The sequence below is a fragment of the Oncorhynchus clarkii genome, chromosome 26 (assembly GCF_045791955.1).
Source record: "Oncorhynchus clarkii lewisi isolate Uvic-CL-2024 chromosome 26, UVic_Ocla_1.0, whole genome shotgun sequence".
In the NCBI taxonomy this organism is placed as follows: Eukaryota; Metazoa; Chordata; class Actinopteri; order Salmoniformes; family Salmonidae; genus Oncorhynchus; species Oncorhynchus clarkii.
Window position 1 is genome coordinate 49,383,646 of NC_092172.1, and position 144,179 is coordinate 49,527,824.

At 46.6% G+C, this 144,179-nt stretch overlaps 1 protein-coding gene across 1 annotated transcript; it reads right to left on the minus strand.

The window, feature by feature from the left end:
* Positions 1 to 17,329: 17,329 nt before the first annotated feature.
* Positions 17,330 to 120,104, minus strand: LOC139384762 (palmitoyltransferase ZDHHC1-like). Its single transcript, XM_071129634.1, has 11 exons — positions 119,348 to 120,104; positions 117,239 to 117,471; positions 116,161 to 116,336; positions 106,799 to 106,900; positions 45,880 to 46,004; positions 45,351 to 45,506; positions 36,983 to 37,104; positions 27,452 to 27,543; positions 25,586 to 25,694; positions 23,861 to 23,963; positions 17,330 to 18,047 (listed from the first exon to the last, which is right to left on the minus strand). Exons 2-11 carry the CDS (start codon positions 117,452 to 117,454, stop codon positions 17,473 to 17,475), a joined length of 1,776 nt encoding a protein of 591 aa, XP_070985735.1. The 5' UTR covers positions 117,455 to 117,471; positions 119,348 to 120,104; the 3' UTR covers positions 17,330 to 17,472.
* Positions 120,105 to 144,179: the final 24,075 nt, after the last annotated feature.

A 144,179-nucleotide genomic window follows, 5' to 3' on the forward strand; every position in this document is an offset into this window, starting at 1 on the left:
CCTTATGTACATATTCTTTATCCCCTCACACTGTGTACAAGACAGTAGTTTTGGAATTGTTAGTTAGATTACTTGTTGGTTATTACTGCATTGTCGGAACTAGAAGCACAAGCATTTCGCTACACTCGCATTAACATCTGCTAACCATGTGTATGTGACAAATAAAATTTGATTTGATTTGATTTACTACTGCTGCTGGCCCCCTACAGCCACCTAGCTGGACACTACTACTACTGCTGCTGGCCCCCTACAGCCACCTAGCTGGACACTACTATTACTACTACTGCTGGCCCCCTACAGCCACCTAGCTGGACACTACTATTACTACTGCTGCTGGCCCACTACAGCCACCTAGCTGGACACTACTACTACTACTGCTGCTGGCCCCCTACAGCCACCTAGCTGGACACTACTATTACTACTGCTGGCCCCCTACAGCCACCTAGCTGGACACTACTATTACTACTGCTGGCCCCCTACAGCCACCTAGCTGGACACTACTACTACTACTGCTGCTGGCCCCCTACAGCCACCTAGCTGGACACTACTATTACTACTGCTGCTGGCCCCCTACAGCCACCTAGCTGGACACTAATATTACTGCTGCTGGCCCACTACAGCCACCTAGCTGGACACTACTACTACTGCTGGCACCCTACATCCACCTAGCTGGACACTACTATTACTACTACTGCTGCTGCTTGCCCACTACAGCCACCTAGCTGGACACTACTATTACTACTGCTGCTGGCCCACTACAGCCACCTAGCTGGATACTACTACTACTGCTGCTGGCCCACTACAGCCACCTAGCTGGACACTACAATTACTGCTGCTGGCCCCCTACAGCCACCTAGCTGGACACTACTATTACTGCTGCTGCTGGCCCTCTACAGCCACCTAGCTGGACACTACTATTACTATTGCTGCTGGCCCCCTACAGCCACCTAGCTGGACACTACTATTACTACTGCTGGCCCTCTACAGCCACCTAGCTGGACACTACTATTACTACTGCTGCTGGCCCATTACAGACACCTAGCTGGAAACACTACTACTACTGCTGGCACCCTACATCCACCTAGCTGGACACTACTATTACTACTACTGCTGGCCCCCTACAGCCACCTAGCTGGACACTACTATTACTACTACTGCTGGCCCACTACAGCCACCTAGCTGGACAGTACTACTACTGCTGCTGGCCCCCTACAGCCACCTAGCTGGACACTACTACTACTGCTGCTGGCCCCCTACAGCCACCTAGCTGGACACTACTATTACTACTGCTGCTGGCCCACTACAGCCACCTAGCTGGACACTACTACTACTGCTGCTGCTGGCCCACTACAGCCACCTAGCTGGACACTACTATTACTACTGCTGCTGGCCCCCTACAGCCACCTAGCTGGACACTATTACTGCTGCTGCTGGCCCCCTACAGCCACCTAGCTGGACACTACTATTATTACTGCTGCTGGCCCCCTACAGCCACCTAGCTGGACACTACTATTACTACTGCTGCTGCTGGCCCCCTACAGCCACCTAGCTAGACACTATTATTACTGCTGCTGGCCTCCTACAGCCACCTAGCTGGACACTACTATTACTACTGCTGCTGGCCCACTACAGCCACCTAGCTGGATACTACTACTACTGCTGCTGGCCAACTACAGCCACCTAGCTGGACACTACTATTACTACTGCTGGCCCACTACAGCCACCTAGCTGGACACTACTATTACTGCTGCTGGCCCACTACAGCCAACTATCTGGACACTACAATTACTGCTGCTGGCCCACTACAGCCACCTAGCTGGACACTACTATTACTGCTGCTGGCCCCCTACAGCCACCTAGCTGGACACTACTATTACTACTGCTGGCCCCCTACAGCCAACTATCTGGACACTACAATTACTACTGCTGCTGGCCCACTACAGCCACCTAGCTGGACACTACTATTACTACTGCTGCTGGCCCACTACAGCCACCTAGCTGGACACTACTATTACTACTTCTGCTGGCCCCCTACAGCCACCTAGCTGGACACTACTACTACTACTGCTGGCCCACTACAGCCACCTAGCTGGACACTACTACTACTGCTGGCACCCTACAGCCACCTAGCTGGACACTACTATTACTACTGCTGCTGGCCCACTACAGCCACCTAGCTGGACAATACTATTACTACTGCTGCTGGCCCGCTACAGCCACCTAGCTGGACACTACTACTACTGCTGGCCAGCTACAGCCACCTAGCTGGACACTACTACAGCTGCTGCTGGACCTTTACAGCCACCTAGCTGTACACTACTATTACTGCTGCTGGCCCACTACAGCCACCTAGCTGGACACTACTATTACTTCTGCTGCTAGCCCACTACAGCCACCTAGCTGGACACTACTACTGCTGCTGGCCTCCTACAGCAACCTAGCTGGACACTACTATTGCTGCTGGCCCACTACAGCCACCTAGCTGGACACTACTATTACTACTGCTGCTGGCCCCCTACAGCCACCTAGCTGGACACTACTATTACTACTGCTGCTGGACCACTACAGCCACCTAGCTGGACACTACTATTACTACTGCTGCTGGCCCACTACAGCCACCTAGCTAGACAGTACTATTACTACTGCTGCTGGCCCGCTACAGCCACCTAGCTGGACACTACTATTACTGCTGGCCAGCTACTGCCACCTAGCTGGACACTACTACTACTGCTGCTGGCCCACTACAGCCACCTAGCTGGACACTACTACTACTGTTGCTGGACCACTACAGCCACCTAGCTGGACACTACTATTACTACTGCTGCTGGCCCGCTACAGCCACCTAGCTGGACACTACTACTACTGCTGGCCAGCTACAGCCACCTAGCTGGACACTACTACTACTGCTGCTGGCCCACTACAGCCACCTAGCTGGACAATACTACTACTGATGCTGGCCCCCTACAGCAACCTAGCTGAACACTACTATTACTGCTGCTGCTGGCCCACTACAGCCACCTAGCTGGACACTACTACTACTGCTGGCCCACTACAGCCACCTAGCTGGACACTACTACTACTGCTGCTGGCCCCCTACAGCCACCTAGCTGGACACTACTACTACTGCTGCTGGCCCCCTACAGCCACCTAGCTGGACACTACTACTACTGCTGCTGGCCCCCTACAGCCACCTAGCTGGACACTACTATTACTACTACTGCTGGCCCCCTACAGCCACCTAGCTGGACACTACTATTACTACTGCTGCTGGCCCACTACAGCCACCTAGCTGGACACTACTATTACTACTGCTGCTGGCCCCCTACAGCCACCTAGCTGGACACTAATACTACTACTGCTGCTGGCCCCCTACAGCCACCTAGCTGGACACTACTATTACTACTGCTGGCCCCCTACAGCCGCCTAGCTGGACACTACTATTACTACTGCTGCTGGCCCCCTACAGCCACCTAGCTGGACACTACTATTACTGCTGCTGCTGGCCCCCTACAGCCACCTAGCTGGACACTACTATTACTACTGCTGCTGGCCCCCTACAGCCAACTAGCTGGACACTACTATTACTGCTGCTGGCCCCCTACAGCCACCTAGCTGGACACTACTATTACTACTGCTGGCCCCCTACAGCCACCTAGCTGGACACTACTATTACTACTGCTGGCCCCCTACAGCCACCTAGCTGGACACTACTACTACTACTGCTGCTGGCCCCCTACAGCCACCTAGCTGGACACTACTATTACTACTGCTGCTGGCCCCCTACAGCCACCTAACTGGACACTAATATTACTGCTGCTGGCCCACTACAGCCACCTAGCTGGACACTACTACTACTGCTGGCACCCTACATCCACCTAGCTGGACACTACTATTACTACTACTGCTGCTGCTGGCCCACTACAGCCACCTAGCTGGACACTACTATTACTACTGCTGCTGGCCCACTACAGCCACCTAGCTGGATACTACTACTACTGCTGCTGGCCCACTACAGCCACCTAGCTGGACACTACAATTACTGCTGCTGGCCCCCTACAGCCACCTAGCTGGACACTACTATTACTACTGCTGCTGGACCACTACAGCCACCTAGCTGGACACTACTATTACTACTGCTGCTAGCCCACTACAGCCACCTAGCTAGACACTACTATTACTACTGCTGCTGGCCCGCTACAGCCACCTAGCTGGACACTACTACTGCTGCTGGCCCACTACAGCCACCTAGCTGGACACTACTACTACTGCTGCTGGACCACTACAGCCACCTAGCTGGACACTACTACTACTGCTGCTGGACCACTACAGCCACCTAGCTGGACACTACTATTACTACTGCTGCTGGCCCGCTACAGCAACCTAGCTGGACACTACTACTACTGCTGGCCAGCTACAGCCACCTAGCTGGACACTACTACTACTGCTGCTGGCCCACTACAGCCACCTAGCTGGACACTACTACTACTGCTGCTGGCCCCCTACAGCAACCTAGCTGAACACTACTATTACTGCTGCTGCTGGCCCACTACAGCCACCTAGCTGGACACTACTACTACTGCTGCTGGCCCACTACAGCCACCTAGCTGGACACTACTATTACTACTGCTGCTGGCCCACTACAGCCACCTAGCTGGACACTACTATTACTGCTGCTGCTGGCCTACTACAGCCACCTAGCTGAACACTACTATTACTGCTGCTGCTGGCCCCCTACAGCCACCTAGCTGGACACTACTATTACTACTGCTGGCCCACTACAGCCACCTAGCTGGACACTACTACTACTGCTGCTGGCCCACTACAGCCACCTAGCTGGACACTACTACTACTGCTGCTGGCCCACTACAGCCACCTAGCTGGACACTACTATTACCACTGCTGCTGGCCCCCTACAGCCACCTAGCTGGACACTACTATTACTACTGCTGGCCCCCTACAGCCACCTAGCTGGACACTACTATTACTACTGCTGCTGGCCCACTACAGCCACCTAGCTTGACACTACTATTACTACTGCTGCTGGCCCCCTACATCCACCTAGCTGGACACTACTACTACTGCTGCTGGCCCCCTACAGCCACCTAGCTGGACACTACTATTACTGCTGCTGCTGGCCCCCTACAGCCACCTAGCTGGATACTACTACTACTGCTGCTGGCCCCCTACAGCCACCTAGCTGGACACTACTATTACTGCTGCTGCTGGCCCCCTACAGCCACCTAGCTGGACACTACTATTACTACTGCTGCTGGCCCACTACAGCCACCTAGCTGGACACTACTACTACTGCTGCTGCTGGCCCACTACAGCCACCTAGGTGGATACTGGTAAAAACTATTAGTAAACCATCACAGGGTCAATGACACCACAACTACTACTACTGGTACTACTACTACTACTACTACTGCTGGTACTACTACTACTACTACTATTGGTACTACTACTACCACTAATACTACTACTTCTACTGGTACTACTACTTCTACTACTACTATTGGTACTACTACTACCACTACTACTACTACTACTACTACTGGTACTACTACCGCTACTACTACTCCTACTGCTACTACTGGTACTACTACTGGTACTACTACTGGTACTACTACCACCACTACTCCTACCACCACCAATACTACTACCACTACTACTACTACCACCACCACCACCACCACCACCACCACCACCAATACTACTACCACTACCACTACCACTACTACTACTACCACCAATACTACTACTACCACTACTACTACTACTACCACCACTACTACTACCACTATTGGTACTACTACCACCACTACTACTACCACCACCAATACCACTACCACTACTACCACCACCACCACCAATACTACTACCACTACTACTACTACTACCACCAATACTACTACCACCACTACCACCACTGTCTGTACTATTACAACCATTACAGACTTGTCATTCAATACATTATTTGAAAGGTCACTAATGACCAAGTTTCATCAATACCTTTGAATGAATGTGTAAAGATGCCAATTCCTTTGAATGAATGTGTAAAGATGCCAATTCCTTTGAATGAATGTGTAAACGGAGGGAAGAGGGGGGTGGAGGATGGAGGGATGAACGGAGGGAAGAGGGGAGTGGAGGATGGAGGGATGAATGGAGGGAAGAGGGGAGTGGAGGAAGAAAAAGGAGGAGAGGTCTACAGGTCAGTAAATGCCATCAGAAACAGCAGCGTAACTGTGTATTTCAGTCTCGTGTGGTGCTCCACGCCGTTACCGTGACGACTGCAACAAACAAACTGGTAGGCCGACTGACCAGCCCACTACTGCCGAGAAAGACAGACAAATGATGTTTCTATGGAAACCAGCAATAGCAAATAGAAAGAAGAAGAAGAGAGAAAACGCCAGGCCCCCCGGGGGCGGCGCAACGATAAGCACAACAATCTGTCTGGAGCACATTCCTTCTGTGAAGTTAAAAGGCTGGGTGCTCGGGCACGTAGTACTGCCTAGTGAGTACGGCTTGCATCCCAAATGGCACCCTGTTACCTACTTCTGACCAGGGGCCCTATCAAACATGTGTGTGTGTGTGTGTGTGTGTATATATATATATATATGTGTGTGTGTGTGTGTGTGTGTGTGTGTGTGTGTGATGTGATGCTCTGAGGGCAGGAAGCATGTTTGACCAGCTGAAAGGAGGACTGTTAGCACACCTGTGCTGCTAATCTACCTTCAACGGAGGAACAAACTCAGCATTTGAAATAGAAATGGAATCCCTGATAGATGGAATCCCCGATAAATGGAATCCCCGATAAATGGAATCCCTGATAAATGGAATCCCCGATAAATGGAATCCCCGATAAATGGAATCCCTGATAAATGGAATCCCCGATAAATGGAATCCCTGATAAATGGAATCCCCGATAACTGGAATCCCCGATAAATGGAATCCCCGATAAATGGAATCCCTGATTGATGGAATCCCTGATAAATGGAATCCCTGATAAATGGAATCCCTGATAAATGGAATCCCCGATAAATGGAATCCCCGATAAATGGAATCCCCAATAAATGGAATCCCCGATAAATGGAATCCCCGATAAATGGAATCCCTGATAGATGGAATCCCTGATAAATGGAATCCCTGATAGATGGAATCCCTGATAAATGGAATCCCTAATAAATGGAATCCCTGATAGATGGAATCCCTAAAAAATGGAATCCCTGATAGATGGAATCCCTGATAGATGGAATCCCTGATAAATGGAATCCCTGATAGATGGAATCCCTGAGAAATGGAATCCCTGATAAATGTGTATTGACAAAACTGTTGGTTTGAGACATATTAAACACATTGTTGAATCATGCATGAATACCGTACCAGTCTGCCGCAGACCACGGGTCATGTCCCAAATTTCGCCCTATTTCCTATATAGTGCACTACTTTAGGGAGTAGGGTGCTGCACTACATAGGGAATAGGGTGCCATTTGGGATCATGCATGAACATGATCAGTAAAGGACTACAAACAGCCCAGTCATGCTGGAAGGTGGCAGTGGGCAGGATACTTAGCAACAGCACACAACACATTTCAACATCACACTGTCCTACGCTGACACCATCGACCACACACATCCTCTGATTCCTCCGCCCAACCACACACAACTCTACCACCCAGACAGGATCATTATGTTACAACTCTACCACCCAGACAGGATCATTATATTACAACTCTACCACCCAGACAGGATCATTATATTACAACTCTACCACCCAGACAGGATCAACCACCCAGACAGGATCATTATGTTACAACTCTACCACCCAGAAAGGATCATTATATTACAACTCTACCACCCATACATCAGATACTCTGTGTGGTACAGACAGACAGACAGGCAGAGACAGACAGAGACAGGCAGACAGACAGAGACAGACAGACAGAGACAGACAGACAGGCAGAGACAGACAGAGACAGACAAGCAGAGACAGACAGAGACAGACAGTAGTGTACACTACTTCCAGAGAGAAATCCTGACAACTACAGTAGTGTACACTACTTCCAGAGAGAAATCCTGACAACTACAGTAGTGTACACTACTTCCAGAGAGAAATCCTGACAACTACAGTAGTGTACACTACTTCCAGAGAGAAATCCTGACAACTACAGTAGTGTACACTACTTCCAGAGAGAAATCCTGACAACTACAGTAGTGTACACTACTTCCAGAGAGAAATCCTGACAACTACAGTAGTGTACACTACTTCCAGTGAGAAATCCTGACAACTACAGTAGTGTACACTACTTCCAGAGAGAAATCCTGACAACTACAGTAGTGTACACTACTTCCAGAGAGAAATCCTGACAACTACAGTAGTGTACACTACTTCCAGAGAGAAATCCTGACAACTACAGTAGTGTACACTACTTCCAGAGAGAAATCCTGACAACTACAGTAGTGTACACTACTTCCAGAGAGAAATCCTGACAACTACAGTAGTGTACACTACTTCCAGAGAGAAATTCTGACAACTACAGTAGTGTACACTACTTCCAGAGAGAAATCCTGACAACTACAGTAGTGTACACTACTTCCAGAGAGAAATTCTGACAACTACAGTAGTGTACACTACTTCCAGAGAGAATGTTGCCTTTCAGAACTTCTCTGAAGAAAAGGCCAGTTGCCGAGGCGACGTTCCTTCCAGTAGCCACATTAAAGCAGTAGATTACAGGAGAATAGAATGAGGAGTGACTCTTGTCTGTGTCCCAAAACGGATAAACATATTCCCTACATAGTGCACTACTTTCGTACGGGCCCTGCTCATATGGAGAGACGTTTGGGATGCACATCCCTCCCTCTCCTGTCGACACATTCGACCACATGCTTCTCCTCAGTCGGGGTCGGGCCTTGATTGACACTGTTATGATGTCGTAGTGTTCTGTTGCCGAGGTAACCCCCTCGGCTTCCCGCTGGGCGGGGGGGGGGGCAGGGTGACTGTGCAGCAGGAGCCAGCAACCAGTTACCCCAACACAACAATATACACGCTGTAAATAGATAGCACAGCAACGAGCAGGAAGGAAGAGAGAGAGAGGGAGGGAGAAAGTGAGAATGGGGGAGGGTAGTGTGAACGGCCCAGTACATCACTGGGGTCAAGCTTCCTGCCATCAAGGACCTAAAAATTGTCAAAGACTCCAGCCACCCTAGTCATAGACTGTTCTCTCTGCTTCGGCACAGCAAGCGGTACCGGAGAACCAAGTCAGGGTCCAAGAGGCTTCTGAACAGCTTCTACCCCCCAAGCCATAAGACTCCTGAACATTTAGTCAAATGGCTACCCAGACTATTTACATTGCCACCCCCCCCCCCCCTCTCCACACCACTGCTACTCTCTGTTGATATCAACTATGCATAGTCACTTTAATAACTCTAACAACAACTCTACCTACATGTACATATTATCTCAATTACTGGTGCCCCCCTGTGTACAGTCTCTCTATTGTTATTTTACTGACTCTGTACCGGTGCCCCCCTGTGTACAGTCTCCACATCGACTCTGTACCGGTACCCCCTGTATATAGCCTCCACATTGACTCTGTACCGTAACACCCTGTATATAGCCTCCACATTGACTCTGTACCGGTGCCCCCCTGTGTACAGTCTCCACATCGACTCTGTACCGGTACCCCCCCTGTGTACAGTCTCTCTATTGTTATTTTACTGACTCTGTACCGGTGCCCCCGTGTGTACAGTCTCCACATCAACTCTGTACCGGTACCCCCCCTGTGTACAGTCTCTCTATTGTTATTTTACTGACTCTGTACCGGTGCCCCCCTGTGTACAGTCTCCACATCGACTCTGGACCGGTACCCCCCCTGTGTATAGCCTCCACATTGACTCTGTACCGGTACCCCCTGTATATAGCCTCCACATCGACTCTGTACCGGTACCCCCCCTGTGTATAGCCTCCACATTGACTCTGTACCGGTACCCCCTGTATATAGCCTCCACATCGACTCTGTACCGGTACCCCCCCTGTGTATAGCCTCCACATTGACTCTGTACCGGTGCCCCCCTGTATATAGCCTCCACATCGACTCTGTACCGGTACCCCCCCTGTGTATAGCCTCCACATCGACTCTGTACCGGTGCCCCCCTGTGTACAGTCTCCACATCGACTCTGTACCGGTACCCCCCTGTGTACAGTCTCCACATCGACTCTGTACCGGTACCCCCCCTGTGTATAGCCTCCACATTGACTCTGTACCGGTGCCCCCCTGTGTACAGTCTCCACATTGACTCTGTACCGGTACCCACCCTGTGTACTGTCTCGCTATTGTTATTTTACTGCAGCTCTTGAATTACTTGTTACTTTTATTTCTTATTCTTATTTTTTAAACTGCATTGATGGTTAGGGGCTCGTAAGTAAGCCTTTCACTGTGAGGTCTACTACACCTGTTGTATTCAGCATTTCACTGTGAGGTCTACTACACCTGTTGTATTCATCATTTCACTGTGAGGTCTACTACACCTGTTGTATTCAGCATTTCACTGTAAGGTCTACCTACACCTGTTGTATTCAGCATTTCACTGTGAGGTCTACTACACCTGTTGTATTCAGCATTTCACTGTGAGGTCTACTACACCTGTTGTATTCAGCATTTCACTGTGAGGTCTACTACACCTGTTGTATTCAGCATTTCACTGTGAGGTCTACTACACCTGTTGTATTCAGCATTTCACTGTAAGGTCTACTACACCTGTTGTATTCAGCATTTCACTGTAAGGTCTACTACACCTGTTGTATTCAGCATTTCACTGTGAGGTCCTACTACACCTGTTGTATTCAGCATTTCACTGTAAGGTCTACTACACCTGTTGTATTCAGCATTTCACTGCGAGGTCTACTACACCTGTTGTATTCAGCATTTCACTGTAAGGTCTACTACACCTGTTGTATTCAACATTTCACTGTAAGGTCTACTACACCTGTTGTATTCATCATTTCACTGTAAGGTCTACTACACCTGTTGTTTTCAGCATTTCACTGTAAGGTCTACTACACCTGTTGTATTCATCATTTCACTGTGAGGTCTACTACACCTGTTGTTTTCAGCATTTCACTGTGAGGTCTACTACACCTGTTGTATTCAGCATTTCACTGTAAGGTCTACTACACCTGTTGAATTCAGCATTTCACTGTGAGGTCTACTACACCTGTTGTATTCAGCATTTCACTGTGAGGTCTACTACACCTGTTGTATTCAGCATTTCACTGTGAGGTCTACGACACCTGTTGTATTCAGCATTTCACTGTGAGGTCCTACTACACCTGTTCTATTCAGCATTTCACTGTAAGGTCTACTACACCTGTTGTATTCAGCATTTCACTGTGAGGTCTACTACACCTGTTGTATTCAGCATTTCACTGTAAGGTCTACTACACCTGTTGTTTTCAGCATTTCACTGTAAGGTCTACTACACCTGTTGTATTCAGCATTTCACTGTGAGGTCCTACTACACCTGTTGTATTCAGCATTTCACTGTAAGGTCTACTACACCTGTTGTATTCAGCATTTCACTGTGAGGTCTACTACACCTGTTGTATTCAGCATTTCACTGTAAGGTCTACTACACCTGTTGTTTTCAGCATTTCACTGTGAGGTCTACGACACCTGTTGTATTCAGCATTTCACTGTAAGGTCTACTACACCTGTTGTATTCAGCATTTCACTGTGAGGTCTACTACACCTGTTGTATTCAGCATTTCACTGTAAGGTCTACTACACCTGTTGTATTCAGCATTTCACTGTGAGGTCTACTACACCTGTTGTATTCAGCATTTCACTGTAAGGTCTACTACACCTGTTGTATTCAGCATTTCACTGTAAGGTCTACTACACCTGTTGTATTCATCATTTCACTGTAAGGTCTACTACACCTGTTGTTTTCAGCATTTCACTGTAAGGTCTACTACACCTGTTGTATTCAGCATTTCACTGTAAGGTCTACTACACCTGTTGTATTCAGCATTTCACTGTAAGGTCTACTACACCTGTTGTATTCAGCATTTCACTGTAAGGTCTACTACACCTGTTGTATTCATCATTTCACTGTAAGGTCTACTACACCTGTTGTATTCAGCATTTCACTGTGAGGTCCTACTACACCTGTTGTATTCAGCATTTCACTGTAAGGTCTACTACACCTGTTGTATTCAGCATTTCACTGTGAGGTCTACTACACCTGTTGTATTCAGCATTTCACTGTAAGGTCTACTACACCTGTTGTTTTCAGCATTTCACTGTAAGGTCTACTACACCTGTTGTATTCAGCATTTCACTGTAAGGTCTACTACACCTGTTGTATTCAGCATTTCACTGTGAGGTCTACTACACCTGTTGTATTCAGCATTTCACTGTAAGGTCTACTACACCTGTTGTATTCAGCATTTCACTGTGAGGTCTACTACACCTGTTGTATTCAGCATTTCACTGTAAGGTCTACTACACCTGTTGTATTCAGCATTTCACTGTAAGGTCTACTACACCTGTTGTATTCAGCATTTCACTGTAAGGTCTACTACACCTGTTGTATTCAGCATTTCACTGTAAGGTCTACTACACCTGTTGTATTCATCATTTCACTGTAAGGTCTACTACACCTGTTGTTTTCAGCATTTCACTGTAAGGTCTACTACACCTGTTGTATTCAGCATTTCACTGTGAGGTCTACGACACCTGTTGTATTCAGCATTTCACTGTGAGGTCCTACTACACCTGTTGTATTCAGCATTTCACTGTAAGGTCTACTACACCTGTTGTATTCAGCATTTCACTGTGAGGTCTACTACACCTGTTGTATTCAGCATTTCACTGTAAGGTCTACTACACCTGTTGTATTCAGCATTTCACTGTAAGGTCTACTACACCTGTTGTATTCATCATTTCACTGTAAGGTCTACTACACCTGTTGTTTTCAGCATTTCACTGTAAGGTCTACTACACCTGTTGTATTCAGCATTTCACTGTGAGGTCTACGACACCTGTTGTATTCAGCATTTCACTGTGAGGTCCTACTACACCTGTTGTATTCAGCATTTCACTGTAAGGTCTACTACACCTGTTGTATTCAGCATTTCACTGTAAGGTCTACTACACCTGTTGTATTCAGCATTTCACTGTGAGGTCTACTACACCTGTTGTATTCAGCATTTCACTGTAAGGTCTACTACACCTGTTGTATTCAGCATTTCACTGTAAGGTCTACTACACCTGTTGTTTTCAGCATTTCACTGTAAGGTCTACTACACCTGTTGTATTCAGCATTTCACTGTGAGGTCCTACTACACCTGTTGTATTCAGCATTTCACTGTAAGGTCTACTACACCTGTTGTATTCAGCATTTCACTGTAAGGTCTACTACACCTGTTGTATTCAGCATTTCACTGTAAGGTCTACTACACCTGTTGTATTCAGCATTTCACTGTAAGGTCTACTACACCTGTTGTATTCATCATTTCACTGTAAGGTCTACTACACCTGTTGTTTTCAGCATTTCACTGTAAGGTCTACTACACCTGTTGTATTCAGCATTTCACTGTGAGGTCTACGACACCTGTTGTATTCAGCATTTCACTGTGAGGTCCTACTACACCTGTTGTATTCAGCATTTCACTGTAAGGTCTACTACACCTGTTGTATTCAGCATTTCACTGTGAGGTCTACTACACCTGTTGTATTCAGCATTTCACTGTAAGGTCTACTACACCTGTTGTATTCAGCATTTCACTGTAAGGTCTACTACACCTGTTGTATTCATCATTTCACTGTAAGGTCTACTACACCTGTTGTTTTCAGCATTTCACTGTAAGGTCTACTACACCTGTTGTATTCAGCATTTCACTGTGAGGTCTACGACACCTGTTGTATTCAGCATTTCACTGTAAGGTCTACTACACCTGTTGTATTCAGCATTTCACTGTAAGGTCTACTACACCTGTTGTTTTCAGCATTTCACTGTAAGGTCTACTACACCTGTTGTATTCAGCATTTCACTGTGAGGTCCTACTACACCTGTTGTATTCAGCATTTCACTGTAAGGTCTACTACACCTGTTGTATTCAGCATTTCACTGTGAGGTCTACTACACCTGTTGTATTCAGCATTTCACTGTAAGGTCTACTACACCTGTTGTTTTCAGCATTTCACTGTAAGGTCTACTACACCTGTTGTATTCAGCATTTCACTGTAAGGTCTACTACACCTGTTGTTTTCAGCATTTCACTGTAAGGTCTACTACACCTGTTGTATTCAGCATTTCACTGTGAGGTCTACTACACCTGTTGTATTCAGCATTTCACTGTAAGGTCTACTACACCTGTTGTATTCAGCATTTCACTGTAAGGTCTACTACACCTGTTGTATTCATCATTTCACTGTAAGGTCTACTACACCTGTTGTTTTCAGCATTTCACTGTAAGGTCTACTACACCTGTTGTATTCAGCATTTCACTGTGAGGTCTACTACACCTGTTGTATTCAGCATTTCACTGTGAGGTCTACTACACCTGTTGTATTCAGCATTTCACTGTGAGGTCTACTACACCTGTTGTATTCAGCATTTCACTGTGAGGTCTACTACACCTGTTGTATTCAGCACATGTGACTAATAACATTTGATTTGAGAAGGGGGGAGACAGAGAAAAAAGGGGGAAGTACGTTGTTTAATTACTATCAAATAACCTATAATGTCCGTTCTCAGAACGTTAATCTTTCAGGGAACCCTAGTAAAATATTCTCCTCCATGAAACCTACAAAATGTACATTCTCAGAACCGGGAGAAATCTTCACTTCCGTTCACAGGACATTTAAAAAAAACGTTCCGTTTTAGCCTGTCAGGAAACGTATGGATTCGTTCCCAGAAACAAAACAATGTACGTTCACACAACTTCCAAGGAACAACATGTGCTAGCTGGGTTGTCTGTTCACACTTATAAGATCAAATCACAATCAATAGTGGCTAATATTTATTAACAAGATACAAATTGTGAAATAAAATTGAGTAAGGCACAGATCTTCAAATGTCATCCTTACAGATCATGAACCAGTCAGACACAGTAAAAATGCAGAATAATGATAGCCGACGTCACTGTGGAAAAGAGGTTCAATTGGATGTTGATATGAGTTTCAGTTTGATTCCATACAGTGGTGGGAAAAACTATCCAAGTAGTGTGTAACCAGGTATACAGACAGACAGGCAGACAGACAGGTATACAGACAGACAGGCATACAGACAGACAGGTATACAGACAGACAGGCATACAGACAGACAGACAGACAGACAGGCAGGCAGGCAGACAGACAGACAGACAGGCAGACAGACAGACACAGGCAGACAGACAGACAGACAGACAGACAGACAGACAGACAGGCAAACAGACAGGCAGACAGACAGACATACACAGGCAGACAGACAGGCAGACAAACAGACAGGCAGACAAACAGACTATCAAACTGTTCTGGTGGACATCCCTGCACTCTGTGGCATTGTGTTGTGTGACAGAACTGCACATTTTAGAGTGGCCTTTTATTGTCCCCAGCACAAGGTGCACCTGTGTAATGTTTAATCAGCTTCTTAATATGCCACACCTGTCAGGTGGATAGATTATCTTGGCAAAGAAGAAATGCTCATTAACAGGGCTGTAAACAAATTTGTGCACAATATTTGAGAGAAATTAGCTTTTTGTGCATATGAAACATTTCTGGGACCTTTTATTTATTTTATAAACACTTCACATGTCACGTTGATATTTTTGTTCAGTATAAATAATTGCTCCACAGACAGGCAGGCAGACAGCCAGATGGTCACCATAGCAGTTAGACAGACAGACGGTCACCATAGCAGTCAGACAGACAGACGGTCACCATAGCAGTTAGACAGACAGATGGTCACCATAGCAATCAGACAGACAGATGGTCACCATAGCAGTCAGTCAGACAGACAGTCACCGTAGCAGGCAGACACAAAGGGTCACCATAGCAGTCAGACAGACAGTCAGACAGACAGTCACCGTAGCAGGCAGACACAAAGGGTCACCATAGCAGTCAGACAGACAGTCAGATGGGTAAGCAATAACAATAAACAAACTAAAAGATTCAGGTAGAAAACACACCGACACGATGAATGGTGTTTCCATGAAAAAGATGAACAGGTAACATTAGTTTACAAAGTGTAGACCTGGGAAGGCAGAACGTTAAGGTTTCTTGCTTCCTGTACAAATCACCAAGGATTCTTCATTCAGAAAGGCGTTTCAACAGGAAGAAATAAGAACAAGTAGAATCATACTAAAAGCTGTGTGTTTTATGATAAAGGATATTAACCTGAAGACGTGAACACAGGTACCATTTAGTGTTGTGGGGATTATAATCATATAGGACGCATTACAAAGGAACCCTATGAGCTAAGGGCTATGTGGTCTAAAGTAGTGCACTATATAGGGAACAGGGTGCCATAGGGCCCTGGTCTAAAGTAGTGCACTATATAGGGAACAGGGTACCATAGGGTCCTGGTCTAAAGTAGTGCACTATATAGGGAACAGGGTGCCATAGTGCTCTGGTCTAAAGTAGTGCACTACATAGGGAACATGGTGCCATAGGGTCCTGGTCTAAAGTAGTGCACTATATAGGGAACAGGGTGCCATTGGGCCCTGGTCTAAAGTAGTGCACTACATAGGGAACAAGGTGCCATTGGGTCCTGGTCTAAAGTAGTGCACTATATAGGGAACAGGGTGCCATTGGGTCCTGGTCTAAAGTAGTGTACTACATAGGGAACAGGGTGCCATTGGGCTCTGGTCTAAAGTAGTGTACTATATAGGGAACATGGTGCCATAGGGTCCTGGTCTAAAGTAGTGCACTATATAGGGAACAGGGTACCATAGGGTCCTGGTCTAAAGTAGTGCACTATATAGGGAATAGGGTACCATAGGGTCCTGGTCTAAAGTAGTGCACTATATAGGGAACAGGGTACCATAGGGTCCTGGTCTAAAGTAGTGCACTATATAGGGAACAGGGTGCCATAGGGCTCTGGTCTAAAGTAGTGCACTACATAGGGAACATGGTGCCATAGGGTCCTGGTCTAAAGTAGTGCACTATATAGGGAACAGGGTGCCATTGGGCCCTGGCCTAAAGTAGTGCACTACATAGGGAACAGGGTGCCATTGGGCTCTGTCCTAAGGTAGTGTACTGTATAGGGAACAGGGTGCCATTGGGGATGTAGTCATAGTTGAATAGTGGAGACTGTGGTATCAAGGCTCTTCCAGGCAGAACAGACAGTCAGTCAGCCAGCCAGACAGTCAGTCAGCCAGCCAGCCAGTCAGGCAGCCAACCAGTCAGACAGCCAGCCAGCCCTCCAGCCCAGGGTGCAGTGGTACATCCTGGGGCCCAGTGTGCAGTGGCCCATCCTGGGGGAGCTAGTCTACGCCATTGGGGTGCCTGCCCTGGAGCTATGGTTGGAACTGGGCCCAGGACCAGGCTGCTCCAGGCCTCTCCTACTGGCCTGTCTGCTGCTGTGTTTGTTGTCCCGGTGCTGGGCTCCTCCCCCCGGCTGTCCACTACTCCTACTGACGTAGACCGTAGGAGGCTGGGCAGCCATCTCAAACCTCTGCTCCCCCCCTCCCCCTGTCCTGCTGCTGTGTGCAGAGGACTTCCTCTTGGTCCGGGGCTGGGGCGAGGGATGGGGTCGGGCTGCAGGCAGCAGTAGAGAGCGTTGAGAAGACGACCCAGACGCTGCAGTCCTACCCGTAGACGTTCCTGCCGCGGCGGAGGTGCCCAGTCGTGCCAACGCCACGGGGATCTCCTCCAGGGACTCTGCAGAGTCAGAGTGATACTCAGCAGGGGGCCCGGCGGGCAGCACGGGGTCAGGTTGGAGACCAGGATGTAGGGAGCTAGTGGGGGGCTGGGAGGCCCGCAGGGGGAAGGAGAGGTGCTGGCTCAGGGAGCTGGACAGGTGGGACACGGATGTGGGGACTGGAGTTACACTGCAGGAGTCTACTGGAGAACAGGACAGGAGGATGACAGAGAGGAGAGGAGGAGGACAGAGGAGGAGGACAGAGAGGAGAGGAGGAGGACAGCAGAGGAGAAGAGAGGAGGAGGACAGAGAGGTGAGGAGGACAGAGGAGGAGGACAGAGAGGAGAGGACAGAGGAGAGGAAGAGGACAGCAGAGGAGAAGAGAGGAGGAGGACAGAGAGGTAGGAGGACAGCAGAGGAGAAGAGAGGAGAGGAGGAGGACAGAGAGGAGAGGAGGAGGACAGCAGAGGAGAAGACAGAGAGGAGAAGAGAGGAGGAGAACAGAGAGAAGAGAGGAGAGGACAGCAGAGGAGAAGAGAGGAGGAGGACAGAGAGAAGAGAGGAGAGGACAGAGAGGAGAAGAGAGGAGGAGGACAGAGAGAAGAGAGGAGAGGAGGACAGAGAGGTGAGGAGGAGGACAGAGGAGAGGAGGAGGACAGATAGGAGAGGAGGAGGACAGCAGAGGAGAAGAGAGGAGGAGGACAGAGAGGAGAAGAGAGGAGAGGACAGCAGAGGAGGACAGGAAAGGGACAGACATTCACATCACAGAGCTGCTACTCAATATACATGAGCATAGAAATAGAATCAATAGAACAGGCCTCCAACCTCTCACCGTGGCGATTAGAGGGTACACTAAAAATGGCTGTCCATTATGACATCATTGACTTGAAAGAGGAAGCCTGTTCTATTCCTTCTAGTTCTGTAGTAAGTATGACCTCGTTATAATGTCTTAGAATGACTAAATAACAGACCATTTCAGACTGATGACAATTCTATACATTGAGAGAGAGAGAGGACATATTAAGGCGTGTTATAAGACATTATAAAGGCTCATACATGCTTATAACGCGTTCTAAAGCATTCTGTTTAACACAGGCATTGTGTTTACCAACAGATACACTCATGTCACTTCAAGTAGCAGAGGACTAATGTTATATCAGCATGTCAAGTAGCAGAGGACTGACTAATGCTATATCAGCATGTCAAGTAGCAGAGGACTGACTAATGCTATATCAGCATGTCAAGTAGAAGAGGACTGACTAATGCTATATCAGCATGTCAAGTAGCAGAGGACTGACTAATGCTATATCAGCATGTCAAGTAGCAGAGGACTGACTAATGCTATATCAGCATGTCAAGTAGCAGAGGACTAATGTTATATCAGCATGTCAAGTAGAAGAGGACTGATGCTATATCAGCATGTCAAGTAGCAGAGGACTGACTAATGCTATATCAGCATGTCAAGTAGCAGAGGACTAATGTTATATCAGCATGCTAAGTAGCAGAGGTCTGACTAATGCTATATCAGCATGTCAAGTAGCAGAGGACTAATGTTATATCAGCATGTCAAGTAGCAGAGGACTAATGCTATATCAGCATGTCAAGTAGCAGAGGACTAATGCTATATCAGCATGTCAAGTAGCAGAGGACTAATGTTATATCAGCATGTCAAGTAGCAGAGGACTAATGCTATATCAGCATGTCAAGTAGCAGAGGACTGACTAATGCTGTATCAGCATGTCAAGTAGAAGAGGACTGACTAATGCTGTATCAGCATGTCAAGTAGCAGAGGACTGACTAATGCTATATCAGCATGTCAAGTAGCAGAGGACTAATGTTATATCAGCATGTCAAGTAGCAGAGGACTAATGTTATATCAGCATGTCAAGTAGCAGAGGACTAATGTTATATCAGCATGTCAAGTAGCAGAGGACTGACTAATGCTATATCAACATGTCAAGTAGCAGAGGACTGACTAATGTTATATCAGCATGTCAAGTAGCAGAGGACTGACTAATGCTATATCAGCATGTCAAGTAGCAGAGGACTGACTAATGTTATATCAGCATGTCAAGTAGCAGAGGACTAATGCTATATCAGCATGTCAAGTAGCAGAGGACTAATGTTATATCAGCATGCTAAGTAGCAGAGGACTAATGTTATATCAGCATATGTCAAGTAGCAGAGGACTAATGTTATATCAGCATGTCAAGTAGCAGAGGACTAATGTTATATCAGCATGTCAAGTAGCAGAGGACTGACTAATGCTGTATCAGCATGTCAAGTAGAAGAGGACTGACTAATGCTGTATCAGCATGTCAAGTAGCAGAGGACTGACTAATGCTATATCAGCATGTCAAGTAGCAGAGGACTGACTAATGCTATATCAGCATGCTAAGTAGCAGAGGACTGACTAATGTTATATCAGCATGTCAAGTAGCAGAGGACTGACTAATGTTATATCAGCATGTCAAGTAGCAGAGGACTGACTAATGCTATATCAGCATGTCAAGTAGCAGAGGACTAATGTTATATCAGCATGTCAAGTAGCAGAGGACTAATGCTATATCAGCATGTCAAGTAGCAGAGGACTAATTCTATATCAGCATGTCAAGTAGAGGAGGACTGACTAATGTTATATCAGCATGCCAAGTAGCAGAGGACTGACTAACTATATATCAGCATGTCAAGTAGAAGAGGACTGACTAATGCTGTATCAGTATGTCAAGTAGCAGAGGACTAATTCTATATCAGCATGTCAAGTAGCAGAGGACTAATGTTATATCAGCATGCTAAGTAGCAGAGGACTAATGTTATATCAGCATATGTCAAGTAGCAGAGGACTAATGTTATATCAGCATGTCAAGTAGCAGAGGACTGACTAATGCTGTATCAGCATGTCAAGTAGAAGAGGACTGACTAATGCTGTATCAGCATGTCAAGTAGCAGAGGACTGACTAATGCTATATCAGCATGTCAAGTAGCAGAGGACTGACTAATGCTATATCAGCATGCTAAGTAGCAGAGGACTGACTAATGTTATATCAGCATGTCAAGTAGCAGAGGACTGACTAATGCTATATCAGCATGTCAAGTAGCAGAGGACTAATTCTATATCAGCATGTCAAGTAGCAGAGGACTGACTAATGCTATATCAGCATGTCAAGTAGCAGAGGACTGACTAATGCTATATCAGCATGTCAAGTAGCAGAGGACTGACTAATGCTATATCAGCATCTCAAGTAGCAGAGGACTGACTAATGCTATATCAGCATGTAGAGTAGCAGAGGACTAATGTTATATCAGCATGTCAAGTAGCAGAGGACTGACTAATGCTGTTTCAGCATGTCAAGTAGCAGAGGACTGACTAATGCTATATCAGCATGTCAAGTAGAAGAGGACTGACTAATGCTATATCAGCATGTCAAGTAGAAGAGGACTGACTAATGCTATATCAGCATGTCAAGTAGCAGAGGACTGACTAATGCTATATCAGCATGTCAAGTAGCAGAGGACTGACTAATGCTATATCAGCATGTCAAGTTGCAGAGGACTGACTAATGCTATATCAGCATGTCAAGTAGCAGAAGACTGACTAATGTTATATCAGCATGTCAAGTAGCAGAGGACTGACTAATGTTATATCAGCATGCCAAGTAGCAGAGGACTGACTAACTATATATCAGCATGTCAAGTAGCAGAGGACTGACTAATGCTATATCAGCATGTCAAGTAGCAGAGGACTAATTCTATATCAGCATGTCAAGTAGCAGAGGACTGACTAATGCTATATCAGCATGTCAAGTAGCAGAGGACTGACTAATGCTATATCAGCATGTCAAGTAGCAGAGGACTGACTAATGCTATATCAGCATGTCAAGTAGCAGAGGACTAATGTTATTTCAGCATGTCAAGTAGCAGAGGACTAATGTTATATCAGCATGTCAAGTAGCAGAGGACTAATGTTATATCAGCATGTCAAGTAGCAGAGGACTGACTAATGCTGTATCAGCATGTCTCACCAGGTTCTGTAGTGTTGAAGGCCGGGGCTTTGTGTGTGTGGTCTCACCAGGTTCTGTAGTGTTGAAGGCTGGGGCTTTGTGTGTGTGGTCTCACCAGGTTCTGTACTGTTGAAGGGCGGGGCTTTGTGTGTGTGGTCTCACCAGGTTCTGTAGTGTTGAAGGCTAGGTCTTTGTGTGTGTGGTTCTGTAGTGTTGAAGGCCGGGGCTTTGTGTGTATGGTCTCACCAGGTTCTGTACTGTTGAAGGGCGGGTCTTTGTGTGTGTGGTCTCACCAGGTTCTGTACTGTTGAAGGGCGGGGCTTTGTGTGTGTGGTCTCACCAGGTTCTGTAGTGTTGAAGGCTAGGTCTTTGTGTGTGTGGTCTCACCAGGTTCTGTAGTGTTGAAGGCCAGGGCTTTGTGTGTGTGGTCTCACCAGGTTCTGTAGTGTTGAAGGCTGGGGCTTTGTGTGTGTGGTCTCACCAGGTTCTGTACTGTTGAAGGCCGGGGCTTTGTGTATGTGTGGTTCTGTAGTGTTGAAGGCCAGGGCTTTGTGTGTGTGGTCTCACCAGGTTCTGTAGTGTTGAAGGCCGGGGCTTTGTGTGTGTGTGGTTCTGTAGTGTTGAAGGCCGGGGCTTTGTGTGTGTGTGGTTCTGTAGTGTTGAAGGCCGGGGCTTTGTGTGTGTGGTCTCACCAGGTTCTGTAGTGTTGAAGGCTAGGTCTTTGTGTGTGTGGTCTCACCAGGTTCTGTAGTGTTGAAGGTCGGGGCTTTGTGTGTGTGTGGTTCTGTAGTGTTGAAGGCTGGGGCTTTGTGTGTGTGGTCTCACCAGGTTCTGTAGTGTTGAAGGCCGGGGCTTTGTGTGTGTGTGGTCTCACCAGGTTCTGTAGTGTTGAAGGCCAGGGCTTTGTGTGTGTGGTCTCACCAGGTTCTGTAGTGTTGAAGGCTAGGTCTTTGTGTGTGTGGTCTCACCAGGTTCTGTAGTGTTGAAGGCCGGGGCTTTGTGTGTGTGTGGTCTCACCAGGTTCTGTAGTGTTGAAGGCTAGGTCTTTGTGTGTGTGGTCTCACCAGGTTCTGTAGTGTTGAAGGCCGGGGCTTTGTGTGTGTGTGTGGTTCTGTAGTGTTGAAGGCCGGGGCTTTGTGTGTGTGGTCTCACCAGGTTCTGTAGTGTTGAAGGCCAGGGCTTTGTGTGTGTGGTCTCACCAGGTTCTGTAGTGTTGAAGGCTAGGTCTTTGTGTGTGTGGTCTCACCAGGTTCTGTAGTGTTGAAGGCCGGGGCTTTGTGTGTGTGTGGTCTCACCAGGTTCTGTAGTGTTGAAGGCCGGGGCTTTGTGTGTGTGGTCTCACCAGGTTCTGTAGTGTTGAAGGCCGGGGCTTTGTGTGTGTGGTCTCACCAGGTTCTGTAGTGTTGAAGGCCGGGGCTTTGTGTGTGTGTGGTTCTGTAGTGTTGAAGGCTGGGGCTTTGTGTGTGTGTGGTTCTGTAGTGTTGAAGGCTGGGGCTTTGTGTGTGTGTGGTTCTGTAGTGTTGAAGGCCAGGGCTTTGTGTGTGTGGTCTCACCAGGTTCTGTAGTGTTGAAGGCCGGGGCTTTGTGTGTGTGGTCTCACCAGGTTCTGTAGTGTTGAAGGCCGGGGCTTTGTGTGTGTGTGGTTCTGTAGTGTTGAAGGCGGGGGCTTTGTGTGTATGGTCTCACCAGGTTCTGTAGTGTTGAAGGCCGGGGCTTTGTGTGTGTGGTCTCACCAGGTTCTGTAGTGTTGAAGGCCGGGGCTTTGTGTGTGTGGTCTCACCAGGTTCTGTAGTGTTGAAGGCTGGGGCTTTGTGTGTGTGGTCTCACCAGGTTCTGTAGTGTTGAAGGCCGGGGCTTTGTGTGTGTGGTCTCACCAGGTACTGTAGTGTTGAAAGCTAGGTCTTTGTGTGTGTGGTCTCACCAGGTTCTGTAGTGTTGAAGGCTAGGTCTTTGTGTGTGTGGTCTCACCAGGTTCTGTAGTGTTGAAGGCCGGGGCTTTGTGTGTGTGGTCTCACCAGGTTCTGTAGTGTTGAAGGCTGGGTCTCTGTTGCTGCTGGTCTCAGTGGAACGGTCGTTGATCACCTCCGCTGGCACTTTGTGGACTTTCTTCTTTTTCTTCTGCAAACACACAGGAGACCAGGAAGCATCTTTCAACACACACATGGTTCACATGAAGGTCAGAGACCAGGAAGCATCATTCAACACACACATGGTTCACATGAAGGTCAGAGGCCAGGAAGCATCATTCAACACACACATGGTTCACATGAAGGTTAGAGACCAGGAAGCATCTTTCAACACACATGGTTCACATGAAGGTCAGAGACCAGGAAGCGTCATTCAACACACATGGTTCACATGATGGTCAGAGACCAGGAAGCATCATTCAACACACATGGTTCACATGAAGGTCAGAGACCAGGAAGCATCTTTCAACACACATGGTTCACATGAAGGTCAGAGAACAGGAAGCATCATTCAACACACACATGGTTCACATGAAGGTCAGAGACCAGGAAGCATCTTTCAACACACATGGTTCACATGAAGGTCAGAGACCAGGAAGCATCTTTCAACACACATGGTTCACATGAAGGTCAGAGACCAGGAAGCATCATTCAACACACATGGTTCACATGGAGGTCAGAGACCAGGAAGCATCATTCAACACACACATGGTTCACATGAAGGTCAGAGACCAGGAAGCATCATTCAACACACATGGTTCACATGAAGGTCAGAGACCAGGAAGCATCATTCAACACACACATGGTTCACATGAAGGTCAGAGACCAGGAAGCATCATTCAACACACACATGGTTCACATGAAGGTCAGAGACCAGGAAGCATCTTTCAACACACATGGTTCACATGAAGGTCAGAGACCAGGAAGCTTTATTCAACACACATGGTTCACATGAAGGTCAGAGACCAGGAAGCATCATACAACACACACATGGTTCACATGAAGGTCAGAGACCAGGAAGCATCTTTCAACACACATGGTTCACATGAAGGTCAGAGACCAGGAAGCATCATTCAACACACATGGTTCACATGAAGGTCAGAGACCAGGAAGCATCATTCAACACACACATGGTTCACATGAAGGTCAGAGACCAGGAAGCATCATTCAACACACACATGGTTCACATGAAGGTCAGAGACCAGGAAGCATCATTCAACACACACATGGTTCACATGAAGGTCAGAGACCAGGAAGCATCATTCAACACACACATGGTTCACATGAAGGTCAGAGACCAGGAAGCATCATTCAACACACATGGTTCACATGAAGGTCAGAATGAAGGATGTTGGTTATAGCTTTGTTTCCATGATTGCCTTCATTTCTTACCCTTGTTTATGTGTTCTCTTACACATTGTGTGTGTGTGTGTGTGTGTGTGTGTGTGTGTGTACCTGGATGTGTTTCCGTGGTGCAGCTCTGTGCTCAGTAGAGACGGTGTGTGTGTGTGTGTGGGTGTGTGTGTACCTGGATGTGTTGTCGTGGTGCAGCTCTGTGCTCAGTGGAGACGGTTTGTGTGTGTGTGTGTGTGTGTGTGTGTGTGTGTGTGTCCGTGGTGCAGCTCTGTGCTCAGTAGAGACGGGGTGTGTGTGTGTGTGTGTGTGTGTGTGTGTGTGTGTGTGTGTGTGTGTACCTGGATGTGTTTCCGTGGTGCAGCTCTGTGCTCAGTGGAGACGGTGTGTGTGTGTGTGTGTGTGTGTGTGTGTGTGTACCTGGATGTGTTTCCGTGGTGCAGCTCTGTGCTCAGTAGAGAGGGTGTGTAACTGCTCCTCTTCAACCATCCTGCTGGATGAACTATGAACTCTGCCGTTGCCATAGTACCTGACCCGCAACACACAACACAGACAGGAAGTTACAACACCCACTACAACAGTCCCCTCTCATTGTGCCTTAGTTACAACACCCACTACAACAGTCACCTCTCACTGTGCCTTAGTTACAACACCCACTACAACAGTCACCTCTCACTGTGCCTTAGTTACAACACCCACTACAACAGTCACCTGACACTGTGCCAAGTTACAACACCCACTACAACAGTCCCCTCTCACTGTGCCTTAGTTACAACACCCACTACAACAGTCACCTCTCACTGTGCCTTAGTTACAACACCCACTACAACAGTCACCTGACACTGTGCCAAGTTACAACACCCACTACAACAGTCACCTGGCACTGTGCCTTAGTTACAACACCCACTACAACAGTCACCTCTCACTGTGCCTTAGTTACAATACCCACTACAACAGTCACCTCTCACTGTGCCTTAGTTACAACACCCACTACAACAGTCACCTCTCACTGTGCCTTCATTACAACACCCACTACAACAGTCACCTCTCACTGTGCCTTAGTTACAACACCCACTACAACAGTCACCTCTCACTGTGCCTTAGTTACAACACCCACTACAACAGTCACCTCTCACTGTGCCTTAGTTACAACACCCACTACAACAGTCACCTCTCACTGTGCCTTAGTTACAATACCCACTACAACAGTCACCTCTCACTGTGCCTTAGTTACAACACCCACTACAACAGTCACCTCTCACTGTGCCTTCATTACAACACCCACTACAACAGTCACCTCTCACTGTGCCTTAGTTACAACACCCACTACAACAGTCACCTCTCACTGTGCCTTAGTTACAACACCCACTACAACAGTCACCTCTCACTGTGCCTTAGTTACAACACCCACTACAACAGTCACCTCTCACTGTGCCTTAGTTACAACACCCACTACAACAGTCACCTCTCACTGTGCCTTAGTTACAACACCCGCTACAACAGTCACCTCTCACTGTGCCTTAGTTACAACACCCACTACAACAGTCACCTCTCACGGCCAACTGTGCCAAGGACAGAGACAACGTAAAAGCCAGGGCGAGTTAGCAGTTTGACAACAGGCTTTTTAATGTAGATTTGGCCGGTTTTAAGTGAACAAAATGGCCAATCCTATTCTAAAATGTCTGCCATGTGCCAAAACGTTTTCCATCCAGCCAGGTTTGGCCAGTAGTAACTCTGTCAGGGACCCCTCTGAGTCTGTTGTCCTCTTAGCTGTGGCTGGCTGGTCTTTGTTTAGTCTGTTTTAGAAGACTGTGTTAGCTGCACCTTCCCAGCTTATTGAGCTTTTAATGTAGCTAGCTAGCTAAGTGACTGGAGTGACTTTGGACTAAAACAACATATCAACAGTTTTTACAAGCCAGCTAAAGGGGAACATCCCACTAAATAGCCATTAAAGTGTTTATTCTTTAACGAGGTTAACGGGCAGATTTACAGATACTACTACTACTAAACAAACTACAGGCTGTCCAAGGCACCGGAGGGACTGAGGCGTGTGGATGAAACTCCCAACAGCCAGTTAAAGGAGGACATTACCATTCAGCACCGCCACTAGGGTTGTCACATTCTGGTAACTTTCCCCAAATTCTCAGGTTTTCTAGAAAATCTCTGTCAGGAGGGAATACGCAGGAAATTCAGGAGTCCTCCACGCACGAAAACCAGCAGGGGAATTATGGGAAAGTTAGTGGAATTTTGCAACTTTAACCACAAGTGAACAGAATGACAACTCACTCTAGCCCCCCCCGCGCTGCAGCCATGGTGGTAGGATCCTCCACCTCCATCTCAGGGTTGGTATAGCCCAGAGTCCCCGAGTAGCTTACATCCTGAGAGAGAGAAAAAGAGGTAGGGAGAGTTAAAGAGGAGAGAGAGATAGAGAGAGAAAGAGAGAGAGGTAGGGAGAAGGAGAGAGAGAAAGAGGTAGGGAGAAGGAGAGAGAGAAAGAGGTAGGGAGAAGGCGAGAGAGAAAGAGGTAGAGAGAAGGAGAGAGAGAAAGAGGTAGAGAGAGAGAGGGGTAGGGAGAAAGAGAGAGAGAAAGAGGTAGAGAGAGGTAGGGAGAAGAAGAGAGAGGAGAGAGAGAGAGGTAGGGAGAAGAAGAGAGAGAGAAGGAGAGAGAGAGAGAGAGAGAGAGGGGTAGGGAGAAAGAGAGAGAGAGGTAGAGAGAGAGGTAGGGAGAAGGAGGGAGAGAGAGAGGGGGAGAGAGAGAGAAAGTGAGAGAGGGATTATGGAGTGAAATGGCTAAATGAGGGCATCACTGACTGGACAGAGTACAGGAGGAACTGAAGAGACCTGAGCCAGTCCAGATGGAACAGACAGACAGCACCCTGTAGTGATGGAACAGACAGACAGACAGACAGACAGACAGACAGACAGACAGACAGACAGACAGACAGACAGACAGACAGACTTGTTCTGGTACCTACCAGTGTAGAACCAGAGTCTGGTCAGGGTACTAACTTGTTCTGGTAACTACCAGTGTAGAACAAGAGTCTGGTCAGGGTACTAACTTGTGCTGGTAACTACCAGTGTAGAACAGAGTCTGGTCAGGGTACTAACTTGTTCTGGTAACTACCAGTGTAGAACCAGAGTCTGGTCAGGGTACTAACTTGTTCTGGTAACTACCAGTGTGGAACCAGAGTCTGGTCAGGGTACTAACTTGTTCTGGTAACTACCAGTGTGGAACCAGAGTCTGGTCAAGGTACTAACTTGTTCTGGTAACTACCAGGGTAGAACCAGAGTCTGGTCAGGGTACTAACTTGTTCTGGTAACTACCAGGGTAGAACCAGAGTCTGGTCAGGGTACTAACTTGTTCTGGTAACTACCAGGGTAGAACCAGAGTCTGGTCAGGGTACTAACTTGTTCTGGTAACTACCAGTGTAGAACAAGAGTCTGGTCAAGGTACTAACTTGTTCTGGTAACTACCAGTGTAGAACCAGAGTCTGGTCAGGGTACTAACTTGTTCTGGTAACTACCAGTGTAGAACAAGAGTCTGGTCAAGGTACTAACTTGTTCTGGTAACTACCAGTGTAGAACAAGAGTCTGGTCAAGGTACTAACTTGTTCTGGTAACTACCAGTGTAGAACAAGAGTCTGGTCAGGGTACTAACTTGTTCTGGTAACTACCAGTGTAGAACCAGAGTCTGGTCAGGATTAGTATTAGTAAGTGCTACTAGAAGGGAGTTGGTATCAGCTTGTGTTCAGCTTGTGTCAGGAACAGGGTCTGTCTGGCAGGGTGAGGTTTCAGTGAGATGGTTGGAGTCTGGGTGAGGTGAGGTTTCAGTGAGGTTGTTAGAGTCTGGGTGAGGTTTCAGTGAGGTGGTTAGAGTCTGGGTGAGGTTTCAGTGAGGTGGTTAGAGTCTGGGTGAAGTTTCACTGAGCCTCAGAGCTCAGCTTGGTATTGGTTATGAGGAATCCTTGTGGTTTTGTCAGCCTGCTGTGAGTTATAGGAGAGCACTGTGTTTTATAAGGTGGGTTATAGTTCGGTTAGACAGAGAGCCTGTGTCACAAATGGCACCCTATTCCCTATATAGAGCACTACTTTAAACCAGAGCTTTATTCTCTATATAGGACACTACTTTCAACCAGAGCCTTATTCCCTATATAGTGATACTACTATAGACCAGAGCCCTATTCCCTATATAGTGGTACAACTATAGACCAGAGCCCTATTCCCTATATAGTGGTACAACTATAGACCAGAGCCCTATTCCCTATATAGTGGTACTACTATAGACCAGAGCCCTATTCCCTATATAGTGGTACAACTATAGACCAGAGCCCTATTCCCTATATAGTGGTACAACTATAGACCAGAGCCCTATTCCCTATATAGTGGTACTACTATAGACCAGAGCCCTATTCCCTATATAGTGGTACAACTATAGACCAGAGCCCTATTCCCTATATAGTGGCACCACTATAGACCAGAGCCCTATTCCCTATATAGTGGTACAACTATAGACCAGAGCCCTATTCCCTATATAGTGGTACTACTATAGACCAGAGCCCTATTCCCTATATAGTGGTACTACTATAGACCAGAGCCCTATTCCCTATATAGTGGTACTACTATAGACCAGAGCCCTATTCCCTATATAGTGGTACTACTATAGACCAGAGCCCATGTGGACTGGGCCGGGGCCAGAGCTGTGGTTTGATGGGACTACTGTGTGTGTGTGTGTTGCAGGACGGGGTTCTTTGTGAGTGTGCCAGGTGCAGCTGGTGGGTCGATGTCCGTCCCGTCAGCTGCTGGGTTTTGGTCACAGCCAGGCAACCCAGGCCAAGCCCAACAGAGTGTCACCATGGTTACCCAAACCCAGCATGCAGCCCAGACTAGGAGAGCAGCCAACGATCACAGGGCAGGGAGGTGTGTGTGTGTGTGTGTGTAAGGAATTGTAAGTCTGCATTTGACGGCGCGATTGTGGACGGGTGTGTCTGTGTAAAGTCAAGAGTCAGTAACTATCAGGACAGGTGTGAAGTCAGAGTCAGTAATTATATCAGGACAGGTGTGAAGTTAGGGTCAGTAATTATATCAGGACAGGTGTGAAGTTAGGGTCAGTAATTATATCAGTACAGGTGTGAAGTCAGGGTCAGTAACTATCAGGACAGGTGTGAAGTCAGGGTCAGTAACTATCAGGACAGGTGTGAAGTTAGGGTCAGTAATTATATCAGTACAGGTGTGAAGTCAGGGTCAGTAACTATCAGGACAGGTGTGAAGTCAGGGTCAGTAACTATCAGGACAGGTGTCAAGCCAGGGTCAGTAACTATATCAGGACAGGTATGAAGCCAGAGTCAGTATTATATCAGGACAGGTGTGAAGCCAGAGTCAGTAATTATATCAGGACAGGTGTATATCCAGGGTCAGTATTATATCAGGACAGGTGTGAAGTCAGAGTCAGTAATTATATCAGGACAGGTGTGAAGCCAGGGTCAGTATTATATCAGGACAGGTGTGAAGTCAGAGTCAGTAACTATCAGGACAGGTGTGAAGTCAGGGTCAGTAACTATCAGGACAGGTGTGAAGTCAGAGTCAGTAACTATCAGGACAGGTGTGAAGTTAGGGTCAGTAACTGTCAGGACAGGTGTGAAGTCAGGGTCAGTAACTGTCAGGACAGGTGTGAAGTCAGAGTCAGTAACTATCAGGACAGGTGTGAAGTCAGGGTCAGTAACTATCAGGACAGGTGTGAAGTCAGAGTCAGTAACTATCAGGACAGGTGTGAAGTTAGGGTCAGTAACTGTCAGGACAGGTGTGAAGTCAGAGTCAGTAACTATCAGGACAGGTGTGAAGTCAGGGTCAGTAACTGTCAGGACAGGTGTGAAGTCAGGGTCAGTAACTATCAGGACAGGTGTGAAGTCAGGGTCAGTAACTGTCAGGACAGGTGTGAAGTCAGAGTCAGTAACTATCAGGACAGGTGTGAAGTCAGGGTCAGTATTATATCAGGACAGGTGTGAAGTCAGGGTCAGTAACTATCAGGACAGGTGTGAAGTTAGGGTCAGTAATTATATCAGTACAGGTGTGAAGTCAGGGTCAGTAACTATCAGGACAGGTGTCAAGCCAGGGTCAGTAACTATATCAGGACAGGTATGAAGCCAGAGTCAGTATTATATCAGGACAGGTATGAAGCCAGGGTCAGTAACTATCAGGACAGGTGTGAAGTCAGGGTCAGTAACTATCAGGACAGGTGTGAAGCCAGGGTCAGTAACTATCAGGACAGGTGTGAAGTCAGGGTCAGTAACTATCAGGACAGGTGTGAAGTCAGGGTCAGTAACTGTCAGGACAGGTGTGAAGTCAGAGTCAGTAACTATCAGGACAGGTGTGAAGTCAGGGTCAGTATTATATCAGGACAGGTGTGAAGTCAGGGTCAGTAACTATCAGGACAGGTATTAAGTTAGGGTCAGTAATTATATCAGTACAGGTGTGAAGTCAGGGTCAGTAACTATCAGGACAGGTGTCAAGCCAGGGTCAGTAACTATATCAGGACAGGTATGAAGCCAGAGTCAGTATTATATCAGGACAGGTGTGAAGCCAGAGTCAGTAATTATATCAGGACAGGTATGAAGCCAGGGTCAGTAATTATATCAGGACAGGTGTGAAGTCAGAGTCAGTAATTATATCAGCGCATGTGTGAAGCCAGGGTCAGTAACTATCAGGACAGGTATGAAGCCAGGGTCAGTAACTATCAGGACAGGTATGAAGCCAGGCTCAGTAACTATCAGGACAGGTGTGAAGCCAGGGTCAGTAACTATCAGGACAGGTGTGAAACCAGGGTCATTAACTATCAGGACAGGTATGAAGCCAGGGTCAGTAACTATCAGGACAGGTGTGAAGTCAGGGTCAGTAACTATCAGGACAGGTGTGAAGCCAGGGTCAGTAACTATCAGGACAGGTGTGAAGTCAGAGTCAGTAATTATATCAGCGCATGTGTGAAGTCAGGGTCAGTAACTATCAGGACAGGTATGAAGCCAGGGTCAGTAACTATCAGGACAGGTGTGAAGTCAGGGTCAGTAACTATCAGGACAGGTGTGAAACCAGGGTCAGTAACTATCAGGACAGGTATGAAGCCAGGGTCAGTAACTATCAGGACAGGTGTGAAGTCAGGGTCAGTAACTATCAGGACAGGTATGAAGCTAGGGTCAGTAACTATCAGGACAGGTGTGAAGTCAGGGTCAGTAACTATCAGGACAGGTATGAAGCCAGTCAGCCGGGAGGCAGAGGGAGGTCAGTATGTACCACTGTCCTAGTGGTGTAGTCAGCCGGGAGGCAGAGGGAGGTCAGTATGTACCACTGTCCTAGTGGTGTAGTCAGCCGAGGGAGGTCAGTATGTACCACTGTCCTAGTGGTGTAGTCAGCCGAGGGAGGTCAGTATGTACCACTGTCCTAGTGGTGTAGTCAGCCGAGGGAGGTCAGTATGTACCACTGTCCTAGTGGTGTAGTCAGCCGAGGGAGGTCAGTATGTACCACTGTCCTAGTGGTGTAGTCAGCCGAGGGAGGTCAGTATGTACCACTGTCCTAGTGGTGTAGTCAGCCGAGGGAGGTCGGTATGTACCACTGTCCTAGTGGTGTAGTCAGCCGAGGGAGGTCGGTATGTACCACTGTCCTAGTGGTGTAGTTAGTCGGGGGAGGTCAGTATGTACTACTGTCCTAGTGGTGTAGTCAGCCGAGGGAGGTTAGTATGTACTACTGTCCTAGTGGTGTAGTCAGCCGAGGGAGGTCGGTATGTACCACTGTCCTAGTGGTGTAGTCAGCCGAGGGAGGTCAGGATGTACTGCTGTCCTAGTGGTGTAGTCAGCCGGGAGGCCGAGGGAGGTCAGTATGTACTGCTGTCCTAGTGGTGTAATCAGCCGAGGGAGGACGAGGGAGGTCAGTATGTACCACTGTCCTAGTGGTGTAGTCAGCCGAGGGGGCCGAGGGAGGTCAGTATGTACTACTATCCTAGTGGTGTAGTCAGCCGAGGGAGGTCAGTATGTACCACTGTCCTAGTGGTGTAGTCAGCCGAGGGGGCCGAGGGAGGTCAGTATGTACTACTATCCTAGTGGTGTAGTCAGCCGAGGGAGGTCAGTATGTACTACTGTCCTAGTGGTGTAGTCAGCCGAGGGAGGTCAGTATGTACTACTGTCCTAGTGGTGTAGTCAGCCGAGGGAGGCCAGTGTGTACCACTATCCTAGTGGTGTAGTCAGCCGAGGGAGGTCAGCATGTACTACTGTCCTAGTGGTGTAGTCAGCCGGGAAGCCGAGGGAGGTCAGTATGTACCACTATCCTAGTAGTGTAGTCAGCCGAGGGAGGTCGGTATGTATCACTGTCCTAGTGGTGTTTTCTTCTCTCTCCAGTAGAGGGAGACTCTCCAGAGGAGCGCTTTAAATCACCCAAGTTATCACACCCACAATACAACACTCAGGTCACCATGGGTTACCGTGCACAAGCTGTAAGGTCTGTGGCCGTGGCTGGGCGACCTCCCGGGCGTGTGTGTGACGATCAGTTCCCTGGCGTGTCACATGGGTTGAGGGCGAGCGTTGGCTGTAACGTGAGTAGGTTGCATGCTCTCTCTCTCTCTCTCTAAGAACGATAGATACCGTGTCCCCTTTAATAGTAGTCACCTAATCTGTTCTGCCCACGAGGAGTCTGAGAGTTCAGAGGCATTATGTTCATCCCCAATGGCACTCTATTCCCTACGTCGTGCACTAGTTCTGACCTAGAGCCCTATGGAGTAGTGCACTAGTTCTGACCTAGAGCCCTATGAGTAGTGCACTAGTTCTGACCTAGAGCCCTATGGAGTAGTGCACTAGTTCTGACCTAGAGCCCTATGAGTAGTGCACTATATAAGGGAATAAGGGTGCCATTGGGGACTACTCTATGTTTGAATGGACGTGATCATTAGTAACTGATGTCACTATGATACGCAGCATGTTTACTAAACACACCAAGGGCACTGGGCGAGAGGAGATGATGACATTACCACATGAATGCAGCGCCTGTGTGTTTGAGAGAGAGAGGGAGTGTGTGAACATATCTGAGAGAGAGAGAGAGAGAGAGAGAGAGAGAGGGAGTGTGTGAACATATCTGAGAGAGAGAGTGTGTGAACATATCTGAGAGAGAGAGAGAGAGAGAGGGAGAGAGAGACAGAGAGAGAGAGAGAAACAGAGAGAGAGAGAGAAACAGAGAGAGAGAGAGAGAGAGAGAGAGAGAGAGAAAACAGAGAGAGAGAGAGAGAGAGAGAGAGAGAGTGAGAGAGAGAAACAGAGAGAGAGAGAGAGAAAGAGAGAGAGAGAGAGAGAGAGACAGATCAAATCGTATTGTATTTGTCACATGCGCCGAATAGAACAGGTGTAGTAGACCTTACAGTGAAATGCTTACTTAAAGCATTGTTGGTTCAGGGCTTGTAAGTTAAGACATTTTTAAAATAAGTGTTAAGTAAAAAATACAAAATAAAAGTAACAAAGAGAGAGCGAGAGACAGAGAGAGACAGAGACAGAGAGAGACAGAGACAGACAGAGACAGAGAGACAGAGACAGAGAGAGACAGAGACAGAGAGCGAGAGAGAGAGAGAGAGAACGAGAGAGCGAGAGAGCGAGAGACAGAGAGAGAGAGAGAGAGAGAGAGAGAGAGAGAACGAGAGAGCGAGAGACAGAGAGACAGAGAGAGACAGAGACAGAGAGCGAGAGAGAACGAGAGACAGACAGGGAGAGAGCCAGAGACAGAGAGACAGAGACAGAGAGCGAGAGACAGAGAGAGACACAGAGACAGAGAGCGAGAGAGAACGAGAGACAGACAGAGAGAGAGCCAGAGACAGAGAGACAGTGACAGAGAGAGGGAGACAGAGACAGAGAGAGACAGAGACAGAGAGAGCGAGAGACAGACAGAGAGAGCGAGACAGAGAGAGATACAGACAGAGAGAACGTGTGAGACAGAGAGCGACAGAGAGAGCGAGAGACAGACAGAGAGAGAACCAGAGACAGAGAGCGAGAGACAGAGAGAGGGAGACAGAGAGAGATACAGACAGAGAGAGCGAGAGACAGAGAGAGACAGAGAGCGAGAGACAGACAGAGAGAGAACCAGAGACAGAGAGCGAGAGACAGAGAGAGGGAGACAGAGAGAGATACAGACAGAGAGGGTGTGCTCTGAAGTGTTTGTGTTCGAAGGAAACAGGTGGAAGCCAACACAAAGAAGCAGGACAGAAATCTGTGAATTCCATTAAAGATTGAATCTGAGAGGTGCCATTGGCCGATTAGTTCCTGAACGGGTTCCGTTTCCCACAAGCCCCTCTGGTGGGGTATCAGTTTCAGCTCCCGAGTGGAGGGGTGTGTGTGTGTGTGTGTGTGTGTGTGTGTGTGTGTGTGTGTGTGTGTGTGTGGACACTGACACCACAGAGATTAATAGCTAATAAAGCAACATCATCGTTTTCTCTTTTGGTGAGTCTGGTCTGAGGTAGAACAGACAGTTAGTGAGTCTGGTCTGAGGTAGAACAGACAGTTAGTGAGTCTGGTCTGAGGTAGAACAGACAGTTAGTGAGTCTGGTCCGAGGTAGAACAGACAGTTAGTGAGTCTGGTCTGAGGTAGAACAGACAGTTAGTGAGTCTGGTCTGAGGTAGAATTTATAAATTTTTGTATCCAGAGACTGAGGTAGTCATTATGTACCTTGGTATCTAGAGACTGGGGTAGTCATTATGTACCTTGGTATCTAGAGACTGGGGTAGTCATTATGTACCTTGGTATCTAGAGACTGAGGTAGTCATTATGTACCTTGGTATCTAGAGACTGGGGTAGTCATTATGTACCTTGGTATCTAGAGACTGAGGTAGTCATTATGTACCTTGGTATCTAGAGACGGGGGTAGTCATTATGTACCTTGGTCTCCAGAGACTGAGGTAGTCATTATGTACCTTGGTATCTAGAGACTGAGGTAGTCATTATGTACCTTGGTATCTAGAGACTGAGGGAGTCATTATGTACCTTGGTATCTAGAGACTGAGGTAGTCATTATGTACCTTGGTATCCAGAGACTGAGGTAGTCATTATGTACCTTGGTATCTAGAGACTGAGGTAGTCATTATGTACCTTTGTATCCAGAGACTGAGGTAGTCATTATGTACCTTGGTATCTAGAGACTGAGGGAGTCATTATGTACCTTGGTATCTAGAGACTGAGGTAGTCATTATGTACCTTGGTATCCAGAGACTGAGGTAGTCATTATGTATCTTGGTATCTAGAGATTGAGAACCACAAGCAAACTGAAAGGTAGTCATTATGTACCTTGGTATCCAGAGACTGAGGTAGTCATTATGTACCTTGGTATCCAGAGACTGAGGTAGTCATTATGTACCTTGGTATCCAGAGACTGAGGTAGTCATTATGTACCTTGGTATCCAGAGACTGAGGTAGTCATTATGTACCTTGGTATCCAGAGACTGAGGACCACAAGTCAACTGAAAGGTAGTCATTATGTACCTTGGTATCCAGAGACTGAGGTAGTCATTATGTACCTTGGTATCCAGAGACTGAGGACCACAAGTCAACTGAAAGGTAGTCATTATGTACCTTGGTATCCAGAGACTGAGGTAGTCATTATGTACCTTGGTATCTAGAGACTGAGGACCACAAGTCAACTGAAAGGTAGGATGGAAGGAAAGAGACATTGTTTAGTGCATATAAATGGCCCCTCCCATTTCCCTGGGCCAGCGTACCTTGATGAGGTTGGAAGGTAGGATGGAAGGAAAGAGACATTGTTTAGTGCATATAAATGGCCCCTCCTATTTCCCTGGACCAGCGTACCTTGATGAGGTTGGATTTAGGAGGCGCTGCTTGGGTCCCCTGTACTCCTTTACTGATGTCTCTGGGCTCCTGGCGATGCCTCTGTCTGACGATGTACTCATAGGTATTCAGACGGTTCCACACTGTAAACGGAGAGAGAGGAGGGTTAGCGACACATACACACACACACACACACACACACACACACACACACACACACACACCTGAATCTCATGAAATCTTACATCAAGGATCATCAACTAGATTCAGCTACAAGATGTTTTTATTTTCTTGTGTGGACGGTCGGAGGGCCAGAACATGAGACCAATTCATTTGTAGATTACAAATTGACGTAAAAATCCCTAACAGATTTTATATTTAATAAAAACAGAATCATTTCAAATGTTGATTACATTGATACAGCATCACATCTCTCTGTTTATGAGTGGAATTACTTGGGAACAGATTTACTAAATTAAAATCACTTTGAGGTGAATTATTTTATTTATTATTATTATTATTTATTCATCTTTTATGTCCAAAAACAGATTATTATTCATCATTATGAATCATAATTCCTAGCATTTTATGTCCAAAAACAAATTTTATTTTTTGTCTCAGAAAAACTTTGCGGGCCAAATAAAATTGTCCGTGAGCTGAATATTCTGCCAGTTGACATCTCAGCCTTCCATCACCAACGTAAGGAAGCTGCCTTGCTCTCTCTATGGACACAGTAGCAGGCTACAACACAGTAGCAGGCTACAACACAGTAGCAGGCTACAAAACAGTAGCAGGCTACAACACAGTGGAAAGACATCCCTCCTACCCCCCCTTGTGGTAACTCTCTACATTACAGGCCTGGGATCAGGTTCCCGCTCTTATTTATTATAATGTAAAAGACTAAACTGATCAGAGATCAGCACTCCTACAATGAAAGGCTTTGCTCCCATACACTCTAGTGGAGGACTAGAGTAACTCCCTATGGCCCCTTCCTCCCATACACTCTAGTGGAGGACTAGAGTAACTCCCTATGGCCCCTTCCTCCCATACACTCTAGTGGAGGACTAGAGTAACTCCCTATGGCCCCTTCCTCCCATACACTCTAGTGGAGGACTAGAGTAGCTCCCTATGGCCCCTTCCTCCCATACACTCTAGTGGAGGACTAGAGTAACTCCCTATGGCCCCTTCCTCCCATACACTCTAGTGGAGGACTAGAGTAACTCCCTATGGCCCCTTCCTCCCATACACTCTAGTGGAGGACTAGAGTAACTCCCTATGGCCCCTTCCTCCCATACACTCTAGTGGAGGACTAGAGTAACTCCCTATGGCCCCTTCCTCCCATACACTCTAGTGGAGGACTAGAGTAACTCCCTATGGCCCCTTCCTCCCATACACTCTAGTGGAGGACTAGAGTAACTCCCTATGGCCCCTTCCTCCCATACACTCTAGTGGAGGACTAGAGTAGCTCCATATGGCCTCTTCCTCCCATACACTCTAGTGGAGGACTAGAGTAGCTCCCTATGGCGCCTTCTTCCCATACACTCTAGTGGAGGACTAGAGTAACTCCCTATGGCCCCTTCCTCCCTATGGCCCCTTCTTCCCATACACTCTAGTGGAGGACTAGAGTAGCTCCCTATGGCCCCTTCCTCCCATACACTCTAGTGGAGGACTAGAGTAGATCCCTACAGTTTACACTGTGTTGTACTGTGACAGGGCCAATTAGGGCTCATTGTTCACACTGTGTTGTACTGTGACTGGGCCAATTAGGGCTCATTGTTCCTGCTCCAGGGCTTGTTGTTTACACTGTGTTGTACCGAGACGGGGCCAATTAGGGCTCATTGTTCCTGCTCCAGGGCTTGTTGTTTACACTGTGTTGTACCGAGACGGGGCCAATTAGGGCTCATTGTCCCTGCTCCAGGGCTTGTTGTTTACACTGTGTTGTACTGTGATGGGGCCAATTAGTTAATTGTCATCGTGTGGAACAGGAGGCCCCAGGGACACAGTATATTTACACTGAGTGGACAAACGATTAGGAACACCTCTTTCCGTGACATAGACTGACCAGGTGATTACAGGTGAAAGATATGATCCCTTATTGATGCCACTAGTTAAATCCACTTCTATCCGTGTAGATGAATGGGAGGAGTCAGGTTAAAGAAGGATTTTTAAACCTTGAGACAATTGAGACATGGATTGTGTATGTGTGCCATTCAGAGACAAAATATTTAAGTGCTTTTGAACAGGGTATGGTAGTAGGTGTCAGGTGCACTGGTTTGAGTGTGTCAAGAACTGCAATGCTGCTGGGTTTTTCACACTAAATAGTTTCCTGTGTGTATCAAGAATGGTCCACCACCCAAAGGACATCCAGCCTTCTGGTGCCCAAGGTAACAAGAGCAGGCAAATCCTATTTGACATGCACACGCACACACACACACACGCGCATGCACACACACACACACGCGCATGCACACACACACACACACACACTGCAGAGCCTCCACCTATTTGGCCTTCTATCCTACAAAGTCCATGCTGGGACTAACATACATACTGGTCTACATTTGTGTGTGTGTGTGTGTGTATGTGTGTGTGTGTATATGTGTGTGTGTGTCTGTGTGTGTGTGAGAGAGAGAGATAATACAAGCCAGTGTTGTAACATGATGTGATTACTTAGTAGTGGGATGCTTTCTAAGCCCATATTTTGATGTTAACAGTGAGCTGTTGCTATGGAGCTGGTTGTATTCACTGGGGCTAATGCTGCTGTTGCTATGGAGCTGGTTGTTTATACTGGGGCTAATGCTGCTGTTGCTATGGAGCTTGTTGTATTCACTGGGGCTAATGCTGCTGTTGCTATGGAGCTGGTTGTTTTCACTGGGGCTAATGCTGCTGTTGCTATGGAGCTTGTTGTATTCACTGGGGCTAATGCTGCTGTTGCTATGGAGCTGGTTGTATTCACTGGGGCTAATGCTGCTGTTGCTATGGAGCTTGTTGCATTCACTGGGGCTAATGCTGCTGTTGCTATGGAGCTGGTTGTATTCACTCTGGCTAATGCGGCTGTTGCTATGGAGCTTGTTGCATTCACTGGGGCTAATGCTGCTGTTGCTATGGAGCTGGTTGTATTCACTCTGGCTAATGCGGCTGTTGCTATGGAGCTTGTTGCATTCACTGGGGCTAATGCTGCTGTTGCTATGGAGCTGGTTGTATTCACTCTGGCTAATGCGGCTGTTGCTATGGAGCTTGTTGCATTCACTGGGGCTAATGCTGCTGTTGCTATGGAGCTGGTTGTATTCACTCTGGCTAATGCGGCTGTTGCTATGGAGCTTGTTGCATTCACTGGGGCTAATGCTGCTGTTGCTATGGAGCTTGTTGCATTCACTGGGGCTAATGCTGCTGTTGCTATGGAGGTTGTTGCATTCACTGGGGCTAATGCTGCTGTTGCTATGGAGGTTGTTGCATTCACTGGGGCTAATGCTGCTGTTGCTATGGAGGCACACAGCAGGAGACACAGATCAGAATAGAAGTCTAGTCATTTTCAGGGATGACTATTTCCCCACAGCATTGACTCTGTACAGCACACACTAAGAGAGGTAAATATTGTTATTTTTTATCTTACCTTTATTTAACGAGGCAAGTCAGTTAAAACCTCTCTGATCTCCCCATCCCGGATCCGGGATCGTGAATACAGACTCAAGCTCATTACCATAACGCAACGTTAACTATTCATGAAAATCGCAAATGAAATGAAATAAATATGCCATCTCTCAAGCTTAGCCTTTTGTAAACAACACTGTCATCTCAGATTTTCAAAATATGCTTCTCAACCATAGGAAAACAATCATTTGTGTAAAAGTAGCTAGCTAGCGTAGCATTTAGCGTTAGCATTAGCGTTAGCATCCAGCACGCAACATTTCAACAAAAACATAAAAGCCTTCAAATAAAATCATTTACCTTTGAAGAACTTCGGATGTTTTCAATGAGGAGACTCTCAGTTAGATAGCAAATGCTCAGTTTTTCCAAAAAGATTCCTTGTGTATTAGAAATAGCTCCGTTTTGTACATCACATTTGGCTACCAAAAAAACCCGAAAATTCAGTCCTCAAAACGTGAACTTTTTTCCAAATTAACTCCATAATATCGACAGAAAACATGGCAAACGTTGTTTAGAATCAATCCTCAAGGTGTTTTTTACATATCTCTTCGTGGAAGCATGGTTTCTCCTCTCAATCAAATGGAAAAATACTTGCACCTGGCTTTACGCTCCAATTTCGACGCAGAACACCAGGCGGACACTTGGAAAATGTAGTCTCTTATGGTCAATCTTCCAATGATATGCCTACAAATACGTCACAATGCTGCCGACATCTTGGGGAAACTAAGCTTATTCCTGTCGCATTCACAGCCATATAAGGAGACATTAGAAAACAGAGCTTCAGAAATTCTGCTCATTTCCTGTTTGACGTTTCATCTTGGTTTCGCCTGTAGAATGAGTTCTGGGGCACTTACAGACAATATCTTTGCAGATTCTGAAACTTCAGAGTGTTTTCTTTCCAAAACTGTCAAGAATATGCATATTCGAGCATCTTTTCGTGACAAAATATCGCGCTTAAAACGGGAACGTTTTTTATCCAAAAATGAAATAGCGCCCCTAGAGATCCAACAGGAACAAATTCTTATTTACAATGACAGCCTAGGAACAGTGGGTTAACTGCCTTGTTCAGGGGAACAGTGGGTTAACTGCCTTGTTCAGGGGAACAGTGGGTTAACTGCCTTGTTCAGGGGAACACTGGGTTAACTGCCTTGTTCAGGGGAACAGTGGGTTAACTGCCTTGTTCAGGGGAACAGTGGGTTAACTGCCTTGTTCAGGGGAACAGTGGGTTAACTGCCTTGTTCAGGGGAACAGTGGGTTAACTGCCTTGTTCAGGGGAACAGTGGGTTAACTGCCTTGTTCAGGGGAACAGTGGGTTAACTGCCTTGTTCAGGGGAACAGTGGGTTAACTGCCTTGTTCAGGGGAACAGTGGGTTAACTGCCTTGTTCAGGGGAACAGTGGGTTAACTGCCTTGTTCAGGGGAACAGTGGGGTTAACTGCCTTGTTCAGGGGAACAGTGGGTTAACTGCCTTGTTCAGGGGCAGAATTACATATTTTTACAATTTCAGCTCAGGGATTCGATCGAACAACCTTTCAGTTACTAGTTACACTAGTCCAACGCTGCCGCCCCTCCACTCTAACCACTAGGCTACCTGCCACCCCTCCACTCTAACCACTAGGCTACCTACCGCCCCTCCACTCTAACCACTAGGCTACCCTGCCGCCCCTCCACTCTAACCACTAGGCTACCTACCGCCCCTCCACTCTAACCACTAGGCTACGCTGCAGCCCCTCCACTCTAACCACTAGTCTACCTGCCACCCCTCCACTCTAACCACTAGTCTACCTGCCACCCCTCCACTCTAACCACTAGTCTACCTACCGCCCCCCCCACTCTAACCACTAGGCTACCTACCGCCCCGCCACTCTAACCACTAGGCTACCTACCGCCCCTCCACTCTAACCACTAGGCTACCCTGCCACCCATCCACTCTAACCACTAGGCTACCTACCGCCCCTCCACTCTAACCACTAGACTACCTGCCGCCCCTCCACTCTAACCACTAGGCTACCTACCGCCCCTCCACTCTAACCACTAGGCTACGCTGCAGCCCCTCCACTCTAACCACTAGTCTACCTACCGCCCTTCCACTCTAACCACTAGGCTACCTACCGCCCCTCCACTCTAACCACTAGGCTACCTACCGCCCCTCCACTCTAACCACTAGGCTACGCTACAGCCCCTCCACTCTAACCACTAGTCTACCTACCGCCCCTCCACGCTAACCACTAGGCTACCCTGCCGCCCCTCCACTCTAACCACTAGGCTACCTACCGCCCCTCCACTCTAACCACTAGGCTACCCTGCCGCCCCTCCACTCTAACCACTAGGCTACCTACCGCCCCTCCACTCTAACCACTAGGCTACGCTGCAGCCCCTCCACTCTAACCACTAGTCTACCTGCCACCCCTCCACTCTAACCACTAGTCTACCTGCCACCCCTCCACTCTAACCACTAGTCTACCTACCGCCCCCCCCACTCTAACCACTAGGCTACCTACCGCCCCGCCACTCTAACCACTAGGCTACCTACCGCCCCTCCACTCTAACCACTAGGCTACCTACCGCCCCTCCACTCTAACCACTAGGCTACCTACCGCCCCTCCACTCTAACCACTAGGCTACCTACCGCCCCTCCACACTAACCACTAGGCTACCTACCGCCCCTCCACTCTAACCACTAGGCTACGCTGCAGCCCCTCCACTCTAACCACTAGTCTACCTACCGCCCCTCCACTCTAACCACTAGGCTACCTACCGCCCCTCCACTCTAACCACTAGGCAACCTACCGCCCCTCCACTCTAACCACTAGGCTACGCTACAGCCCCTCCACTCTAACCACTAGTCTACCTACCGCCCCTCCACTCTAACCACTAGGCTACCCTGCCCCCCCACCACGCTAACCACGGGGCTACCTACCGCCCCTCCACTCTAACCACTAGGCTACGCTGCAGCCCCTCCACTCTAACCACTAGGCTACCTACCGCCCCTCCACTCTAACCACTAGGCTACGCTGCAGCCCCTCCACTCTAACCACTAGGCTACCTACCGCCCCGCCACTCTAACCACTAGGCTACCTACCGCCCCTCCACTCTAACCACTAGGCTACCTACCGCCCCTCCACTCTAACCACTAGGCTACCTACCGCCCCTCCACTCTAACCACTAGGCTACCTACCGCCCCTCCACTCTAACCACTAGGCTACCTACCGCCCCTCCACTCTAACCACTAGGCTACGCTGCAGCCCCTCCACTCTAACCACTAGGCTACCTACCGCCCCTCCACTCTAACCACTAGGCTACCTACCGCCCCTCCATTCTAACCACTAGGCTACCTACCGTCCCTCCACTCTAACCACTAGGCTACCTACCGCCCCTCCACTCTAACCACTAGGCTACCTACCGCCCCTCCACTCTAACCACTAGGCTACCTACCGCCCCTCCACTCTAACCACTAGGCTACCCTACCGCCCCTCCACTCTAACCACTAGGCTACCTACCGCCCCTCCACTCTAACCACTAGGCTACCTACCGCCCCTCCACTCTAACCACTAGGCTACCTACCGCCCCTCCACTCTAACCACTAGGCTACGCTGCAGCCCCTCCACTCTAACCACTAGTCTACCTACCGCCCCTCCACTCTAACCACTAGGCTACCTACCGCCCCTCCACTCTAACCACTAGGCTACCTACCGCCCCTCCACTCTAACCACTAGGCTACGCTACAGCCCCTCCACTCTAACCACTAGTCTACCTACCGCCCCTCCACTCTAACCACTAGGCTACCCTGCCGCCCCTCCACTCTAACCACTAGGCTACCTACCGCCCCTCCACTCTAACCACTAGGCTACGCTGCAGCCCCTCCACTCTAACCACTAGGCTACCTACCGCCCCTCCACTCTAACCACTAGGCTACCTACCGCCCCTCCACTCTAACCACTAGGCTACCTACCGCCCCACCACTCTAACCACTAGGCTACCTACCGCCCCTCCACTCTAACCACAAGGCTACCTACCGCCCCTCCACTCTAACCACTAGGCTACGCTGCAGCCCCTCCACTCTAACCACTAGGCTACCTACCGCCCCTCCACTCTAACCACTAGGCTACCTACCGCCCCTCCATTCTAACCACTAGGCTACCTACCGTCCCTCCACTCTAACCACTAGGCTACCTACCGCCCCTCCACTCTAACCACTAGGCTACCTACCGCCCCTCCACTCTAACCACTAGGCTACCTACCGCCCCTCCACTCTAACCACTAGGCTACCCTGCCGCCCCTCCACTCTAACCACTAGGCTACGCTGCCCCCCCTCCACTCTAACCACTAGGCTACCCTGCCACCCCATATGATTTACAGACTCTTGTTGAGATGTGAAGGACCAAAGTGTACACTGTGAGAGATTTTGACTAAGGTATAAAGTTAGTTATATATAAATGCTTAGTTGGTAGGTAAACGTTAGATATAAACCCTTAGTTGGTAGGTAAACATTATATATAAACCCTTAGTTGGTAGGTAAACGTTAGATATAAATGTGAGTTCTTGGACTGCCCAAAGTGAGCCAGCTAGATAGACTTAATGAGGTACAGTATACATGTGTAAACAGAGTAGATGCCCCAGCAGACATACAAAGGCCCATCCAGCCAAATGTTTAAACTCACTGAGGTAGAAGTGTAAACAGAGTAGATGCCCCCAGACAGACAGACATACAAAGAGCCATCCAGCCAGATGTTTAAACTCACTGAGGTAGAAGTGGAAACAGAGTAGATGCCCCAGCAGCAGACCAGAGAGCAGGCCCAGGGCGATGGTGAGGCCAGCCAGGGTAGGGATGGCTGGGCCTGCTGTGGAGACCGGAGCCACGGGCAGGAAAATAAACCACACCACCGTCTCATTCCTCACTGTGAGGGGGGACAAGGACAGGGACATTCTTCACTGTGAGGGGGGACAAGGCAGGGACGTTCTTCACTGTGAGGGGGGACAAGGCAGGGACATTCTTCACTGTGAGGGGGGACAAGGCAGGGACATTCCTCACTGTGAGGGAGGACAAGGCAGGGACATTCTTCACTGTGAGGGGGGACAAGGCAGGCACATTCTTCACTGTGAGGGGGGACAAGGCAGGGACATTCTTCACTGTGAGGGGGGACAAGGCAGGGACATTCTTCACTGTGAGGGGAGACAAGGACATCAGCACAGACTTCAGGAGGGGACACATATAGTAAAATATTTATCTTTCTCTCTCTAATAATAACGTTGATAGATTGATTGATTTACCTTGGAAGTGTTTGTCAGTGCGCAGCTTTGAGGGATCCAAGAAGAACTCGATGAAGATGTAACTGGCGATGACCACCACCAGGCATATACCCAGCAGAGCAGAGATCACACTGTTCAGGAAGAGCCTGGGGTAGAGAGAGAGAGGATAGGTTAGGGTACATGGACACTAACCTTCAGGCCTAAAGTCACCAAGGAGAGCATTCTAACCTTCAGACCTAAAGTCACCAAGGAGAGCATTCTAACCTTCAGACCTAAAGTCACCGAGGAGAGCATTCTAACCTTCAGACCTAAAGTCACCAAGGAGAGCATTCTAACCTTCAGACCTAAAGTCACCGAGGAGAGCATTCTAACCTTCAGACCTAAAGTCACCAAGGAGAGCATTCTAACCTTCAGACCTAAAGTCACCAAGGAGAGCATTCTAACCTTCAGACCTAAAGTCACCAAGGAGAGCATTCTAACCTTCAGACCTAAAGTCACAAAGGAGAGCATTCTAACCTTCAGACCTAAAGTCACCAAGGAGAGCATTCTAACCTTCAGACCGAAAGTCACAAAGGAGAGCATTCTAACCTTCAGACATAAAGTCACAAAGGAGAGCATTCTAACCTTCAGACCTAAAGTCACAAGGAGAGCATTCTAACCTTCAGACCTAAAGTCACCAAGGAGAGCATTCTAACCTTCAGACCTAAAGTCACCAAGGAGAGCATTCTAACCTTCAGACCTAAAGTCACAAGGAGAGCATTCTAACCTTCAGACCTAAAGTCACCAAGGAGAGCATTCTAACCTTCAGACCTAAAGTCACCAAGGAGAGCATTCTAACCTTCAGACCTAAAGTCACTGAGGCGAGCATTCTAACCTTCAGACCTAAAGTCACCAAGGAGAGCATTCTAACCTTCAGACCTAAAGTCACCAAGGAGAGCATTCTAACCTTCAGAGAGCATTCTAAGGAGAGCATTCTAACCTTCAGACCGAAAGTCACCAAGGAGAGCATTCTAACCTTCAGACCTAAAGTCACCAAGGAGAGCATTCTAACCTTCAGACCTAAAGTCACCAAGGAGAGCATTCTAACCTTCAGACCGAAAGTCACCAAGGAGAGCATTCTAACCTTCAGACCTAAAGTCACCAAGGAGAGCATTCTAACCTTCAGACCGAAAGTCACCAAGGAGAGCATTCTAACCTTCAGACCTAAAGTCACCAAGGAGAGCATTCTAACCTTCAGACCGAAAGTCACCAAGGAGAGCATTCTAACCTTCAGACCTAAAGTCACCGAGGCGATCATTCTAACCTTCAGAGAGCATTCTAAGGAGAGCATTCTAACCTTCAGACCGAAAGTCACCAAGGAGAGCATTCTAACCTTCAGACCTAGTCACAAAGGAGAGCATTCTAACCTTCAGACCTAAAGTCACCAAGGAGAGCATTCTAACCTTCAGACCGAAAGTCACCAAGGAGAGCATTCTAACCTTCAGACCGAAAGTCACCAAGGAGAGCATTCTAACCTTCAGACCTAAAGTCACCAAGGAGAGCATTCTAACCTTCAGACCTAAAATCACCGAGGCGAGCATTCTAACCTTCAGACCTAAAGTCACAAAGGAGAGCATTCTAACCTTCAGACCGAAAGTCACAAGGAGAGCATTCTAACCTTCAGACCTAAAGTCACCAAGGAGAGCATTCTAACCTTCAGACCTAAAGTCACCAAGGAGAGCATTCTAACCTTCAGACCTAAAGTCACTGAGGCGAGCATTCTAACCTTCAGACCTAAAGTCACCAAGGAGAGCATTCTAACCTTCAGACCTAAAGTCACCAAGGAGAGCATTCTAACCTTCAGACCTAAAGTCACCAAGGAGAGCATTCTAACCTTCAGACCTAAAGTCACCAAGGAGAGCATTCTAACCTTCAGACCTAAAGTCACCAAGGAGAGCATTCTAACCTTCAGACCTAAAGTCGACAAGGAGAGCATTCTAACCTTCAGACCTAAAGTCACCGAGGCGAGCATTCTAACCTTCAGACATAAAGTCACAAAGGAGAGCATTCTAACCTTCAGACCTAAAGTCACAAAGGAGAGCATTCTAACCTTCAGACCTAAAGCCACCAAGGAGAGCATTCTAACCTTCAGACCTAAAGTCACCAAGGAGAGCATTCTAACCTTCAGAGAGCATTCTAAGGAGAGCATTCTAACCTTCAGACCGAAAGTCACCAAGGAGAGCATTCTAACCTTCAGACCTAAAGTCACCAAGGAGAGCATTCTAACCTTCAGACCTAAAGTCGACAAGGAGAGCATTCTAACCTTCAGACCTAAAGTCACCGAGGCGAGCATTCTAACCTTCAGAACTAAAGTCACAAAGGAGAGCATTCTAACCTTCAGACCTAAAGTCACAAAGGAGAGCATTCTAACCTTCAGACCTAAAGCCACCAAGGAGAGCATTCTAACCTTCAGACCTAAAGTCACCAAGGAGAGCATTCTAACCTTCAGAGAGCATTCTAAGGAGAGCATTCTAACCTTCAGACCTAAAGTCACCAAGGAGAGCATTCTAACCTTCAGAGAGCATTCTAAGGAGAGCATTCTAACCTTCAGACCGAAAGTCACCAAGGAGAGCATTCTAACCTTCAGACCTAAAGTCACCAAGGAGAGCATTCTAACCTTCAGACCTAAAGTCACAGAGGAGAGCATTCTAACCTTCAGACCTAAAGTCACCAAGGAGAGCATTCTAACCTTCAGACCGAAAGTCACCAAGGAGAGCATTCTAACCTTCAGACCTAAAGTCACCAAGGAGAGCATTCTAACCTTCAGACCGAAAGTCACGAAGGAGAGCATTCTAACCTTCAGACCTAAAGTCACCAAGGAGAGCATTCTAACCTTCAGACCGAAAGTCACCAAGGAGAGCATTCTAACCTTCAGACCGAAAGTCACCAAGGAGAGCATTCTAACCTTCAGACCTAAAGTCACTGAGGCGAGCATTCTAACCTTCAGAGAGCATTCTAAGGAGAGCATTCTAACCTTCAGACCGAAAGTCACCAAGGAGAGCATTCTAACCTTCAGACCTAAAGTCACCAAGGAGAGCATTCTAACCTTCAGACCTAAAGTCACCAAGGAGAGCATTCTAACCTTCCGACCTAAAGTCACCAAGGAGAGCATTCTAACCTTCAGACCTAAAGTCACCAAGGGGAGCATTCTAACCTTCAGACCTAAAGTCACCAAGGAGAGCATTCTAACCTTCAGACCTAAAGTCACCAAGGAGAGCATTCTAACCTTCAGACCTAAAGTCACCAAGGAGAGCATTCTAACCTTCAGACCTAAAGTCACCAAGGAGAGCATTCTAACCTTCAGACCTAAAGTCACCAAGGAGAGCATTCTAACCTTCAGACCTAAAGTCACCAAGGAGAGCATTCTAACCTTCAGACCTAAAGTCACCAAGGAGAGCATTCTAACCTTCAGACCTAAAGTCACCAAGGAGAGCATTCTAACCTTCAGACCTAAAGTCACCAAGGAGAGCATTCTAACCTTCAGACCTAAAGTCACCAAGGAGAGCATTCTAACCTTCAGACCTAAAGTCACAAAGGAGAGCATTCTAACCTTCAGACCTAAAGTCACCAAGGAGAGCATTCTAACCTTCAGACCTAAAGTCACCAAGGAGAGCATTCTAACCTTCAGACCTAAAGTCACCAAGGAGAGCATTCTAACCTTCAGACCTAAAGTCACCAAGGAGAGCATTCTAACCTTCAGAGAGCATTCTAAGGAGAGCATTCTAACCTTCAGACCGAAAGTCACCAAGGAGAGCATTCTAACCTTCAGACCTAAAGTCACCAAGGAGAGCATTCTAACCTTCAGACCGAAAGTCACCAAGGAGAGCATTCTAACCTTCAGACCTAAAGTCACCAAGGAGAGCATTCTAACCTTCAGACCGAAAGTCACCAAGGAGAGCATTCTAACCTTCAGACCTAAAGTCACCGAGGCGAGCATTCTAACCTTCAGAGAGCATTCTAAGGAGAGCATTCTAACCTTCAGACCGAAAGTCACCAAGGAGAGCATTTTAACCTTCAGACCTAAAGTCACCAAGGAGAGCATTCTAACCTTCAGACCTAAAGTCACCAAGGAGAGCATTCTAACCTTCAGACCTAAAGTCACCGAGACGAGCATTCTAACCTTCAGACCTAAAGTCACAAAGGAGAGCATTCTAACCTTCAGACCTAAAGTCACCAAGGAGAGCATTCTAACCTTCAGACCTAAAGTCACCAAGGAGAGCATTCTAACCTTCAGACCTAGTCACCAAGAAGAGCATTCTAACCTTCAGACCTAAAGTCACCAAGGAGAGCATTCTAACCTTCAGACCTAAAGTCACCAAAGAGAGCATTCTAACCTTCAGACCTAAAGTCACCAAGGAGAGCATTCTAACCTTCAGACCGAAAGTCACCAAGGAGAGCATTCTAACCTTCAGACCTAAAGTCACCAAGGAGAGCATTCTAACCTTCAGACCGAAAGTCACCAAGGAGAGCATTCTAACCTTCAGACCGAAAGTCACCAAGGAGAGCATTCTAACCTTCAGACCTAAAGTCACCGAGGCGAGCATTCTAACCTTCAGAGAGCATTTTAAGGAGAGCATTCTAACCTTCAGACCGAAAGTCACCAAGGAGAGCATTCTAACCTTCAGACCGAAAGTCACCAAGGAGAGCATTCTAACCTTCAGACCTAAAGTCACCAAGGAGAGCATTCTAACCTTCAGACCGAAAGTCACCAAGGAGAGCATTCTAACCTTCAGACCTACAGTCACCTAGGAGAGCATTCTAACCTTCAGAACTAGTCACCAAGAAGAGCATTCTAACCTTCAGACCTAAAGTCACCAAGGAGAGCATTCTAACCTTCAGACCTAAAGTCACCAAAGAGAGCATTCTAACCTTCAGACCTAAAGTCACCAAGGAGAGCATTCTAACCTTCAGACCGAAAGTCACCAAGGAGAGCATTCTAACCTTCAGACCTAAAGTCACCAAGGAGAGCATTCTAACCTTCAGACCGAAAGTCACCAAGGAGAGCATTCTAACCTTCAGACCGAAAGTCACCAAGGAGAGCATTCTAACCTTCAGACCTAAAGTCACCGAGGCGAGCATTCTAACCTTCAGAGAGCATTTTAAGGAGAGCATTCTAACCTTCAGACCGAAAGTCACCAAGGAGAGCATTCTAACCTTCAGACCGAAAGTCACCAAGGAGAGCATTCTAACCTTCAGACCTAAAGTCACCAAGGAGAGCATTCTAACCTTCAGACCGAAAGTCACCAAGGAGAGCATTCTAACCTTCAGACCTAAAGTCACCAAGGAGAGCATTCTAACCTTCCGACCTAAAGTCACCAAGGAGAGCATTCTAACCTTCAGACCTAAAGTCACCAAGGAGAGCATTCTAACCTTCAGACCTAAAGTCACCAAGGAGAGCATTCTAACCTTCAGACCTAAAGTCACCAAGGAGAGCATTCTAACCTTCAGACCTAAAGTCACCAAGGAGAGCATTCTAACCTTCAGACCTAAAGTCACCAAGGAGAGCATTCTAACCTTCAGACCTAAAGTCACCAAGGAGAGCATTCTAACCTTCAGACCTAAAGTCACCAAGGAGAGCATTCTAACCTTCAGACCTAAAGTCACCAAGGAGAGCATTCTAACCTTCAGACCTAAAGTCACAAAGGAGAGCATTCTAACCTTCAGACCTAAAGTCACCAAGGAGAGCATTCTAACCTTCAGACCTAAAGTCACCAAGGAGAGCATTCTAACCTTCAGACCTAAAGTCACCAAGGAGAGCATTCTAACCTTCAGACCTAAAGTCACCAAGGAGAGCATTCTAACCTTCAGAGAGCATTCTAAGGAGAGCATTCTAACCTTCAGACCGAAAGTCACCAAGGAGAGCATTCTAACCTTCAGACCTAAAGTCACCAAGGAGAGCATTCTAACCTTCAGACCGAAAGTCACCAAGGAGAGCATTCTAAACTTCAGACCTAAAGTCACCAAGGAGAGCATTCTAACCTTCAGACCGAAAGTCACCAAGGAGAGCATTCTAACCTTCAGACCTAAAGTCACCGAGGCGAGCATTCTAACCTTCAGAGAGCATTCTAAGGAGAGCATTCTAACCTTCAGACCGAAAGTCACCAAGGAGAGCATTTTAACCTTCAGACCTAAAGTCACCAAGGAGAGCATTCTAACCTTCAGACCTAAAGTCACCAAGGAGAGCATTCTAACCTTCAGACCTAAAGTCACCGAGACGAGCATTCTAACCTTCAGACCTAAAGTCACAAAGGAGAGCATTCTAACCTTCAGACCTAAAGTCACCAAGGAGAGCATTCTAACCTTCAGACCTAAAGTCACCAAGGAGAGCATTCTAACCTTCAGACCTAGTCACCAAGAAGAGCATTCTAACCTTCAGACCTAAAGTCACCAAGGAGAGCATTCTAACCTTCAGACCTAAAGTCACCAAAGAGAGCATTCTAACCTTCAGACCTAAAGTCACCAAGGAGAGCATTCTAACCTTCAGACCTAAAGTCACCAAGGAGAGCATTCTAACCTTCAGACCGAAAGTCACCAAGGAGAGCATTCTAACCTTCAGACCGAAAGTCACCAAGGAGAGCATTCTAACCTTCAGACCTAAAGTCACCGAGGCGAGCATTCTAACCTTCAGAGAGCATTTTAAGGAGAGCATTCTAACCTTCAGACCGAAAGTCACCAAGGAGAGCATTCTAACCTTCAGACCGAAAGTCACCAAGGAGAGCATTCTAACCTTCAGACCTAAAGTCACCAAGGAGAGCATTCTAACCTTCAGACCGAAAGTCACCAAGGAGAGCATTCTAACCTTCAGACCTAAAGTCACCAAGGAGAGCATTCTAACCTTCAGACCTAAAGTCACCAAGGAGAGCATTCTAACCTTCCGACCTAAAGTCACCAAGGAGAGCATTCTAACCTTCAGACCTAAAGTCACCAAGGAGAGCATTCTAACCTTCAGACCTAAAGTCACCAAGGAGAGCATTCTAACCTTCAGACCTAAAGTCACCAAGGAGAGCATTCTAACCTTCAGACCTAAAGTCACCAAGGAGAGCATTCTAACCTTCAGACCTAAAGTCACCAAGGAGAGCATTCTAACCTTCAGACCTAAAGTCACCAAGGAGAGCATTCTAACCTTCAGACCTAAAGTCACCGAGGCGAGCATTCTAACCTTCAGACCTAAAGTCACAAAGGAGAGCATTCTAACCTTCAGACCTAAAGTCACCAAGGAGAGCATTCTAACCTTCAGACCTAAAGTCACCAAGGAGAGCATTCTAACCTTCAGACCTAGTCACCAAGAAGAGCATTCTAACCTTCAGACCTAAAGTCACCAAGGAGAGCATTCTAACCTTCAGACCTAAAGTCACCAAGGAGAGCATTCTAACCTTCAGACCTAAAGTCACCAAGGAGAGCATTCTAACCTTCAGACCTAAAGTCACCAAGGAGAGCATTCTAACCTTCAGACCTAAAGTCACCAAGGAGAGCATTCTAACCTTCAGACCTAAAGTCACCAAGGAGAGCATTCTAACCTTCAGACCTAAAGTCACCAAGGAGAGCATTCTAACCTTCAGACCTAAAGTCACCAAGGAGAGCATTCTAACCTTCAGACCTAAAGTCACCAAGGAGAGCATTCTAACCATCAGACCTAAAGTCACCAAGGAGAGCATTCTAACCTTCAGAGAGCATTCTAAGGAGAGCATTCTAACCTTCAGACCGAAAGTCACCAAGGAGAGCATTCTAACCTTCAGACCTAAAGTCACCAAGGAGAGCATTCTAACCTTCAGACCGAAAGTCACCAAGGAGAGCATTCTAACCTTCAGACCTAAAGTCACAAAGGAGAGCATTCTAACCTTCAGACCTAAAGTCACCAAGGAGAGCATTCTAACCTTCAGACCTAAAGTCACCAAGGAGAGCATTCTAACCTTCAGACCTAAAGTCACCAAGGAGAGCATTCTAACCTTCAGACCGAAAGTCACCAAGGAGAGCATTCTAACCTTCAGACCTAAAGTCACCAAGGAGAGCATTCTAACCTTCAGACCGAAAGTCACCAAGGAGAGCATTCTAACCTTCAGACCTAAAGTCACCAAGGAGAGCATTCTAACCTTCAGACCGAAAGTCACCAAGGAGAGCATTCTAACCTTCAGACCTAAAGTCAGCGAGGCGAGCATTCTAACCTTCAGAGAGCATTCTAAGGAGAGCATTCTAACCTTCAGACCGAAAGTCACCAAGGAGAGCATTCTAACCTTCAGACCTAAAGTCACCAAGGAGAGCATTCTAACCTTCAGACCGAAAGTCACCAAGGAGAGCATTCTAACCTTCAGACCTAAAGTCACCGAGGCGAGCATTCTAACCTTCAGAGAGCATTCTAAGGAGAGCATTCTAACCTTCAGACCTAAAGTCACAAAGGAGAGCATTCTAACCTTCAGACCTAAAGTCACCAAGGAGAGCATTCTAACCTTCAGACCGAAAGTCACCAAGGAGAGCATTCTAACCTTCAGACCTAAAGTCACCAAGGAGAGCATTCTAACCTTCAGACCTAAAGTCACCAAGGAGAGCATTCTAACCTTCAGACCTAAAGTCACCAAAGAGAGCATTCTAACCTTCAGACCGAAAGTCACAAAGGAGAGCATTCTAACCTTCAGACCTAAAGTCACCAATGAGAGCATTCTAACCTTCAGACCGAAAGTCACCAAGGAGAGCATTCTAACCTTCAGACCTAAAGTCACAGAGGAGAGCATTCTAACCTTCAGACCTAAAGTCACCAAGGAGAGCATTCTAACCTTCAGACCGAAAGTCACCAAGGAGAGCATTCTAACCTTCAGACCGAAAGTCACCAAGGAGAGCATTCTAACCTTCAGACCTAAAGTCACCAAGGAGAGCATTCTAACCTTCAGCCCGAAAGTCACCAAGGAGAGCATTCTAACCTTCAGACCGAAAGTCACCAAGGAGAGCATTCTAACCTTCAGACCTAAAGTCACCGAGGCGAGCATTCTAACCTTCAGAGAGCATTTAAGGAGAGCATTCTAACCTTCAGACCGAAAGTCACCAAGGAGAGCATTCTAACCTTCAGACCTAAAGTCACCAAGGAGAGCATTCTAACCTTCAGACCTAAAGTCACCAAGGAGAGCATTCTAACCTTCCGACCTAAAGTCACCAAGGAGAGCATTCTAACCTTCAGACCTAAAGTCACCAAGGAGAGCATTCTAACCTTCAGACCTAAAGTCACCGAGACGAGCATTCTAACCTTCAGACCTAAAGTCACAAAGGAGAGCATTCTAACCTTCAGACCTAAAGTCACCAAGGAGAGCATTCTAACCTTCAGACCTAAAGTCACCAAGGAGAGCATTCTAACCTTCAGACCTAGTCACCAAGAAGAGCATTCTAACCTTCAGACCTAAAGTCACCAAGGAGAGCATTCTAACCTTCAGACCTAAAGTCACCAAAGAGAGCATTCTAACCTTCAGACCTAAAGTCACCAAGGAGAGCATTCTAACCTTCAGACCGAAAGTCACCAAGGAGAGCATTCTAACCTTCAGACCTAAAGTCACCAAGGAGAGCATTCTAACCTTCAGACCGAAAGTCACCAAGGAGAGCATTCTAACCTTCAGACCGAAAGTCACCAAGGAGAGCATTCTAACCTTCAGACCTAAAGTCACCGAGGCGAGCATTCTAACCTTCAGAGAGCATTTTAAGGAGAGGATTCTAACCTTCAGACCGAAAGTCACCAAGGAGAGCATTCTAACCTTCAGACCGAAAGTCACCAAGGAGAGCATTCTAACCTTCAGACCTAAAGTCACCAAGGAGAGCATTCTAACCTTCAGACTGAAAGTCACCAAGGAGAGCATTCTAACCTTCAGACCGAAAGTCACCAAGGAGAGCATTCTAACCTTCAGACCTAAAGTCAGCGAGGCGAGCATTCTAACCTTCAGAGAGCATTCTAAGGAGAGCATTCTAACCTTCAGACCGAAAGTCACCAAGGAGAGCATTCTAACCTTCAGACCTAAAGTCACCAAGGAGAGCATTCTAACCTTCAGACCGAAAGTCACCAAGGAGAGCATTCTAACCTTCAGACCTAAAGTCACCAAGGAGAGCATTCTAACCTTCAGACCTAAAGTCACCAAGGAGAGCATTCTAACCTTCAGACCTAAAGTCACCAAAGAGAGCATTCTAACCTTCAGACCGAAAGTCACAAAGGAGAGCATTCTAACCTTCAGACCTAAAGTCACCAATGAGAGCATTCTAACCTTCAGACCGAAAGTCACCAAGGAGAGCATTCTAACCTTCAGACCTAAAGTCACAGAGGAGAGCATTCTAACCTTCAGACCTAAAGTCACCAAGGAGAGCATTCTAACCTTCAGACCGAAAGTCACCAAGGAGAGCATTCTAACCTTCAGACCGAAAGTCACCAAGGAGAGCATTCTAACCTTCAGACCTAAAGTCACCGAGGCGAGCATTCTAACCTTCAGAGAGCATTTTAAGGAGAGCATTCTAACCTTCAGACCGAAAGTCACCAAGGAGAGCATTCTAACCTTCAGACCGAAAGTCACCAAGGAGAGCATTCTAACCTTCAGACCTAAAGTCACCAAGGAGAGCATTCTAACCTTCAGACCGAAAGTCACCAAGGAGAGCATTCTAACCTTCAGACCTAAAGTCACCAAGGAGAGCATTCTAACCTTCCGACCTAAAGTCACCAAGGAGAGCATTCTAACCTTCAGACCTAAAGTCACCAAGGAGAGCATTCTAACCTTCAGACCTAAAGTCACCAAGGAGAGCATTCTAACCTTCAGACCTAAAGTCACCAAGGAGAGCATTCTAACCTTCAGACCTAAAGTCACCAAGGAGAGCATTCTAACCTTCAGACCTAAAGTCACCAAGGAGAGCATTCTAACCTTCAGACCTAAAGTCACCAAGGAGAGCATTCTAACCTTCAGACCTAAAGTCACCAAGGAGAGCATTCTAACCTTCAGACCTAAAGTCACCAAGGAGAGCATTCTAACCTTCAGACCTAAAGTCACAAAGGAGAGCATTCTAACCTTCAGACCTAAAGTCACCAAGGAGAGCATTCTAACCTTCAGACCTAAAGTCACCAAGGAGAGCATTCTAACCTTCAGACCTAAAGTCACCAAGGAGAGCATTCTAACCTTCAGACCTAAAGTCACCAAGGAGAGCATTCTAACCTTCAGAGAGCATTCTAAGGAGAGCATTCTAACCTTCAGACCGAAAGTCACCAAGGAGAGCATTCTAACCTTCAGACCTAAAGTCACCAAGGAGAGCATTCTAACCTTCAGACCGAAAGTCACCAAGGAGAGCATTCTAAACTTCAGACCTAAAGTCACCAAGGAGAGCATTCTAACCTTCAGACCGAAAGTCACCAAGGAGAGCATTCTAACCTTCAGACCTAAAGTCACCGAGGCGAGCATTCTAACCTTCAGAGAGCATTCTAAGGAGAGCATTCTAACCTTCAGACCGAAAGTCACCAAGGAGAGCATTTTAACCTTCAGACCTAAAGTCACCAAGGAGAGCATTCTAACCTTCAGACCTAAAGTCACCAAGGAGAGCATTCTAACCTTCAGACCTAAAGTCACCGAGACGAGCATTCTAACCTTCAGACCTAAAGTCACAAAGGAGAGCATTCTAACCTTCAGACCTAAAGTCACCAAGGAGAGCATTCTAACCTTCAGACCTAAAGTCACCAAGGAGAGCATTCTAACCTTCAGACCTAGTCACCAAGAAGAGCATTCTAACCTTCAGACCTAAAGTCACCAAGGAGAGCATTCTAACCTTCAGACCTAAAGTCACCAAAGAGAGCATTCTAACCTTCAGACCTAAAGTCACCAAGGAGAGCATTCTAACCTTCAGACCGAAAGTCACCAAGGAGAGCATTCTAACCTTCAGACCTAAAGTCACCAAGGAGAGCATTCTAACCTTCAGACCGAAAGTCACCAAGGAGAGCATTCTAACCTTCAGACCGAAAGTCACCAAGGAGAGCATTCTAACCTTCAGACCTAAAGTCACCGAGGCGAGCATTCTAACCTTCAGAGAGCATTTTAAGGAGAGCATTCTAACCTTCAGACCGAAAGTCACCAAGGAGAGCATTCTAACCTTCAGACCGAAAGTCACCAAGGAGAGCATTCTAACCTTCAGACCTAAAGTCACCAAGGAGAGCATTCTAACCTTCAGACCGAAAGTCACCAAGGAGAGCATTCTAACCTTCAGACCTAAAGTCACCAAGGAGAGCATTCTAACCTTCAGACCTAAAGTCACCAAGGAGAGCATTCTAACCTTCCGACCTAAAGTCACCAAGGAGAGCATTCTAACCTTCAGACCTAAAGTCACCAAGGAGAGCATTCTAACCTTCAGACCTAAAGTCACCAAGGAGAGCATTCTAACCTTCAGACCTAAAGTCACCAAGGAGAGCATTCTAACCTTCAGACCTAAAGTCACCAAGGAGAGCATTCTAACCTTCAGACCTAAAGTCACCAAGGAGAGCATTCTAACCTTCAGACCTAAAGTCACCAAGGAGAGCATTCTAACCTTCAGACCTAAAGTCACCGAGGCGAGCATTCTAACCTTCAGACCTAAAGTCACAAAGGAGAGCATTCTAACCTTCAGACCTAAAGTCACCAAGGAGAGCATTCTAACCTTCAGACCTAAAGTCACCAAGGAGAGCATTCTAACCTTCAGACCTAGTCACCAAGAAGAGCATTCTAACCTTCAGACCTAAAGTCACCAAGGAGAGCATTCTAACCTTCAGACCTAAAGTCACCAAGGAGAGCATTCTAACCTTCAGACCTAAAGTCACCAAGGAGAGCATTCTAACCTTCAGACCTAAAGTCACCAAGGAGAGCATTCTAACCTTCAGACCTAAAGTCACCAAGGAGAGCATTCTAACCTTCAGACCTAAAGTCACCAAGGAGAGCATTCTAACCTTCAGACCTAAAGTCACCAAGGAGAGCATTCTAACCTTCAGACCTAAAGTCACCAAGGAGAGCATTCTAACCTTCAGACCTAAAGTCACCAAGGAGAGCATTCTAACCATCAGACCTAAAGTCACCAAGGAGAGCATTCTAACCTTCAGAGAGCATTCTAAGGAGAGCATTCTAACCTTCAGACCGAAAGTCACCAAGGAGAGCATTCTAACCTTCAGACCTAAAGTCACCAAGGAGAGCATTCTAACCTTCAGACCGAAAGTCACCAAGGAGAGCATTCTAACCTTCAGACCTAAAGTCACAAAGGAGAGCATTCTAACCTTCAGACCTAAAGTCACCAAGGAGAGCATTCTAACCTTCAGACCTAAAGTCACCAAGGAGAGCATTCTAACCTTCAGACCTAAAGTCACCGAGGAGAGCATTCTAACCTTCAGACCGAAAGTCACCAAGGAGAGCATTCTAACCTTCAGACCTAAAGTCACCAAGGAGAGCATTCTAACCTTCAGACCGAAAGTCACCAAGGAGAGCATTCTAACCTTCAGACCTAAAGTCACCAAGGAGAGCATTCTAACCTTCAGACCGAAAGTCACCAAGGAGAGCATTCTAACCTTCAGACCTAAAGTCAGCGAGGCGAGCATTCTAACCTTCAGAGAGCATTCTAAGGAGAGCATTCTAACCTTCAGACCGAAAGTCACCAAGGAGAGCATTCTAACCTTCAGACCTAAAGTCACCAAGGAGAGCATTCTAACCTTCAGACCGAAAGTCACCAAGGAGAGCATTCTAACCTTCAGACCTAAAGTCACCGAGGCGAGCATTCTAACCTTCAGAGAGCATTCTAAGGAGAGCATTCTAACCTTCAGACCTAAAGTCACAAAGGAGAGCATTCTAACCTTCAGACCTAAAGTCACCAAGGAGAGCATTCTAACCTTCAGACCGAAAGTCACCAAGGAGAGCATTCTAACCTTCAGACCTAAAGTCACCAAGGAGAGCATTCTAACCTTCAGACCTAAAGTCACCAAGGAGAGCATTCTAACCTTCAGACCTAAAGTCACCAAAGAGAGCATTCTAACCTTCAGACCGAAAGTCACAAAGGAGAGCATTCTAACCTTCAGACCTAAAGTCACCAATGAGAGCATTCTAACCTTCAGACCGAAAGTCACCAAGGAGAGCATTCTAACCTTCAGACCTAAAGTCACAGAGGAGAGCATTCTAACCTTCAGACCTAAAGTCACCAAGGAGAGCATTCTAACCTTCAGACCGAAAGTCACCAAGGAGAGCATTCTAACCTTCAGACCTAAAGTCACCAAGGAGAGCATTCTAACCTTCAGACCGAAAGTCACCAAGGAGAGCATTCTAACCTTCAGACCTAAAGTCACCAAGGAGAGCATTCTAACCTTCAGCCCGAAAGTCACCAAGGAGAGCATTCTAACCTTCAGACCGAAAGTCACCAAGGAGAGCATTCTAACCTTCAGACCTAAAGTCACCGAGGCGAGCATTCTAACCTTCAGAGAGCATTTAAGGAGAGCATTCTAACCTTCAGACCGAAAGTCACCAAGGAGAGCATTCTAACCTTCAGACCTAAAGTCACCAAGGAGAGCATTCTAACCTTCAGACCTAAAGTCACCAAGGAGAGCATTCTAACCTTCCGACCTAAAGTCACCAAGGAGAGCATTCTAACCTTCAGACCTAAAGTCACCAAGGAGAGCATTCTAACCTTCAGACCTAAAGTCACCGAGACGAGCATTCTAACCTTCAGACCTAAAGTCACAAAGGAGAGCATTCTAACCTTCAGACCTAAAGTCACCAAGGAGAGCATTCTAACCTTCAGACCTAAAGTCACCAAGGAGAGCATTCTAACCTTCAGACCTAGTCACCAAGAAGAGCATTCTAACCTTCAGACCTAAAGTCACCAAGGAGAGCATTCTAACCTTCAGACCTAAAGTCACCAAAGAGAGCATTCTAACCTTCAGACCTAAAGTCACCAAGGAGAGCATTCTAACCTTCAGACCGAAAGTCACCAAGGAGAGCATTCTAACCTTCAGACCTAAAGTCACCAAGGAGAGCATTCTAACCTTCAGACCGAAAGTCACCAAGGAGAGCATTCTAACCTTCAGACCGAAAGTCACCAAGGAGAGCATTCTAACCTTCAGACCTAAAGTCACCGAGGCGAGCATTCTAACCTTCAGAGAGCATTTTAAGGAGAGGATTCTAACCTTCAGACCGAAAGTCACCAAGGAGAGCATTCTAACCTTCAGACCGAAAGTCACCAAGGAGAGCATTCTAACCTTCAGACCTAAAGTCACCAAGGAGAGCATTCTAACCTTCAGACTGAAAGTCACCAAGGAGAGCATTCTAACCTTCAGACCGAAAGTCACCAAGGAGAGCATTCTAACCTTCAGACCTAAAGTCAGCGAGGCGAGCATTCTAACCTTCAGAGAGCATTCTAAGGAGAGCATTCTAACCTTCAGACCGAAAGTCACCAAGGAGAGCATTCTAACCTTCAGACCTAAAGTCACCAAGGAGAGCATTCTAACCTTCAGACCGAAAGTCACCAAGGAGAGCATTCTAACCTTCAGACCTAAAGTCACCAAGGAGAGCATTCTAACCTTCAGACCTAAAGTCACCAAGGAGAGCATTCTAACCTTCAGACCTAAAGTCACCAAAGAGAGCATTCTAACCTTCAGACCGAAAGTCACAAAGGAGAGCATTCTAACCTTCAGACCTAAAGTCACCAATGAGAGCATTCTAACCTTCAGACCGAAAGTCACCAAGGAGAGCATTCTAACCTTCAGACCTAAAGTCACAGAGGAGAGCATTCTAACCTTCAGACCTAAAGTCACCAAGGAGAGCATTCTAACCTTCAGACCGAAAGTCACCAAGGAGAGCATTCTAACCTTCAGACCGAAAGTCACCAAGGAGAGCATTCTAACCTTCAGACCGAAAGTCACCAAGGAGAGCATTCTAACCTTCAGACCTAAAGTCAGCGAGGCGAGCATTCTAACCTTCAGAGAGCATTCTAAGGAGAGCATTCTAACCTTCAGACCGAAAGTCACCAAGGAGAGCATTCTAACCTTCAGACCTAAAGTCACCAAGGAGAGCATTCTAACCTTCAGACCGAAAGTCACCAAGGAGAGCATTCTAACCTTCAGACCTAAAGTCACCGAGGCGAGCATTCTAACCTTCAGAGAGCATTCTAAGGAGAGCATTCTAACCTTCAGACCTAAAGTCACAAAGGAGAGCATTCTAACCTTCAGACCTAAAGTCACCAAGGAGAGCATTCTAACCTTCAGACCGAAAGTCACCAAGGAGAGCATTCTAACCTTCAGACCTAAAGTCACCAAGGAGAGCATTCTAACCTTCAGACCTAAAGTCACCAAGGAGAGCATTCTAACCTTCAGACCTAAAGTCACCAAAGAGAGCATTCTAACCTTCAGACCGAAAGTCACAAAGGAGAGCATTCTAACCTTCAGACCTAAAGTCACCAATGAGAGCATTCTAACCTTCAGACCGAAAGTCACCAAGGAGAGCATTCTAACCTTCAGACCTAAAGTCACAGAGGAGAGCATTCTAACCTTCAGACCTAAAGTCACCAAGGAGAGCATTCTAACCTTCAGACCGAAAGTCACCAAGGAGAGCATTCTAACCTTCAGACCTAAAGTCACCAAGGAGAGCATTCTAACCTTCAGACCGAAAGTCACCAAGGAGAGCATTCTAACCTTCAGACCTAAAGTCACCAAGGAGAGCATTCTAACCTTCAGACCGAAAGTCACCAAGGAGAGCATTCTAACCTTCAGACCGAAAGTCACCAAGGAGAGCATTCTAACCTTCAGACCTAAAGTCACCGAGGCGAGCATTCTAACCTTCAGAGAGCATTCTAAGGAGAGCATTCTAACCTTCAGACCGAAAGTCACCAAGGAGAGCATTCTAACCTTCAGACCTAAAGTCACCAAGGAGAGCATTCTAACCTTCAGAGAGCATTCTAAGGAGAGCATTCTAACCTTCAGACCGAAAGTCACCAAGGAGAGCATTCTAACCTTCAGACCTAAAGTCACCAAGGAGAGCATTCTAACCTTCAGACCGAAAGTCACCAAGGAGAGCATTCTAACCTTCAGACCTAAAGTCACCAAGGAGAGCATTCTAACCTTCAGACCGAAAGTCACCAAGGAGAGCATTCTAACCTTCAGACCTAAAGTCACCGAGGCGAGCATTCTAACCTTCAGAGAGCATTCTAAGGAGAGCATTCTAACCTTCAGACCGAAAGTCACCAAGGAGAGCATTTTAACCTTCAGACCTAAAGTCACCAAGGAGAGCATTCTAACCTTCAGACCTAAAGTCACCAAGGAGAGCATTCTAACCTTCAGACCTAAAGTCACCGAGACGAGCATTCTAACCTTCAGACCTAAAGTCACAAAGGAGAGCATTCTAACCTTCAGACCTAAAGTCACCAAGGAGAGCATTCTAACCTTCAGACCTAAAGTCACCAAGGAGAGCATTCTAACCTTCAGACCTAGTCACCAAGAAGAGCATTCTAACCTTCAGACCTAAAGTCACCAAGGAGAGCATTCTAACCTTCAGACCTAAAGTCACCAAAGAGAGCATTCTAACCTTCAGACCTAAAGTCACCAAGGAGAGCATTCTAACCTTCAGACCGAAAGTCACCAAGGAGAGCATTCTAACCTTCAGACCTAAAGTCACCAAGGAGAGCATTCTAACCTTCAGACCGAAAGTCACCAAGGAGAGCATTCTAACCTTCAGACCGAAAGTCACCAAGGAGAGCATTCTAACCTTCAGACCTAAAGTCACCGAGGCGAGCATTCTAACCTTCAGAGAGCATTTTAAGGAGAGCATTCTAACCTTCAGACCGAAAGTCACCAAGGAGAGCATTCTAACCTTCAGACCGAAAGTCACCAAGGAGAGCATTCTAACCTTCAGACCTAAAGTCACCAAGGAGAGCATTCTAACCTTCAGACCGAAAGTCACCAAGGAGAGCATTCTAACCTTCAGACCTAAAGTCACCAAGGAGAGCATTCTAACCTTCAGACCTAAAGTCACCAAGGAGAGCATTCTAACCTTCAGACCTAAAGTCACCAAGGAGAGCATTCTAACCTTCAGACCTAAAGTCACCAAGGAGAGCATTCTAACCTTCAGACCTAAAGTCACCAAGGAGAGCATTCTAACCTTCAGACCTAAAGTCACCAAGGAGAGCATTCTAACCTTCAGACCTAAAGTCACCAAGGAGAGCATTCTAACCTTCAGACCTAAAGTCACCAAGGAGAGCATTCTAACCCTCAGACCTAAAGTCACCAAGGAGAGCATTCTAACCTTCAGACCTAAAGTCACCAAGGAGAGCATTCTAACCTTCAGACCTAAAGTCACCAAGGAGAGCATTCTAACCTTCAGACCTAAAGTCACCAAGGAGAGCATTCTAACCTTCAGACCTAAAGTCACCAAGGAGAGCATTCTAACCTTCAGACCTAAAGTCACCAAGGAGAGCATTCTAACCTTCAGACCTAAAGTCACCAAGGAGAGCATTCTAACCTTCAGACCTAAAGTCACCAAGGAGAGCATTCTAACCTTCAGACCTAAAGTCACCAAGGAGAGCATTCTAACCTTCAGACCTAAAGTCACCAAGGAGAGCATTCTAACCATCAGACCTAAAGTCACCAAGGAGAGCATTCTAACCTTCAGAGAGCATTCTAAGGAGAGCATTCTAACCTTCAGACCGAAAGTCACCAAGGAGAGCATTCTAACCTTCAGACCTAAAGTCACCAAGGAGAGCATTCTAACCTTCAGACCGAAAGTCACCAAGGAGAGCATTCTAACCTTCAGACCTAAAGTCACAAAGGAGAGCATTCTAACCTTCAGACCTAAAGTCACCAAGGAGAGCATTCTAACCTTCAGACCTAAAGTCACCAAGGAGAGCATTCTAACCTTCAGACCTAAAGTCACCAAGGAGAGCATTCTAACCTTCAGACCGAAAGTCACCAAGGAGAGCATTCTAACCTTCAGACCTAAAGTCACCAAGGAGAGCATTCTAACCTTCAGACCGAAAGTCACCAAGGAGAGCATTCTAACCTTCAGACCTAAAGTCACCAAGGAGAGCATTCTAACCTTCAGACCGAAAGTCACCAAGGAGAGCATTCTAACCTTCAGACCTAAAGTCAGCGAGGCGAGCATTCTAACCTTCAGAGAGCATTCTAAGGAGAGCATTCTAACCTTCAGACCGAAAGTCACCAAGGAGAGCATTCTAACCTTCAGACCTAAAGTCACCAAGGAGAGCATTCTAACCTTCAGACCGAAAGTCACCAAGGAGAGCATTCTAACCTTCAGACCTAAAGTCACCGAGGCGAGCATTCTAACCTTCAGAGAGCATTCTAAGGAGAGCATTCTAACCTTCAGACCTAAAGTCACAAAGGAGAGCATTCTAACCTTCAGACCTAAAGTCACCAAGGAGAGCATTCTAACCTTCAGACCGAAAGTCACCAAGGAGAGCATTCTAACCTTCAGACCTAAAGTCACCATGGAGAGCATTCTAACCTTCAGACCTAAAGTCACCAAGGAGAGCATTCTAACCTTCAGACCGAAAGTCACCAAGGAGAGCATTCTAACCTTCAGACCTAAAGTCACAGAGGAGAGCATTCTAACCTTCAGACCTAAAGTCACCAAGGAGAGCATTCTAACCTTCAGACCGAAAGTCACCAAGGAGAGCATTCTAACCTTCAGACCTAAAGTCACCAAGGAGAGCATTCTAACCTTCAGACCGAAAGTCACCAAGGAGAGCATTCTAACCTTCAGACCTAAAGTCACCAAGGAGAGCATTCTAACCTTCAGACCGAAAGTCACCAAGGAGAGCATTCTAACCTTCAGACCGAAAGTCACCAAGGAGAGCATTCTAACCGTCAGACCTAAAGTCACCGAGGCGAGCATTCTAACCTTCAGAGAGCATTTAAGGAGAGCATTCTAACCTTCAGACCGAAAGTCACCAAGGAGAGCATTCTAACCTTCAGACCTAAAGTCACCAAGGAGAGCATTCTAACCTTCAGACCTAAAGTCACCAAGGAGAGCATTCTAACCTTCCGACCTAAAGTCACCAAGGAGAGCATTCTAACCTTCAGACCTAAAGTCACCAAGGAGAGCATTCTAACCTTCAGACCTAAAGTCACCGAGACGAGCATTCTAACCTTCAGACCTAAAGTCACAAAGGAGAGCATTCTAACCTTCAGACAAAAAGTCACCAAGGAGAGCATTCTAACCTTCAGACCTAAAGTCACCAAGGAGAGCATTCTAACCTTCAGACCTAGTCACCAAGAAGAGCATTCTAACCTTCAGACCTAAAGTCACCAAGGAGAGCATTCTAACCTTCAGACCTAAAGTCACCAAAGAGAGCATTCTAACCTTCAGACCTAAAGTCACCAAGGAGAGCATTCTAACCTTCAGACCGAAAGTCACCAAGGAGAGCATTCTAACCTTCAGACCTAAAGTCACCAAGGAGAGCATTCTAACCTTCAGACCGAAAGTCACCAAGGAGAGCATTCTAACCTTCAGACCGAAAGTCACCAAGGAGAGCATTCTAACCTTCAGACCTAAAGTCACCGAGGCGAGCATTCTAACCTTCAGAGAGCATTTTAAGGAGAGGATTCTAACCTTCAGACCGAAAGTCACCAAGGAGAGCATTCTAACCTTCAGACCGAAAGTCACCAAGGAGAGCATTCTAACCTTCAGACCTAAAGTCACCAAGGAGAGCATTCTAACCTTCAGACCGAAAGTCACCAAGGAGAGCATTCTAACCTTCAGACCGAAAGTCACCAAGGAGAGCATTCTAACCTTCAGACCTAAAGTCAGCGAGGCGAGCATTCTAACCTTCAGAGAGCATTCTAAGGAGAGCATTCTAACCTTCAGACCGAAAGTCACCAAGGAGAGCATTCTAACCTTCAGACCTAAAGTCACCAAGGAGAGCATTCTAACCTTCAGACCGAAAGTCACCAAGGAGAGCATTCTAACCTTCAGACCTAAAGTCACCGAGGCGAGCATTCTAACCTTCAGAGAGCATTCTAAGGAGAGCATTCTAACCTTCAGACCTAAAGTCACAAAGGAGAGCATTCTAACCTTCAGACCTAAAGTCACCAAGGAGAGCATTCTAACCTTCAGACCGAAAGTCACCAAGGAGAGCATTCTAACCTTCAGACCTAAAGTCACCAAGGAGAGCATTCTAACCTTCAGACCTAAAGTCACCAAGGAGAGCATTCTAACCTTCAGACCGAAAGTCACCAAGGAGAGCATTCTAACCTTCAGACCTAAAGTCACAGAGGAGAGCATTCTAACCTTCAGACCTAAAGTCACCAAGGAGAGCATTCTAACCTTCAGACCGAAAGTCACCAAGGAGAGCATTCTAACCTTCAGACCTAAAGTCACCAAGGAGAGCATTCTAACCTTCAGACCGAAAGTCACCAAGGAGAGCATTCTAACCTTCAGACCTAAAGTCACCAAGGAGAGCATTCTAACCTTCAGACCTAAAGTCACCGAGGCGAGCATTCTAACCTTCAGAGAGCATTTAAGGAGAGCATTCTAACCTTCAGACCGAAAGTCACCAAGGAGAGCATTCTAACCTTCAGACCTAAAGTCACCAAGGAGAGCATTCTAACCTTCAGACCTAAAGTCACCAAGGAGAGCATTCTAACCTTCAGACCTAAAGTCACCAAGGAGAGCATTCTAACCTTCAGACCTAAAGTCACCAAGGAGAGCATTCTAACCTTCAGACCTAAAGTCACCGAGAGAGCATTCTAACCTTCAGACCTAAAGTCACCAAGGAGAGCATTCTAACCTTCAGACCTAAAGTCACCAAGGAGAGCATTCTAACCTTCAGACCTAAAGTCACCAAGGAGAGCATTCTAACCTTCAGACCTAGTCACCAAGAAGAGCATTCTAACCTTCAGACCTAAAGTCACCAAGGAGAGCATTCTAACCTTCAGACCTAAAGTCACCAAGGAGAGCATTCTAACCTTCAGACCTAAAGTCACCAAGGAGAGCATTCTAACCTTCAGACCGAAAGTCACCAAGGAGAGCATTCTAACCTTCAGACCTAAAGTCACCAAGGAGAGCATTCTAACCTTCAGACCGAAAGTCACCAAGGAGAGCATTCTAACCTTCAGACCGAAAGTCACCAAGGAGAGCATTCTAACCTTCAGACCTAAAGTCACCGAGGCGAGCATTCTAACCTTCAGAGAGCATTTTAAGGAGAGCATTCTAACCTTCAGACCGAAAGTCACCAAGGAGAGCATTCTAACCTTCAGACCGAAAGTCACCAAGGAGAGCATTCTAACCTTCAGACCTAAAGTCACCAAGGAGAGCATTCTAACCTTCAGACCGAAAGTCACCAAGGAGAGCATTCTAACCTTCAGACCGAAAGTCACCAAGGAGAGCATTCTAACCTTCAGACCTAAAGTCAGCGAGGCGAGCATTCTAACCTTCAGAGAGCATTCTAAGGAGAGCATTCTAACCTTCAGACCGAAAGTCACCAAGGAGAGCATTCTAACCTTCAGACCTAAAGTCACCAAGGAGAGCATTCTAACCTTCAGACCGAAAGTCACCAAGGAGAGCATTCTAACCTTCAGACCTAAAGTCACCGAGGCGAGCATTCTAACCTTCAGAGAGCATTCTAAGGAGAGCATTCTAACCTTCAGACCTAAAGTCACAAAGGAGAGCATTCTAACCTTCAGACCTAAAGTCACCAAGGAGAGCATTCTAACCTTCAGACCGAAAGTCACCAAGGAGAGCATTCTAACCTTCAGACCTAAAGTCACCAAGGAGAGCATTCTAACCTTCAGACCTAAAGTCACCAAGGAGAGCATTCTAACCTTCAGACCTAAAGTCACCAAGAGAGCATTCTAACCTTCAGACCTAAAGTCACAAAGGAGAGCATTCTAACCTTCAGACCTAAAGTCACCAAGGAGAGCATTCTAACCTTCAGACCTAAAGTCACCAAGGAGAGCATTCTAACCTTCAGACCTAGTCACCAAGAAGAGCATTCTAACCTTCAGACCTAAAGTCACCAAGGAGAGCATTCTAACCTTCAGACCTAAAGTCACCAAAGAGAGCATTCTAACCTTCAGACCTAAAGTCACCAAGGAGAGCATTCTAACCTTCAGACCGAAAGTCACCAAGGAGAGCATTCTAACCTTCAGACCTAAAGTCACCAAGGAGAGCATTCTAACCTTCAGACCGAAAGTCACCAAGGAGAGCATTCTAACCTTCAGACCGAAAGTCACCAAGGAGAGCATTCTAACCTTCAGACCTAAAGTCACCGAGGCGAGCATTCTAACCTTCAGAGAGCATTTTAAGGAGAGCATTCTAACCTTCAGACCGAAAGTCACCAAGGAGAGCATTCTAACCTTCAGACCGAAAGTCACCAAGGAGAGCATTCTAACCTTCAGACCTAAAGTCACCAAGGAGAGCATTCTAACCTTCAGACCGAAAGTCACCAAGGAGAGCATTCTAACCTTCAGACCTAAAGTCACCAAGGAGAGCATTCTAACCTTCAGACCTAAAGTCACCAAGGAGAGCATTCTAACCTTCCGACCTAAAGTCACCAAGGAGAGCATTCTAACCTTCAGACCTAAAGTCACCAAGGAGAGCATTCTAACCTTCAGACCTAAAGTCACCAAGGAGAGCATTCTAACCTTCAGACCTAAAGTCACCAAGGAGAGCATTCTAACCTTCAGACCTAAAGTCACCAAGGAGAGCATTCTAACCTTCAGACCTAAAGTCACCAAGGAGAGCATTCTAACCTTCAGACCTAAAGTCACCAAGGAGAGCATTCTAACCTTCAGACCTAAAGTCACCGAGGCGAGCATTCTAACCTTCAGACCTAAAGTCACAAAGGAGAGCATTCTAACCTTCAGACCTAAAGTCACCAAGGAGAGCATTCTAACCTTCAGACCTAAAGTCACCAAGGAGAGCATTCTAACCTTCAGACCTAGTCACCAAGAAGAGCATTCTAACCTTCAGACCTAAAGTCACCAAGGAGAGCATTCTAACCTTCAGACCTAAAGTCACCAAGGAGAGCATTCTAACCTTAAAGTCACCAAGGAGAGCATTCTAACCTTCCGACCTAAAGTCACCAAGGAGAGCATTCTAACCTTCAGACCTAAAGTCACCAAGGAGAGCATTCTAACCTTCAGACCTAAAGTCACCAAGGAGAGCATTCTAACCTTCAGACCTAAAGTCACCAAGGAGAGCATTCTAACCTTCAGACCTAAAGTCACCAAGGAGAGCATTCTAACCTTCAGACCTAAAGTCACCAAGGAGAGCATTCTAACCTTCAGACCTAAAGTCACCAAGGAGAGCATTCTAACCTTCAGACCTAAAGTCACCAAGGAGAGCATTCTAACCTTCAGACCTAAAGTCACCAAGGAGAGCATTCTAACCATCAGACCTAAAGTCACCAAGGAGAGCATTCTAACCTTCAGAGAGCATTCTAAGGAGAGCATTCTAACCTTCAGACCGAAAGTCACCAAGGAGAGCATTCTAACCTTCAGACCTAAAGTCACCAAGGAGAGCATTCTAACCTTCAGACCGAAAGTCACCAAGGAGAGCATTCTAACCTTCAGACCTAAAGTCACAAAGGAGAGCATTCTAACCTTCAGACCTAAAGTCACCAAGGAGAGCATTCTAACCTTCAGACCTAAAGTCACCAAGGAGAGCATTCTAACCTTCAGACCTAAAGTCACCAAGGAGAGCATTCTAACCTTCAGACCGAAAGTCACCAAGGAGAGCATTCTAACCTTCAGACCTAAAGTCACCAAGGAGAGCATTCTAACCTTCAGACCGAAAGTCACCAAGGAGAGCATTCTAACCTTCAGACCTAAAGTCACCAAGGAGAGCATTCTAACCTTCAGACCGAAAGTCACCAAGGAGAGCATTCTAACCTTCAGACCTAAAGTCAGCGAGGCGAGCATTCTAACCTTCAGAGAGCATTCTAAGGAGAGCATTCTAACCTTCAGACCGAAAGTCACCAAGGAGAGCATTCTAACCTTCAGACCTAAAGTCACCAAGGAGAGCATTCTAACCTTCAGACCGAAAGTCACCAAGGAGAGCATTCTAACCTTCAGACCTAAAGTCACCGAGGCGAGCATTCTAACCTTCAGAGAGCATTCTAAGGAGAGCATTCTAACCTTCAGACCTAAAGTCACAAAGGAGAGCATTCTAACCTTCAGACCTAAAGTCACCAAGGAGAGCATTCTAACCTTCAGACCGAAAGTCACCAAGGAGAGCATTCTAACCTTCAGACCTAAAGTCACCAAGGAGAGCATTCTAACCTTCAGACCTAAAGTCACCAAGGAGAGCATTCTAACCTTCAGACCTAAAGTCACCAAAGAGAGCATTCTAACCTTCAGACCGAAAGTCACAAAGGAGAGCATTCTAACCTTCAGACCTAAAGTCACCAAGGAGAGCATTCTAACCTTCAGACCGAAAGTCACCAAGGAGAGCATTCTAACCTTCAGACCTAAAGTCACCAAGGAGAGCATTCTAACCTTCAGACCTAAAGTCACCAAGGAGAGCATTCTAACCTTCAGACCGAAAGTCACCAAGGAGAGCATTCTAACCTTCAGACCTAAAGTCACCAAGGAGAGCATTCTAACCTTCAGACCGAAAGTCACCAAGGAGAGCATTCTAACCTTCAGACCGAAAGTCACCAAGGAGAGCATTCTAACCTTCAGACCTAAAGTCACCGAGGCGAGCATTCTAACCTTCAGAGAGCATTTAAGGAGAGCATTCTAACCTTCAGACCGAAAGTCACCAAGGAGAGCATTCTAACCTTCAGACCTAAAGTCACCAAGGAGAGCATTCTAACCTTCAGACCTAAAGTCACCAAGGAGAGCATTCTAACCTTCCGACCTAAAGTCACCAAGGAGAGCATTCTAACCTTCAGACCTAAAGTCACCAAGGAGAGCATTCTAACCTTCAGACCTAAAGTCACCGAGACGAGCATTCTAACCTTCAGACCTAAAGTCACAAAGGAGAGCATTCTAACCTTCAGACCTAAAGTCACCAAGGAGAGCATTCTAACCTTCAGACCTAAAGTCACCAAGGAGAGCATTCTAACCTTCAGACCTAGTCACCAAGAAGAGCATTCTAACCTTCAGACCTAAAGTCACCAAGGAGAGCATTCTAACCTTCAGACCTAAAGTCACCAAAGAGAGCATTCTAACCTTCAGACCTAAAGTCACCAAGGAGAGCATTCTAACCTTCAGACCGAAAGTCACCAAGGAGAGCATTCTAACCTTCAGACCTAAAGTCACCAAGGAGAGCATTCTAACCTTCAGACCGAAAGTCACCAAGGAGAGCATTCTAACCTTCAGACCGAAAGTCACCAAGGAGAGCATTCTAACCTTCAGACCTAAAGTCACCGAGGCGAGCATTCTAACCTTCAGAGAGCATTTTAAGGAGAGGATTCTAACCTTCAGACCGAAAGTCACCAAGGAGAGCATTCTAACCTTCAGACCGAAAGTCACCAAGGAGAGCATTCTAACCTTCAGACCTAAAGTCACCAAGGAGAGCATTCTAACCTTCAGACCGAAAGTCACCAAGGAGAGCATTCTAACCTTCAGACCGAAAGTCACCAAGGAGAGCATTCTAACCTTCAGACCTAAAGTCAGCGAGGCGAGCATTCTAACCTTCAGAGAGCATTCTAAGGAGAGCATTCTAACCTTCAGACCGAAAGTCACCAAGGAGAGCATTCTAACCTTCAGACCTAAAGTCACCAAGGAGAGCATTCTAACCTTCAGACCGAAAGTCACCAAGGAGAGCATTCTAACCTTCAGACCTAAAGTCACCGAGGCGAGCATTCTAACCTTCAGAGAGCATTCTAAGGAGAGCATTCTAACCTTCAGACCTAAAGTCACAAAGGAGAGCATTCTAACCTTCAGACCTAAAGTCACCAAGGAGAGCATTCTAACCTTCAGACCGAAAGTCACCAAGGAGAGCATTCTAACCTTCAGACCTAAAGTCACCAAGGAGAGCATTCTAACCTTCAGACCTAAAGTCACCAAGGAGAGCATTCTAACCTTCAGACCTAAAGTCACCAAAGAGAGCATTCTAACCTTCAGACCGAAAGTCACAAAGGAGAGCATTCTAACCTTCAGACCTAAAGTCACCAATGAGAGCATTCTAACCTTCAGACCGAAAGTCACCAAGGAGAGCATTCTAACCTTCAGACCTAAAGTCACAGAGGAGAGCATTCTAACCTTCAGACCTAAAGTCACCAAGGAGAGCATTCTAACCTTCAGACCGAAAGTCACCAAGGAGAGCATTCTAACCTTCAGACCTAAAGTCACCAAGGAGAGCATTCTAACCTTCAGACCGAAAGTCACCAAGGAGAGCATTCTAACCTTCAGACCTAAAGTCACCAAGGAGAGCATTCTAACCTTCAGACTGAAAGTCACCAAGGAGAGCATTCTAACCTTCAGACCGAAAGTCACCAAGGAGAGCATTCTAACCTTCAGACCTAAAGTCACCGAGGCGAGCATTCTAACCTTCAGAGAGCATTCTAAGGAGAGCATTCTAACCTTCAGACCGAAAGTCACCAAGGAGAGCATTCTAACCTTCAGACCTAAAGTCACCAAGGAGAGCATTCTAACCTTCAGACCTAAAGTCACCAAGGAGAGCATTCTAACCTTCAGACCTAAAGTCACCAAGGAGAGCATTCTAACCTTCAGACCTAAAGTCACCAAGGAGAGCATTCTAACCTTCAGACCTAAAGTCACCAAGGAGAGCATTTTAACCTTCAGACATAAAGTCACCAAGGAGAGCATTCTAACCTTCAGACCTAAAGTCACCAAGTAGAGCATTCTAACCTTCAGACCTAAAGTCACCGAGACGAGCATTCTAACCTTCAGACCTAAAGTCACAAAGGAGAGCATTCTAACCTTCAGACCTAAAGTCACCAAGGAGAGCATTCTAACCTTCAGACCTAAAGTCACCAAGGAGAGCATTCTAACCTTCAGACCTAGTCACCAAGAAGAGCATTCTAACCTTCAGACCTAAAGTCACCAAGGAGAGCATTCTAACCTTCAGACCTAAAGTCACCAAAGAGAGCATTCTAACCTTCAGACCTAAAGTCACCAAGGAGAGCATTCTAACCCTCAGAACGAAAGTCACCAAGGAGAGCATTCTAACCTTCAGACCTAAAGTCACCAAGGAGAGCATTCTAACCTTCAGACCGAAAGTCACCAAGGAGAGCATTCTAACCTTCAGACCGAAAGTCACCAAGGAGAGCATTCTAACCTTCAGACCTAAAGTCACCGAGGCGAGCATTCTAACCTTCAGAGAGCATTCTAAGGAGAGCATTCTAACCTTCAGACCGAAAGTCACCAAGGAGAACATTCTAACCGTCAGACCTAAAGTCACGAAGGAGAGCATTCTAACCTTCAGACCTAAAGTCACCAAGGAGAGCATTCTAACCTTCCGACCTAAAGTCACCAAGGAGAGCATTCTAACCTTCAGACCTAAAGTCACCAAGGAGAGCATTCTAACCTTCAGACCTAAAGTCACCAAGGAGAGCATTCTAACCTTCAGACCTAAAGTCACCAAGGAGAGCATTCTAACCTTCAGACCTAAAGTCACCAAGGAGAGCATTCTAACCTTCAGACCTAAAGTCACCAAGGAGAGCATTCTAACCTTCAGACCTAAAGTCACCAAGGAGAGCATTCTAACCTTCAGACCTAGTCACCAAGAAGAGCATTCTAACCTTCAGACCTAAAGTCACCAAGGAGAGCATTCTAACCTTCAGATCTAAAGTCACCAAGGAGAGCATTCTAACCTTCAGACCTAAAGTCACCAAGGAGAGCATTCTAACCTTCCGACCTAAAGTCACCAAGGAGAGCATTCTAACCTTCAGACCTAAAGTCACCAAGGAGAGCATTCTAACCTTCAGACCTAAAGTCACCAAGGAGAGCATTCTAACCTTCAGACCTAAAGTCACCAAGGAGAGCATTCTAACCTTCAGACCTAAAGTCACAAAGGAGAGCATTCTAACCTTCAGACCTAAAGTCACCAAGGAGAGCATTCTAACCTTCCGACCTAAAGTCACCAAGGAGAGCATTCTAACCTTCAGACCTAAAGTCACCAAGGAGAGCATTCTAACCTTCAGACCTAAAGTCACCAAGGAGAGCATTCTAACCTTCAGACCTAAAGTCACCAAGGAGAGCATTCTAACCTTCAGACCTAAAGTCACCAAGGAGAGCATTCTAACCTTCAGACCTAAAGTCACCAAGGAGAGCATTCTAACCTTCAGACCTAAAGTCACCAAGGAGAGCATTCTAACCTTCAGACCTAGTCACCAAGAAGAGCATTCTAACCTTCAGACCTAAAGTCACCAAGGAGAGCATTCTAACCTTCAGACCTAAAGTCACCAAAGAGAGCATTCTAACCTTCAGACCTAAAGTCACCAAGGAGAGCATTCTAACCTTCAGACCGAAAGTCACCAAGGAGAGCATTCTAACCTTCAGACCTAAAGTCACCAAGGAGAGCATTCTAACCTTCAGACCTAAAGTCACCGAGGCGAGCATTCTAACCTTCAGAGAGCATTTTAAGGAGAGCATTCTAACCTTCAGACCGAAAGTCACCAAGGAGAGCATTCTAACCTTCAGACCGAAAGTCACCAAGGAGAGCATTCTAACCTTCAGACCTAAAGTCACCAAGGAGAGCATTCTAACCTTCAGACCTAAAGTCACCAAGGAGAGCATTCTAACCTTCAGACCTAAAGTCACCAAGGAGAGCATTCTAACCCTCAGACCTAAAGTCACCAAGGAGAGCATTCTAACCTTCCGACCTAAAGTCACCAAGGAGAGCATTCTAACCTTCAGACCTAAAGTCACCAAGGAGAGCATTCTAACCTTCAGACCTAAAGTCACCAAGGAGAGCATTCTAACCTTCAGACCTAAAGTCACCAAGGAGAGCATTCTAACCTTCAGACCTAAAGTCACCAAGGAGAGCATTCTAACCTTCAGACCTAAAGTCACAAAGGAGAGCATTCTAACCTTCAGACCTAAAGTCACCAAGGAGAGCATTCTAACCTTCAGACCTAAAGTCACCAAGGAGACCATTCTAACCTTCAGACCTAAAGTCACCAAGGAGAGCATTCTAACCATCAGACCTAAAGTCACCAAGGAGAGCATTCTGACCTTCAGAGAGCATTCTAAGGAGAGCATTCTAACCTTCAGACCGAAAGTCACCAAGGAGAGCATTCTAACCTTCAGACCTAAAGTCACCAAGGAGAGCATTCTAACCTTCAGACCTAAAGTCACCAAGGAGAGCATTCTAACCTTCAGACCTAAAGTCACCAAGGAGAGCATTCTAACCTTCAGACCGAAAGTCACCAAGGAGAGCATTCTAACCTTCAGACCTAAAGTCACAAAGGAGAGCATTCTAACCTTCAGACCTAAAGTCACCAAGGAGAGCATTCTAACCTTCAGACCGAAAGTCACCAAGGAGAGCATTCTAACCTTCAGACCTAAAGTCACCAAGGAGAGCATTCTAACCTTCAGACCGAAAGTCACCAAGGAGAGCATTCTAACCTTCAGACCTAAAGTCACCAAGGAGAGCATTCTAACCTTCAGACCGAAAGTCACCAAGGAGAGCATTCTAACCTTCAGACCTAAAGTCACCAAGGAGAGCATTCTAACCTTCAGACCGAAAGTCACCAAGGAGAGCATTCTAACCTTCAGACCTAAAGTCAGCGAGGCGAGCATTCTAACCTTCAGAGAGCATTCTAAGGAGAGCATTCTAACCTTCAGACCGAAAGTCACCAAGGAGAGCATTCTAACCTTCAGACCTAAAGTCACCAAGGAGAGCATTCTAACCTTCAGACCGAAAGTCACCAAGGAGAGCATTCTAACCTTCAGACCTAAAGTCACCGAGGCGAGCATTCTAACCTTCAGAGAGCATTCTAAGGAGAGCATTCTAACCTTCAGACCTAAAGTCACAAAGGAGAGCATTCTAACCTTCAGACCTAAAGTCACCAAGGAGAGCATTCTAACCTTCAGACCGAAAGTCACCAAGGAGAGCATTCTAACCTTCAGACCTAAAGTCACCAAGGAGAGCATTCTAACCTTCAGACCGAAAGTCACCAAGGAGAGCATTCTAACCTTCAGACCTAAAGTCACCAAAGAGAGCATTCTAACCTTCAGACCGAAAGTCACCAAGGAGAGCATTCTAACCTTCAGACCTAAAGTCACCAAGGAGAGCATTCTAACCTTCAGACCGAAAGTCACCAAGGAGAGCATTCTAACCTTCAGACCTAAAGTCACCAAGGAGAGCATTCTAACCTTCAGACCGAAAGTCACCAAGGAGAGCATTCTAACCTTCAGACCTAAAGTCACCGAGGCGAGCATTCTAACCTTCAGAGAGCATTCTAAGGAGAGCATTCTAACCTTCAGACCGAAAGTCACCAAGGAGAGCATTCTAACCTTCAGACCTAGTCACCAAGGAGAGCATTCTAACCTTCCGACCTAAAGTCACCAAGGAGAGCATTCTAACCTTCAGACCTAAAGTCACCAAGGAGAGCATTCTAACCTTCAGACCTAAAGTCACCAAGGAGAGCATTCTAACCTTCAGACCTAAAGTCACCAAGGAGAGCATTCTAACCTTCAGACCTAAAGTCACCAAGGAGAGCATTCTAACCTTCAGACCTAAAGTCACCAAGGAGAGCATTCTAACCTTCAGACCTAAAGTCACCGAGACGAGCATTCTAACCTTCAGACCTAAAGTCACAAAGGAGAGCATTCTAACCTTCAGACCTAAAGTCACCAAGGAGAGCATTCTAACCTTCAGACCTAAAGTCACCAAGGAGAGCATTCTAACCTTCAGACCTAGTCACCAAGAAGAGCATTCTAACCTTCAGACCTAAAGTCACCAAGGAGAGCATTCTAACCTTCAGACCTAAAGTCACCAAAGGAGAGCATTCTAACCTTCAGACCTAAAGTCACCAAGGAGAGCATTCTAACCTTCAGACCTAAAGTCACCAAGGAGAGCATTCTAACCTTCAGACCTAAAGTCACCAAGGAGAGCATTCTAACCTTCAGACCTAAAGTCACCAAGGAGAGCATTCTAACCTTCAGACCTAAAGTCACCAAGGAGAGCATTCTAACCTTCAGACCTAAAGTCACAGAGGAGAGCATTCTAACCTTCAGACCTAAAGTCACCAAGGAGAGCATTCTAACCTTCAGACCGAAAGTCACCAAGGAGAGCATTCTAACCTTCAGACCGAAAGTCACCAAGGAGAGCATTCTAACCTTCAGACCGAAAGTCACCAAGGAGAGCATTCTAACCTTCAGACCTAAAGTCAGCGAGGCGAGCATTCTAACCTTCAGAGAGCATTCTAAGGAGAGCATTCTAACCTTCAGACCGAAAGTCACCAAGGAGAGCATTCTAACCTTCAGACCTAAAGTCACCAAGGAGAGCATTCTAACCTTCAGACCGAAAGTCACCAAGGAGAGCATTCTAACCTTCAGACCTAAAGTCACCGAGGCGAGCATTCTAACCTTCAGAGAGCATTCTAAGGAGAGCATTCTAACCTTCAGACCTAAAGTCACAAAGGAGAGCATTCTAACCTTCAGACCTAAAGTCACCAAGGAGAGCATTCTAACCTTCAGACCGAAAGTCACCAAGGAGAGCATTCTAACCTTCAGACCTAAAGTCACCAAGGAGAGCATTCTAACCTTCAGACCTAAAGTCACCAAGGAGAGCATTCTAACCTTCAGACCTAAAGTCACCAAAGAGAGCATTCTAACCTTCAGACCGAAAGTCACAAAGGAGAGCATTCTAACCTTCAGACCTAAAGTCACCAATGAGAGCATTCTAACCTTCAGACCGAAAGTCACCAAGGAGAGCATTCTAACCTTCAGACCTAAAGTCACAGAGGAGAGCATTCTAACCTTCAGACCTAAAGTCACCAAGGAGAGCATTCTAACCTTCAGACCGAAAGTCACCAAGGAGAGCATTCTAACCTTCAGACCTAAAGTCACCAAGGAGAGCATTCTAACCTTCAGACCGAAAGTCACCAAGGAGAGCATTCTAACCTTCAGACCTAAAGTCACCAAGGAGAGCATTCTAACCTTCAGACTGAAAGTCACCAAGGAGAGCATTCTAACCTTCAGACCGAAAGTCACCAAGGAGAGCATTCTAACCTTCAGACCTAAAGTCACCGAGGCGAGCATTCTAACCTTCAGAGAGCATTCTAAGGAGAGCATTCTAACCTTCAGACCGAAAGTCACCAAGGAGAGCATTCTAACCTTCAGACCTAAAGTCACCAAGGAGAGCATTCTAACCTTCAGACCTAAAGTCACCAAGGAGAGCATTCTAACCTTCCGACCTAAAGTCACCAAGGAGAGCATTCTAACCTTCAGACCTAAAGTCACCAAGGAGAGCATTCTAACCTTCAGACCTAAAGTCACCAAGGAGAGCATTCTAACCTTCAGACCTAAAGTCACCAAGGAGAGCATTTTAACCTTCAGACATAAAGTCACCAAGGAGAGCATTCTAACCTTCAGACCTAAAGTCACCAAGTAGAGCATTCTAACCTTCAGACCTAAAGTCACCGAGACGAGCATTCTAACCTTCAGACCTAAAGTCACAAAGGAGAGCATTCTAACCTTCAGACCTAAAGTCACCAAGGAGAGCATTCTAACCTTCAGACCTAAAGTCACCAAGGAGAGCATTCTAACCTTCAGACCTAGTCACCAAGAAGAGCATTCTAACCTTCAGACCTAAAGTCACCAAGGAGAGCATTCTAACCTTCAGACCTAAAGTCACCAAAGAGAGCATTCTAACCTTCAGACCTAAAGTCACCAAGGAGAGCATTCTAACCTTCAGACCGAAAGTCACCAAGGAGAGCATTCTAACCTTCAGACCTAAAGTCACCAAGGAGAGCATTCTAACCTTCAGACCGAAAGTCACCAAGGAGAGCATTCTAACCTTCAGACCGAAAGTCACCAAGGAGAGCATTCTAACCTTCAGACCTAAAGTCACTGAGGCGAGCATTCTAACCTTCAGAGAGCATTCTAAGGAGAGCATTCTAACCTTCAGACCGAAAGTCACCAAGGAGAACATTCTAACCGTCAGACCTAAAGTCACGAAGGAGAGCATTCTAACCTTCAGACCTAAAGTCACCAAGGAGAGCATTCTAACCTTCCGACCTAAAGTCACCAAGGAGAGCATTCTAACCTTCAGACCTAAAGTCACCAAGGAGAGCATTCTAACCTTCAGACCTAAAGTCACCAAGGAGAGCATTCTAACCTTCAGACCTAAAGTCACCAAGGAGAGCATTCTAACCTTCAGACCTAAAGTCACCAAGGAGAGCATTCTAACCTTCAGACCTAAAGTCACCAAGGAGAGCATTCTAACCTTCAGACCTAAAGTCACCAAGGAGAGCATTCTAACCTTCAGACCTAGTCACCAAGAAGAGCATTCTAACCTTCAGACCTAAAGTCACCAAGGAGAGCATTCTAACCTTCAGATCTAAAGTCACCAAGGAGAGCATTCTAACCTTCAGACCTAAAGTCACCAAGGAGAGCATTCTAACCTTCCGACCTAAAGTCACCAAGGAGAGCATTCTAACCTTCAGACCTAAAGTCACCAAGGAGAGCATTCTAACCTTCAGACCTAAAGTCACCAAGGAGAGCATTCTAACCTTCAGACCTAAAGTCACCAAGGAGAGCATTCTAACCTTCAGACCTAAAGTCACAAAGGAGAGCATTCTAACCTTCAGACCTAAAGTCACCAAGGAGAGCATTCTAACCTTCCGACCTAAAGTCACCAAGGAGAGCATTCTAACCTTCAGACCTAAAGTCACCAAGGAGAGCATTCTAACCTTCAGACCTAAAGTCACCAAGGAGAGCATTCTAACCTTCAGACCTAAAGTCACCAAGGAGAGCATTCTAACCTTCAGACCTAAAGTCACCAAGGAGAGCATTCTAACCTTCAGACCTAAAGTCACCAAGGAGAGCATTCTAACCTTCAGACCTAAAGTCACCAAGGAGAGCATTCTAACCTTCAGACCTAGTCACCAAGAAGAGCATTCTAACCTTCAGACCTAAAGTCACCAAGGAGAGCATTCTAACCTTCAGACCTAAAGTCACCAAAGAGAGCATTCTAACCTTCAGACCTAAAGTCACCAAGGAGAGCATTCTAACCTTCAGACCGAAAGTCACCAAGGAGAGCATTCTAACCTTCAGACCTAAAGTCACCAAGGAGAGCATTCTAACCTTCAGACCTAAAGTCACCGAGGCGAGCATTCTAACCTTCAGAGAGCATTTTAAGGAGAGCATTCTAACCTTCAGACCGAAAGTCACCAAGGAGAGCATTCTAACCTTCAGACCGAAAGTCACCAAGGAGAGCATTCTAACCTTCAGACCTAAAGTCACCAAGGAGAGCATTCTAACCTTCAGACCGAAAGTCACCAAGGAGAGCATTCTAACCTTCAGACCTAAAGTCACCAAGGAGAGCATTCTAACCTTCAGACCTAAAGTCACCAAGGAGAGCATTCTAACCCTCAGACCTAAAGTCACCAAGGAGAGCATTCTAACCTTCCGACCTAAAGTCACCAAGGAGAGCATTCTAACCTTCAGACCTAAAGTCACCAAGGAGAGCATTCTAACCTTCAGACCTAAAGTCACCAAGGAGAGCATTCTAACCTTCAGACCTAAAGTCACCAAGGAGAGCATTCTAACCTTCAGACCTAAAGTCACCAAGGAGAGCATTCTAACCTTCAGACCTAAAGTCACAAAGGAGAGCATTCTAACCTTCAGACCTAAAGTCACCAAGGAGAGCATTCTAACCTTCAGACCTAAAGTCACCAAGGAGACCATTCTAACCTTCAGACCTAAAGTCACCAAGGAGAGCATTCTAACCATCAGACCTAAAGTCACCAAGGAGAGCATTCTGACCTTCAGAGAGCATTCTAAGGAGAGCATTCTAACCTTCAGACCGAAAGTCACCAAGGAGAGCATTCTAACCTTCAGACCTAAAGTCACCAAGGAGAGCATTCTAACCTTCAGACCTAAAGTCACCAAGGAGAGCATTCTAACCTTCAGACCTAAAGTCACCAAGGAGAGCATTCTAACCTTCAGACCGAAAGTCACCAAGGAGAGCATTCTAACCTTCAGACCTAAAGTCACAAAGGAGAGCATTCTAACCTTCAGACCTAAAGTCACCAAGGAGAGCATTCTAACCTTCAGACCGAAAGTCACCAAGGAGAGCATTCTAACCTTCAGACCTAAAGTCACCAAGGAGAGCATTCTAACCTTCAGACCGAAAGTCACCAAGGAGAGCATTCTAACCTTCAGACCTAAAGTCACCAAGGAGAGCATTCTAACCTTCAGACCGAAAGTCACCAAGGAGAGCATTCTAACCTTCAGACCTAAAGTCACCAAGGAGAGCATTCTAACCTTCAGACCGAAAGTCACCAAGGAGAGCATTCTAACCTTCAGACCTAAAGTCAGCGAGGCGAGCATTCTAACCTTCAGAGAGCATTCTAAGGAGAGCATTCTAACCTTCAGACCGAAAGTCACCAAGGAGAGCATTCTAACCTTCAGACCTAAAGTCACCAAGGAGAGCATTCTAACCTTCAGACCGAAAGTCACCAAGGAGAGCATTCTAACCTTCAGACCTAAAGTCACCGAGGCGAGCATTCTAACCTTCAGAGAGCATTCTAAGGAGAGCATTCTAACCTTCAGACCTAAAGTCACAAAGGAGAGCATTCTAACCTTCAGACCTAAAGTCACCAAGGAGAGCATTCTAACCTTCAGACCGAAAGTCACCAAGGAGAGCATTCTAACCTTCAGACCTAAAGTCACCAAGGAGAGCATTCTAACCTTCAGACCTAAAGTCACCAAGGAGAGCATTCTAACCTTCAGACCTAAAGTCACCAAAGAGAGCATTCTAACCTTCAGACCGAAAGTCACAAAGGAGAGCATTCTAACCTTCAGACCTAAAGTCACCAAGGAGAGCATTCTAACCTTCAGACCGAAAGTCACCAAGGAGAGCATTCTAACCTTCAGACCTAAAGTCACCAAGGAGAGCATTCTAACCTTCAGACCGAAAGTCACCAAGGAGAGCATTCTAACCTTCAGACCTAAAGTCACCAAGGAGAGCATTCTAACCTTCAGACCGAAAGTCACCAAGGAGAGCATTCTAACCTTCAGACCTAAAGTCACCGAGGCGAGCATTCTAACCTTCAGAGAGCATTCTAAGGAGAGCATTCTAACCTTCAGACCGAAAGTCACCAAGGAGAGCATTCTAACCTTCAGACCTAAAGTCACCAAGGAGAGCATTCTAACCTTCCGACCTAAAGTCACCAAGGAGAGCATTCTAACCTTCAGACCTAAAGTCACCAAGGAGAGCATTCTAACCTTCAGACCTAAAGTCACCAAGGAGAGCATTCTAACCTTCAGACCTAAAGTCACCAAGGAGAGCATTTTAACCTTCAGACCTAAAGTCACCAAGGAGAGCATTCTAACCTTCAGACCTAAAGTCACCAAGGAGAGCATTCTAACCTTCAGACCTAAAGTCACCGAGACGAGCATTCTAACCTTCAGACCTAAAGTCAGAAAGGAGAGCATTCTAACCTTCAGACCTAAAGTCACCAAGGAGAGCATTCTAACCTTCAGACCTAAAGTCACCAAGGAGAGCATTCTAACCTTCAGACCTAGTCACCAAGAAGAGCATTCTAACCTTCAGACCTAAAGTCACCAAGGAGAGCATTCTAACCTTCCGACCTAAAGTCACCAAAGAGAGCATTCTAACCTTCAGACCTAAAGTCACCAAGGAGAGCATTCTAACCTTCAGACCGAAAGTCACCAAGGAGAGCATTCTAACCTTCAGACCTAAAGTCACCAAGGAGAGCATTCTAACCTTCAGACCGAAAGTCACCAAGGAGAGCATTCTAACCTTCAGACCGAAAGTCACCAAGGAGAGCATTCTAACCTTCAGACCTAAAGTCACTGAGGCGAGCATTCTAACCTTCAGAGAGCATTCTAAGGAGAGCATTCTAACCTTCAGACCGAAAGTCACCAAGGAGAACATTCTAACCGTCAGACCTAAAGTCACCAAGGAGAGCATTCTAACCTTCAGACCTAAAGTCACCAAGGAGAGCATTCTAACCTTCCGACCTAAAGTCACCAAGGAGAGCATTCTAACCTTCAGACCTAAAGTCACCAAGGAGAGCATTCTAACCTTCAGACCTAAAGTCACCAAGGAGAGCATTCTAACCTTCAGACCTAAAGTCACCAAGGAGAGCATTCTAACCTTCAGACCTAAAGTCACCAAGGAGAGCATTCTAACCTTCAGACCTAAAGTCACCAAGGAGAGCATTCTAACCTTCAGACCTAAAGTCACCAAGGAGAGCATTCTAACCTTCAGACCTAGTCACCAAGAAGAGCATTCTAACCTTCAGACCTAAAGTCACCAAGGAGAGCATTCTAACCTTCAGATCTAAAGTCACCAAGGAGAGCATTCTAACCTTCAGACCTAAAGTCACCAAGGAGAGCATTCTAACCTTCCGACCTAAAGTCACCAAGGAGAGCATTCTAACCTTCAGACCTAAAGTCACCAAGGAGAGCATTCTAACCTTCAGACCTAAAGTCACCAAGGAGAGCATTCTAACCTTCAGACCTAAAGTCACCAAGGAGAGCATTCTAACCTTCAGACCTAAAGTCACAAAGGAGAGCATTCTAACCTTCAGACCTAAAGTCACCAAGGAGAGCATTCTAACCTTCCGACCTAAAGTCACCAAGGAGAGCATTCTAACCTTCAGACCTAAAGTCACCAAGGAGAGCATTCTAACCTTCCGACCTAAAGTCACCAAGGAGAGCATTCTAACCTTCAGACCTAAAGTCACCAAGGAGAGCATTCTAACCTTCAGACCTAAAGTCACCAAGGAGAGCATTCTAACCTTCAGACCTAAAGTCACCAAGGAGAGCATTTTAACCTTCAGACCTAAAGTCACCAAGGAGAGCATTCTAACCTTCAGACCTAAAGTCACCAAGGAGAGCATTCTAACCTTCAGACCTAAAGTCACCGAGACGAGCATTCTAACCATCAGACCTAAAGTCACAAAGGAGAGCATTCTAACCTTCAGACCTAAAGTCACCAAGGAGAGCATTCTAACCTTCAGACCTAAAGTCACCAAGGAGAGCATTCTAACCTTCAGACCTAGTCACCAAGAAGAGCATTCTAACCTTCAGACCTAAAGTCACCAAGGAGAGCATTCTAACCTTCAGACCTAGTCACCAAGAAGAGCATTCTAACCTTCAGACCTAAAGTCACCAAGGAGAGCATTCTAACCTTCAGATCTAAAGTCACCAAGGAGAGCATTCTAACCTTCAGACCTAAAGTCACCAAGGAGAGCATTCTAACCTTCCGACCTAAAGTCACCAAGGAGAGCATTCTAACCTTCAGACCTAAAGTCACCAAGGAGAGCATTCTAACCTTCAGACCTAAAGTCACCAAGGAGAGCATTCTAACCTTCAGACCTAAAGTCACCAAGGAGAGCATTCTAACCTTCAGACCTAAAGTCACAAAGGAGAGCATTCTAACCTTCAGACCTAAAGTCACCAAGGAGAGCATTCTAACCTTCCGACCTAAAGTCACCAAGGAGAGCATTCTAACCTTCAGACCTAAAGTCACCAAGGAGAGCATTCTAACCTTCAGACCTAAAGTCACCAAGGAGATCATTCTAACCTTCAGACCTAAAGTCACCAAGGAGAGCATTCTAACCTTCAGACCTAAAGTCACCAAGGAGAGCATTCTAACCTTCAGACCTAAAGTCACCAAGGAGAGCATTCTAACCTTCAGACCTAAAGTCACCAAGGAGAGCATTCTAACCTTCAGACCTAGTCACCAAGAAGAGCATTCTAACCTTCAGACCTAAAGTCACCAAGGAGAGCATTCTAACCTTCAGACCTAAAGTCACCAAAGAGAGCATTCTAACCTTCAGACCTAAAGTCACCAAGGAGAGCATTCTAACCTTCAGACCGAAAGTCACCAAGGAGAGCATTCTAACCTTCAGACCTAAAGTCACCAAGGAGAGCATTCTAACCTTCAGACCTAAAGTCACCGAGGCGAGCATTCTAACCTTCAGAGAGCATTCTAAGGAGAGCATTCTAACCTTCAGACCGAAAGTCACCAAGGAGAGCATTCTAACCTTCAGACCGAAAGTCACCAAGGAGAGCATTCTAACCTTCAGACCTAAAGTCACCAAGGAGAGCATTCTAACCTTCAGACCTAAAGTCACCAAGGAGAGCATTCTAACCTTCCGACCTAAAGTCACCAAGGAGAGCATTCTAACCTTCAGACCTAAAGTCACCAAGGAGAGCATTCTAACCTTCAGACCTAAAGTCACCAAGGAGAGCATTCTAACCTTCAGACCTAAAGTCACCAAGGAGAGCATTCTAACCTTCAGACCTAAAGTCACCAAGGAGAGCATTCTAACCTTCAGACCTAAAGTCACCAAGGAGAGCATTCTAACCTTCAGACCTAAAGTCACCAAGGAGAGCATTCTAACCTTCAGACCTAAAGTCACCGAGGCGAGCATTCTAACCTTCAGACCTAAAGTCACAAAGGAGAGCATTCTAACCTTCAGACCTAAAGTCACCAAGGAGAGCATTCTAACCTTCAGACCTAAAGTCACCAAGGAGAGCATTCTAACCTTCAGACCTAGTCACCAAGAAGAGCATTCTAACCTTCAGACCTAAAGTCACCAAGGAGAGCATTCTAACCTTCAGACCTAAAGTCACCAAGGAGAGCATTCTAACCCTCAGACCTAAAGTCACCAAGGAGAGCATTCTAACCTTCCGACCTAAAGTCACCAAGGAGAGCATTCTAACCTTCAGACCTAAAGTCACCAAGGAGAGCATTCTAACCTTCAGACCTAAAGTCACCAAGGAGAGCATTCTAACCTTCAGACCTAAAGTCACCAAGGAGAGCATTCTAACCTTCAGACCTAAAGTCACCAAGGAGAGCATTCTAACCTTCAGACCTAAAGTCACAAAGGAGAGCATTCTAACCTTCAGACCTAAAGTCACCAAGGAGAGCATTCTAACCTTCAGACCTAAAGTCACCAAGGAGAGCATTCTAACCTTCAGACCTAAAGTCACCAAGGAGAGCATTCTAACCTTCAGACCTAAAGTCACCAAGGAGAGCATTCTAACCTTCAGAGAGCATTCTAAGGAGAGCATTCTAACCTTCAGACCGAAAGTCACCAAGGAGAGCATTCTAACCTTCAGACCTAAAGTCACCAAGGAGAGCATTCTAACCTTCAGACCTAAAGTCACCAAGGAGAGCATTCTAACCTTCAGACCTAAAGTCACCAAGGAGAGCATTCTAACCTTCAGACCGAAAGTCACCAAGGAGAGCATTCTAACCTTCAGACCTAAAGTCACAAAGGAGAGCATTCTAACCTTCAGACCTAAAGTCACCAAGGAGAGCATTCTAACCTTCAGACCGAAAGTCACCAAGGAGAGCATTCTAACCTTCAGACCTAAAGTCACCAAGGAGAGCATTCTAACCTTCAGACCGAAAGTCACCAAGGAGAGCATTCTAACCTTCAGACCTAAAGTCACCAAGGAGAGCATTCTAACCTTCAGACCGAAAGTCACCAAGGAGAGCATTCTAACCTTCAGACCTAAAGTCACCAAGGAGAGCATTCTAACCTTCAGACCGAAAGTCACCAAGGAGAGCATTCTAACCTTCAGACCTAAAGTCAGCGAGGCGAGCATTCTAACCTTCAGAGAGCATTCTAAGGAGAGCATTCTAACCTTCAGACCGAAAGTCACCAAGGAGAGCATTCTAACCTTCAGACCTAAAGTCACCAAGGAGAGCATTCTAACCTTCAGACCGAAAGTCACCAAGGAGAGCATTCTAACCTTCAGACCTAAAGTCACCGAGGCGAGCATTCTAACCTTCAGAGAGCATTCTAAGGAGAGCATTCTAACCTTCAGACCTAAAGTCACAAAGGAGAGCATTCTAACCTTCAGACCTAAAGTCACCAAGGAGAGCATTCTAACCTTCAGACCGAAAGTCACCAAGGAGAGCATTCTAACCTTCAGACCTAAAGTCACCAAGGAGAGCATTCTAACCTTCAGACCTAAAGTCACCAAGGAGAGCATTCTAACCTTCAGACCTAAAGTCACCAAAGAGAGCATTCTAACCTTCAGACCGAAAGTCACAAAGGAGAGCATTCTAACCTTCAGACCTAAAGTCACCAAGGAGAGCATTCTAACCTTCAGACCGAAAGTCACCAAGGAGAGCATTCTAACCTTCAGACCTAAAGTCACCAAGGAGAGCATTCTAACCTTCAGACCGAAAGTCACCAAGGAGAGCATTCTAACCTTCAGACCTAAAGTCACCAAGGAGAGCATTCTAACCTTCAGACCTAAAGTCACCAAGGAGAGCATTCTAACCTTCAGACCTAAAGTCACCAAGGAGAGCATTCTAACCTTCCGACCTAAAGTCACCAAGGAGAGCATTCTAACCTTCAGACCTAAAGTCACCAAGGAGAGCATTCTAACCTTCAGACCTAAAGTCACCAAGGAGAGCATTCTAACCTTCAGACCTAAAGTCACAAAGGAGAGCATTCTAACCTTCAGACCTAAAGTCACCAAGGAGAGCATTCTAACCTTCAGACCTAAAGTCACCAAGGAGAGCATTCTAACCTTCAGACCTAAAGTCACCAAGGAGAGCATTCTAACCTTCAGAGAGCATACTAAGGAGAGCATTCTAACCTTCAGACCGAAAGTCCCCAAGGAGAGCATTCTAACCTTCAGACCTAAAGTCACCAAGGAGAGCATTCTAACCTTCAGACCTAAAGTCACCAAGGAGAGCATTCTAACCATCAGACCGAAAGTCACCAAGGAGAGCATTCTAACCTTTAGACCTAAAGTCACAAAGGAGAGCATTCTAACCTTCAGACCTAAAGTCACCAAGGAGAGCATTCTAACCTTCAGACCTAAAGTCACCAAGGAGAGCATTCTAACCTTCAGACCTAAAGTCACCAAGGAGAGCATTCTAACCTTCAGACCTAAAGTCACCAAGGAGAGCATTCTAACCTTCAGACCTAAAGTCACAAAGGAGAGCATTCTAACCTTCAGACCTAAAGTCACCAAGGAGAGCATTCTAACCTTCAGACCGAAAGTCACCAAGGAGAGCATTCTAACCTTCAGACCTAAAGTCACCAAGGAGAGCATTCTAACCTTCAGACCGAAAGTCACCAAGGAGAGCATTCTAACCTTCAGACCTAAAGTCAGCGAGGCGAGCATTCTAACCTTCAGAGAGCATTCTAAGGAGAGCATTCTAACCTTCAGACCGAAAGTCACCAAGGAGAGCATTCTAACCTTCAGACCTAAAGTCACCAAGGAGAGCATTCTAACCTTCAGACCGAAAGTCACCAAGGAGAGCATTCTAACCTTCAGACCTAAAGTCACCGAGGCGAGCATTCTAACCTTCAGAGAGCATTCTAAGGAGAGCATTCTAACCTTCAGACCTAAAGTCACCAAGGAGAGCATTCTAACCTTCAGACCTAAAGTCACCAAGGAGAGCATTCTAACCTTCAGACCTAAAGTCACCAAGGAGAGCATTCTAACCTTCAGACCTAAAGTCACCAAGGAGAGCATTCTAACCTTCAGAGAGCATTCTAAGGAGAGCATTCTAACCTTCAGACCGAAAGTCACCAAGGAGAGCATTCTAACCTTCAGACCTAAAGTCACCAAGGAGAGCATTCTAACCTTCAGACCGAAAGTCACCAAGGAGAGCATTCTAACCTTCAGACCTAAAGTCACCAAGGAGAGCATTCTAACCTTCAGACCGAAAGTCACCAAGGAGAGCATTCTAACCTTCAGACCTAAAGTCACCAAGGAGAGCATTCTAACCTTCAGACCTAAAGTCACCAAGGAGAGCATTCTAACCTTCAGACCTAAAGTCACCAAGGAGAGCATTCTAACCTTCCGACCTAAAGTCACCAAGGAGAGCATTCTAACCTTCAGACCGAAAGTCACCAAGGAGAGCATTCTAACCTTCAGACCTAAAGTCACCAAGGAGAGCATTCTAACCTTCAGACCGAAAGTCACCAAGGAGAGCATTCTAACCTTCAGACCTAAAGTCAGCAAGGAGAGCATTCTAACCTTCAGACCGAAAGTCACCAAGGAGAGCATTCTAACCTTCAGACCTAAAGTCACCGAGGCGAGCATTCTAACCTTCAGAGAGCATTCTAAGGAGAGCATTCTAACCTTCAGACCTAAAGTCACAAAGGAGAGCATTCTAACCTTCAGACCTAAAGTCACCAAGGAGAGCATTCTAACCTTCAGACCGAAAGTCACCAAGGAGAGCATTCTAACCTTCAGACCTAAAGTCACCAAGGAGAGCATTCTAACCTTCAGACCTAAAGTCACCAAGGAGAGCATTCTAACCTTCAGACCTAAAGTCACCAAAGAGAGCATTCTAACCTTCAGACCGAAAGTCACAAAGGAGAGCATTCTAACCTTCAGACCTAAAGTCACCAAGGAGAGCATTCTAACCTTCAGACCGAAAGTCACCAAGGAGAGCATTCTAACCTTCAGACCTAAAGTCACCAAGGAGAGCATTCTAACCTTCAGACCGAAAGTCACCAAGGAGAGCATTCTAACCTTCAGACCTAAAGTCACCAAGGAGAGCATTCTAACCTTCAGACCTAAAGTCACCAAGGAGAGCATTCTAACCTTCAGACCTAAAGTCACCAAGGAGAGCATTCTAACCTTCCGACCTAAAGTCACCAAGGAGAGCATTCTAACCTTCAGACCTAAAGTCACCAAGGAGAGCATTCTAACCTTCAGACCTAAAGTCACCAAGGAGAGCATTCTAACCTTCAGACCTAAAGTCACAAAGGAGAGCATTCTAACCTTCAGACCTAAAGTCACCAAGGAGAGCATTCTAACCTTCAGACCTAAAGTCACCAAGGAGAGCATTCTAACCTTCAGACCTAAAGTCACCAAGGAGAGCATTCTAACCTTCAGAGAGCATACTAAGGAGAGCATTCTAACCTTCAGACCGAAAGTCCCCAAGGAGAGCATTCTAACCTTCAGACCTAAAGTCACCAAGGAGAGCATTCTAACCTTCAGACCTAAAGTCACCAAGGAGAGCATTCTAACCATCAGACCGAAAGTCACCAAGGAGAGCATTCTAACCTTTAGACCTAAAGTCACAAAGGAGAGCATTCTAACCTTCAGACCTAAAGTCACCAAGGAGAGCATTCTAACCTTCAGACCTAAAGTCACCAAGGAGAGCATTCTAACCTTCAGACCTAAAGTCACCAAGGAGAGCATTCTAACCTTCAGACCTAAAGTCACCAAGGAGAGCATTCTAACCTTCAGACCTAAAGTCACAAAGGAGAGCATTCTAACCTTCAGACCTAAAGTCACCAAGGAGAGCATTCTAACCTTCAGACCGAAAGTCACCAAGGAGAGCATTCTAACCTTCAGACCTAAAGTCACCAAGGAGAGCATTCTAACCTTCAGACCGAAAGTCACCAAGGAGAGCATTCTAACCTTCAGACCTAAAGTCAGCGAGGCGAGCATTCTAACCTTCAGAGAGCATTCTAAGGAGAGCATTCTAACCTTCAGACCGAAAGTCACCAAGGAGAGCATTCTAACCTTCAGACCTAAAGTCACCAAGGAGAGCATTCTAACCTTCAGACCGAAAGTCACCAAGGAGAGCATTCTAACCTTCAGACCTAAAGTCACCGAGGCGAGCATTCTAACCTTCAGAGAGCATTCTAAGGAGAGCATTCTAACCTTCAGACCTAAAGTCACAAAGGAGAGCATTCTAACCTTCAGACCTAAAGTCACCAAGGAGAGCATTCTAACCTTCAGACCGAAAGTCACCAAGGAGAGCATTCTAACCTTCAGACCTAAAGTCACCAAGGAGAGCATTCTAACCTTCAGACCTAAAGTCACCAAGGAGAGCATTCTAACCTTCAGACCTAAAGTCACCAAAGAGAGCATTCTAACCTTCAGACCGAAAGTCACAAAGGAGAGCATTCTAACCTTCAGACCTAAAGTCACCAAGGAGAGCATTCTAACCTTCAGACCTAAAGTCACCAAGGAGAGCATTCTAACCTTCAGACCGAAAGTCACCAAGGAGAGCATTCTAACCTTCAGACCTAAAGTCAGCAAGGAGAGCATTCTAACCTTCAGACCGAAAGTCACCAAGGAGAGCATTCTAACCTTCAGACCTAAAGTCACCGAGGCGAGCATTCTAACCTTCAGAGAGCATTCTAAGGAGAGCATTCTAACCTTCAGACCTAAAGTCACAAAGGAGAGCATTCTAACCTTCAGACCTAAAGTCACCAAGGAGAGCATTCTAACCTTCAGACCGAAAGTCACCAAGGAGAGCATTCTAACCTTCAGACCTAAAGTCACCAAGGAGAGCATTCTAACCTTCAGACCTAAAGTCACCAAGGAGAGCATTCTAACCTTCAGACCTAAAGTCACCAAAGAGAGCATTCTAACCTTCAGACCGAAAGTCACAAAGGAGAGCATTCTAACCTTCAGACCTAAAGTCACCAAGGAGAGCATTCTAACCTTCAGACCGAAAGTCACCAAGGAGAGCATTCTAACCTTCAGACCTAAAGTCACCAAGGAGAGCATTCTAACCTTCAGACCGAAAGTCACCAAGGAGAGCATTCTAACCTTCAGACCTAAAGTCACCAAGGAGAGCATTCTAACCTTCAGACCTAAAGTCACCAAGGAGAGCATTCTAACCTTCAGACCTAAAGTCACCAAGGAGAGCATTCTAACCTTCCGACCTAAAGTCACCAAGGAGAGCATTCTAACCTTCAGACCTAAAGTCACCAAGGAGAGCATTCTAACCTTCAGACCTAAAGTCACCAAGGAGAGCATTCTAACCTTCAGACCTAAAGTCACAAAGGAGAGCATTCTAACCTTCAGACCTAAAGTCACCAAGGAGAGCATTCTAACCTTCAGACCTAAAGTCACCAAGGAGAGCATTCTAACCTTTAGACCTAAAGTCACAAAGGAGAGCATTCTAACCTTCAGACCTAAAGTCACCAAGGAGAGCATTCTAACCTTCAGACCGAAAGTCCCCAAGGAGAGCATTCTAACCTTCAGACCTAAAGTCACCAAGGAGAGCATTCTAACCTTCAGACCTAAAGTCACCAAGGAGAGCATTCTAACCTTCAGACCTAAAGTCACAAAGGAGAGCATTCTAACCTTCAGACCTAAAGTCACCAAGGAGAGCATTCTAACCTTCAGACCGAAAGTCACCAAGGAGAGCATTCTAACCTTCAGACCTAAAGTCACCAAGGAGAGCATTCTAACCTTCAGACCGAAAGTCACCAAGGAGAGCATTCTAACCTTCAGACCTAAAGTCAGCGAGGCGAGCATTCTAACCTTCAGAGAGCATTCTAAGGAGAGCATTCTAACCTTCAGACCGAAAGTCACCAAGGAGAGCATTCTAACCTTCAGACCTAAAGTCACCAAGGAGAGCATTCTAACCTTCAGACCGAAAGTCACCAAGGAGAGCATTCTAACCTTCAGACCTAAAGTCACCGAGGCGAGCATTCTAACCTTCAGAGAGCATTCTAAGGAGAGCATTCTAACCTTCAGACCTAAAGTCACAAAGGAGAGCATTCTAACCTTCAGACCTAAAGTCACCAAGGAGAGCATTCTAACCTTCAGACCGAAAGTCACCAAGGAGAGCATTCTAACCTTCAGACCTAAAGTCACCAAGGAGAGCATTCTAACCTTCAGACCTAAAGTCACCAAGGAGAGCATTCTAACCTTCAGACCTAAAGTCACCAAAGAGAGCATTCTAACCTTCAGACCGAAAGTCACAAAGGAGAGCATTCTAACCTTCAGACCTAAAGTCACCAAGGAGAGCATTCTAACCTTCAGACCGAAAGTCACCAAGGAGAGCATTCTAACCTTCAGACCTAAAGTCACCAAGGAGAGCATTCTAACCTTCAGACCGAAAGTCACCAAGGAGAGCATTCTAACCTTCAGACCTAAAGTCACCAAGGAGAGCATTCTAACCTTCAGACCTAAAGTCACCAAGGAGAGCATTCTAACCTTCAGACCTAAAGTCACCAAGGAGAGCATTCTAACCTTCCGACCTAAAGTCACCAAGGAGAGCATTCTAACCTTCAGACCGAAAGTCACCAAGGAGAGCATTCTAACCTTCAGACCTAAAGTCACCAAGGAGAGCATTCTAACCTTCAGACCGAAAGTCACCAAGGAGAGCATTCTAACCTTCAGACCTAAAGTCAGCGAGGCGAGCATTCTAACCTTCAGAGAGCATTCTAAGGAGAGCATTCTAACCTTCAGACCGAAAGTCACCAAGGAGAGCATTCTAACCTTCAGACCTAAAGTCACCAAGGAGAGCATTCTAACCTTCAGACCGAAAGTCACCAAGGAGAGGATTCTAACCTTCAGACCTAAAGTCACCGAGGCGAGCATTCTAACCTTCAGAGAGCATTCTAAGGAGAGCATTCTAACCTTCAGACCTAAAGTCACAAAGGAGAGCATTCTAACCTTCAGACCTAAAGTCACCAAGGAGAGCATTCTAACCTTCAGACCGAAAGTCACCAAGGAGAGCATTCTAACCTTCAGACCTAAAGTCACCAAGGAGAGCATTCTAACCTTCAGACCTAAAGTCACCAAGGAGAGCATTCTAACCTTCAGACCTAAAGTCACCAAAGAGAGCATTCTAACCTTCAGACCGAAAGTCACAAAGGAGAGCATTCTAACCTTCAGACCTAAAGTCACCAAGGAGAGCATTCTAACCTTCAGACCGAAAGTCACCAAGGAGAGCATTCTAACCTTCAGACCTAAAGTCACCAAGGAGAGCATTCTAACCTTCAGACCGAAAGTCACCAAGGAGAGCATTCTAACCTTCAGACCTAAAGTCACCAAGGAGAGCATTCTAACCTTCAGACCTAAAGTCACCAAGGAGAGCATTCTAACCTTCAGACCTAAAGTCACCAAGGAGAGCATTCTAACCTTCCGACCTAAAGTCACCAAGGAGAGCATTCTAACCTTCAGACCTAAAGTCACCAAGGAGAGCATTCTAACCTTCAGACCTAAAGTCACCAAGGAGAGCATTCTAACCTTCAGACCTAAAGTCACAAAGGAGAGCATTCTAACCTTCAGACCTAAAGTCACCAAGGAGAGCATTCTAACCTTCAGACCTAAAGTCACCAAGGAGAGCATTCTAACCTTCAGACCTAAAGTCACCAAGGAGAGCATTCTAACCTTCAGAGAGCATTCTAAGGAGAGCATTCTAACCTTCAGACCGAAAGTCCCCAAGGAGAGCATTCTAACCTTCAGACCTAAAGTCACCAAGGAGAGCATTCTAACCTTCAGACCTAAAGTCACCAAGGAGAGCATTCTAACCTTCAGACCGAAAGTCACCAAGGAGAGCATTCTAACCTTTAGACCTAAAGTCACAAAGGAGAGCATTCTAACCTTCAGACCTAAAGTCACCAAGGAGAGCATTCTAACCTTCAGACCTAAAGTCACCAAGGAGAGCATTCTAACCTTCAGACCTAAAGTCACCAAGGAGAGCATTCTAACCTTCCGACCTAAAGTCACCAAGGAGAGCATTCTAACCTTCAGACCTAAAGTCACCAAGGAGAGCATTCTAACCTTCAGACCTAAAGTCACCAAGGAGAGCATTCTAACCTTCAGACCTAAAGTCACCAAGGAGAGCATTCTAACCTTCAGACCTAAAGTCACAAAGGAGAGCATTCTAACCTTCAGACCTAAAGTCACCAAGGAGAGCATTCTAACCTTCAGACCTAAAGTCACCAAGGAGAGCATTCTAACCTTCAGAGAGCATTCTAAGGAGAGCATTCTAACCTTCAGACCGAAAGTCACCAAGGAGAGCATTCTAACCTTCAGACCTAAAGTCACCAAGGAGAGCATTCTAACCTTCAGACCTAAAGTCACCAAGGAGAGCATTCTAACCTTCAGACCGAAAGTCACCAAGGAGAGCATTCTAACCTTCAGACCTAAAGTCACCAAGGAGAGCATTCTAACCTTCAGACCGAAAGTCACCAAGGAGAGCATTCTAACCTTCAGACCTAAAGTCACCAAGGAGAGCATTCTAACCTTCACACTGAAAGTCACCAAGGAGAGCATTCTAACCTTCAGACCTAAAGTCACCAAGGAGAGCATTCTAACCTTCAGACCTAAAGTCACCAAGGAGAGCATTCTAACCTTCAGACCTAAAGTCACCAAGGAGAGCATTCTAACCTTCAGACCTAAAGTCACCGAGGCGAGCATTCTAACCTTCAGACCTAAAGTCACAAAGGAGAGCATTCTAACCTTCAGACCTAAAGTCACCAAGGAGAGCATTCTAACCTTCAGACCTAAAGTCACCAAGGAGAGCATTCTAACCTTCAGACCTAGTCACCAAGAAGAGCATTCTAACCTTCAGACCTAAAGTCACCAAGGAGAGCATTCTAACCTTCAGACCTAAAGTCACCAAGGAGAGCATTCTAACCTTCAGACCTAAAGTCACCAAGGAGAGCATTCTAACCTTCCGACCTAAAGTCACCAAGGAGAGCATTCTAACCTTCAGACCGAAAGTCACCAAGGAGAGCATTCTAACCTTCAGACCTAAAGTCACCAAGGAGAGCATTCTAACCTTCACACTGAAAGTCACCAAGGAGAGCATTCTAACCTTCAGACCTAAAGTCACCAAGGAGAGCATTCTAACCTTCAGACCTAAAGTCACCAAGGAGAGCATTCTAACCTTCAGACCTAAAGTCACCAAGGAGAGCATTCTAACCTTCAGACCTAAAGTCACCGAGGCGAGCATTCTAACCTTCAGACCTAAAGTCACAAAGGAGAGCATTCTAACCTTCAGACCTAAAGTCACCAAGGAGAGCATTCTAACCTTCAGACCTAAAGTCACCAAGAAGAGCATTCTAACCTTCAGACCTAAAGTCACCAAGGAGAGCATTCTAACCTTCAGACCTAAAGTCACCAAGGAGAGCATTCTAACCTTCAGACCTAAAGTCACCAAGGAGAGCATTCTAACCTTCCGACCTAAAGTCACCAAGGAGAGCATTCTAACCTTCCGACCTAAAGTCACCAAGGAGAGCATTCTAACCTTCAGACCTAAAGTCACCAAGGAGAGCATTCTAACCTCCAGACCTAAAGTCACCAAGGAGAGCATTCTAACCTTCAGACCTAAAGTCACAAAGGAGAGCATTCTAACCTTCAGACCTAAAGTCACCAAGGAGAGCATTCTAACCTTCAGACCTAAAGTCACCAAGGAGAGCATTCTAACCTTCAGACCTAAAGTCACCAAGGAGAGCATTCTAACCTTCAGACCTAAAGTCACCAAGGAGAGCATTCTAACCTTCAGAGAGCATTCTAAGGAGAGCATTCTAACCTTCAGACCGAAAGTCACCAAGGAGAGCATTCTAACCTTTAGACCTAAAGTCACAAAGGAGAGCATTCTAACCTTCAGACCTAAAGTCACCAAGGAGAGCATTCTAACCTTCAGACCGAAAGTCACCAAGGAGAGCATTCTAACCTTCAGACCTAAAGTCACCAAGGAGAGCATTCTAACCTTCAGACCGAAAGTCACCAAGGAGAGCATTCTAACCTTCAGACCGAAAGTCACCAAGGAGAGCATTCTAACCTTCAGACTGAAAGTCACCAAGGAGAGCATTCTAACCTTCAGACCTAAAGTCACCAAGGAGAGCATTCTAACCTTCAGACCGAAAGTCACCAAGGAGAGCATTCTAACCTTCAGACCTAAAGTCACCGAGGCGAGCATTCTAACCTTCAGAGAGCATTCTAAGGAGAGCATTCTAACCTTCAGACCGAAAGTCACCAAGGAGAGCATTCTAACCTTCAGACCTAAAGTCACCAAGGAGAGCATTCTAACCTTCAGACCGAAAGTCACCAAGGAGAGCATTCTAACCTTCAGACCTAAAGTCACAGAGGCGAGCATTCTAACCTTCAGAGAGCATTCTAAGGAGAGCATTCTAACCTTCAGACCTAAAGTCACAAAGGAGAGCATTCTAACCTTCAGACCTAAAGTCACCAAGGAGAGCATTCTAACCTTCAGACCGAAAGTCACCAAGGAGAGCATTCTAACCTTCAGACCTAAAGTCACCAAGGAGAGCATTCTAACCTTCAGACCTAAAGTCACCAAGGAGAGCATTCTAACCTTCAGACCTAAAGTCACCAAAGAGAGCATTCTAACCTTCAGACCGAAAGTCACAAAGGAGAGCATTCTAACCTTCAGACCTAAAGTCACCAAGAAGAGCATTCTAACCTTCAGACCGAAAGTCACCAAGGAGAGCATTCTAACCTTCAGACCTAAAGTCACCAAGGAGAGCATTCTAACCTTCAGACCTAAAGTCACCAAGGAGAGCATTCTAACCTTCAGACCTAAAGTCACCAAGGAGAGCATTCTAACCTTCAGACCTAAAGTCACCAAGGAGAGCATTCTAACCTTCAGACCTAAAGTCACCAAGGAGAGCATTCTAACCTTCAGACCTAAAGTCACCAAGGAGAGCATTCTAACCTTCAGAGAGCATTCTAAGGAGAGCATTCTAACCTTCAGACCGAAAGTCACCAAGGAGAGCATTCTAACCTTTAGACCTAAAGTCACAAAGGAGAGCATTCTAACCTTCAGACCTAAAGTCACCAAGGAGAGCATTCTAACCTTCAGACCGAAAGTCACCAAGGAGAGCATTCTAACCTTCAGACCTAAAGTCACCAAGGAGAGCATTCTAACCTTCAGACCGAAAGTCACCAAGGAGAGCATTCTAACCTTCAGACCGAAAGTCACCAAGGAGAGCATTCTAACCTTCAGACTGAAAGTCACCAAGGAGAGCATTCTAACCTTCAGACCTAAAGTCACCAAGGAGAGCATTCTAACCTTCAGACCGAAAGTCACCAAGGAGAGCATTCTAACCTTCAGACCTAAAGTCACCGAGGCGAGCATTCTAACCTTCAGAGAGCATTCTAAGGAGAGCATTCTAACCTTCAGACCGAAAGTCACCAAGGAGAGCATTCTAACCTTCAGACCTAAAGTCACCAAGGAGAGCATTCTAACCTTCAGACCGAAAGTCACCAAGGAGAGCATTCTAACCTTCAGACCTAAAGTCACAGAGGCGAGCATTCTAACCTTCAGAGAGCATTCTAAGGAGAGCATTCTAACCTTCAGACCTAAAGTCACAAAGGAGAGCATTCTAACCTTCAGACCTAAAGTCACCAAGGAGAGCATTCTAACCTTCAGACCGAAAGTCACCAAGGAGAGCATTCTAACCTTCAGACCTAAAGTCACCAAGGAGAGCATTCTAACCTTCAGACCTAAAGTCACCAAGGAGAGCATTCTAACCTTCAGACCTAAAGTCACCAAAGAGAGCATTCTAACCTTCAGACCGAAAGTCACAAAGGAGAGCATTCTAACCTTCAGACCTAAAGTCACCAAGAAGAGCATTCTAACCTTCAGACCGAAAGTCACCAAGGAGAGCATTCTAACCTTCAGACCTAAAGTCACCAAGGAGAGCATTCTAACCTTCAGACCGAAAGTCACCAAAGAGAGCATTCTAACCTTCAGACCTAAAGTCACCAAGGAGAGCATTCTAACCTTCAGACCTAAAGTCACCAAGGAGAGCATTCTAACCTTCAGACCTAAAGTCACCAAGGAGAGCATTCTAACCTTCAGACCTAAAGTCACCGAGGCGAGCATTCTAACCTTCAGACCTAAAGTCACAAAGGAGAGCATTCTAACCTTCAGACCTAAAGTCACCAAGGAGAGCATTCTAACCTTCAGACCTAAAGTCACCAAGGAGAGCATTCTAACCTTCAGACCTAAAGTCACCAAGGAGAGCATTCTAACCTTCAGACCTAGTCACCAAGAAGAGCATTCTAACCTTCAGACCTAAAGTCACCAAGGAGAGCATTCTAACCTTCAGACCTAAAGTCACCAAGGAGAGCATTCTAACCTTCAGACCTAAAGTCACCAAGGAGAGCATTCTAACCTTCCGACCTAAAGTCACCAAGGAGAGCATTCTAACCTCCAGACCTAAAGTCACCAAGGAGAGCATTCTAACCTTCAGACCTAAAGTCACAAAGGAGAGCATTCTAACCTTCAGACCTAAAGTCACCAAGGAGAGCATTCTATCCTTCAGACCGAAAGTCACCAAGGAGAGCATTCTAACCTTCAGACCTAAAGTCACCAAGGAGAGCATTCTATCCTTCAGACCGAAAGTCACCAAGGAGAGCATTCTAACCTTCAGACCTAAAGTCACCAAGGAGAGCATTCTAACCTTCAGACCGAAAGTCACCAAGGAGAGCATTCTAACCTTCAGACCTAAAGTCACCAAGGAGAGCATTCTAACCTTCAGACAGAAAGTCACCAAGGAGAGCATTCTAACCTTCAGACCTAAAGTCAGCGAGGCGAGCATTCTAACCTTCAGAGAGCATTCTAAGGAGAGCATTCTAACCTTCAGACCGAAAGTCACCAAGGAGAGCATTCTAACCTTCAGACCTAAAGTCACCAAGGAGAGCATTCTAACCTTCAGACCGAAAGTCACCAAGGAGAGCATTCTAACCTTCAGACCTAAAGTCACCGAGGCGAGCATTCTAACCTTCAGAGAGCATTCTAAGGAGAGCATTCTAACCTTCAGACCTAAAGTCACAAAGGAGAGCATTCTAACCTTCAGACCTAAAGTCACCAAGGAGAGCATTCTAACCTTCAGACCGAAAGTCACCAAGGAGAGCATTCTAACCTTCAGACCTAAAGTCACCAAGGAGAGCATTCTAACCTTCAGACCGAAAGTCACCAAGGAGAGCATTCTAACCTTCAGACCTAAAGTCACCAAGGAGAGCATTCTAACCTTCAGACCGAAAGTCACCAAGGAGAGCATTCTAACCTTCAGACCTAAAGTCACCAAGGAGAGCATTCTAACCTTCAGACCTAAAGTCACCAAGGAGAGCATTCTAACCTTCAGACCGAAAGTCACCAAGGAGAGCATTCTAACCTTCCGACCTAAAGTCACCAAGGAGAGCATTCTAACCTTCAGACCTAAAGTCACCAAGGAGAGCATTCTAACCTTCAGACCTAAAGTCACCAAGGAGAGCATTCTAACCTTCAGACCTAAAGTCACCAAGGAGAGCATTCTAACCTTCAGACCTAAAGTCACAAAGGAGAGCATTCTAACCTTCAGACCTAAAGTCACCAAGGAGAGCATTCTAACCTTCAGACCTAAAGTCACCAAGGAGAGCATTCTAACCTTCAGACCTAAAGTCACCAAGGAGAGCATTCTAACCTTCAGAGAGCATTCTAAGGAGAGCATTCTAACCTTCAGACCGAAAGTCACCAAGGAGAGCATTCTAACCTTCAGACCTAAAGTCACCAAGGAGAGCATTCTAACCTTCAGACCTAAAGTCACCAAGGAGAGCATTCTGACCTTCAGACCGAAAGTCACCAAGGAGAGCATTCTAACCTTTAGACCTAAAGTCACAAAGGAGAGCATTCTAACCTTCAGACCGAAAGTCACCAAGGAGAGCATTCTAACCTTCAGACCTAAAGTCACCAAGGAGAGCATTCTAACCTTCAGACCGAAAGTCACCAAGGAGAGCATTCTAACCTTCAGACCTAAAGTCACCAAGGAGAGCATTCTAACCTTCACACTGAAAGTCACCAAGGAGAGCATTCTAACCTTCAGACCTAAAGTCACCAAGGAGAGCATTCTAACCTTCAGACCTAAAGTCACCAAGGAGAGCATTCTAACCTTCAGACCTAAAGTCACCAAGGAGAGCATTCTAACCTTCAGACCTAAAGTCACCGAGGCGAGCATTCTAACCTTCAGACCTAAAGTCACAAAGGAGAGCATTCTAACCTTCAGACCTAAAGTCACCAAGGAGAGCATTCTAACCTTCAGACCTAAAGTCACCAAGGAGAGCATTCTAACCTTCAGACCTAGTCACCAAGAAGAGCATTCTAACCTTCAGACCTAAAGTCACCAAGGAGAGCATTCTAACCTTCAGACCTAAAGTCACCAAGGAGAGCATTCTAACCTTCAGACCTAAAGTCACCAAGGAGAGCATTCTAACCTTCCGACCTAAAGTCACCAAGGAGAGCATTCTAACCTTCCGACCTAAAGTCACCAAGGAGAGCATTCTAACCTTCAGACCTAAAGTCACCAAGGAGAGCATTCTAACCTCCAGACCTAAAGTCACCAAGGAGAGCATTCTAACCTTCAGACCTAAAGTCACAAAGGAGAGCATTCTAACCTTCAGACCTAAAGTCACCAAGGAGAGCATTCTAACCTTCAGACCTAAAGTCACCAAGGAGAGCATTCTAACCTTCAGACCTAAAGTCACCAAGGAGAGCATTCTAACCTTCAGACCTAAAGTCACCAAGGAGAGCATTCTAACCTTCAGAGAGCATTCTAAGGAGAGCATTCTAACCGACAGACCGAAAGTCACCAAGGAGAGCATTCTAACCTTTAGACCTAAAGTCACAAAGGAGAGCATTCTAACCTTCAGACCTAAAGTCACCAAGGAGAGCATTCTAACCTTCAGACCGAAAGTCACCAAGGAGAGCATTCTAACCTTCAGACCTAAAGTCACCAAGGAGAGCATTCTAACCTTCAGACCGAAAGTCACCAAGGAGAGCATTCTAACCTTCAGACCGAAAGTCACCAATGAGAGCATTCTAACCTTCAGACTGAAAGTCACCAAGGAGAGCATTCTAACCTTCAGACCTAAAGTCACCAAGGAGAGCATTCTAACCTTCAGACCGAAAGTCACCAAGGAGAGCATTCTAACCTTCAGACCTAAAGTCACCGAGGCGAGCATTCTAACCTTCAGAGAGCATTCTAAGGAGAGCATTCTAACCTTCAGACCGAAAGTCACCAATGAGAGCATTCTAACCTTCAGACCTAAAGTCACCAAGGAGAGCATTCTAACCTTCAGACCGAAAGTCACCAAGGAGAGCATTCTAACCTTCAGACCTAAAGTCACCGAGGCGAGCATTCTAACCTTCAGAGAGCATTCTAAGGAGAGCATTCTAACCTTCAGACCGAAAGTCACCAATGAGAGCATTCTAACCTTCAGACCTAAAGTCACCAAGGAGAGCATTCTAACCTTCAGACCGAAAGTCACCAAAGAGAGCATTCTAACCTTCAGACCTAAAGTCACCAAGGAGAGCATTCTAACCTTCAGACCTAAAGTCACCAAGGAGAGCATTCTAACCTTCAGACCTAAAGTCACCAAGGAGAGCATTCTAACCTTCAGACCTAAAGTCACCGAGGCAAGCATTCTAACCTTCAGACCTAAAGTCACAAAGGAGAGCATTCTAACCTTCAGACCTAAAGTCACCAAGGAGAGCATTCTAACCTTCAGACCTAAAGTCACCAAGGAGAGCATTCTAACCTTCAGACCTAGTCACCAAGAAGAGCATTCTAACCTTCAGACCTAAAGTCACCAAGGAGAGCATTCTAACCTTCAGACCTAAAGTCACCAAGGAGAGCATTCTAACCTTCAGACCTAAAGTCACCAAGGAGAGCATTCTAACCTTCCGACCTAAAGTCACCAAGGAGAGCATTCTAACCTTCAGACCTAAAGTCACCAAGGAGAGCATTCTAACCTTCAGACCTAAAGTCACCAAGGAGAGCATTCTAACCTCCAGACCTAAAGTCACCAAGGAGAGCATTCTAACCTTCAGACCTAAAGTCACAAAGGAGAGCATTCTAACCTTCAGACCTAAAGTCACCAAGGAGAGCATTCTAACCTTCAGACCTAAAGTCACCAAGGAGAGCATTCTAACCTTCAGACCTAAAGTCACCAAGGAGAGCATTCTAACCTTCAGACCTAAAGTCACCAAGGAGAGCATTCTAACCTTCAGAGAGCATTCTAAGGAGAGCATTCTAACCTTCAGACCGAAAGTCACCAAGGAGAGCATTCTAACCTTCAGACCTAAAGTCACCAAGGAGAGCATTCTAACCTTCAGACCTAAAGTCACCAAGGAGAGCATTCTAACCTTCAGACCGAAAGTCACCAAGGAGAGCATTCTAACCTTCAGACCTAAAGTCACAAAGGAGAGCATTCTAACCTTCAGACCTAAAGTCACCAAGGAGAGCATTCTAACCTTCAGACCGAAAGTCACCAAGGAGAGCATTCTAACCTTCAGACCTAAAGTCACCAAGGAGAGCATTCTATCCTTCAGACCGAAAGTCACCAAGGAGAGCATTCTAACCTTCAGACCTAAAGTCACCAAGGAGAGCATTCTAACCTTCAGACCGAAAGTCACCAAGGAGAGCATTCTAACCTTCAGACCTAAAGTCACCAAGGAGAGCATTCTAACCTTCAGACAGAAAGTCACCAAGGAGAGCATTCTAACCTTCAGACCTAAAGTCACCGAGGCGAGCATTCTAACCTTCAGAGAGCATTCTAAGGAGAGCATTCTAACCTTCAGACCGAAAGTCACCAAGGAGAGCATTCTAACCTTCAGACCTAAAGTCACCAAGGAGAGCATTCTAACCTTCAGACCGAAAGTCACCAAGGAGAGCATTCTAACCTTCAGACCGAAAGTCACCAAGGAGAGCATTCTAACCTTCAGACCTAAAGTCACCAAGGAGAGCATGCAGACGTGTGTGATTTATTTTAGAAAAGATTTGAATTATAACGACACAACCTGTCCTCTTTGACGCCTTGCAACCATTAGATCACGTCTCTAGTTTAGCGGTTTAACCGCTGGCACTGCAGTCACACAAAACAATACAAATGTGATCATTATTCACTTTTTTTTATTTTTTAAGCTAATTTGAATTGGAAAAAAGGTAGCGAACACGCTGACCAACGAGCGTCTTCGTCACCAGAAGCTAAAATAGAACTTTGTTCAAATCAGCTAAAACCGCCCAAAGCCCGAGTAAACTCACGGCCGACCTCGTTCCTTGTTCCACAGTTCCAGTGTTGAATATTCATGACTCGCATCAGGACTAAAAGCCTTAAAATAAAGTCCTTGCTGATAGGGTTTCCCAGCGCACAGTAAAGAGGTCTGTTTCAGAATATAATATATGCCATTTAGCAGACTGTTTCATCCAAAGAGACGTACTACTGTGCGTGTATACCCTGAGTATGTTGACTGTGTTCCAAGCTGAGGCTGAGCAGCACATGACTACATTATGAGTAAACAGTAGCTGGTCAATGGCTAACTCTGGTGTGATGCTGACCGAGGAGCTGGTCTAGGGGGCTAACTCTGGTGTGATGCTGACCGAGGAGCTGGTCTAGGGGGCTAACTCTGGTGTGATGCTGACCGAGGAGCTGGTCTAGGGGACTAACTCTGGTGTGATGCTGACCGAGGAGCTGGTCTAGGGGGCTAACTCTGGTGTGATGCTGACCGAGGAGCTGGTCTAGGGGGCTAACTCTGGTGTGATGCTGACCGAGGAGCTGGTCTAGGGGACTAACTCTGGTGTGATGCTGACCGAGGAGCTGGTCTAGGGGACTAACTCTGGTGTGATGCTGACCGAGGAGCTGGTCTAGGGGACTAACTCTGGTGTGATGCTGACTGAGGAGCTGGTCTAGGGGACTAACTCTGGTGTGATGCTGACTGAGGAGCTGGTCTAGGGGACTAACTCTGGTGTGATGCTGACCGAGGAGCTGGTCTAGGGGACTAACTCTGGTGTGATGCTGACCGAGGAGCTGGTCTAGGGGGCTAACTCTGGTGTGATGCTGACCGAGGAGCTGGTCTAGGGGGCTAACTCTGGTGTGATGCTGACCGAGGAGCTGGTCTAGGGGACTAACTCTGGTGTGATGCTGACCGAGGAGCTGGTCTAGGGGGCTAACTCTGGTGTGATGCTGACCGAGGAGCTGGTCTAGGGGGCTAACTCTGGTGTGATGCTGACCGAGGAGCTGGTCTAGGGGACTAACTCTGGTGTGATGCTGACCGAGGAGCTGGTCTAGGGGACTAACTCTGGTGTGATGCTGACCGAGGAGCTGGTCTAGGGGACTAACTCTGGTGTGATGCTGACTGAGGAGCTGGTCTAGGGGACTAACTCTGGTGTGATGCTGACTGAGGAGCTGGTCTAGGGGACTAACTCTGGTGTGATGCTGACCGAGGAGCTGGTCTAGGGGACTAACTCTGGTGTGATGCTGACCGAGGAGCTGGTCTAGGGGACTAACTCTGGTGTGATGCTGACCGAGGAGCTGGTCTAGGGGACTAACTCTGGTGTGATGCTGACTGAGGAGCTGGTCTAGGGGACTAACTCTGGTGTGATGCTGACTGAGGAGCTGGTCTAGGGGACTAACTCTGGTGTGATGCTGACCGAGGAGCTGGTCTAGGGGACTAACTCTGGTGTGATGCTGACCGAGGAGCTGGTCTAGGGGACTAACTCTGGTGTGATGCTGACCGAGGAGCTGGTCTAGGGGACTAACTCTGGTGTGATGCTGACCGAGGAGCTGGTCTAGGGGACTAACTCTGGTGTGATGCTGACCGAGGAGCTGGTTTAGGGGACTAACTCTGGTGTGATGCTGACCGAGGAGCTGGTCTAGGGGACTAACTCTGGTGTGATGCTGACCGAGGAGCTGGTCTAGGGGACTAACTCTGGTGTGATGCTGACTGAGGAGCAGAAGAGAGAGGCAGAATGAGGGAAAGATAGAGGCAGAATGAGAGAGAGGCAGAATGAGAGAGAGAGAGGCAGAATGAGAGAAAGACAGAGGAGGAATGAGGGAAAGAGAGAGGCAGAATGAGGGAAAGAGAGAGGCAGAATGAGGGAAAGAGCGAGGCAGAATGAGGGAAAGAGAGGCAGAATGAGGGAAAGAGGCAGAATGAGGCAGAATGAGGGAAAGAGGCAGAATGAGAGAAAGAGAGTAGATAAGATACAAATAAACAATGTAAGGAGAGAGAGAAAATGAGAGAGAAAAGGAGAGAAAGCTATTGAGATAAAGAAGAACAAGAGAGATACTGACCAGTAATTCCGGCTCCCGACACAGTTGTTGAGCCACCTGCAGTGATGGTCAAAACTAGCGACACACTTGTTACAGGCACTGCAGTGTTTGGATTTGGGGCCCCTGCAACACACCACACATGTCTCAGTAAAGGATAGAAACACATATTCACACACAATGTGACTGGCCCTGAACATTACAGACCCCCAGGGCAGGGGACACCATATGAGCTGTTAGGATTATGGCTGTTTCTCCTCATGACAGATGAAACATTATGTTGACCTGCTGCCTGGCCAGTCTGCATGAATAGTTGGTTCTGGTGTCCAGATGACTCCTCCTCAGTCCCTACTGACCAGCCTGAGATATAGATGTGTTCTGGTGTCCAGATGACTCCTCCTCAGTTCCTACTGACCAGCCTGAGATATAGATGTGTTCTGGTGTCCAGATGACTCCTCCTCAGTCCCTACTGACCAGCCTGAGATATAATCAAATATAGATGTGTTCTGGTGCCCAGATGACTCCTCCTCAGTCCCTACTGACCTGCCTGAGATATAGATGTGTTCTGGTGTCCAGATGACTCCTCCTCAGTCCTTACTGACCAGCCTGAGATATAATCAAATATAGATGTGTTCTGGTGTCCAGATGACTCCTCCTCAGTCCCTACTGACCAGCCTGAGATATAGATGTGTTCTGGTGTCCAGATGACTCCTCCTCAGTCCCTACTGACCAGCCTGAGATATAGATGTGTTCTGGTGTCCAGATGACTCCTCCTCAGTCCCTACTGACCAGCCTGAGATATAGATGTGTTCTGGTGTCCAGATGACTCCTCCTCAGTCCCTACTGACCAGCCTGAGATATAGATGTGTTCTGGTTCCCAGATGACTCCTCCTCAGTCCCTACTGACCAGCATGAGATATAATCAAATATAGATGTGTTCTGGTGTCCATATGACTCCTCCTCAGTCCCTACTGACCAGCCTGAGATATATATGTATTCTGGTGTCCAGATGACTCCTCCTCAGTCCCTACTGACCAGCCTGAGATATAGATGTGTTCTGGTGTCCAGATGACTCCTCCTCAGTCCCTACTGACCAGCCTGAGATATAGATGTGTTCTGGTGTCCAGATGACTCCTCCTCAGTCCCTACTGACCGCCCTGAGATATAGATGTGTTCTGGTGTCCAGATGACTCCTCCTCAGTCCCTACTGACCAGCCTGAGATATAGATGTGTTCTGGTGCCCAGATGACTCCTCCTCAGTCCCTACTGACCAGCCTGAGATATAGATGTGTTCTGGTGTCCAGATGACTCCTCCTCAGTCCCTACTGACCAGCCTGAGATATAGATGTGTTCTGGTGTCCAGATGACTCCTCCTCAGTCCCTACTGACCTGCCTGAGATATAGATGTGTTCTGGTGTCCAGATGACTCCTCCTCAGTCCCTACTGACCAGCATGAGATATAGATGTGTTCTGGTGTCCAGATGACTCCTCCTCAGTCCCTACTGACCAGCCTGAGATATAGATGTGTTCTGGTGTCCAGATGACTCCTCCTCAGTCCCTACTGACCAGCCTGAGATATAGATGTGTTCTGGTGTCCAGATGACTCCTCCTCAGTCACTACTGACCAGCCTGAGATATAGATGTGTTCTGGTGTCCAGATGACTCCTCCTCAGTCCCTACTGACCAGCCTGAGATATAGATGTGTTCTGGTGTCCAGATGACTCCTCCTCAGTCCCTACTGACCAGCCTGAGATATAGATGTGTTCTGGTGTCCAGATGACTCCTCCTCAGTCCCTACTGACCAGCCTGAGATATAGATGTGTTCTGGTGCCCAGATGACTCCTCCTCAGTCCCTACTGACCAGCCTGAGATATAGATGTGTTCTGGTGTCCAGATGACTCCTCCTCAGTCCCTACTGACCAGCCTGAGATATAGATGTGTTCTGGTTCCCAGATGACTCCTCCTCAGTCCCTACTGACCAGCATGAGATATAATCAAATATAGATGTGTTCTGGTGTCCATATGACTCCTCCTCAGTCCCTACTGACCAGCCTGAGATATAGATGTGTTCTGGTGTCCAGATGACTCCTCCTCAGTCCCTACTGACCAGCCTGCGATATAGATGTGTTCTGGTGTCCAGATGACTCCTCCTCAGTCCCTACTGACCAGCCTGAGATATAGATGTGTTCTGGTGTCCAGATGACTCCTCAGTCCCTACTGACCAGCCTGAGATATAGATGTGTTCTGGTGTCCAGATGACTCCTCCTCAGTACCCTACTGACCAGCCTGAGATATAGATGTGTTCTGGTGTCCAGATGACTCCTCCTCAGTCCCTACTGACCAGCCTAAGATATGGATGTGTTCTGGTGCCCAGATGACTCCTCCTCAGTCCCTACTGACCAGCCTGAGATATAGATGTGTTCTGGTGTCCAGATGACTCCTCCTCAGTCCCTACTGACCAGCCTGAGATATAGATGTGTTCTGGTGTCCAGATGACTCCTCCTCAGTCCCTACTGACCAGCCTGAGATATAGATGTGTTCTGGTGTCCAGATGACTCCTCCTCAGTCCCTACTGACTAGCCTGAGATATAGATGTGTTCTGGTGTCCAGATGACTCCTCCTCAGTCCCTACTGACCAGCCTGAGATATAGATGTGTTCTGGTGTCCAGATGACTCCTCCTCAGTCCCTACTGACCAGCCTGAGATATAGATGTGTTCTGGTTCCCAGATGACTCCTCCTCAGTCCCTACTGACCAGCCTGAGATATAATCAAATATAGATGTGTTCTGGTGTCCAGATGACTCCTCCTCAGTCCCTACTGACCAGCCTGAGATATAGATGTGTTCTGGTGTCCAGATGACTCCTCCTCAGTCCCTACTGACCAGCCTGAGATATAGATGTGTTCTGGTGTCCAGATGACTCCTCCTCAGTCCCTACTGACCAGCCTGAGATATAGATGTGTTCTGGTGTCCAGATGACTCCTCCTCAGTCCCTACTGACCAGCCTGAGATATAGATGTGTTCTGGTGTCCAGATGACTCCTCCTCAGTCCCTACTGACCAGCCTGAGATATAGATGTGTTCTGGTGTCCAGATGACTCCTCCTCAGTCCCTACTGACCAGCCTGAGATATAGATGTGTTCTGGTGCCCAGATTACTCCTCCTCAGTCCCTACTGACCAGCCTGAGATATAGATGTGTTCTGGTGTCCAGATGACTCCTCCTCAGTCCCTACTGACCAGCCTGAGATATAGATGTGTTCTGGTGTCCAGATGACTCCTCCTCAGTCCCTACTGACCAGCCTGAGATATAGATGTGTTCTGGTGTCCAGATGACTCCTCCTCAGTCCCTACTGACCAGCCTGAGATATAGATGTGTTCTGGTGTCCAGATGACTCCTCCTCAGTCCCTACTGACCAGCCTGAGATATAGATGTGTTCTGGTGTCCAGATGACTCCTCCTCAGTCCCTACTGACCAGCCTGAGATATAGATGTGTTCTGGTGCCCAGATTACTCCTCCTCAGTCCCTACTGACCAGCCTGAGATATAGATGTGTTCTGGTGTCCAGATGACTCCTCCTCAGTCCCTACTGACCAGCCTGAGATATAGATGTGTTCTGGTGTCCAGATGACTCCTCCTCAGTCCCTACTGACCAGCCTGAGATATAGATGTGTTCTGGTGTCCAGATGACTCCTCCTCAGTCCCTACTGACCAGCCTGAGATATAGATGTGTTCTGGTGTCCAGATGACTCCTCCTCAGTCCCTACTGACCAGCCTGAGATATAGATGTGTTCTGGTGTCCAGATGATTCCTCCTCAGTCCCTACTGACCAGCCTGAGATATAGATGTGTTCTGGTGCCCAGATGACTCCTCCTCAGTCCCTACTGACCAGCCTGAGATATAATCAAATATAGATGTGTACTGGTGCCCAGATGACTACTCCTCAGTCCCTACTGACCAGCCTGAGATATAGATGTGTTCTGGTGTCCAGATGACTCCTCCTCAGTCCCTACTGACCTGCCTGAGATATAGATGTGTTCTGGTGTCCAGATGACTCCTCCTCAGTCCCTACTGACCTTCCTGAGATATAGATGTGTTCTGGTGTCCAGATGACTCCTCCTCAGTCCCTACTGACCAGCCTGAGATATAGATGTGTTCTGGTGCCCAGATGACTCCTCCTCAGTCCCTACTGACCAGCCTGAGATATACAGTGCCTTGCGAAAGTATTCGGCCCCCTTGAACTTTGCGACCTTTTGCCACATTTCAGGCTTCAAACATAAAGACATAAAACTGTATTTTTTTGTGAAGAATCAACAACAAGTGGGACACAATCATGAAGTGGAACGACATTTATTGGATATTTCAAACTTTTTTAACAAATCAAAAACTGAAAAATTTGGCGTGCAAAATTATTCAGCCCCTTTACTTTCAGTGCAGCAAACTCTCTCCAGAAGTTCAGTGAGGATCTCTGAATGATCCAATGTTGACCTAAATGACTAATGATGATAAATACAATCCACCTGTGTGTAATCAAGTCTCCGTATAAATGCACCTGCACTGTGATAGTCTCAGAGGTCCGTTAAAAGCGCAGAGAGCATCATGAAGAACAAGGAACACACCAGGCAGGTCCGAGATACTGTTGTGAAGAAGTTTAAAGCCGGATTTGGATACAAAAAGATTTCCCAATCTTTAAACATCCCAAGGAGCACTGTGCAAGCGATAATATTGAAATGGAAGGAGTATCAGACCACTGCAAATCTACCAAGACCTGGCCGTCCCTCTAAACTTTCAGCTCATACAAGGAGAAGACTGATCAGAGATGCAGCCAAGAGGCCCATGATCACTCTGGATGAACTGCAGAGATCTACAGCTGAGGTGGGAGACTCTGTCCATAGGACAACAATCAGTCGTATATTGCACAAATCTGGCCTTTATGGAAGAGTGGCAAGAAGAAAGCCATTTCTTAAAGATATCCATAAAAAGTGTTGTTTAAAGTTTGCCACAAGCCACCTGGGAGACACACCAAACATGTGGAAGAAGGTGCTCTGGTCAGATGAAACCAAAATTGAACTTTTTGGCAACAATGCAAAACGTTATGTTTGGCGTAAAAGCAACACAGCTGAACACACCATCCCCACTGTCAAACATGGTGGTGGCAGCATCATGGTTTGGGCCTGCTTTTCTTCAGCAGGGACAGGGAAGATGGTTAAAATTGATGGGAAGATGGATGGAGCCAAATACAGGACCATTCTGGAAGAAAACCTGATGGAGTCTGCAAAAGACCTGAGACTGGGACGGAGATTTGTCTTCCAACAAGACAATGATCCAAAACATGAAGCAAAATCTACAATGGAATGGTTCAATAATAAACATATCCAGGTGTTAGAATGGCCAAGTCAAAGTCCAGACCTGAATCCAATCGAGAATCTGTGGAAAGAACTGAAAACTGCTGTTCACAAATGCTCTCCATCCAACCTCACTGAGCTCGAGCTGTTTTGCAAGGAGGAATGGGAAAAAATGTCAGTCTCTCGATGTGCAAAACTGATAGAGACATACCCCAAGCGACTTAGAGCTGTAATCGCAGCAAAAGGTGGCGCTACAAAGTATTAACTTATTTAAGGGGGCTGAATAATTTTGCACGCCCAATTTTTCTGTTTTTGATTTGTTAAAAAAGTTTGAAATATCCAATAAATGTCGTTCCACTTCATGATTGTGTCCCACTTGTTGTTGATTCTTCACAAAAAAATACAGTTTTATATCTTTATGTTTGAAGCCTGAAATGTGGCAAAAGGTCGCAAAGTTCAAGGGGGCCGAATACTTTCTCAAGGCACTGTAGATGTGTTCTGGTGTCCAGATGACTCCTCCTCAGTCCCTACTGACCAGCCTGAGATATAGATGTGTTCTGGTGTCCAGATGACTCCTCCTCAGTCCCTACTGACCAGCCTGAGATATAATCAAATATAGATGTGTTCTGGTGTCCAGATGACTCTTCCTCAGTCCCTACTGACCAGCCTGAGATATAGATGTGTTCTGGTGCCCAGATGACTCCTCCTCAGTCCCTACTGACCAGCCTGAGATATAGATGTGTTCTGGTGCCCAGATGACTTTTCCTCAGTCCCTACTGACCAGCCTGAGATATAGATGTGTTCTGGTGTCCAGATGACTCCTCCTCAGTCCCTACTGACCAGCCTGAGATATAGATGTGTTCTGGTGCCCAGATGACTCCTCCTCAGTCCCTACTGACCAGCCTGAGATATAGATGTGTTCTGGTGTCCAGATGACTCCTCCTCAGTCCCTACTGACCAGCCTGAGTTATAATCAAATATAGATGTGTGCGAGACAGGAGAGGTGGCTGCTGGGGGAGAGGCTCTGACTCTCTCTCATCCCCAGACATGTCCCCGCTTCTAGTCTGCTGCCCTCAATCCTCTCCACCCTCCAGTCCTGTCTTCTTCTCTGCCACCCACACAGCCCTGTCCAGTCCTGTCTTCCTCTCAGCCACTCACACAGCTCTGTCCAGTCCTGTCTTCCTCTCAGCCACCCACACAGCCCTGTCCAGTCCTGTCTTCCTCTCAGCCACCCACACAGCTCTGTCCAGTCCTGTCTTCCTCTCAGCCACCCACACAGCCCTGTCCAGTCCTGTCTTCCTCTCAGCCACCCACACAGCTCTGTCCAGCCCTGTCTTCCTCTCTGCCACCCACACAGCTCTGTCCAGTCCTGTCTTCCTCTCAGCCACCTACACAGCCCTGTCCAGTCCTGTCTTCCTCTCTGCCACCCACACAGCTCTGTCCAGTCCTGTCTTCCTCTCAGCCACCTACACAGCTCTGTCCAGTCCTGGCTTCCTCTCAGCCACCCACACAGCTCTGTCCAGTCCTGTCTTCCTCTCAGCCACCCACACAGCTCTGTCCAGTCCTGTCTTCCTCTCTGCCACCCACACACCCCTGTCCAGGCCTGTCTTCCTCTCTGCCACCCAAACAGCCCTGTCCAGTCCTGTCTAGTCCGGTCTAGTCCGGTCCAGTCCTGTCTAGTCCTGTCCAGGCCTGTCTTCCTCTCTGCCACCCAAACAGCCCTGTCCTCTCTGCCACCCAAACAGCCCTGTCTAGTCCTGTCCAGTCCTGTCTTCCTCTCTGCCACCCACACAGCCCTGTCCAGTCCTGTCTTCCTCTCTGCCACCCACACAGCCCTGTCCTGTCCTGTCCAGTCGTCTCCCCTAATCTGCTAGTATATAACAGTGCCATCAGAAAGTATTCAGACCCCTTGATTTTTTTTATTTTTATTTTACAGTTTGTTACGTTAAAGCCTTATTTTAAAATTGATTGGAAAGTCACACACCTGTCTATATAAGGCCCCCATGTCGGAGCAAAAACCAAGTTATGAGGTCGAAGGTATTGTCCGTAGAGCTCCGAGACAGGATTGTGTCGAGGCACAGATCTGGGGAAGGTTACCAAAACATTTCTGCAGCATTGAAGGTCCCCAAGAACACAGTGGCTTCCATCATTCTTAAATGGAAGACGTTTGGAAACACCAAGACTCTTCCTAGAGCTGGCCCTTCGGAAAGAAAGGCCTTGGTCAGGGTAGGTGACCTGATGGTCACTCGGACAGAGCTCCAGAATTCCTCTGTGGAGATGGGAGAACCTTCCAGAAGGACAACGACCCTGAGCACACAGCCAAGACAACGCGGGTGTGGCTTCGGGACACGTCTCTGAATATCCATGAGTGGCCCTGCCAGAGCCCGGACTTGAACATCTCTGAAGAGACCTTCAGCCAGAGCCCGGACTTGAACCCGATCGAACATCTCTGGAGAGACCTTCAGCCAGAGCCCGGACTTGAACCCGATCGAACATCTCTGGAGAGACCTTCAGCCAGAGCCCGGACTTGAACCCGATCGAACATCTCTGAAGAGACCTGAAAATAGCTGTGCAGCGACGCTCCCCCATCCAACCTGACAGAGCTTCAGAGGATCTGCAGACAACAATGGGAGAAACTCCCCAAATACAGGTGTGCCAAGTTGTAGCGTCATACCCAAGAAGACTGGAGGCTGTAATCGCTGCCAAAGGTGCTTCAACAAAGTACTGAGTAAAGGGTTTAAATACTTATGTACATGTGATGTTTCCGTATTTATTTTTTCTAAAAACCTGTTCTTGCTTTTTCATTCTGGATTGATGAGAGAAAAAACACAATTGAGTCCATGTTAGAATAAACCTGTAACGTCATAAAATGTGTAAAAAGTCTAGAAGTCTGAATACTGTCAGAATGCTCTGTAGGCCTAGTCCTGTTATTGCATTGGTTTCCACGGCAACCCCCTAGCCTCCTCCTTCCCCTTCACCAACCTTCCTCTGTTCCTCTGCTGCCCCCCCTGACTATCTGTTAGTCCTCCTGTTCTGTCCTGCTGCCTCCCTTCTGCCCAGCAACAACCCTCCTCAGTCGGGGGGGGGGGGGGTCTCCCAGCCCCAGCCCCAGCTCTACAGTACCCCAGCCCCCACTCTTATGACCCCATTAATATACAGCCAGACTACTCTACTGACTGGTCTAACTACTGACCTCAGATCAGTCTCTAACATGTTACACAGCAGGTTACACTATGTTATGTAGCTCCAGAGAGACAGAGAAACAGAGAGACAGAGAGAGACAGAGAAACAGAGAGACAGAGAGACAGAGAGAGATAGACAGAGAGAGACAGAGAGAGAGAGACAGAGAGAGAGAGAGACAGAGAAACAGAGAGACAGAGAAACAGAGAGACAGAGAAACAGAGAAACAGAGAGACAGAGACAGAGAGACAGAGAGAGAAACAGAGAAACAGAGAGAGACAGAGAGACAGAGACAGAGAGACAGAGAGAAACAGAGAGAGAGAGAGAGAGAGAGAGAGAGAGACAGAGAGAGAGAGAGAGAGAGAGACACAGAGAGAGAGAGAGAGAGAGAGAGAGAGAGAGAGAGAGAGAGAGACAGAGAGACGGAGAGAGATGAGAAGATCTGACCAGACAAAACACATTATAGGAACCAGTCACTAGAAACCATTAGATGAGAGATTGAGAATGAGTCCCAAATTGAATCCTTTTTCCTACATAGTGCACTACTTTTGACTTGAGCCCTATGGACCCTGGTGAAAGTAGTGCACTATATGGGTGCCATTGATTTGGGACGCATCATAAGTACCTGCTTGAAGGAATGTCCTGATGGTGATATTTCTCTGTGAGGCTTTACAAAGAGAGTACTCACATGTCTACTTCACAGAAGTGATATTTCTCTGTGAGAGGCATTACAAAGACAGTACTCACACGTCTACTTCACAGAGGTGACATTTCTCTGTGAGAGGCATTACAAAGACAGTACTCACACGTCTACTTCACAGAGGTGATATTTCTCTGTGAGAGGCATTACAAAGACAGTACTCACACGTCTACTTCACAGAGGTAGCAGTGGCAGTTCTCGATGACGTGGGCATGTTTGGTGCGGTCGAACACGGGCACGGGGCCGCGGTAGCTCTTGGCCCTGACGTTGTAGTCCGCGGGGTCGATGGAAACCGCCATCAGGTGGACGAACAGGTGACACACAAACATGATGCCCGTGCACTGGAGACGGGAGGCAGTTAAGGACCTGGTCCTGTATGCTGTGGTTGTATAACCTCAAAACTAACAGAACAGGATGCTCTGTGTGTACAGTCTGTCAGTAACAGTAGGGTTAGGTTCAGTCTGCTCCATCATGTCAGGATGCTGCTGTATGTACAGTCTGTCAGTAACAGTAGGGTTAGGTTCAGTCTACTCCATCATGTCAGGATGCATTATGTACAGTCTGTCAGTAACAGTAGGGTTAGGTTCAGTCTACTCCATCATGTCAGTTCAAATACAACCCAATAGGAACAGAGGATGCATACTACCCAATAGGAACAGAGGATACATACTACCCAATAGGAACAGAGGATACATACTACCCAATAGGAACAGAGGATACATACTACCCAATAGGAACAGAGGATACATACTACCCAATAGGAACAGAGGATGCATACTACCCAATAGGAACAGAGGATACATACTACCCAATAGGAACAGAGGATACATACTACCCAATAGGAACAGAGGATACATACTACCCAATAGGAACAGAGGATACATACTACCCAATAGGAACAGATGATGCCAAAACATTGTTGGTTGTAGGGTTGAGGACCCCTTTTAGTTTAAACTGAACTGACCCCTTTTAGTTGAAACTGAACTGACCCCTTTTAGTTGAAACTGAACTGACCCCTTTTAGTTGAAACTGAACTGACCCCTTTTAGTTGAAACTGAACTGACCCCTTTTAGTTGAAACTGAACTGACCCCTTTTTAGTTGACAACAGATGACATTGAAATTGTTTCTGAGGCGATCACCACAACACTGTCACTCTGAGCAAAACCTTTGAACCCATTACAACGAGTGCATCCCACATTCAGATTGCGATCGATCATATACATTGATTGATTGAGAGGATACGATGTAGCCAGCGGGGATCCAGTGGGAGGGAAGCAAGGGGACAAACACTCCAAACCCGGTGACAGCGAAGAAGAGGTAGAGGAGCCATGCCAGGAGCTGGAAGGGGTGTGGAGGCCAGCTCCACCCGTTGGTCCTGGAGCACAGAGGCAGGTCCCGCCGGGGCCCAGCCTCACTCACTGGGACCGTACGGTTGGGGTTGGGTTTACACACGTCCATACGGGAGGGGACAACTTCTGGAGGGAGGGAGGGAGGGAGGGAGGGAGAGAGGGAGGGAGGGAGTGAGAGAGACAGAAGAGAGAGAGAGAAGAGACAGAAGAGAGAGAGAAGAGAGAGAGAGAGAAGAGACAGAAGAGAGAGAGAGGAGAGAGAAGAGACAGACAAGAGAGAGAGAGAGAGAGAGAGAAGAGACAGAAGAGAGAGAGAGAAGAGACAGAAGAGAGAGAGAAGACACAGAAGAGAGAGAGAGAGAGAGAGAGAGAGAGAGAGAGAGAGACAGAAGAGACATGAGAGAGAGAAGAGAGGAGAGAGAGAGAGAGAGAAGAGACAGGAGAGAGAGAAGAGACAGAAGAGAGAGAGAGAGAGAGAGAGAGAGAGAGAGAGAGAGAGAGAGAGAGAGAGCAAAGCATCAGCACTCTGGTCATTGTTGCATTATTCACATATCATATAACATTGTTATTAGCTACATTGTTATTGACATTAACTTACGGTATGATCCATGTCAATTATGCCTATTTTGGAGGAAGTAATTAAGGAAGACCATTTTCCACCGTTTTGGTTACCTATTCAGGTGAGGGCTGTACTGAACCTACACGATTACTAGCTAACACCAAAACACAATCCAAATGTTTGTGTGCAGGCAGGGTGTTTCTGAAACCAGTCAGCTCATCATTACTTTGTAGTGTAGCTAGCTGGCTAGCAAGCCTTCCATATCAGCATCATTATCTCTGTACTGTAGCTAGATGGCTAGCAAGCCTTCCATATCAGCATCATTATCTCTGTACTGTAGCTAGATGGCTAGCAAGCCTTCCATATCAGCATCATTATATCTGCTCTGTGGCTAGCATGCCTTCCATATCAGCATCATTATCTCTGTACTGTAGCTAGCTGGTTAGCAAGCCTTCCATATCAGCATCATTATCTCTGTACTGTAGCTAGCTGGCTAGCAAGCCTTCCATATCAGCATCATTATCTCCGCTCTGTAGCTAGATGGCTAGCAAGCCTTCCATATCAGCATCATTATCTCTGATCTGTAGCTTGATGGCTAGCAAGCCTTCCATATCAGAATCATTATCTCTGCTCTGTAGCTAGCATGCCTTCCATATCAGCATCATTATCTCTGTACTGTAGCTAGCTGGCTAGCAAGCCTTCCATATCAGCATCATTATCTCTGTACTGTAGCTAGCTGGCTAGCAAGCCTTCCATATCAGCATCATTATCTCTGCTCTGTAGCTAGATGGCTAGCAAGCCTTCCATATCAGCATCATTATCTCTGATCTGTAGCTAGATGGCTAGCAAGCCTTCCATATCACCATCATTATCTCTGTACTGTAGCTAGCATGCCTACCATATCAGCATCATTATCTCTGCTCTGTAGCTAGATGGCTAGCATGCCAACCATATCAGCATCATTATCTCTGTACTGTAGCTAGCATGCCTTCCATATCAGCATCATTGTCTCTGTACTGTAGCTAGCAAGCCTTCCATATCAGCATCATTGTCTCTGTACTGTAACTAGATGGCTAGCAAGCCTTCCATATCAGCATCATTATCTCTGTACTGTAGCTAGATGGCTAGCAAGCCTTCCATATCAGCATCATTGTCTCTGTACTGTAGCTAGATGGCTAGCAAGCCTTCCATATCAGCATCATTATCTCTGTACTGTAGCTAGATGGCTAGCATGCCTACCATATCAGCATCATTATCTCTATACTGTAGCTAGATGGCTAGCATGCCTACCATATCAGCACCATTATCTCTGTACTGTAGCTAGCATGCCTAACGTTACCATATCAACACCATTATCTTAATTGTAGACAGAAGAACAAAAAGCACCATCCCGTTATAAAAGGGAAGCTGGTAATAATTGTAGGTTGTGACTGAGTGACTCACCTTTTCAGTGCGGGTTGAATCGACTGGGGACGCTGCTGCTGCTGCGGGCTGTTCTTCTTAACCAAATCATCTCAGAGTCGGATCACAACAAGGCAGGTCCGCCGTTGTCTTTCCTCCAGGGGTTTCAGCTAAAGTCCAGCAGCAGGGTCCCATGTCTTGCTTCATTCAGCATGAATACCAGCCATTGTTTTTAACTAGCTAGCTGCACACCACACAGAGGCAATCAGCCAACCCTCCTCCTCCAAGGAATTCAAGTCAGTAGGGCGTAAAAGTATATGCCATGAGGGGGATATAACTTGCTAGTTAAGCTTCCTAGCTTCTAAACCAACACCCCATACGATTTGTTTTAGGCTAGCAAGCTAATTGCTAGCTCATCTGAAAGCAAGCAAAGGTAACGTTAGCTAACTGTACCAGGATCAGTTGATTGATTAGGAGCTTTTTCTTTATGTCTGGAGATGCTGCCGGGAATCTGTTAGCTCTGTAGCTAACCGCGGTATTAACCTACTGTAACAGTCACTAGCCTGGGCAATGTGGCATCGGTAAACTCAGCCAGCGACGGTAGCTTGTTAAAAAAACAATACCACGATTCAACAAAAAATACCAAATCATGAAATATCAAAAGCTACCACCAATTGAGTTATACTATTTTAATCTTAAATGGTAAGTTATTTTAACCAGATAACGGATAATAACAGTAGACTTGGTTCCTGTCTAAAAAAAAAACCAATCCTTCCGATTTTTCAACTTCCTGGTTTCCCTGGTAACGACCCAGAGCCCCGTTCTGATTGGTCCTAGTAGGAGTCGCCACCACAGTGACCCCTGGTGGTCATGTCGAGCAACACGCCCGTCCTGCACCTGTTTCTAATCCCCAATGCTTTCCACAATGCTTTCACAGACGAGCTACAGGTGCAGCCGAGCCAGGTAGCTAGGCGTGGATTCAATGGAAGAACACTTACACTGCTTGTATGTTGAGTTTGTCCAGATACATAGGAGTCATTTGACGTCTCTTGTTCCACAAATGAATCAGTCTCCCACTTACATCATTGTAATGTAATAGAACGAACAACAGAGGGCAGCAGTGTGTCATATATGTGAATATCCCATCAGCAATTTATCCTGACTCAGCAACCTTTGGAGTTATTGGGTTGCAACGGGCACAGTAGTTTATATATGAATACATACAACATATGAAACGTCATTATATTAGCGATATCAGGTAATATTCTATATTTCAATGTTTTCTGGAATTGTGATGTCTAGAGTTTAAAGGTTCATGTTCTGGAACTTTGGTTGACACACAAAGTATTGTTTAAAAAAGCCAGTGGTGGAGAAATAAAGGTACCCAATTGTGGTACTTGAGTAAATGTCTAGATAACTAAATAGAAAATGACTCAAGTAAAAGTTCAAGTTAAAAAATACTACTTGAGTAAATGTCTAGATAACTAAATAGAAAATGACTCAAGTAAAAGTTCAAGTTAAAAAGACACCACTTGAGTAAATGTCTAGATAACTAAATAGAAAATGACTCAAGTAAAAGTTCAAGTTAAAAAAACACTACTTGAGTAAAAGTCTAAAAGTATTTGGTTCTAAATATACTTAAGTATCAAGAGTAAAATGTAAAAGCATAAATAATTTTAAATTCCTTAAATTATTTATTTTATTTAAATTTGCAAACGCAGATACGAACATTTAATTGTTTTTAAAATGTACGGATAGCCAGCGTCCCACCCCAACACTCTGACATTATTTACAGATAGCCAGCGTCCCACCCCAACACTCTGACATTATTTACAGATAGCCAGCGTCCCACCCCAACACTCTGACATTATTTACAGATAGCCAGCGTCCCACTCCAACACTCTGACATTATTTACAGATAGCCAGCGTCCCACTCCAACACTCTGACATTATTTACAGATAGCCAGCGTCCCACCCCAACACTCTGACATTATTTACAGATAGCCAGCGTCCCACTCCAACACTCTGACATTATTTACAGATAGCCAGCGTCCCACCCCAACACTCTGACATTATTTACAGATAGCCAGCGTCCCACCCCAACACTCTGACATTATTTACAGATAGCCAGCGTCCCACTCCAACACTCTGACATTATTTACAGATAGCCAGCGTCCCACCCCAACACTCTGACATTATTTACAGATAGCCAGCGTCCCACTCCAACACTCTGACATTATTTACAGATAGCCAGCGTCCCACCCCAACACTCTGACATTATTTACAGATAGCCAGCGTCCCACCCCAACACTCTGACATTATTTACAGATAGCCAGCGTCCCACTCCAACACTCTGACATTATTTACAGATAGCCAGCGTCCCACCCCAACACTCTGACATTATTTACAGATAGCCAGCGTCCCACCCCAACACTCTGACATTATTTACAGATAGCCAGCGTCCCACCCCAACACTCTGACATTATTTACAGATAGCCAGCGTCCCACCCCAACACTCTGACATTATTTACAGATAGCCAGCGTCCCACCCCAACACTCTGACATTATTTACAGATAGCCAGCGTCCCACCCCAACACTCTGACATTATTTACAGATAGCCAGCGTCCCACCCCAACACTCTGACATTATTTACAGATATCCAGCGTCCCACTCCAACACTCTGACATTATTTACAGATAGCCAGCGTCCCACTCCAACACTCTGACATTATTTACAGATAGCCAGCGTCCCACCCCAACACTCTGACATTATTTACAGATAGCCAGCGTCCCACCCCAACACTCTGACATTATTTACAGATAGCCAGCGTCCCACTCCAACACTCTGACATTATTTACAGATAGCCAGCGTCACACTCCAACACTCTGACATTATTTACAGATAGCCAGCGTCACACTCCAACACTCTGACATTATTTACAGATAGCCAGCGTCCCACCCCAACACTCTGACATTATTTACAGATAGCCAGCGTCCCACTCCAACACTCTGACATTATTTACAGATAGCCAGCGTCCCACCCCAACACTCTGACATTATTTACAGATATCCAGCGTCCCACCCCAACACTCTGACATTATTTACAGATAGCCAGCGTCCCACCCCAACACTCTGACATTATTTACAGATAGCCAGCGTCCCACCCCAACACTCTGACATTATTTACAGATAGCCAGCGTCCCACTCCAACACTCTGACATTATTTACAGATAGCCAGCGTCACACCCCAACACTCTGACATTATTTACAGATAGCCAGCGTCCCACCCCAACACTCTGACATTATTTACAGATAGCCAGCGTCCCACTCCAACACTCTGACATTATTTACAGATAGCCAGCGTCCCACCCCAACACTCTGACATTATTTACAGATAGCCAGCGTCCCACCCCAACACTCTGACATTATTTACAGATAGCCAGCGTCCCACCCCAACACTCTGACATTATTTACAGATAGCCAGCGTCCCACTCCAACACTCTGACATTATTTACAGATAGCCAGCGTCCCACTCCAACACTCTGACATTATTTACAGATAGCCAGCGTCCCACTCCAACACTCTGACATTATTTACAGATAGCCAGCGTCCCACTCCAACACTCTGACATTATTTACAGATAGCCAGCGTCCCACTCCAACACTCTGACATTATTTACAGATAGCCAGCGTCCCACTCCAACACTCTGACATTATTTACAGATAGCCAGCGTCCCACCCCAACACTCTGACATTATTTACAGATAGCCAGCGTCCCACTCCAACACTCTGACATTATTTACAGATAGCCAGCGTCCCACCCCAACACTCTGACATTATTTACAGATAGCCAGCGTCCCACCCCAACACTCTGACATTATTTACAGATAGCCAGCGTCCCACCCCAACACTCTGACATTATTTACAGATAGCCAGCGTCCCACTCCAACACTCTGACATTATTTACAGATAGCCAGCGTCACACCCCAACACTCTGACATTATTTACAGATAGCCAGCGTCCCACCCCAACACTCTGACATTATTTACAGATAGCCAGCGTCCCACTCCAACACTCTGACATTATTTACAGATAGCCAGCGTCCCACTCCAACACTCTGACATTATTTACAGATAGCCAGCGTCCCACTCCAACACTCTGACATTATTTACAGATAGCCAGCGTCCCACCCCAACACTCTGACATTATTTACAGATAGCCAGCGTCCCACTCCAACACTCTGACATTATTTACAGATATCCAGCGTCCCACCCCAACACTCTGACATTATTTACAGATAGCCAGCGTCCCACCCCAACACTCTGACATTATTTACAGATAGCCAGCGTCCCACCCCAACACTCTGACATTATTTACAGATAGCCAGCGTCCCACCCCAACACTCTGACATTATTTACAGATAGCCAGCGTCCCACTCCAACACTCTGACATTATTTACAGATAGCCAGCGTCCCACTCCAACACTCTGACATTATTTACAGATAGCCAGCGTCACACCCCAACACTCTGACATTATTTACAGATAGCCAGCGTCCCACCCCAACACTCTGACATTATTTACAGATAGCCAGCGTCCCACTCCAACACTCTGACATTATTTACAGATAGCCAGCGTCCCACCCCAACACTCTGACATTATTTACAGATAGCCAGCGTCCCACCCCAACACTCTGACATTATTTACAGATAGCCAGCGTCCCACCCCAACACTCTGACATTATTTACAGATAGCCAGCGTCCCACCCCAACACTCTGACATTATTTACAGATAGCCAGCGTCCCACTCCAACACTCTGACATTATTTACAGATAGCCAGCGTCCCACTCCAACACTCTGACATTATTTACAGATAGCCAGCGTCCCACTCCAACACTCTGACATTATTTACAGATAGCCAGCGTCCCACTCCAACACTCTGACATTATTTACAGATAGCCAGCGTCCCACCCCAACACTCTGACATTATTTACAGATAGCCAGCGTCCCACTCCAACACTCTGACATTATTTACAGATAGCCAGCGTCCCACCCCAACACTCTGACATTATTTACAGATAGCCAGCGTCCCACCCCAACACTCTGACATTATTTACAGATAGCCAGCGTCCCACCCCAACACTCTGACATTATTTACAGATAGCCAGCGTCCCACTCCAACACTCTGACATTATTTACAGATAGCCAGCGTCACACCCCAACACTCTGACATTATTTACAGATAGCCAGCGTCCCACCCCAACACTCTGACATTATTTACAGATAGCCAGCGTCCCACTCCAACACTCTGACATTATTTACAGATATCCAGCGTCCCACTCCAACACTCTGACATTATTTACAGATAGCCAGCGTCCCACTCCAACACTCTGACATTATTTACAGATAGCCAGCGTCCCACCCCAACACTCTGACATTATTTACAGATAGCCAGCGTCCCACTCCAACACTCTGACATTATTTACAGATATCCAGCGTCCCACCCCAACACTCTGACATTATTTACAGATAGCCAGCGTCCCACCCCAACACTCTGACATTATTTACAGATAGCCAGCGTCCCACCCCAACACTCTGACATTATTTACAGATAGCCAGCGTCCCACCCCAACACTCTGACATTATTTACAGATAGCCAGCGTCCCACTCCAACACTCTGACATTATTTACAGATAGCCAGCGTCCCACTCCAACACTCTGACATTATTTACAGATAGCCAGCGTCCCACCCCAACACTCTGACATTATTTACAGATAGCCAGCGTCCCACTCCAACACTCTGACATTATTTACAGATAGCCAGCGTCCCACCCCAACACTCTGACATTATTTACAGATAGCCAGCGTCCCACCCCAACACTCTGACATTATTTACAGATAGCCAGCGTCCCACTCCAACACTCTGACATTATTTACAGATAGCCAGCGTCCCACCCCAACACTCTGACATTATTTACAGATAGCCAGCGTCCCACTCCAACACTCTGACATTATTTACAGATAGCCAGCGTCCCACCCCAACACTCTGACATTATTTACAGATAGCCAGCGTCCCACCCCAACACTCTGACATTATTTACAGATAGCCAGCGTCCCACTCCAACACTCTGACATTATTTACAGATAGCCAGCGTCCCACCCCAACACTCTGACATTATTTACAGATAGCCAGCGTCCCACCCCAACACTCTGACATTATTTACAGATAGCCAGCGTCCCACCCCAACACTCTGACATTATTTACAGATAGCCAGCGTCCCACCCCAACACTCTGACATTATTTACAGATAGCCAGCGTCCCACCCCAACACTCTGACATTATTTACAGATAGCCAGCGTCCCACCCCAACACTCTGACATTATTTACAGATAGCCAGCGTCCCACCCCAACACTCTGACATTATTTACAGATATCCAGCGTCCCACTCCAACACTCTGACATTATTTACAGATAGCCAGCGTCCCACTCCAACACTCTGACATTATTTACAGATAGCCAGCGTCCCACCCCAACACTCTGACATTATTTACAGATAGCCAGCGTCCCACCCCAACACTCTGACATTATTTACAGATAGCCAGCGTCCCACTCCAACACTCTGACATTATTTACAGATAGCCAGCGTCACACTCCAACACTCTGACATTATTTACAGATAGCCAGCGTCACACTCCAACACTCTGACATTATTTACAGATAGCCAGCGTCCCACCCCAACACTCTGACATTATTTACAGATAGCCAGCGTCCCACTCCAACACTCTGACATTATTTACAGATAGCCAGCGTCCCACCCCAACACTCTGACATTATTTACAGATATCCAGCGTCCCACCCCAACACTCTGACATTATTTACAGATAGCCAGCGTCCCACCCCAACACTCTGACATTATTTACAGATAGCCAGCGTCCCACCCCAACACTCTGACATTATTTACAGATAGCCAGCGTCCCACTCCAACACTCTGACATTATTTACAGATAGCCAGCGTCACACCCCAACACTCTGACATTATTTACAGATAGCCAGCGTCCCACCCCAACACTCTGACATTATTTACAGATAGCCAGCGTCCCACTCCAACACTCTGACATTATTTACAGATAGCCAGCGTCCCACCCCAACACTCTGACATTATTTACAGATAGCCAGCGTCCCACCCCAACACTCTGACATTATTTACAGATAGCCAGCGTCCCACTCCAACACTCTGACATTATTTACAGATAGCCAGCGTCCCACCCCAACACTCTGACATTATTTACAGATAGCCAGCGTCCCACCCCAACACTCTGACATTATTTACAGATAGCCAGCGTCCCACCCCAACACTCTGACATTATTTACAGATAGCCAGCGTCCCACCCCACTACACTCTGACATTATTTACAGATAGCCAGCGTCCCACTCCAACACTCTGACATTATTTACAGATAGCCAGCGTCCCACTCCAACACTCTGACATTATTTACAGATAGCCAGCGTCCCACTCCAACACTCTGACATTATTTACAGATAGCCAGCGTCCCACTCCAACACTCTGACATTATTTACAGATAGCCAGCGTCCCACTCCAACACTCTGACATTATTTACAGATAGCCAGCGTCCCACTCCAACACTCTGACATTATTTACAGATAGCCAGCGTCCCACCCCAACACTCTGACATTATTTACAGATAGCCAGCGTCCCACTCCAACACTCTGACATTATTTACAGATAGCCAGCGTCCCACCCCAACACTCTGACATTATTTACAGATACTCAGCGTCCCACCCCAACACTCTGACATTATTTACAGATAGCCAGCGTCCCACCCCAACACTCTGACATTATTTACAGATAGCCAGCGTCCCACTCCAACACTCTGACATTATTTACAGATAGCCAGCGTCACACCCCAACACTCTGACATTATTTACAGATAGCCAGCGTCCCACCCCAACACTCTGACATTATTTACAGATAGCCAGCGTCCCACTCCAACACTCTGACATTATTTACAGATAGCCAGCGTCCCACTCCAACACTCTGACATTATTTACAGATAGCCAGCGTCCCACTCCAACACTCTGACATTATTTACAGATAGCCAGCGTCCCACCCCAACACTCTGACATTATTTACAGATAGCCAGCGTCCCACTCCAACACTCTGACATTATTTACAGATATCCAGCGTCCCACCCCAACACTCTGACATTATTTACAGATAGCCAGCGTCCCACCCCAACACTCTGACATTATTTACAGATAGCCAGCGTCCCACCCCAACACTCTGACATTATTTACAGATAGCCAGCGTCCCACCCCAACACTCTGACATTATTTACAGATAGCCAGCGTCCCACTCCAACACTCTGACATTATTTACAGATAGCCAGCGTCCCACTCCAACACTCTGACATTATTTACAGATAGCCAGCGTCCCACCCCAACACTCTGACATTATTTACAGATAGCCAGCGTCCCACTCCAACACTCTGACATTATTTACAGATAGCCAGCGTCCCACCCCAACACTCTGACATTATTTACAGATAGCCAGCGTCCCACCCCAACACTCTGACATTATTTACAGATAGCCAGCGTCCCACTCCAACACTCTGACATTATTTACAGATAGCCAGCGTCCCACCCCAACACTCTGACATTATTTACAGATAGCCAGCGTCCCACTCCAACACTCTGACATTATTTACAGATAGCCAGCGTCCCACCCCAACACTCTGACATTATTTACAGATAGCCAGCGTCCCACCCCAACACTCTGACATTATTTACAGATAGCCAGCGTCCCACTCCAACACTCTGACATTATTTACAGATAGCCAGCGTCCCACCCCAACACTCTGACATTATTTACAGATAGCCAGCGTCCCACCCCAACACTCTGACATTATTTACAGATAGCCAGCGTCCCACCCCAACACTCTGACATTATTTACAGATAGCCAGCGTCCCACCCCAACACTCTGACATTATTTACAGATAGCCAGCGTCCCACCCCAACACTCTGACATTATTTACAGATAGCCAGCGTCCCACCCCAACACTCTGACATTATTTACAGATAGCCAGCGTCCCACCCCAACACTCTGACATTATTTACAGATATCCAGCGTCCCACTCCAACACTCTGACATTATTTACAGATAGCCAGCGTCCCACTCCAACACTCTGACATTATTTACAGATAGCCAGCGTCCCACCCCAACACTCTGACATTATTTACAGATAGCCAGCGTCCCACCCCAACACTCTGACATTATTTACAGATAGCCAGCGTCCCACTCCAACACTCTGACATTATTTACAGATAGCCAGCGTCACACTCCAACACTCTGACATTATTTACAGATAGCCAGCGTCACACTCCAACACTCTGACATTATTTACAGATAGCCAGCGTCCCACCCCAACACTCTGACATTATTTACAGATAGCCAGCGTCCCACTCCAACACTCTGACATTATTTACAGATAGCCAGCGTCCCACCCCAACACTCTGACATTATTTACAGATATCCAGCGTCCCACCCCAACACTCTGACATTATTTACAGATAGCCAGCGTCCCACCCCAACACTCTGACATTATTTACAGATAGCCAGCGTCCCACCCCAACACTCTGACATTATTTACAGATAGCCAGCGTCCCACTCCAACACTCTGACATTATTTACAGATAGCCAGCGTCACACCCCAACACTCTGACATTATTTACAGATAGCCAGCGTCCCACCCCAACACTCTGACATTATTTACAGATAGCCAGCGTCCCACTCCAACACTCTGACATTATTTACAGATAGCCAGCGTCCCACCCCAACACTCTGACATTATTTACAGATAGCCAGCGTCCCACCCCAACACTCTGACATTATTTACAGATAGCCAGCGTCCCACCCCAACACTCTGACATTATTTACAGATAGCCAGCGTCCCACCCCAACACTCTGACATTATTTACAGATAGCCAGCGTCCCACTCCAACACTCTGACATTATTTACAGATAGCCAGCGTCCCACTCCAACACTCTGACATTATTTACAGATAGCCAGCGTCCCACTCCAACACTCTGACATTATTTACAGATAGCCAGCGTCCCACTCCAACACTCTGACATTATTTACAGATAGCCAGCGTCCCACTCCAACACTCTGACATTATTTACAGATAGCCAGCGTCCCACTCCAACACTCTGACATTATTTACAGATAGCCAGCGTCCCACCCCAACACTCTGACATTATTTACAGATAGCCAGCGTCCCACTCCAACACTCTGACATTATTTACAGATAGCCAGCGTCCCACCCCAACACTCTGACATTATTTACAGATAGCCAGCGTCCCACCCCAACACTCTGACATTATTTACAGATAGCCAGCGTCCCACCCCAACACTCTGACATTATTTACAGATAGCCAGCGTCCCACTCCAACACTCTGACATTATTTACAGATAGCCAGCGTCACACCCCAACACTCTGACATTATTTACAGATAGCCAGCGTCCCACCCCAACACTCTGACATTATTTACAGATAGCCAGCGTCCCACTCCAACACTCTGACATTATTTACAGATAGCCAGCGTCCCACTCCAACACTCTGACATTATTTACAGATAGCCAGCGTCCCACTCCAACACTCTGACATTATTTACAGATAGCCAGCGTCCCACCCCAACACTCTGACATTATTTACAGATAGCCAGCGTCCCACTCCAACACTCTGACATTATTTACAGATATCCAGCGTCCCACCCCAACACTCTGACATTATTTACAGATAGCCAGCGTCCCACCCCAACACTCTGACATTATTTACAGATAGCCAGCGTCCCACCCCAACACTCTGACATTATTTACAGATAGCCAGCGTCCCACCCCAACACTCTGACATTATTTACAGATAGCCAGCGTCCCACTCCAACACTCTGACATTATTTACAGATAGCCAGCGTCCCACTCCAACACTCTGACATTATTTACAGATAGCCAGCGTCACACCCCAACACTCTGACATTATTTACAGATAGCCAGCGTCCCACCCCAACACTCTGACATTATTTACAGATAGCCAGCGTCCCACTCCAACACTCTGACATTATTTACAGATAGCCAGCGTCCCACCCCAACACTCTGACATTATTTACAGATAGCCAGCGTCCCACCCCAACACTCTGACATTATTTACAGATAGCCAGCGTCCCACCCCAACACTCTGACATTATTTACAGATAGCCAGCGTCCCACCCCAACACTCTGACATTATTTACAGATAGCCAGCGTCCCACTCCAACACTCTGACATTATTTACAGATAGCCAGCGTCCCACTCCAACACTCTGACATTATTTACAGATAGCCAGCGTCCCACTCCAACACTCTGACATTATTTACAGATAGCCAGCGTCCCACTCCAACACTCTGACATTATTTACAGATAGCCAGCGTCCCACTCCAACACTCTGACATTATTTACAGATAGCCAGCGTCCCACTCCAACACTCTGACATTATTTACAGATAGCCAGCGTCCCACCCCAACACTCTGACATTATTTACAGATAGCCAGCGTCCCACTCCAACACTCTGACATTATTTACAGATAGCCAGCGTCCCACCCCAACAATCTGACATTATTTACAGATAGCCAGCGTCCCACCCCAACACTCTGACATTATTTACAGATAGCCAGCGTCCCACCCCAACACTCTGACATTATTTACAGATAGCCAGCGTCCCACTCCAACACTCTGACATTATTTACAGATAGCCAGCGTCACACCCCAACACTCTGACATTATTTACAGATAGCCAGCGTCCCACCCCAACACTCTGACATTATTTACAGATAGCCAGCGTCCCACTCCAACACTCTGACATTATTTACAGATAGCCAGCGTCCCACTCCAACACTCTGACATTATTTACAGATAGCCAGCGTCCCACTCCAACACTCTGACATTATTTACAGATAGCCAGCGTCCCACCCCAACACTCTGACATTATTTACAGATAGCCAGCGTCCCACTCCAACACTCTGACATTATTTACAGATATCCAGCGTCCCACCCCAAAACTCTGACATTATTTACAGATAGCCAGCGTCCCACCCCAACACTCTGACATTATTTACAGATAGCCAGCGTCCCACCCCAACACTCTGACATTATTTACAGATAGCCAGCGTCCCACTCCAACACTCTGACATTATTTACAGATAGCCAGCGTCCCACTCCAACACTCTGACATTATTTACAGATAGCCAGCGTCACACCCCAACACTCTGACATTATTTACAGATAGCCAGCGTCCCACCCCAACACTCTGACATTATTTACAGATAGCCAGCGTCCCACTCCAACACTCTGACATTATTTACAGATAGCCAGCGTCCCACCCCAACACTCTGACATTATTTACAGATAGCCAGCGTCCCACCCCAACACTCTGACATTATTTACAGATAGCCAGCGTCCCACCCCAACACTCTGACATTATTTACAGATAGCCAGCGTCCCACCCCAACACTCTGACATTATTTACAGATAGCCAGCGTCCCACTCCAACACTCTGACATTATTTACAGATAGCCAGCGTCCCACTCCAACACTCTGACATTATTTACAGATAGCCAGCGTCCCACTCCAACACTCTGACATTATTTACAGATAGCCAGCGTCCCACTCCAACACTCTGACATTATTTACAGATAGCCAGCGTCCCACTCCAACACTCTGACATTATTTACAGATAGCCAGCGTCCCACTCCAACACTCTGACATTATTTACAGATAGCCAGCGTCCCACCCCAACACTCTGACATTATTTACAGATAGCCAGCGTCCCACTCCAACACTCTGACATTATTTACAGATAGCCAGCGTCCCACCCCAACAATCTGACATTATTTACAGATAGCCAGCGTCCCACCCCAACACTCTGACATTATTTACAGATAGCCAGCGTCCCACCCCAACACTCTGACATTATTTACAGATAGCCAGCGTCCCACTCCAACACTCTGACATTATTTACAGATAGCCAGCGTCACACCCCAACACTCTGACATTATTTACAGATAGCCAGCGTCCCACCCCAACACTCTGACATTATTTACAGATAGCCAGCGTCCCACTCCAACACTCTGACATTATTTACAGATAGCCAGCGTCCCACTCCAACACTCTGACATTATTTACAGATAGCCAGCGTCCCACTCCAACACTCTGACATTATTTACAGATAGCCAGCGTCCCACCCCAACACTCTGACATTATTTACAGATAGCCAGCGTCCCACTCCAACACTCTGACATTATTTACAGATATCCAGCGTCCCACCCCAAAACTCTGACATTATTTACAGATAGCCAGCGTCCCACCCCAACACTCTGACATTATTTACAGATAGCCAGCGTCCCACCCCAACACTCTGACATTATTTACAGATAGCCAGCGTCCCACCCCAACACTCTGACATTATTTACAGATAGCCAGCGTCCCACTCCAACACTCTGACATTATTTACAGATAGCCAGCGTCCCACCCCAACACTCTGACATTATTTACAGATATCCAGCGTCACACCCCAACACTCTGACATTATTTACAGATAGCCAGCGTCACACTCCAACACTCTGACATTATTTACAGATAGCCAGCGTCCCACCCCAACACTCTGACATTATTTACAGATAGCCAGCGTCCCACCCCAACACTCTGACATTATTTACAGATAGCCAGCGTCCCACCCCAACACTCTGACATTATTTACAGATAGCCAGCGTCCCACTCCAACACTCTGATATTATTTACAGATATCCAGCGTCCCACCCCAACACTCTGACATTATTTACAGATATCCAGCGTCCCACCCCAACACTCTGACATTATTTACAGATAGCCAGCGTCCCACTCCAACACTCTGACATTATTTACAGATAGCCAGCGTCCCACCCCAACACTCTGACATTATTTACAGATATCCAGCGTCCCACTCCAACACTCTGACATTATTTACAGATAGCCAGCGTCCCACCCCAACACTCTGACATTATTTACAGATAGCCAGCGTCCCACCCCAACACTCTTACATTATTTACAGATAGCCAGCGTCCCACCCCAACACTCTGACATTATTTACAGATAGCCAGCGTCCCACCCCAACACTCTGACATTATTTACAGATATCCAGCGTCCCACCCCAACACTCTGACGTTATTTACAGATAGCCAGCGTCCCACCCCAACACTCTGACATTATTTACAGATAGCCAGCGTCCCACTCCAACACTCTGACATTATTTACAGATATCCAGCGTCCCACCCCAACACTCTGACATTATTTACAGATATCCAGCGTCCCACCCCAACACTCTGACATTATTTACAGATAGCCAGCGTCCCACCCCAACACTCTGACATTATTTACAGATATCCAGCGTCACACTCCAACACTCTGACATTATTTACAGATATCCAGCGTCCCACCCCAACACTCTGACATTATTTACAGATAGCCAGCGTCCCACTCCAACACTCTGACATTATTTACAGATAGCCAGCGTCCCACCCCAACACTCTGACATTATTTACAGATATCCAGCGTCCCACTCCAACACTCTGACATTATTTACAGATAGCCAGCGTCCCACCCCAACACTCTGACATTATTTACAGATAGCCAGCGTCCCACCCCAACACTCTTACATTATTTACAGATAGCCAGCGTCCCACCCCAACACTCTGACATTATTTACAGATAGCCAGCGTCACACCCCAACACTCTGACATTATTTACAGATATCCAGCGTCCCACCCCAACACTCTGACATTATTTACAGATAGCCAGCGTCCCACCCCAACACTCTGACATTATTTACAGATAGCCAGCGTCCCACTCCAACACTCTGACATTATTTACAGATATCCAGCGTCCCACCCCAACACTCTGACATTATTTACAGATATCCAGCGTCCCACCCCAACACTCTGACATTATTTACAGATAGCCAGCGTCCCACCCCAACACTCTGACATTATTTACAGATATCCAGCGTCACACTCCAACACTCTGACATTATTTACAGATAGCCAGCGTCCCACTCCAACACTCTGACATTATTTACAGATAGCCAGCGTCCCACCCCAACACTATGACATTATTTACAGATAGCCAGCATCCCACCCCAACACTCTGACATTATTTACAGATAGCCAGCGTCCCACTCCAACACTCTGACATTATTTACAGATAGCCAGCGTCCCACTCCAACACTCTGACATTATTTACAGATAGCCAGCGTCACACCCCAACACTCTGACATTATTTACAGATATCCAGCGTCCCACTCCAACACTCTGACATTATTTACAGATAGCCAGCGTCCCACCCCAACACTCTGACATTATTTACAGATAGCCAGCGTCCCACTCCAACACTCTGACATTATTTACAGATATCCAGCGTCCCACTCCAACACTCTGACATTATTTACAGATAGCCAGCGTCACACCCCAACACTCTGACATTATTTACAGATATCCAGCGTCCCACCCCAACACTCTGACATTATTTACAGATAGCCAGCGTCACACCCCAACACTCTGACATTATTTACAGATAGCCAGCGTCACACCCCAACACTCTGACATTATTTACAGATAGCCAGCGTCCCACCCCAACACTCTGACATTATTTACAGATAGCCAGCGTCCCACCCCAACACTCTGACATTATTTACAGATAGCCAGCGTCCCACTCCAACACTCTGACATTATTTACAGATAGCCAGCGTCCCACCCCAACACTCTGACATTATTTACAGATATCCAGCGTCACACCCCAACACTCTGACATTATTTACAGATAGCCAGCGTCACACTCCAACACTCTGACATTATTTACAGATAGCCAGCGTCCCACCCCAACACTCTGACATTATTTACAGATAGCCAGCGTCCCACCCCAACACTCTGACATTATTTACAGATAGCCAGCGTCCCACCCCAACACTCTGACATTATTTACAGATAGCCAGCGTCCCACTCCAACACTCTGACATTATTTACAGATATCCAGCGTCCCACCCCAACACTCTGACATTATTTACAGATATCCAGCGTCACACCCCAACACTCTGACATTATTTACAGATAGCCAGCGTCACACTCCAACACTCTGACATTATTTACAGATAGCCAGCGTCCCACCCCAACACTCTGACATTATTTACAGATAGCCAGCGTCCCACCCCAACACTCTGACATTATTTACAGATAGCCAGCGTCCCACCCCAACACTCTGACATTATTTACAGATAGCCAGCGTCCCACTCCAACACTCTGACATTATTTACAGATATCCAGCGTCCCACCCCAACACTCTGACATTATTTACAGATATCCAGCGTCCCACCCCAACACTCTGACATTATTTACAGATAGCCAGCGTCCCACTCCAACACTCTGACATTATTTACAGATAGCCAGCGTCCCACCCCAACACTCTGACATTATTTACAGATATCCAGCGTCCCACTCCAACACTCTGACATTATTTACAGATAGCCAGCGTCCCACCCCAACACTCTGACATTATTTACAGATAGCCAGCGTCCCACCCCAACACTCTGACATTATTTACAGATAGCCAGCGTCCCACCCCAACACTCTGACATTATTTACAGATAGCCAGCGTCACACCCCAACACTCTGACATTATTTACAGATATCCAGCGTCCCACCCCAACACTCTGACATTATTTACAGATAGCCAGCGTCCCACCCCAACACTCTGACATTATTTACAGATAGCCAGCGTCCCACTCCAACACTCTGACATTATTTACAGATATCCAGCGTCCCACCCCAACACTCTGACATTATTTACAGATATCCAGCGTCCCACCCCAACACTCTGACATTATTTACAGATAGCCAGCGTCCCACCCCAACACTCTGACATTATTTACAGATATCCAGCGTCACACTCCAACACTCTGACATTATTTACAGATAGCCAGCGTCCCACTCCAACACTCTGACATTATTTACAGATAGCCAGCGTCCCACCCCAACACTCTGACATTATTTACAGATAGCCAGCGTCCCACCCCAACACTCTGACATTATTTACAGATAGCCAGCGTCCCACTCCAACACTCTGACATTATTTACAGATAGCCAGCGTCCCACTCCAACACTCTGACATTATTTACAGATAGCCAGCGTCACACCCCAACACTCTGACATTATTTACAGATATCCAGCGTCCCACTCCAACACTCTGACATTATTTACAGATAGCCAGCGTCCCACCCCAACACTCTGACATTATTTACAGATAGCCAGCGTCCCACTCCAACACTCTGACATTATTTACAGATATCCAGCGTCCCACTCCAACACTCTGACATTATTTACAGATAGCCAGCGTCACACCCCAACACTCTGACATTATTTACAGATAGCCAGCGTCACACCCCAACACTCTGACATTATTTACAGATAGCCAGCGTCCCACCCCAACACTCTGACATTATTTACAGATAGCCAGCGTCCCACTCCAACACTCTGACATTATTTACAGATAGCCAGCGTCCCACCCCAACACTCTGACATTATTTACAGATAGCCAGCGTCCCACCCCAACACTCTGACATTATTTACAGATAGCCAGCGTCCCACCCCAACACTCTGACATTATTTACAGATAGCCAGCGTCCCACCCCAACACTCTGACATTATTTACAGATAGCCAGCGTCCCACTCCAACACTCTGACATTATTTACAGATAGCCAGCGTCCCACTCCAACACTCTGACATTATTTACAGATAGCCAGCGTCCCACTCCAACACTCTGACATTATTTACAGATAGCCAGCGTCCCACTCCAACACTCTGACATTATTTACAGATAGCCAGCGTCCCACTCCAACACTCTGACATTATTTACAGATAGCCAGCGTCCCACTCCAACACTCTGACATTATTTACAGATAGCCAGCGTCCCACCCCAACACTCTGACATTATTTACAGATAGCCAGCGTCCCACTCCAACACTCTGACATTATTTACAGATAGCCAGCGTCCCACCCCAACACTCTGACATTATTTACAGATAGCCAGCGTCCCACCCCAACACTCTGACATTATTTACAGATAGCCAGCGTCCCACCCCAACACTCTGACATTATTTACAGATAGCCAGCGTCCCACTCCAACACTCTGACATTATTTACAGATAGCCAGCGTCACACCCCAACACTCTGACATTATTTACAGATAGCCAGCGTCCCACCCCAACACTCTGACATTATTTACAGATAGCCAGCGTCCCACTCCAACACTCTGACATTATTTACAGATAGCCAGCGTCCCACTCCAACACTCTGACATTATTTACAGATAGCCAGCGTCCCACTCCAACACTCTGACATTATTTACAGATAGCCAGCGTCCCACCCCAACACTCTGACATTATTTACAGATAGCCAGCGTCCCACTCCAACACTCTGACATTATTTACAGATATCCAGCGTCCCACCCCAACACTCTGACATTATTTACAGATAGCCAGCGTCCCACCCCAACACTCTGACATTATTTACAGATAGCCAGCGTCCCACCCCAACACTCTGACATTATTTACAGATAGCCAGCGTCCCACCCCAACACTCTGACATTATTTACAGATAGCCAGCGTCCCACTCCAACACTCTGACATTATTTACAGATAGCCAGCGTCCCACTCCAACACTCTGACATTATTTACAGATAGCCAGCGTCACACCCCAACACTCTGACATTATTTACAGATAGCCAGCGTCCCACCCCAACACTCTGACATTATTTACAGATAGCCAGCGTCCCACTCCAACACTCTGACATTATTTACAGATAGCCAGCGTCCCACCCCAACAATCTGACATTATTTACAGATAGCCAGCGTCCCACCCCAACACTCTGACATTATTTACAGATAGCCAGCGTCCCACCCCAACACTCTGACATTATTTACAGATAGCCAGCGTCCCACCCCAACACTCTGACATTATTTACAGATAGCCAGCGTCCCACTCCAACACTCTGACATTATTTACAGATAGCCAGCGTCCCACTCCAACACTCTGACATTATTTACAGATAGCCAGCGTCCCACTCCAACACTCTGACATTATTTACAGATAGCCAGCGTCCCACTCCAACACTCTGACATTATTTACAGATAGCCAGCGTCCCACTCCAACACTCTGACATTATTTACAGATAGCCAGCGTCCCACTCCAACACTCTGACATTATTTACAGATAGCCAGCGTCCCACCCCAACACTCTGACATTATTTACAGATAGCCAGCGTCCCACTCCAACACTCTGACATTATTTACAGATAGCCAGCGTCCCACCCCAACACTCTGACATTATTTACAGATAGCCAGCGTCCCACCCCAACACTCTGACATTATTTACAGATAGCCAGCGTCCCACCCCAACACTCTGACATTATTTACAGATAGCCAGCGTCCCACTCCAACACTCTGACATTATTTACAGATAGCCAGCGTCACACCCCAACACTCTGACATTATTTACAGATAGCCAGCGTCCCACCCCAACACTCTGACATTATTTACAGATAGCCAGCGTCCCACTCCAACACTCTGACATTATTTACAGATAGCCAGCGTCCCACTCCAACACTCTGACATTATTTACAGATAGCCAGCGTCCCACTCCAACACTCTGACATTATTTACAGATAGCCAGCGTCCCACCCCAACACTCTGACATTATTTACAGATAGCCAGCGTCCCACTCCAACACTCTGACATTATTTACAGATATCCAGCGTCCCACCCCAACACTCTGACATTATTTACAGATAGCCAGCGTCCCACCCCAACACTCTGACATTATTTACAGATAGCCAGCGTCCCACCCCAACACTCTGACATTATTTACAGATAGCCAGCGTCCCACCCCAACACTCTGACATTATTTACAGATAGCCAGCGTCCCACTCCAACACTCTGACATTATTTACAGATAGCCAGCGTCCCACTCCAACACTCTGACATTATTTACAGATAGCCAGCGTCCCACCCCAACACTCTGACATTATTTACAGATATCCAGCGTCCCACCCCAACACTCTGACATTATTTACAGATAGCCAGCGTCCCACCCCAACACTCTGACATTATTTACAGATAGCCAGCGTCCCACTCCAACACTCTGACATTATTTACAGATATCCAGCGTCCCACTCCAACACTCTGACATTATTTACAGATAGCCAGCGTCACACCCCAACACTCTGACATTATTTACAGATAGCCAGCGTCCCACTCCAACACTCTGACATTATTTACAGATAGCCAGCGTCCCACTCCAACACTCTGACATTATTTACAGATATCCAGCGTCCCACCCCAACACTCTGACATTATTTACAGATAGCCAGCGTCCCACCCCAACACTCTGACATTATTTACAGATAGCCAGCGTCCCACCCCAACACTCTGACATTATTTACAGATAGCCAGCGTCCCACTCCAACACTCTGACATTATTTACAGATAGCCAGCGTCCCACTCCAACACTCTGACATTATTTACAGATAGCCAGCGTCCCACTCCAACACTCTGACATTATTTACAGATAGCCAGCGTCCCACTCCAACACTCTGACATTATTTACAGATAGCCAGCGTCCCACTCCAACACTCTGACATTATTTACAGATAGCCAGCGTCCCACTCCAACACTCTGACATTATTTACAGATATCCAGCGTCACACTCCAACACTCTGACATTATTTACAGATAGCCAGCGTCCCACTCCAACACTCTGACATTATTTACAGATAGCCAGCGTCCCACCCCAACACTCTGACATTATTTACAGATAGCCAGCGTCCCACCCCAACACTCTGACATTATTTACAGATAGCCAGCGTCCCACTCCAACACTCTGACATTATTTACAGATAGCCAGCGTCCCACTCCAACACTCTGACATTATTTACAGATATCCAGCGTCACACTCCAACACTCTGACATTATTTACAGATAGCCAGCGTCCCACTCCAACACTCTGACATTATTTACAGATATCCAGCGTCCCACTCCAACACTCTGACATTATTTACAGATAGCCAGCGTCACACCCCAACACTCTGACATTATTTACAGATAGCCAGCGTCCCACCCCAACACTCTGACATTATTTACAGATAGCCAGCGTCCCACTCCAACACTCTGACATTATTTACAGATAGCCAGCGTCACACTCCAACACTCTGACATTATTTACAGATATCCAGCGTCCCACCCCAACACTCTGACATTATTTACAGATAGCCAGCGTCCCACCCCAACACTCTGACATTATTTACAGATAGCCAGCGTCACACCCCAACACTCTGACATTATTTACAGATATCCAGCGTCCCACTCCAACACTCTGACATTATTTACAGATAGCCAGCGTCCCACTCCAACACTCTGACATTATTTACAGATATCCAGCGTCCCACTCCAACACTCTGACATTATTTACAGATAGCCAGCGTCCCACTCCAACACTCTGACATTATTTACAGATAGCCAGCGTCCCACTCCAACACTCTGACATTACTTACAGATAGCCAGCGTCCCACCCCAACACTCTGACATTATTTACAGATAGCCAGCGTCCCACTCCAACACTCTGACATTATTTACAGATAGCCAGCGTCCCACCCCAACACTCTGACATTATTTACAGATAGCCAGCGTCCCACCCCAACACTCTGACATTATTTACAGATAGCCAGCGTCCCACTCCAACACTCTGACATTATTTACAGATATCCAGCGTCCCACCCCAACACTCTGACATTATTTACAGATAGCCAGCGTCCCACCCCAACACTCTGACATTATTTACAGATAGCCAGCGTCCCACCCCAACACTCTGACATTATTTACAGATAGCCAGCGTCCCACCCCAACACTCTGACATTATTTACAGATATCCAGCGTCACACTCCAACACTCTGACATTATTTACAGATAGCCAGCATCCCACTCCAACACTCTGACATTATTTACAGATAGCCAGCGTCCCACCCCAACACTCTGACATTATTTACAGATAGCCAGCGTCCCACCCCAACACTCTGACATTATTTACAGATAGCCAGCGTCCCACTCCAACACTCTGACATTATTTACAGATATCCAGCGTCCCACTCCAACACTCTGACATTATTTACAGATAGCCAGCGTCCCACTCCAACACTCTGACATTATTTACAGATAGCCAGCGTCCCACTCCAACACTCTGACATTACTTACAGATAGCCAGCGTCCCACCCCAACACTCTGACATTATTTACAGATAGCCAGCGTCCCACTCCAACACTCTGACATTATTTACAGATAGCCAGCGTCCCACTCCAACACTCTGACATTATTTACAGATAGCCAGCGTCCCACCCCAACACTCTGACATTATTTACAGATAGCCAGCGTCAAACTCCAACACTCTGACATTATTTACAGATAGCCAGCGTCCCACCCCAACACTCTGACATTATTTACAGATAGCCAGCGTCCCACCCCAACACTCTGACATTATTTACAGATAGCCAGCGTCCCACTCCAACACTCTGACATTATTTACAGATATCCAGCGTCCCACCCCAACACTCTGACATTATTTACAGATAGCCAGCGTCCCACCCCAACACTCTGACATTATTTACAGATAGCCAGCGTCCCACCCCAACACTCTGACATTATTTACAGATAGCCAGCGTCCCACCCCAACACTCTGACATTATTTACAGATATCCAGCGTCACACTCCAACACTCTGACATTATTTACAGATAGCCAGCGTCCCACTCCAACACTCTGACATTATTTACAGATAGCCAGCGTCCCACCCCAACACTCTGACATTATTTACAGATAGCCAGCGTCCCACCCCAACACTCTGACATTATTTACAGATAGCCAGCGTCCCACTCCAACACTCTGACATTATTTACAGATAGCCAGCGTCCCACTCCAACACTCTGACATTATTTACAGATAGCCAGCGTCCCACCCCAACACTCTGACATTATTTACAGATAGCCAGCGTCCCACTCCAACACTCTGACATTACTTACAGATAGCCAGCGTCCCACCCCAACACTCTGACATTATTTACAGATAGCCAGCGTCCCACTCCAACACTCTGACATTATTTACAGATAGCCAGCGTCCCACTCCAACACTCTGACATTATTTACAGATAGCCAGCGTCCCACCCCAACACTCTGACATTATTTACAGATAGCCAGCGTCACACTCCAACACTCTGACATTATTTACAGATAGCCAGCGTCCCACCCCAACACTCTGACATTATTTACAGATAGCCAGCGTCCCACCCCAACACTCTGACATTATTTACAGATAGCCAGCGTCCCACTCCAACACTCTGACATTATTTACAGATATCCAGCGTCCCACCCCAACACTCTGACATTATTTACAGATAGCCAGCGTCCCACCCCAACACTCTGACATTATTTACAGATAGCCAGCGTCCCACCCCAACACTCTGACATTATTTACAGATAGCCAGCGTCCCACCCCAACACTCTGACATTATTTACAGATATCCAGCGTCACACTCCAACACTCTGACATTATTTACAGATAGCCAGCGTCCCACTCCAACACTCTGACATTATTTACAGATAGCCAGCGTCCCACCCCAACACTCTGACATTATTTACAGATAGCCAGCGTCCCACCCCAACACTCTGACATTATTTACAGATAGCCAGCGTCCCACTCCAACACTCTGACATTATTTACAGATATCCAGCGTCCCACTCCAACACTCTGACATTATTTACAGATAGCCAGCGTCCCACTCCAACACTCTGACATTATTTACAGATAGCCAGCGTCCCACTCCAACACTCTGACATTACTTACAGATAGCCAGCGTCCCACCCCAACACTCTGACATTATTTACAGATAGCCAGCGTCCCACTCCAACACTCTGACATTATTTACAGATAGCCAGCGTCCCACTCCAACACTCTGACATTATTTACAGATAGCCAGCGTCCCACCCCAACACTCTGACATTATTTACAGATAGCCAGCGTCAAACTCCAACACTCTGACATTATTTACAGATAGCCAGCGTCCCACCCCAACACTCTGACATTATTTACAGATAGCCAGCGTCCCACCCCAACACTCTGACATTATTTACAGATAGCCAGCGTCCCACTCCAACACTCTGACATTATTTACAGATATCCAGCGTCCCACCCCAACACTCTGACATTATTTACAGATAGCCAGCGTCCCACCCCAACACTCTGACATTATTTACAGATAGCCAGCGTCCCACCCCAACACTCTGACATTATTTACAGATAGCCAGCGTCCCACCCCAACACTCTGACATTATTTACAGATATCCAGCGTCACACTCCAACACTCTGACATTATTTACAGATAGCCAGCGTCCCACTCCAACACTCTGACATTATTTACAGATAGCCAGCGTCCCACCCCAACACTCTGACATTATTTACAGATAGCCAGCGTCCCACCCCAACACTCTGACATTATTTACAGATAGCCAGCGTCCCACTCCAACACTCTGACATTATTTACAGATAGCCAGCGTCCCACTCCAACACTCTGACATTATTTACAGATAGCCAGCGTCCCACCCCAACACTCTGACATTATTTACAGATATCCAGCGTCCCACTCCAACACTCTGACATTATTTACAGATAGCCAGCGTCCCACCCCAACACTCTGACATTAT

Excerpts from the sequence above, each read along its gene's own strand:
- LOC139384762 (XM_071129634.1), bottom strand. The coding sequence starts at position 117,454 with ATGGACGTGTGTAAACCCAACCCCAACCGTACGGTCCCAGTGAGTGAG. Across the intron at positions 25,695-27,451 it reads GCAGCGCGGGGGGGGCTAGA|GTACTATGGCAACGGCAGAG; the intron begins GTGAGTTGTCAT and ends GTTGCGGGTCAG. Across the intron at positions 18,048-23,860 it reads CTTCAACACTACAGAACCTG|TAGACTCCTGCAGTGTAACT; the intron begins GTGAGACCACAC and ends CCTGTTCTCCAG.